Source organism: Myotis daubentonii, chromosome 15, assembly GCF_963259705.1.
Source record: "Myotis daubentonii chromosome 15, mMyoDau2.1, whole genome shotgun sequence".
In the NCBI taxonomy this organism is placed as follows: domain Eukaryota; kingdom Metazoa; phylum Chordata; class Mammalia; order Chiroptera; family Vespertilionidae; genus Myotis; species Myotis daubentonii.
In genome coordinates this window covers 14130056-14274234 of record NC_081854.1, presented here as the reverse complement: position 1 = coordinate 14274234, position 144179 = coordinate 14130056, and positions in this window count along the sequence as shown.

The window sequence follows — 144179 nt, the reverse complement described above, 5'->3', positions numbered from 1 at the left end:
GTCAATCTGTTTGGAGAGATAGATTACTGGTCTTTGCCAGAGTCCAAACTCCTGGGTTAGAACTCCTAGGGCTACCCCGCTGTTCACATGAACAAAAAGATTAGTCTCCTGTCACATGTCACATCTGGTAGCCCTAAAGCTTCATAGAGAGGTTTAGCTCGGTCTGAAAACCCTGGGATCCAAATTCGTCAGAACCATGCTGCTCCCAGGAATTCCCGAATCTGCCACTGGGTGCAAGGGACTGGGATGGCGCATAAGGCCTGCTTTCTTTCAATCCCTAGCCTTCGTTTCCCTTAGGTGATTCGGAAGCTTAGATACTTGACTTCTTTCTGACAAATCTGTGCTTTTTTTTTTTTTTTTTTTTTTTTCTTGGACACTCTGTAACCTGTTTCAGTTAACAGTCTCAGAAGGGCTCATGTTCCCTCCCAGCACTGAGCTCGTGTGGAGCTGGCCAGTAGGAGGTCATCTACATACTGGAGTAGAACTCACCCCAAGTCCTATCCTGGGAACTTAGACAGATCAGATGTTCGTGTTCCACTAAAAAGAGTAGGGGAGTTCTTGAACCCTTGTGGCAGTCTGGTCCATGTGAACTGCTCCTTGGCCCCTGTAGTTGGGTTTTCCCATTCCAAAGTGAAGAGAGGCTGACTGGAAGGCACTAATCGAAGACAGAAAAAGGCCTCTTTCAGATCTAGGCATGTAAACCATTCTGCCTCTGATGGGATGAGTCCCAGAAGAGTGTAGGGGTTTGGCAGTGCTGAATGCAGGGTTATAACAGCCTCATTAACAGCCTGTAGACGCTGTACGGGGTGGTAGTCATTAGTCACAGGTTTTTTTCACAGGCAAGAGAGGTGTGTTCCATGGAGACCTGCATCGTTTAACAAGTCCCCACTGAAGCAGCTGGTCTAGTGGACCTGGATTCCTAGGCGTACTTCCCTTGGAATTGGATATTGGTGGATTTTAACAGGCTGTGCCCCAGGCTTTAAGTCAATCAGTAGCTGGGCGTGGTCCTTAGCCAGGCCTGGAGGATTCCCTTCTGCCCAGACCAGCTGGAACTCTTTCTTTAATTCAGGTTCTAATGGTGAGGCCTTTACTCTGGGGGGTATAAAGTCTCCATTCTTCCTCCCTTGGCACTGCTAGGGACAGATCACTGGGGAGGTCTCTTTACCTAGGCGAAGCTGTGCTGAGCCATCTGGAGCAAAAGTGGTTTCTGCTACCATTTTGGCTAAAAGGACTCTGCCTGTTAGAGGGACCAGGCAATCTGGCAAATACAGAAATTCATAAACCACCTGGTGGCCGCCTAAGTAATATCGGTGGGGGCAGCAGAAGGGTCTGCAGCTGTGGTCCCTGGTAGCTCCAATAATGGTGACTTCGTGTCCTGAGAGGGGAGCTACCTTCTGAGTAACTACCGAGTGCTCTGCCCCTGTATCAACCATAAAGTTCACAGTCTGGCCTCCTATTTTCATTTCGACCATGGGCACATGGGGGCCCAGTTGGAAAGAGCCCAGTCTGACCTAGTTGGAGTCAGCTGTTGCCAGTCTGATGAGGTCTACCTCAGGCGGCTCTGGCAGATAGCGGCTAGGTTTTTTGGATGGCCTTGCCAGCTTCTTCTGGCTTGCTCCTGCCCTGCCTGCCTCTTCACTCCTGCTACTAAAACCTTACTCTGTCCCTTCTTACTCACACAGAAACAGACCCAAGGCAACAAGGTTTGAGCAATTTCTAACCAGCTGTCTATATAAGGGAACTGATCTGGGTGACCTGGGTCTCCTGTGATAATTCTGTGAACATTCCTGATCGTAGGGACATCCAATGTGCCCTCTGGTGGCCATCCTAATCCTTTTTAACTCCCAGGGGACTAGTTTTACTCTGTAGTCCTCAACAAACCCCTTTTTAAAATTCCTTAACATACATTCTACGATAGTCAAATTTGAGGAGGAGCTATTACCCATGTTGCAGAGAGGGACTCGGTTGCCTCCTCTTTAAAAAATACCTGAATAAAAGAACTAATCAAAATAAGGCTTATTTTCTATCCTCATTTGTCCTTGGGTATGGACAGCAAATGACACTAATCAGATTGACATAAATTATTTAACCTCTGTTTAGGGAGGCAAATGCAAATCATTTACTCTCAATTGTCCTTGGTTTAGGGAAGACAGGATTTACAAGATGTCTCCAATGTCCTTGATTTAGGGAAGACAGGATTTAAGGATTTAGGAAGACAGAATTTCTGCTCAGTTTCCCTATTCTACTTGTCCCAGCTTACTGGCCTGTCATCCATTCAACTTTCTTTCAACATTTGTTTACCTTCCTCCATTACACCAAAGCCATACTCTCCAGTTAGTTAGAACTCTTTTTTTTTTTTAAATTAAATCTTTATTGTTCAGATTATTACATTTGTTCCTCTTTTTTCCCCCCCCCCCATAACTCCCCTCCTCCCAGTTCCCGCCCCACCCTCCACCCTCACTCCCCACCCACTGTCCTCATCCATAGGTGCACGATTTTTGTCCAGTCTCTTTCTGCATCTCCCACACCCCTTTCCCCAAGAATAGTCAGTCCATTCCCTTTCTATGTCCCTGATTCTATTATGATCACCAGATTATTTATTCACTTGATTCTTAGATTCACTTGTTGATAGATGTGTATTTGTTCATAGTTTGTATCTTTACCTTTTTTTTTCTTCTTCCTCTTCTTAAAGGATACCTTTCAGCATTTCATATAATACTGGTTTGGTGGTGATGAACTCCTTTAGCTTTTCCTTATCTGTGAAGCTCTTTTTCTGACCTTCTGTTCTGAATGATAGCTTTGCTGGATAAAGTAATCTTGGTTGTAGGTTCTTGGTATTCATCACTTTGAATATTTCTTGCCATTCCCTTCTGGCCTGCAAAGTTTCTGTTGAGAAATCAGCTGACAGTCGTATGGGTATTCCCTTGTAGGTAACTGGGTTTCTTTCTCTTGCTGCTTTAAGATTCTCTCTTTGTCTTTTGCTCTTGGCATTTTAATTATGATGTGTCTTGGTGTGGTCCTCTTTGGATTCCTTTTGTTTGGGGTTCTCTGCGCTTCCTGGACCTGTAGGTCTATTTCTTTCACCAGGTCGGGGAAGTTTTCTGTCATTATTTCTTCAAATAGGTTTTCAATATCTTGCTCTCTGTCATCTTCTGGCACCCCTATAATTCTGATGTTGGTGCGCTTGAAGCTGTCCCAGAGGCTCCTTACACTATCTTCGTATTTTCGGATTCTTTTTTCATTTTGCTTTTCCAATTGGGTGTTTTTTGCTTCTTCGCATTTCGAATCTTTGACTTGATTCTTGCGCTCCTCTGGTCTGCTGTTGGGTGTCTGTATAATATTCTTTATTTCAGTCAGTGTATGCTTAATTTCTAGTTGGTTCTTTATCACAACATCGAGGGTCTCATTAGATTTCTTGAGGATCTCACTACATTTATCGGCGGTCTCACCAGTCTTTTCGAGGGCCTTACTAAGTTTATCGGCAGCTTCTAGAGAGTTCTTAAGAGACCTTAAAAGTGTTGTTCTGAACTCAATATCCTCCATTGACAGTTTTGTCCTGTTTCTTTGTCTCCGCATTTTTTATGCTTTCTTGGTACACCCCCTAGTGGTCTTTGTGCACAGTCTTGTTGCCTTTAAGCCTTGATTGATGTCGGCAATACCTGGGGTGATTTGACCTCCAGGCTAACTGGCTATGAGAGTCCGCTGTGTCTGCAGTGGGAGGGCTTCTGTGCTGGATCTCTAGGGCGGTGCTAATCTAGCGTTTGCCTGAGGCTATCCGGCAAATGGTTCTGTGCAGGGCTTGGGCGGGGTGGGTCCCCGGGGATCTACAGGGCAGGCGGAGCAAGCAGTTATGGCTGCTCTCAGTTCCTTCCCCAGGGGCTCTGCCTCTCAGAGTCCCAGCAATGGCTGCAAACCTCGGAGAGAAAGCTGCCTTTGAGTTCCGACCGAAGCCAGACAGTCCCGCTTCTCCCGTTTGAGTCTTGGTCCCCAGAGACTTGCCCGGATCTGGAGCTCAGAGTCTGAAACTCCCTCCCGATTGAAAACTACAACCGCGCCCTCTGCCGCCAGCCCGCTCCGTGTATGCACTCTGCACCTGAGTATTTCACTTCAGCACTGCGCCTCCTCTGAGTCTGGGTATGATATTCTCTTTCCTCCTAGTTGTAGAATTTCCACTCAGCCAGCCTTCCTGTGGTTCTGGATGATGTCCGTTCTGTCCTTTAGTTATATCTCTGAAGTGGTTGTTCGAGGGCAGCAATCTCCGACGTTAACCTATGCTGCCATCTTGGTTTCTCTTCAGTTAGTTAGAACTCTTAACCTTAATTTTTAGGTGACATGTAAATATTTAACATTCCTCAGATAGCAATACATTCATATTTTTTTAAGAGCCACAAACAGAAATTTCACTAGCTAAACAATTTTAAACAAACAACAAAGACACATATTTAAACAATAAAGGCAGATAACATTCCCCATTAAAAACTTTGAATCACCATGGAAACATGGGAGAGGTTTAGAGGGGTTTTTAAAAAAAAAAAATCAGAAACAAACAAACATAAAAAAAAAAACAATTTTACACTGGCACGCACCACATTTACACCACAGAATACCACCAAATCAGTTTCAATAGTGCAGAGATACAGATCAAGTCCCTGAACAGAGGCAGTAGAAAACTGCCTAGCAACGATTCTCTCATACCTTTTTTAAAAAAAAAAAAAAGATAGGCCAGACTCGAACCCTTAGCCAGTCCGAGTTTTGACTTCCCTCCCAGAAGTCCCAGAGACAGTGAATACCATCTAGGAGCCATTCCTCCAGATACAGGACAAGTCCCTACTACACAAACATAGACAGAAATTTTTACTAAGTGGGCTGATTCCTTCCATGATAGAGAGCAAACGTCTCTGAGAAAACTAATTCAACAATGCTGCTTGCGACTTTTGCAGACCATCACAGGTTCAGCCTTCAGCAAATCAAAGGTTTTAACCAGATGAGCAAACAGAAAATCAAAATAGATTTCGCTTTCATACAGACCAGTTAATCAGCAAACATCCTTATCCATACTTTCTCAGAATAGCCCAGACTGCAGCTGAGCAGATAATGCCCAATTCCCCAGATGGGCATGGGGGCACTCCCGGCACCCACGCCCAAGACCAGAATTCTCGACCGACGTCTTGGTGAGAACCTACCAGAGGAGTTACGGTTGTGTCCAGCCCACCTTCTTGGTAGCAAATTGGCTAGTCCCACACACAAACAAACAGAAGAGTGAACCTATAATTCCTTAATAGAATCTGAATTCACTCACCTCCAGAGTCCTGAGTCCTGATTTACCTAACGAAGTCCTATGACTTCCGGGGAGGTGATCAAGCTCCCCCTTCCACTCACTTGGAGTGGGCCTGACTAACTGGGGCCCCTACCTTACAGTTTCTGTCTACAGGTCCAGAGGTGTCCGTCCACTTTCTCCAGATGCTGGCTGGGTCCTGGGCTGAGGTCCAGGAGTGCCTGGAGTTCCCCCCAGTTCAATTCTGCTAAAATCAGCAGTGTGTGCCTTCCGGAGGCCTGTCCTGCAACCCCGGGCCCCACACCTCGTCCACTCACCAGAGGCAAGAGCCAAAGGCGGTTAGCTTCCCGGTTCAGGAAACCATATGATACAGAAGAGCAACAAAACACCAAGCAGGCTTCCTAGAGAAAGGGAGGGATGCTGTTTATTAACACTAGTGAACTCCCGGAATAATTTCCAAATCAGAGTGAAGTAACATGCAGAGGCTTTCCTTTTTATAACCTTCTGGGGTCTTTGTCTGGCAGATATGGTTCTGCCCCCTTTCCTGAGCTTACAGGAAAGCCCCCAGGTGTTAATGATCTTTCCAGTGCCAGCATTAATGACCTTCCCTCCCCTCCAGGGCAGTGCATTGTTCACAGTTTTTATGGCCTGACACACCTTGCAAGACCAGTTCCCTCCTCAGAGAGAGTAGATAGGCCTATATATAGCAAGTGAAACAAGTTAAAAATTAGTAAAAGCAAAGAGCAAGAGAAGAGAGAAAAAAACTGAGTAGTGAAGAGAAAGGAAAGAGAAGGGGAAATGGAGTAGGAGCAGGAAAAAGGAAATTAGATATTTGAATAAATCAACAGAGACTAGAATAGTAACACATCAATAAAGCAGATAAAGAAGATCCATTTTTAAAAGGGTGAAAGAAAGGAAAGAGAAAAACTAAAATGGGGATAAGAGAAGAAAAACAGGAGGATAAAAACAGAAATGAGGAAGACAACGGTGCAAAAAAAGTAAAATAAGATAAAGTGAAAAATAAAAAATAGTAGTGAAACTCAAAAAATAAAAAAATGAAGTGTCATTTGCTTCAGCTGAGTTTTAATGCCCCATGGGAGCTCATTTAGGACCTCGCTCTTCTGTTCTGTCTGCTAATTCTGGGATTCCTGTTAGGTACTTAGGTGCTGGCCGCTGTCAAACACTTTCTTTCGGCTTTTAGCCTCCTGCTTGAAGCTCCAGTCAGGGGTCCTCAAACTACAGCCCTCGGGCCACATGCGGCCCGCTGAAAACATTTATCCTGCCCGCCAGGTGTTTCTGCCGCCACTGCCTGTTGCTTAGCAGCTGACTAGTTGTTGTTTTTTTAAACTATAGTCCTGCCCTCCAAGGGTCTGAGGGACAGTGAACTGGCCCCCTGTTTAAAAAGTTTGAGGACCCCTGTTCCAGGTGATCCACAGGACCTCGGCTTGTGTCTGTCTCCACAGGCCTTGGCTAGAAGCTGATGGAGCCAAACTGACCTCATTGCCTGTCTTCCAGCTGTCAGTCTTAATCACTCAGGAGTCTGTTTCTGACAGGGCTTTAGGTGGGGTTGGTGCTGTTCCGCTTTCAGGGAGTAAGATGAGTGTTGTTGTGTGTTTATTCTGACCTAGAGCTACTCCTCCTTGGTGGCCCAAAATATTACTCTGGCCTTGGTTGGTCAGAGACCAATGGGGTTGGCTAGCAACCTGGAGTTTTTATCAGTCTGGTTCCCAGAATAGCGGGGTGGACCAGCCCCTCTTCTGATCCAGTTACGGAGGGATCTATTCAGACTTGGCCTCTGCCTTTGTTTCCTTTTTATAGCTCAAAATGCAGGCAGGGTAAGGCAGACTGTATTGCCTGCCTTGAGGCTACAGGGAGGGGCTAGATCTTCTGGAGATAAATGTCCACTTAGGTTGGGAAGCTTGAGAACACTCCAATGCAGGATTCCTGGCCAAGACTCCCTCCCTGCCCTGCTTTCCTCCCCAGGCTCTCCTCAGGCACCTCAAGTCTGTGCCTCTCTCCCTGTGCTCAGGCCTTGGGTGAGTGTTGGAAATTGAAAATTCCTGTGTTCTGGGTTTAGCAAATAAAATCAAGGACAAAACAAAACCAAAGCAACCATGAAACTGTGGGTTTCTCTCCCCCCACTACTGTGCTGCTCAGGCAGCCTTTTTGGCTGCCTTTTGCAGTGCAGCCTTTTGGGGCTGTGGTCTTAGGTCCAGATTCCCCGGTGTCAGCAGCCCTGTGGCATTTCCTTTCCACAGTTGTATGTTATGCCTGTCACCAAGGGATGCAACTTTGGTGCAATGCACCTTTCTCCTGGCCCTCTTGGCCCACTGGTCAGGTGTACCTCTCAAGCCCACATCCTTGATCCTACCATTCTCCAGGTGTCCTCTGCCATTTCTGGTAAATTGTCTCCTCAGCTGTGTCTAATTCATTAATTTCAGGTGGATGTTTTCCAATTTGGTTGTTACTCAAGTCTGGACCCAGGACGAGGTGGATGAGATGTCTGCTTACTCAGTCGCCATTTTCTCTCCTCTGTCCCACACTCTTAAAGACTCCTCAAGCCCTCTTGTGTCTCTTCATTCTGTCCTTCTTCCACCCTCATTCCCCGTGCTAAGGAAACTCTCATCTGCTTTCTGGCATTATAGATGAGTTTGCATTTTCCAGAATTTCCAAAAGTTGAATCATACAGTATGTAATTTTGGGCAGAGTTTGGCTTCTTGACTCAACATGATTTTATTGGTTTAATAGGAAGCAAGGAGCATTCTGAAGCCTATAATTTGGCTGTTTAATGCTGCCTGTCAAGCTGCAGCACCAGCTAAGTGGTTTCCTTTTGCTTTAAAGGTGGCAGCTTTAGAATGCTCTGGAATTTTTATAATTGCCAATTGTTTTGATTTCTTTGACATCCAATAAGTCTACAGCCTATTTTCTATTACTTATGCATTGCCATGAGAAAGTTAAGAACCCTCACTACTTCCATGGCATTCTAGAGTTGTGAGTAACTATACCAAGGGCATAGTTACTATTAGTTCAAATATTGGCTATTTTATTTTTGGTCAATTGACAAGCCCGAATTAGAACAATTAATTAAGCTTGTTGGGCATATCTTATTCAGGTAAATAAAAACTTTCAATTGTGTCCATCATGGAAGTTGTTGCATATTCAGCTGGGTAACATACCTGATTATCTATCACATGTCCATCTGTAGACCAAATTAAGTCAGCATTAGCAAGGACTTTCCTATAAACCATTCCTAGAATCAAGAAGCTGGTCAGTGGACAAAATGCAATTGTGGATGTCTTCATTCTACAAAAAATTTAGCATAGTTGTGGGGTTAAGACCTTTACATTGATTTAAAGACATTTTAATAAGAGCCAGTTGACTGATATAAATGTTGAGTGTGATGAGAATTCAGTGAAGATTCCACAGAATGAGGAACATAAACAAAGGAGAGCCCATAAATACCTTTTGTTAGTTTGCATACCTGTCTTCAGCAGAGATGACTTTCATGCAGGGAGGGAGCCCTTTGGCTATTGAGTCTAATGGCTGACTATAATATTCTACAAGTATATGATAATCTCTGTTTTTTAGCTGAAATTTCCTAAATATTTTGTTTATTTTCATGTATAAAAAGTTAGAAAATTTATACTTAAGGTGTCCCAGAGCATGAGCTTCAGATAATTCTTTAAAGATTTTGTAGCTTATTTTCCTTCTCAGTTCCACTGAGTTAGAACAGGTCAATTTGACTTCAAAAGGACATATAGACTCTGGGGCATTAATGAAAAACTTGAAACCCAATTGAAACAATGTCCAGTCACAATTGAAACAATATCCAATCCTCTAAGCTTCTTTCTTGGTTTTGGAAGAGGAAATGATAGAAGCCCTCTGATTCTTTCAGAGTTAATCATTAGCCCATCCCATATCATAAAAGCCTAATATGCAAATTTACCAAATGGCAAAATGACTGGTAGCTATGATGTGCGATGACCGCCAGGGGGCAGATACTCAATGCAAGAGCTGCCCCCAGCCTGCTGGCCCCAGGCCAGCCAAGGTGGGTGGGTGCCAGCGGGGACCCTCCGATCACCCCTCTGGTCGCCACACAGATTGGCCCTGATCGCCAGTCAGGTCTAGGAACCCTAAATGTGCACAAATTTCATGCTTTGGGCCTCTAGTCTTTATATAAGACATGGAAAGGTAATTTACTTGAGCAAAGCAAAATAAAAACTTGTCCTTTGAGCCTTTATGTCCTTTTATAGCTAGCTGTTATAATGGGTAAATTGTGTCTTTTTTATCCTAGAAAATAAAAGTAAGTCATCCACATATTGGATGAGAGGGCAATTTCTAGGAAATTTAACATAATATCAACTGTTAATATCTTGGAGAAATAGGTGGGACTCTCTGTATATCCCTGTGGCATTTCAGTCCAAATAAATTATGGATCTTTTCAGGTGAAAGCAAAGATATATCGACTGTCATTTTCTGCTGGAATGCTGAAAAGTCACTCTATAAATCTATCACTGAAAAATATTGGCAATCCATAGGCATAGCTGATAATGAGATATGTGGATCTGTAACCAAGGATGTCTGGGAATAACTATCTTATTTAAAGCTCTGAGATCCTGTACAAATGTCTACATTTTTGCCTTTGGAGTCTTCACTGGAAGGATAAAAGAATTACATGAATTATAAAGCCTCCTTTGAGGTAATATTGTATAATGTGCTTAAATGCAGCTGGCACATCAAGTCTTAAATGATATTGGTGAATATTTGGAAAAGGCAAGGTATTATCAATAGTTATTTTAATGGGAGTGGCTGACTTAACCTTGCCAATGTCCATACTAGAAAGGGCTCAAAGTTGCATTGGAATGTCCTACAACAAATGTTCAGCTCCTTGAAGAAGTTCGTTTATAATCATCTACCCACTTGGTTTATGATTGGTTTATTTAGTTCTAAATACATTTCACCCATTCAGGAAAAATGATATGTGAGTTTCAAGAAAATCTCTCCCTACCAGGTGAATTGGAACTGGTATGACCACTAAAAGTATATGTTGCCTCATAACACTCCAGAGTTGGAAATGAACGGGTTCTGATTTAAAAACAGTCATTAGTTGGTTAGATATCTCTACCATTTGCACAGAAGCTTTGCTTCAAAGATGAAGGCAACTTAGTTGGGGATGGTTTAAAATAGATAAAGTATCCACAGTATCTGCAAGGGCCTTAATAAGTTCCCCTTTTATGCTAATTTCAACTTCTCCTAAACTATTAGTAAGGAGAAGGAGAAACACCCTCTCATAGATTTCAGAGCAGGCACATGCTTGCTTCTGTTTCTCTTCTCTTTCTAAATCCCACTTTGGTTTTCTATAACCCTTCTTATGTTGAACAGACTGCGCTACAAAAGTTTCCTGGTGAAACTTCCTTAGTAATTCTGGTGCTTTGCTCCCAGAAACCAGTGGGTATATTCATTGAAATAGGTCAGAATAGTCAGGATCACATGTTTTGACGGTTGAATTAAATTACTTTCAAACCCATCAGGGTCCCAAATAAAACTGAGAAAATCTTTAGGTAGGTTTCTTAATTCTGGTCCAGTCCAAGGGAGATAGATATATATATATATATATATATATATATATATATATATATATATATATATATATATATATATATATAAGAGAGAGAGAGAGACCAGATTATTATGACCACCTGATGTTTGTAGGCAAATTAGCCATACACTGCATCATATTGGATATGAAAGCCGAAGACCTGTTCGAACACCTTTGCTATCTGCAGTTACTAAGATAAAACGTCTCCAATTCGCACAGGGACACAAAGACTGGACAGTCGAGCATTGGAAAAAAAGTCATGTGGTCTGATGAATCATGTTTCCATTTGCATCATGCAGATCGCAGAGTGAGAATTTCACAGAAATAGCATGAAAATGTGCACCCCCCCATGCATAAGTACAACCCTTCAAGCTGGTGGGGGCAGTGTTATGATTTGGGGTATGTTTTCCTGGCATGATTTAAGCCCTTTAATTCGTGTGGAACAATGTTTGAATAGCACAACATATCTAAGTATCATTGTTGATCAAGTTCATCCTATCATGTTGATGGCGTATCCCAATGGAGATGGGTTCTTCCAACAAGACAATGCGCCATGCCACGGTGCTCGTATTGTGCAGGAGTGGTTTCAAGAACATGAGGGAGACTTTACCTTGCTTAGGTGGCCCCCACAATCACCAGTTCTCAGTCCAATTGAGCATTTGTGGGACAAAGTTAAAAGAGACATCAAGCAGCTGGTTCCACAACCATCAAATCTCACAGAACTGGACAGTGCTATTCATCAGGCATGGTGTCAGATTCCTCGCATCGTCTTTCAACATCTCGTGGAGTCAATGCCAAGAAGAATCACCACAGTATTGAAGGCAAAAGGTGGCCCAACGAAGTACTGATGGGGTGGTCATAATAATCTGTCTACTCAGTGTATATACTCATTGGTTCCCTATCATCTGAAGATGGATTTACTCTGAAGGCAGGTGCTAAAATTCCTGGATTATCTTTGCCTGACATTCTATTCTCATTTTCTCTTATTTTGTAGGGAGTGGTAGTGGAAGCAATATAGTGGAGATAGAACCAAAAAAGAAAAAAAAAAGGGGAGAGAAAATCCAGACTCTGAAACTCAGAGAGCAAAGGATATTGTGGAGGAGCTGTAGAAGAGACGGAAATGGGGTATTGGCATTTATTAGCTTCAGAAGCCGTCTTTAGTTTAGAGAGAGTCTCTAAATTTGCTATTAACTTCTTTACAAAAAGAGCATTTATCCATGCTCCTTCTAAAAGGTTCTCATTTCCACCCTCGCTGGTTTGGCTCAGTGGATAGAGCATTGGCCTTCGGACTGAAGGGTCCCAGGTTTGATTCTGCTCAAGGACACATGCCCAGGTTGCAGGCTTGATCCCCAGTGTGGGGCATGCAACAGGCAACCAACTGAGGATTCTTTCTCATCATTGATATTTCTGGCTCTCTCTCTCTCTCTCTCTCTCTCTCTCTCTCTCTCTCTCTCTCTCTTGCTGTCTCTTGCTCTCTCTCTCTCTCTCTCCCTCCTTTCCTCTTTGAAATAAATAATAATATATTTTAAAATGAATAAATAAATAAAAGCTTCTCCTTTCCAGTAAAGATAAGCTTCCCTTCCATTCAGTTCAATTTTAGACCCAATTTTTTTTACTTCTGCATACAAAATATCAATTAAGAATCCAAAAGGTTCCATTTTGGCCATCATAAGTTGATACCACTTTCAGTTAAATCTTCTTATATCTATAATACTTGTGAGTAAAGACTTCCTATTACCTGTATATGTGTAGAGTATTAATGGGGGCCGAGAACCGACCTTTAGGTGTGCATCCTAATACGAGTCAATGCTTTAATTACAGCTGAGTTGCAATTCCCTACGGAATTACTGCACATCATGAAGGATTCCCTCTGACACCTCCACAGAGATTCTTATTCACTTAAGAATACTAGAGCCCTATCCAGTTTGGCTCAGTGGATAGAGCGTCGGCCTGCAGACTGAAAGGTCCCAGGTTCGATTCCAGTCAAGGGCATGTACCTTGGATGCAGGCACATCCCAGTAGGAGGTGTGCAGGGGGCAGCTGATCGATGTTGCTCTCTCATCTATGTTTCTAACTCTATCTCTCTCCCTTCCACTCTGTAAAAAAATCAATAAAATATAGTTTAAAATTAAAGAATACTAGAGATTCAAGCTGGAGAAAGGAAGTGCCCCTCATCTTTGGAACTGAATGACTTCAGGCTGTCATTTATCAGGCAAAATGTTTTGTTCTGGCCTAACCAGTTTGGCTCAAGCATTGGCCTGTGGACTAAAGGGTCCCAGATTTGATTCTGGTCAAGAGCGTGTACCTTGGTTTTAGGCATGTAGCTAGTGGGGAGTGTGCTGGAGGCAGCTGATTGATGTTTCTCTCTCATCGATGTTTCTGACTCTCTATCGCTCTCCCTTCCTCTCTGTAAAAATTCAATAAAATATATTTTTTAAGAATTTTTTTGTTCTGACTCTCACAAATCAATTCCAATTGAAAGTCAAAATTAAAAACCAATCACCACCCCGCAGTGAGGCTCAGTGATTGAGTGTTGAGCCATGTACCAAGATTCCCGGTTGGATTCCCAGTCAGGGCACATGCCCAGGTTTCAGACTCGATCCCCAGCAGGGGGCATAGCATGCAAGAAGTAGACAATCCATGTGGATGCATTGATGTTTCTATCTTTCCCTCTCCCTTTACCTCTGTCTAAAATCAATAGGAACATATTAAAAAAATAAAAGTAACCACCCATTTTTCTCTTGTCCTGGGTTGTCAACTGTTATATTTTGTTTGGGTTCTTTCAACCTTTAATCCTTGATCACACATCAGATAAATTTTTTAAAGGACTTTTTAAAAACCCTCAAATAAATGTAGGCCTCTTTGCTTAAAACTGGAAGGTCAGGAATTGCAAGAAAAACTGACTCAAGCTCACCTAGAGGAGCCATGTGGTACAATGGACCACTGCTGTTACGTAGCACAGGTCTGAGTCCTTGGAGGGCTTCTCTGAAATTCTGACACACTACCCCAAATAATTGTCAACATAAGAAATGTTTAAACCTGTGGAGAATTATTATTCTGGGTTTTTAGGGCAAAACTGATAACAATTATCTGGAAGCAAAATCTGAAGGGATTGAGAAAATGCTCCAGAGAATGGCAGTTTTGCACCTTATTTTATAAATTACCATAAAGAGAGAAAACATAAGGAGTGACATGAAATCCATTGGTCGTACATTAGAGAGGTGATAGAAAACACAGCAAGGCATACGGAGAGTCTCTGGGATTCCATAAAAGGTAATAGACACATATTTTTTTTTGTATTAGTTGTACAGGAATACTTAGCAGTAAACAATTAACATGATAAAAATAACAATGAAGGGTTTTGTGGTCTGTGCTCTGAAGTTGTGAGGGGTTTGGAAAAAAGAAAATTACCCTAATATTCCAAAGCTATGTTATTGTAAATGTAAAAAGTCAATAGATGGGCTCAGTTAAGGTAAAGTCTTACCTTTGTCAGGAAAGATACCAACCTAACACATGACTACCCACCATGACTCCCTTTAACTTAGAAGGTTTTATTTTCAGACCATCCTATGGGGTTACTTCAGGCTTCTAAGTATGTAAGGCCCCCCACACAGGCCTTTCCTGAGCTCATCAGGTTGAGCATATAGCCCCCTTTTCATTCACACAGCCCAAACCTTTAACCTCTTGGGAGGAGAGAGGAGCTAGAGATAATTACAAATGGCCAATTATTTAATCAGTTATGCCAACATAAGGATACTTCCAATAAAAACCCTAAACATGGGGTTCAGAAATCTTTGGGTTAATGCTGGAAGGCTGGGAGCTCAGGGGAAATATGGAAGTTTCACACCTCTCCCCATGCCTTCATCTGAGAGTCTCAGAATTGTATACTTTACAATAAACCTGTAACAGTAAGTAAAGTCCTTTCCTGCGTTCTGTGAGTTTTTTTAGATAACTATAATCTGAAACTTGGAACCTCCAAATTTGGAGTTAACCAAACAAAAATGAGTTACCTGTGCACCCCATTTGTGATGGCATCTGAAGAGGGGCAGTTTATGTTACTCAGCCTTGAACCTATGGGGTCTACAAACACTTCAGGTAGTTAGTGTCAGAACTGAAATGAATTGTAGGACACCCCATTGGAGAATTGGTTGTTGATGGGAACAAAACAAAAACAAATCCTTAAACTCATATAAAAACTACCCGGCAGGGTGATGCTAGAAATGATTATGATACTGTCAGTGACCTGCCTGTATTAGGTGCTCAGGGAGTTTGAGAAGACTTTACTTTCACTCTCTTCTCCCACTAAACCTTCTATCACCTTCACAGTCCACCTTCACCCCATTTACTCCTCTCTGTTCTCACAGAACGAGGCTTGAGGCAGTGTTTTTGATCCCAGGAGCAGTGGAGGTACAGGCCTGTAAGTCTATTCATATTGTTGTCCACCCTGAGGTGGGGTCTGTTCTCCTAATGCCTAGACAGCCAGTAAACTGACACCAGGTTGCAGGGAAAGGAATGAAAGCATATATTTCAAAGGTACCAATGAAGGGGAATGAGGCAGCTGATGCTCAAAGACCAGAATGTTCAGTGGTTTGTATTTAGGGTCTTTTAAGAGGAAAAAATCATGACTTGAGGTTCTGAGTCATGGGCTTTGAGGATTGGTTAGTTATAAGTACTCATAATGTGACTTATTTCTCCCTGGCACCATCCCGGCTGGGGTCTTTGGTTATTGGGGCCTAGAAGTCTTCCTTCGTGCAGACAACCCAATGTTCTGCAAGCCATGTTGGGGTTGAGTCGGTGATGTTACCCTAAGAGCAGAAAACATCTATCAATCTTGTCCTTAGCAGGCAACATCTTTGTCTTATCTTGAGCAAGATATCTCCTGCAACCTGTTTCACTGACTAGTTTCCATGCTCCAGGCTGCATCTGCATTCTTTCCTATCAGACCTGCAGGTTATATTTTCTGTTTATTCTTTAACTAGAAATCATAACATCCAGCTATGGGAACAAAGTGTATTCTTACTCTCATATTTTAAATTCTTCTATCTGGGATAAAAGTCAAATGAACAAACAGATTAACAGGAGACAATGTACAAAGTCTGTTATAAGAAGGAATATTCTGTGGCTATAAGAATAGAGACCAAAGGAAGCATTGGGTAGTGGAGGCTTGTATGTCATTCTGAAGCTAAGGGGGAAAGAGGGTTATGATTTGAGGCTTCAAAAGGCAGGAACATTGGCATGGAGATGCCAAAGCAAATGAGAATGTCCCTCCTGGAGCTGGTCCTCCATCTAAACACATTCTAAGCAGTTTAGTGGGAAGGTCCAAAACTTATTTCTTAAACCTTTTCTTTTCCATTAAGGATATCAATATCAATACCCTAAAAGGCATATCTGGGGTAAACACTCGGCTTCCCTAAATAGCAGAGCCACGACTCTTAGTAAGGTTTAAAAGTCTAACTAAAAGCTCAATCCTAGTTACCTACTCATTGAGTACCTAATACTTCACCAAAACAAAACAAAATATAAAAATACTCAAACATTGCTCTTTCAGTCCATATGTGTCCACTTTAGACTTCTCATTGGAAAAGAAACTAAAAGATACATTGGAATCTGCTAGTAAAATATGTCTTCATTCCTGGAGAGCAACTTGACACACTCACATCATCCATATCTGTTCAGGAAGAACTAAGTTTCCAGAGACCCTGACTCACGTTTCACATTAGTGTGTATGCCATCACTACTCACTGCTTAAACTGTTCCTTTGTTGTGTTTGTACATGTCCCTAATTTCGACTAGTATGTGAGCTTCTTGCCTGCCTGAAGGACTCCAGTTACGTCTCTATTGTTGAGGAATTGGGGGCAGGAACCTCGCAGAGAGTTGCCAGCTAGGTTTCAATATCACCCATGCACTTTCATGTTTAACTTAATTTAGTTCCAAAATGCATACAGCATGAATGCTGGAGAAAGGTCCTGATGTGACTTACAAAGGCAAATGGGTTCATATTGGTCCCTGCAGTAATGGTAATTTTATGGAATCTCTGCATTTAGGATGTGATTATCCATTTGTTGATCTGGAGATGTGTAATGGACTCCTACTATATACCTACCAGTCACTATCCAGCACCCTAGGGGCATGAGAGTGGATGAGAGGGACAAACTGGACATTATTGCTGATGTCCAACTATTTATTTCACAGCTAATATCTGAAAGGCATTTCAAGATGCCCTAAGATCCTTGATCCCCGCCAAACTTCTGACCTCAGTGTGCTCCTCCAGAATTTTCCTGAATCTATTTCACTGTCTCCCACACCCCACATCCAATCTTTCAGCAAATCCTCTTGAATCCATGCTTTCAACAAATAAAAAAACTGACCTCTTCTTCCCTTGCTTGTCTGACCACCCTCACCTGTCTCCTGGATGACTGCACTTGCCTCCTCACTGGGCTCCCTGCCCTCCACCCAGCAGCCACACTGGTGCTGAGAAATGTAGGCTAAGGAGAACATCCTGATTCCTTTCCTGAGCACGTTTTTCTGTCTGAATCAATGCCAGGAATGTGTGTGTGTGGGGGGGGGGTGGGGCGGCTGGGGGGTAGGCGGGTCAAAAGTTCTTACTGAGATTTGTTTCTTAAAAGCTTGAAATCAATATCCCAAAATAGGAACTTCAGAAAGGCTAAATTTTGGATGCCATCACTAAACACAGATCTCTCACGCCCACTGCAGCTCTCAGCCATCCAGAGGCTCCGCAGGTCACTCGGAGGGAAGCCAGACTTCTGGCTATGGCCCCGCCCTCTATGACTCCATCTCCTCTCATATCCAGCTCTGTCTGTTCCCACCAGCATGTCTCTTTTTGGCTGTCCAAACGTTTAAAATGGAAACAAATAAAAACACCCCACACATCCCTTATTTTACTCTAACGTACTATCACATTATTACTGTTGTTGCTGTGTGGGTTACTGGGCGACTCCCTCCCCCACCAGCATGCCATGTCCATGAGTACTGGGGTTTTGTCTGCTCTGTCTCACACCTGCAGCCCCAGTGTTTAGAGCAGTGTCAGCGGATGGTGATCAGTGGGCCGGTCTTCTTTGATAAATGAATAAAGAAGTTACACTTGTGATCATGGTTGAAAGGGTGAAATATGGAGCGTCATTTCCTCACATAACTGGGATTCTGACCTAGACTGAGGGACCAGGGAAGACTTTCCTGAGGAGAGGCATCTAATAGAGCAAGAGCCCAGGCTAAGCTAGAGCTGATGTGGGGCAGGAGTAAGAGGTCCAGGCAGAGAGCACAGCAGGTGCAAAGGCCCGGAGGTGGGAAAGTCGAGGAAAGTAAATGAGTTAAACTGACTCATTTGGGTGATTAAATGAGCTAATAGACCTGAAGTGCCCAGTACACAGTTTGTGCTGGAGAAAGGCCAGCTGTTGTCATTATTGCACATCCATGGTCTGCCCACCTGAGAACAACAATAACAGAATAAAGGGGTTCCTCCCTCCAAAACTACACAATCAATTCATGACATCAAGACTTGATTACAGCTTGACTGTGGTATAAGTGACAGGCCATAAACCACACATATGTAAAGTGTACAATCCGGTTAGTGCTGACACGCATACACACTCCCTGTCACCCAAAAGTTTCTCATGTGCTTTTGTAGTCCTTCTCTCTGCACCCCACCCCACAGTCATCAGGCAATCACTCATCCTGCCTTTCCTGATAGATTATTTTGCATTTTCTAGAATGTTATATACATTGAATTACGTCATATGCTCTCCTTTTGGTATGGCTTCTTTCAGTAAGCATAATGATTTTTCTGAGGTGAAATTCTTATAACCAGATATTAATCCTTTTAACATGAACATTTCACTGGCAGTATAGCCACAATGTTGTTCAGCCACCATGTTACCTAGTACTAAAACATTTTCATCCCCCAAATAAAACTCTGCACCCAATGAAAGGTTACTCCCATCCCCCAGCCCCTATCCCTCAAAACCACCAATCTGTGTTCTGTCTCCTTCTCTTTCTTGTCCCCTGTTCTCTGTACCATCTACCCTGTCAGCCTGTACATCTGGTGCCCCATATGTCCCAATGTCAGGGCATGGATCTAAGCCTTCAAGACCTTATTCTTCCTCTAAACCCCGTTTCTCATCCCTCACATCCATCTAGCTCTGTGGAAATGCCACCCCAATACCACTGCACTAGCTCCAGTGGCTGCTTTCTCAACAAGTAGGTCAGCCCCTCTCGTGATCCTTAGCCGAACCATAACCCACACATAGAGAGCCTTCCTCCTTACAACCCTAGGTGCTATTGAACTCATAAAATGCCTCACACCCTCAAACATCCCAAGCTTTATAATTTCCCATCCTGACTCTGAACAAACCCCATCCCTCCATGACCACTTCCTATGCTCCCTTCTGCTTACCCACAACCCAACTTTGGCCAGTTCTGCAAAACTTTCCACCAAATACCCTGGAGGCCTCAATGAGCAGGAAGCAAAACAGATCCAGAGGAGAGATTTATTTCCATTTCCCAGGTTCTGGTTGTTGACGCTCTAAGGCCAGGCATTTTGAGTTTGCAAAGCAGCAACAAAAAGAGACAAAGAATGAGGACCCTGATATCTGGCCTGAGCTCTGGGTCATGTAGGGCTGGAAACAGGATCGTCCAGTGTGGGCCTGCAGGTGGCTGATGTCACAGGGACGTGCATGTTTATGGAGTTGTTCTTTTATCACTGAATATTTGCTTAATTCTCTGTGATATTGTTCTTCGGAGGTGCAGTGAAAATGAATATAGAATGAGAACACTTTTGATGGTTAGGTCGCATCTTCTCAGATCTGGTACAAAGGCCACTCAGAGGCAACCTGGGAAAGATATGGGAAGTCAGGCCATCTCCTGTTGTGAACCCCACTTCAGAAGAGAGGAAGAAAAGTGGGAAACATTTATTTGGAAGATTGTAGCCACATAAGGAAAGAAATGGGAAAATCTGAAAATATAATAAGGATTGACACTGTAAGATGACAGGTTCAGCTAATTACAGGTAGATGATGTCAAAGTAAAACTTGAGCCAGAAAAATTAGGGAGGCAAGAGAGTCCTTATTCAAGACCATGCAACAGACTGACTTCAACACCCCCAAAATAAAAGTCTGTGGAGATTTTAAGAACAGGAGAAGAAATCATAGGCATCTGTATTTGCTAATTGGATTGACACAAAAAATAAATAAAACTCATGAAATCCTGATGGGAGGGTTTTCATTATTGTTACATTTAAACCTAACTCTTAAATAAGTTTTTATTGATGAGAGAGAGAGAGATGTGAGAGAGAAAATAACCAGTTGCCTCCCATAAATTCCTTGACCAAGGATTGAACATGCAAGCTTTAGGTGTTTGGGACAAAGTGCCAACCAATGTAGCCACACTGGTGAGGGTAAGCAGGATTTTTTACATCTTGGTGTTAAATGTCCCCATCCAGGTTAAGCTCCCACTCTTCCTCAACGACTGAAACACAGAAAACAGGAGAATTAAATTTTAACAGAATGGACCCAAACCTTCTAGGCAGATATTCTATGAATCATATCACTGGAAAGAAGTTGTGTTTTTTAAAAATATGCTTTTATTGGTTTCAGAGAGAGGAAGGAAGAAGGGGAGAGACATAGAAACATCAATTATGAAAGAGAATCATTGATTGGCTTCTTCCTGCACACCCCTACAAGATTTCAAGCCTGAAACCCAGGCCTGTGCCCTGACTGGGAAATGAACCATGATCCCCTGGTTCTTGGCTTGATGCTCAACAACTGAGCCACTCCAGCTGGGCAGCAAGAAGCTTTTAAGGAGACTTAGAGGTAAATTTCAAAAGGACAGAGAAAGAATCTGCAATTACATATTGCAGTTACATTTCTAAAGGAGATGCTCTAAAAAATAATCGAGGTAAGAGGCCTATAGTCAGGAAAAAGGTTAGAGACTCTGAGGCAATAATGACGCCTTTGGTTCATAACACAACTGCTTTCTGCACAGCTGAGGGAAACAGAACTAATTCCTCTCAGCCAACACACAGTTTGCATCGCCATCAGTTCCTGCAATTGATAAAGAAGTACAAGTTCCCAGCCATTTATAAATAGATGCAAAATAGTTGAGAGACTGAACAGAGATGGCATCTGATCTCCCAGAAGGCTGTGCTTCTGGAGTTTTACAAGGAGACTTTTCTCTCTACAGTCACATTCACTTTGATCAAATGTCATCTCCAAGGAAGAAGAGCATCCTCCATCCTCCAACATGGCTGGTTTCTGCTTAGGGAACTAAGTGCAGAGGAACTGATGTTCACCATATAGTTTGCTCTGATGCAGGATTTTCTATGAAACCTGAGATGGGAGATTTAACAGCCCCTTGAGGATAGGCGGCCTCACCCTCACACTTCACCTGCAGTCTCTCTAGCTTTGGGTAATGCCCTCCTCTCAAACAGATTACAAGTCTTCATCAGGTCAAAATTAGCTCCATAAAGGTGAGGTCATTTATAATTCTGTGGGCATCAGTTTGAACTAGGACATTTGCTATGCCTTGGTTGCGTTACCTACGTTTCCAATTCTATTCTATCAACAAAGAGGACAGAGTGCTACTGAATTTATGCAAATAAGTCTATTGCTATAAACATAAGAATACTCCAGAAGGCATTAATAATTTTTTGGGAGAAGTCAAACAGGGAATCAAAGTCACTGTTGCATCTCACATAGGTGTTCTCTTGTCTATTCCCATTGTCACAAGTGTCCAGGTACCCTCCACAGGTCTCCCTGGAAATGGGAAAGAGCTCATATTCCTGTGAGTTTATCTCTTACTCGTGCCAATCATCACACAATGACTGCCCCTCCTGTGAAGCACATGGTGTCCCCTCCATTGGGGAGATGGTGGAAATTTGGACCAACCAGAGATGGGGTCCAATGTGGAATGTTACCTTATGCCAACAATAATGACAATGCCAGCTCACATTTTTTAGTATTTATTGATTCAAAGCAAGTCTTCTAAGCAATTTCCACCACCACAAGAAATCTAATAGGTGCATTGTTATTTTTACTTTTGTTTTTTTTTAGTTTAAGAACATAGTGGAGGGGAGGAGGATCAGTAGTACTTGACATCTAACTCTACAGGTGAACTTTCAGTGGAGCTGACGGGGTTAGAGACTTTACACTGGTAGTTCCCAGCATCCTCTCTCCTGACAGGGTCTATGGTGAGGGTTCTGTGGTCCTGGGACAGCTTCATCCTCTCCCTGAGCCGCAGATGCGTAGCATTGAATAACCAGTTGGTGGAGCTCTCATCTGTGTAGCAGGTCATGACCACAGCATCCTCATTCTCTGTGACTGTGGTGTTGCTGGCTAGGAGTATGGGCACACTCACTGGCCCTGTGAAGAAATTGAGGGAGAGAATGATTGAGTGTGAGCTTGAGACCTGGGGCATGCTCCTTCCTGAAAGATCTTAGCCCTGACTCTGATAGTTCTGAGGGTAATTTTGTTCCACAGTAAAAATTAATTTATTCTAAATTTGCAATCACTCCCCAGACCAAATCTACCCCTCTGAGCTGAAGACCCCTAAGAAGGAAGGAAATGAACCAATGATTGATCTAGGGATCCAAAGGCATCTAATAAGGCCACTGGGATTGGAGGAAAAGATGGGGCTATGGCTGCAGATAGACCTCAAGTGACTCAGATCAATTTCTCATGGTCTTCGTGTTTCTGCTTAGGGACTCTATCCCCTGTGCCTCACTTTCTCCTCAGTGAAGGAAAATGAATATTTGACTGTCAGGCTGACAATGTGCTAATGAGAAAATACTCACAGTATCTGACATAAATATTGGGAAGGAAAACTGCTCAAATAAGAGGCATCTGTTATTGACGGACTCCAAGAGAGAATCCCCTGGGCTGCTCCCTGGTGGATGAGCAGCTGCCAGGAGCATCTTTTCTCCTGCTCCTCCCTTGGGATGCTGACCTTTCTCGGGACTCTCCTAAGTCTCCCAGAACAGCCAGCTAAGAATCTGGGAAGCTCGTCTAGTTGTGCTCTCCTCACACTGTCTCAGGTGAAGGACCAGGTTCCATCTCTTCCCAGACGTGGCTCTTAGGGTTGAGCCCCAACTAGAGACCAGGTCAGGAGCCTTGTGAATCTGGCATATGGAAAACTGTTGTTCTCACTCACTCAGCCCCTTTCCAGAGGCAAAACCCAACCGGACACACGCTCCCCAGGGCCTTTGGAGTCAGGACATTGTGACAGAGCCTGGAGAGGGGCTGCCCAAACTAGGATTCTCTGTGAAGAACCCAGGGAGACCCTCAGGCCAGGTCCTTAAAGATTCCTGCAGGGTCTATCTCAGGCACATGTTCAGGGAAAGGGGCCCAGGGACCTGGACTGACAAGGGTCTCTCTCTGCTGACTCACTCCCATCAAACTGGTCCTTCTCTCTGTGGTGAATGTCTGTGTGGCTGAAATCTGGGAAGGGAACTCTGACCTTTGGAAGTTTGTCTCCACTGTGTGTCCTGCACTAAATGCCCAAACCCAGCTTGGGACACGATGCAGAGGGGGGTGGAGGAGAGTCCAAAGCTGGCAGTTCTGTATGTGTAGTAGAATTCACCCCACCAGAAACCTAGAGGTCAGAGAGCAATAACTCACGGTATACATTGAGCCGTCCAAATCCAATTTCTTTTTGTGAATTATGAAGGACGGCTACTACGATGTAGATTCCTAGGTCCCACACATTGACTTTTCTTACGGTCAGGGATCCATCAAGGTTTACTGTCTCTCGACCACTGTATTCGGGCCCTCTTAGAGATCGCCTTGAATGCAATGTAAGAGATGCAATAAGAGTATAGTAGTTCATCTCTATTCCCCTGTACCAAACAAAGCCTGAAACACCTGGAGGCCTATTTTTGGTACGTAGAATCACATCTTTCCCTTCAAGAGCACTGGTCATGACAATCTCAAATCGCTCAGTGGTGAGCGGGATCCAGAAGGTTAAGAGGAAGACTAGAAGGGAAGAGAGAAATTGGTCAGTATTTCATCTGTGTATTGGGATGGAGAGATGAGGCATTTCTCTTCATCTCTCAGCCTTGGTTGCGTGTGAGTTCGTGTGTGCATCTCCTTTGTCAAGATCAGCAACATGGCCACCATGGCTTCAGCACCTTGGAACCTATACTTTTTGGTTTGAATACTCTTTCCCAGCTGTCTGTGTGGCTGTCCTCCTCACTGCCATCAGATCCCTGTTGACACTCAGGGGCCTTCTTGGAAGACCTTCCCTGACCACGTCCTCTAAAGACCCTCTATCTTCACTCTCTGACCTGTCCCCACTCTGTACCCTTCAGGGCACTTGTGAGTACCTGATATCACAAATAGATCTCTTCTCATCTCTTTTCTCTCTGTATAATGTGAGCTGCATGTGGGCAAGGGATTTTGTGATCTTGTGCCCCATGTGCCTGCAATAGGCTGTAAACACCTGTGGGTGCATGAATGAGTGTTCCGGGCTTGACCACATCCCATGTTGTATTTTCCCATATTTGTAGTTGGTGGTGGGGACAATGTTTAGCACTCCTGGTTAAAATGTTTCTGGTATCACCTGAAATAAATTGTCATGACTGTGGTCAGTTGTCAAAATTCAATACTCAGTGATGAATAACAGAAAATGAACAGCAATTGAGGTTTTCCTGGCCATCTCACCACTTTGACATCATGAGATTTTCCTGCTGCTGAGCCCCCCTATCATCCTACTCTGCACCCCTGTCCTATCACTCAGGTCCAAAGGGAAGCCCTTCCTCCCCTCCCAGAGTGCTGTCCTCCCCAGGAGATCTTGGCCAGTCTCCGACTCCCAACTTCCTTTCCATTCCCACGGATTGTCCCCTCCTTACAAGACAGTAGGAGCCCCAGCCAGGGGACAAGCCCTCTCTGGGCAGGAGTTGCAGGGAACTCCATGGTGACTGCTGCCTGCTCCGTCCCTCCCTCTGAGACAAGAGCTCAATATCCAGTAAGGCTCCCAGGCACCTCTGTCCAGACTGGTGGGATGTGCTGTCCCTCCTTCCTGTGTGCTGAGCCTCCTGCTGGGGCAAGATAACCTCCCTGGTCATGTGGGCCAGGGCTGGGTCAGGGCCCAGGACCCTCCCTCTCCCTCCCCTCATTTTTTCCAACCCTGTTTCCCCTTTCAGTTTACCTTTACTCTGTATTTTGGTTCCGTGGAAACTGCTGAAGCCTCTCAAAACACACACACACATACAAACACAAACTTCCACATGCACAGACACGAGCCCAGAATTGCACTGGCCTGAGGCGTCCAGTTCCTGGTCATTCTCCACAGCTCCCTGTCAGTGCACGTTTGACATTTTCCTTCAGCAAAAGAATTCTAGGCCCACCTCAAGAAATTGTCACAAGGACCTCACCCTGGCTCTGCATTGGATCTGCTGTGAAAACTTTTTAAGGATTAGGATGCCCAGGTGACATTTTAGAAAGGCTACTTCAGCAGATGCCCATCTACATGGATGCCAGGATGAGACCCTTTGAAGTGAGGATGGGGGGCCCTGCCCCTCTCCTGTGCACAGGGAGGGTCTCCGCATCCTGTTAAAATGCAGATTCTGACTCGCCAGGTGTACAGTGGACCAGAGACACTGCATCTGACCAGCTCCCAGGGGAGGTGGACCTTAATGGTCTGTAGAGCCCACTTGCAACAGCAAGGCAAATGGAGGCATGTGTCCCCAGAGAGGGTGACCCTCTCACCCCAACATTGGACCCTGCTGCATCTTGGCCTTGGGCCTGTCAGCACCGCACAGAGAACCCCACAGGCCCCAAACTGGGCATTATTTCTGTTTGTGACACAGAAACCCAGCTGGGCACTAGGTCTTCCCTCTATTCTCAAATGTGCTGGGAAGATGGGATTTCCTCCCAGCAGGAAGGCCACAGAGGTGACTGGCTGTGAGAAGGCGTCTAGCTGGGTGATGAGTGCAGAGGGGACCCTCCCCCTATCTCAGGTTGTCACCAGCCTGGCCATTGTTTCCAGAGACAGAGACCCCATCACCAAGGGTTTCAGAAGGACCTGCAGTATCGAGGTGGGAAGGGTAAGGTGTGAAGCAAGAATTGTGGTGGGAGCCCAGGTGGCTGTGGGCTCTGTGGACCTTGGGGAATGTTTCCAAACAAAGGAGACCCTCCCTCTCCTTGTTGGTTGACCCACTCCATGTCCTCCCTCACTGTTCTGGCAGCCTCTGTCCTCTGCCTGGGGAACTTTGTTGAGGACACATCACCTTGCCCATGTGTGATTCCAGTTATGAGTTGGTGAGCAGCATAAAGATCCTTGAAAAAGCAGCTGCCCCTAGACCCTGTCAAGATCGGAAATGTCCAAACCCGTGGAGGATTGTTATGAGTATTTCAGCTGAATTGATGTCATATGACTGCAATCAAGATCTCAAATCTTAAGAAGAATAGCATTTTTTGTGGCTTATTTTTTACATTATAATCAAAGGAGAAGATGAAAAAGTTGAATGAAATCCATTGGAAAGTGAGGGAAAGGATAGCAGGGACATCTCTAGAAATAAATAAAAAGCAAAATGGAGAAACACATATTATTTTTACTTTGGAGTGTCCAGGATAGTTAACATTTATAGCAGGTACAGAGGTTGTACAGGGAACCAGGCAACACGAGAGTGTTCTGTGGTCTTGTATTCCGGTGCCACAGGCTCTGCCCTCAATGGGTCTAGCAAAGAAAATTTGCTGGAGGTATGTGATGTCAAAGGTATGTTATCCATGATGCATAAGAACTGGCAAAGGGCTCACTTAAGGTAAAGTCTGACATTTTCTAAGGAAGCTGTAGGCCTGGGACATGACTACCTGCCATCACCTGCCCAGTTAGGCATTTGTGATCAGACAACACTGTGCATCACTGAGCTTGTCAGGCCTGCCATGGGGCCCCCTGGGTTTATCAGGTTCCTTGCACAGCTGCTTTTTCATTCACAGTTTCTGGAAAGAGTAGGTAGGACAGGAAAGGCATGACAGAGAGAACCAGAAAAATATTTTAGTCAGGGAATGGAAATAGGTCTCCTTCTGCACCTCCTTAGCCAAAGCCCAGTTCAGGTGTGGATTTCTTGTGTTTTGTAGGTGCTTCTCAATATCGCCCCTAGAAGGCAAAAGGAGACCTGCAGGCAATGTCAGGTACTGCACTAGGAATGCTGACCAGGCTCCAGAAGGTGGGAGCGCACTGTGAGCCCTGGACAGAGGTCAGCTCTAACCTCTAGACTAAGAGCCAGCCATCTGGGGCTTGGTCCCTCTGTGTTTCATGCCTTCTGACTGCATCCCAGGGCAGACTGGGCCCAGGGAGAGGACTGGCTTTTTCCAGAGTATTATGAGTCCAGTGTCAAGAGAGCTGTCCCCTCTGGTGGATATGCTGTTTCAGGAGGATGTTCTGTTCCAGGTTTTCAAAGCCAGGGTCTGGTGAGCACTCTTTTGGGAGAGGGTGCTGGCCTGGATGGTTGATAGTGAAAATGCCCGCTGTGTTTCCCATCACAGCATTGGGATGTTGCATCCATTCCCCTGTGTCCCTGCCTGTCATCTGCAATAGGCCTCCCCAAAGGGCCCAGGTTCTAGAGCAGCTCCACATGGAGTGTCAACTAGGGGACTCTGTGAGTTCCTCTGTTAGGGGTGGAGAGCTCCCCGTGGTGCCCTCAGCTCCTTTGAGATGAAAGCAACCCCAAATCCTGGGTTCTTCTTTCCCATCCTGCTGAGGAAGTTCCCCTTTTTCCCAGGACACCGTGGGATGGTGAGATGTCCTTAAGGGCCACAGGCAGCTGTATACCGACCAGGGACCTTGGGAATGGGGAGTCATCCCCTAATTTCCTTGAGGAAGGTGTAAGCACCCTCCTGTCTTGGGAGAAACTCTATCTTGTATGGAGAATTCATGTCTGCAAGGTCAGGGATCTGTGATAAAAGGAAGAACATGGCCTGCTTTCCATGCCCTTAAGATATGAGGGTTGTGGAGGGCTGTGATTTCCTGGCAATGAAATCAGAGTTGTCTGGCCCCTTACTGTTAAGAGGTTCCTAACCCGCTTCCTGACTATAACTGGTGTAAACACCTGGCCCTGGAATATCCCCTTGTAAAAAGGGGCTGTGGCCTCCTCCCAGGCTGACACCAAGGCCTTCGTGTGGAAAAGGAACATGATCTGACTGCAAGTGTCACACATGATGAACTGCTTCCATTATATGGCTTCCCTCATTCACTTAATGACTGTTTACTGAGTATCTGTGGTGTGTGTGTACAGGGCTGGGCCCTGGAAACACCACAGAGAGCAGGAAATACGTGGGACCTGCGCTCATGGAGTTAAACTTGTAAGGAGACACAGGCTCTAAGATAAATGTTCCATAAACATTTGTGTAGAAAAGTCTTTCACAGGAAGAATTAGGTGCTTGTAAAATTATCAAAGGGCTAGAAAAATGGAAATGGAAGAGTTGCCAATGGAAGTTGGGTTTAAAGGTCATGCTGGCACAGCCCCCTCCCACAGGCAAAGAATTAGCTGTGTCTGCCAGAGGCCACCCATCAGTCATCACAGTAACAGAAATAATGAGCCCATCTCCTTTCCAGCTTCCAAATTACACACAAGTGCATCTCAGAGGCTGAGTTTAATTCACATCTAGATTCTCAATCACAAGAAGTGGGGGAATGGAGTATTTAACCTTTCAGTATATCTGATATTAGAGGGAACATGTAAAGGGGTGAAACATAAATTTCACGTGTCAATACATGGCATGTGTGAGCCCACATGCAGACAGTGGGACTCTAGGCATGTGATCCGACCTCAAAAATCTTCAGTTTCCCTATGTGATATCACACAAAGATAATTGCTGTTATTTCCTGGTTCTTAGAACTTAGCAACAAAAATACTTGGAATTTTCTGATTTATAAGGGTTGATAAAAGTGTCTTTTGTGATGATGAAGAAACCCTGACAGGCGCCTGGATAGATGCAAGGTAAGGGCAGGTCACCATAAAGACAAAACCTTGCTTAGAAGCTGGAATTTTCCTGAAGAGATGAGTGTACATAAAATGTGTAGGAATTTTTGGCTGCCAATGTAAGAAGTGTTTAAATCTGTAGATAATTTTCATGAGTTCATTTGAGCCAAACCGATGAGAATTGCTGGAAAGCCAAAACTCAATGGACTGAGAAAATGCTTCAGAGAATGGGAGTTTTACTTCTTATATTATACATTACACTCAAAACAGAAGGTGTAAGGGGTTACATGAAATCCATTGGTGAAATATTAGAAGGTGGGAGAAAGCAAAGTGGGGAAATCTCTGAGATTTGATAAAAAGTAAAACAAGTAGACACATGGTAATTTTATATGGGTGGGTGCAGAATAGTTAACAATTAACAACAGGATGACAATAATAATGAGGGGTTCTCCAGTGCAATAGGAAGTCTGGAAATAAAAAAATTACACAAACATTCCATAGGTATGCTATTGTAGACAGGCTCCGTTAAACTGAAGATTGGCCTCTGTTAGGGAAGAGATTGGCCTAACATATGCCTACCCACCATGGCTAGCTTTTGTTTAGAAAATGTTCATTTCAGACCATCCTATGTGGTTACTGTAGGTCTCTGAGTTTATAAATCCCACCACAGGCCTCCCCTGAGCTTTTCAGGTTGAGTATGTGGCCCGTTTGTCAACATGTTCATATTTTCGTCATAAGTCAATATAAAGGATGCATTAATGACGAATATTTTGATTGGCTAATGTGTTCCCACAGGGCTAAGAAGGCTCATTCCTAGTAAGTCTTAGTGCAAGCATTTGTCCTTCTGAACAACCAACCATTGGGGATGGGTCAAGACTGTAACATCGATGGAAGTCAAGGCTGAATTTTCGTAACAGTGAAAAGCAGGTACATGGGAGGCAGGAAGGTTCCATGGGACTTCACTGAAAAAAAATCACTCGGTATTATTTCTAACCTATAATCCAAGTTTTACTCTCTGTCTCATTTCTCTGTGTTTTGCATCTAGTATGACATATACTCATAGTTTGAGGACAAACTATACAACTCTACAATTAATATAATCTGACCAGGAGATGGGTTCCCATTTTCTATGGCCCTTATGTTTCCCATTGGAAATGCTCAAGTGCCATTCATTATTGTTCTGATTCCTGCTAGTTTTGCAATTGAAGTTATATTCTTAAGTTATATACAAAAACAAGATGCTAGGAACACAATGCTATAAATAAAGATTACCATCTAAACATTCCAAAGTCAAGGAAGACAGTAATGTTTAATCAGTAAATTTCCTATGTCTCAGCAGCTATTAGAGAGGGCCTTGTTTGTGAAGCTTCTATTTTAATTAATATAGTTTAGTAACCCTTGATATGTTGAAGTGTAAGCTTATTCCCATAATCACGTTCCAGCATTCTTAAAAAAAAAATATATCTTACTCAATATTTCTTTCGACTAACTTTCTAGATCTTCCCATGATCTTCTTGGTTTATCGCTTTTTAGTCATTCAAAAATAACCAACTTATGAAAACATGCTCAAGTCCCTAATCATCCGAGATATGCAAATTAAAAAGACAGTGAAGTACCATCTCACACTGTCAGAATGACTCTCATCCACAAATCAACAAATGACAAGAGTTGGCAAGGATGTGGAGAAAAAAACCCTGGTGTACTGCTGGTGGGAATGCAAACTGGTGCAGCCACTGTGGAAAACAGTATGGAGTTCCTCAAAGAATTAAAAATGGAACTTCCATTTGACCCAGTAATTCCACTTCTAGGAATATATTCCAGGAAAACAGAAACACCTATTAGAAACGATATAGATGCACCCCTATATTCATAAAAGCCCAATTTACAATAGCTAAGATCTGAAAACTACCTAAGTGCTCAAGAGCAGACAAGTGGATTAGAGAACATTGATACATCTAAACGACGGAATACTACGCTGCTGTAAAAAAGAAGGAATTATTACCATTTGCAACAGCAGGGATGGAACTTGAGAACATTGTGTTCAGTGAAATAAGCCAGTCAGAGAAAAATAAATATCACATGACCTCACTCATTTGTGGAATATAATGAACAACAAACTAATGAACAAAAATAGAACCAAAGACATAGAAGCATCGAACAGACTGTCCAAACGATGACGGATGACGGTGGATGAAAGGGTAAGAGATCAACCAAAGAACTTGTATGTATGCATATGAGCATAACCAATGGACACTGACAGTAGAGGTGGTGAGGGCATGTGCTGGTGGGTGGAAGCGGCCGCGGGGGGGGGGGTGGGCGATGGGAGTAAAAGGAAACTCATGTAATACTTTAAACAATAAAAAATTTAAATTTCTTTAAAAACATAAAAGTGCTTTTAATCTTAAAAAAAAAATAACCAACTTGCCCAGCCAGTGTGGATGAGTGTTAGAGCACCAACCCATGAACCAGGAGGTCACAGTTGAATTCCCAGCCAGGGCACATGGCTATTCTTTCGTCTCCTTCCCCCGCAGGGGACTTGCACAAGGGAGCCAATCTATGTATGATTCTCTCTCATCATTTATGCTTCTCTCTCTATCTCCCTCTCCCTTCCTTTCTCTGAAATCAATAAAATATTTATTCAAAAAACCTACTGATTAGGAAAAACTACTTAGTTTTAAATTCTCTTAAAAAAACACACACAACCCATTCCTTTCCTTTGCAATAGCATCCCTTCTAAATTTCAAAATGTTACCAGAAATGGAGCCAGGTCCTGAATTGATTTGCTTAAGGCGGGCCTGCAGTGTGTGGGTTCTTGATATGGTGCAAGAAAGATTTTACAACATGAGTTCAGGTGATTTTGAAAGTATGTTTTTTAAAGCTTGGAACAGTGAAACAAGGAAAGGCTTAGGGTAGAGACAGTAGGAGGGAGAATAGGCAGGACTGTTTGGGCTCTCTAGCAACATGGGAATGAAGTGAGTCTAGGTGGGGCTGCTGTCAGTTCACAGGTAAAAGAGTTTAGGGGACACGTCGATGGAACTAGTCCCGGACATGCTGCTGCTGCCCATTGCTCCCCTGGATGCAAGATTCATGGGGACCACATAGTGATTAAAAGAAAGAAAATTCACTCAAAAAGGAGATTTGGGTGGTGGGGGTGCCACGAGGAGGGCACACACTGCCTTCTTTGCCTTGAGCGATTTTATTTACTTTCTAAAGGTGCGGATTTAGCGGAGGTCTCAGGGGAAGATCTCAATAGAATTTTCCTCAGCTTTCCCAGGTGTCTCTTTTAAGGGACATGTTCTCTAATAACAGGTCAGTGCCAGGGAAGGCAGTCTAAACCTCATTATCAGAAATATTACAGGGAAGGGAAGGCCTCGCTGGGGGCAGTTTTGCCCATTACTAGGCACCCGGAGCACTCCACCCTGATGTCCTTCTGCATCTGCTTGTAAATTGCTTGGCCAGTTTGTTCAGCTGTCTGTCTCAGTTACCTAATTCCACTTGCCAAGGAATTTTCCTAGTTTCTTACTATCCTGTCTCCAAAAGAGAAAACATAAAAAAGTATTATTAATAATACAAAAGTTATCATATACACCTTTAGTCGTTATTAAAAATCGGGCTATATAGATAATGTTTGAGAAAAGTCCAAAGAACAAGTGTAACTATTATTAGCACTAGTATTCACAGACAAGTAAAGGTAATCAATTTGTAGTTATACAGGCCTTGTCAGTGTCTTGGGATAGTTGTCTATCTCTGATGTCAGTGACCTCTCATTCTCAAAGTCTTTGTTCAATATAGGTGGAGGCAAGTGTCAGAGACAGGGCAGATGACCATTTGTGGTTGGGCTCCTGATAAAGTCCCTTCAAACAATGTTGGGGAGTCTTTCATTGATGTCTTTTCCAGTTGACAAAATAAGTCACAGTCTTTGAAGTCTTCATGTGCTGACAGCACACCTGTATGTAAATGTCACCAATTTATCTGTCCCTATAAGCTGGTTAATAAGTTCTTAATAATAATGCAGAATGTCTCCTTTTTCATAAGGTTGATTCATATGTCCTTTCATCTAGGTACATGGGTGTTTACTTAATGAAGAGAAAAGCTATGTGTTTACCAAAAAAGTAGATTCCAGGTTGAGAAGAACCATAAGGAGGGCTTTAGGCCAAGGGAGATTAAAAGCATCTGAAAATTCACTAATTCGGTCCTCCGCTACTCCTACTCTACCTTCAATGGTGTTTTTTATCGCAGCTATATCAATCTTCATTTCTTCTTGGGTCTTACTTAAGTTGTTGATTTTTTCATCTGTTTTTTCTTGCTTCTAGTATATGTTCTTGATTTTTTCCTCCATCTGGTTTATGCACTCTAGGACCCTTATTCTGAATCCTTTTTCTGTCATGTTGCATGCCTCTATATCACTTAGATGCTTTTCTGGAGAGTCTTTTTTTTCTTTCCTTTGGGGGTTTCTTTGTCTACCCATGTTTGTTCTCACCGACAAATATAGATATTGAGTCCTTCGGTGTCTGTTCCCTGGGTGGCAGTGCCTCCACCGGCTGTGGTTGCTCCTTGGGTGGTTGTGGTAGCCACTGTTCCTCCGTTGTTAGCAGGTTCTCTGATAGGTGCTGTTCACAGCTTTGGTGGCTCTTCTGGCGGTGGAGGGAGGCTTCACACACAGCAACTGTTCCTCAGGGAGAGCGTGTGGTTATCACGAGGCTGCTGTTTCTTGGATCTGCTGTGTTGATTTAAAGGCACAAAATACAACAGAACAAGGCACAGCGTACCAGGCACTGAACACAAATGTAATTAAGGTATTAATAACTCCAAATAAAGGTGGGCACCCGAGCTAAGAGAGTTGCAGGATCAGGAAGAAAGAAGAGAAAAAGATAGAAGAGAAAACAGAAGGAAAAAAATAAGAGAGAAAAGAGAATGAAGTAGAAGAGGGGAGGGGACTATTCATATGAGGAGAAAACCCCCATAGAACTGCCACTAATCCCAATAATTTCCAGCAACAGATCCCTGGAGATGAATACAAACTACAAACAACCAATAATATCAAGCGAGGCAAGGGAAACCAGAAGCAGAAAAATAACCGGGGAATGGGGGTGGGGGGTGGGGGTGGGAAACAGAAAACTAACAAGAAAAAGCAGAACAACCTCACAAACAATCCTTAAAAAAAACCCAATATACTCAACGATCAAGCAAACAATAACAAAACAATAGAGAAAAGAAGAAAATAAATTTGGATTGTGAAGAAAGATAAGGGAGAGGTGTATAAGGATTTAGAGCAGGTGATAGGAAATAGGATATATAAGTAGGGTGAAATTTAGACAGGTGGTAAAAGGAATAGGGAAAATCTAAAGCAGGAATAAGTAAGAGAATCAGGACAGCAAAAGGGGGAAAGTGGGAAAGAGGGTTTTAGCACAGAGGCAAAATTGAGGTAAAGAAAAATGATGCTAAAGGAACGATGAAAATGGAATGGAGAACACTAGTCCCAAAATAAAATAAAGAGAAAATAAAATGACACTTTACAAAATGGTAAAATGGTAGCAGTAATAATACTGGTTAAAAATAAAAATGTAGTAATTAAAAGAGTAAAATCAGGTGATGAAAAAAGGAAAAAAATGGTTTCTTAGTTAAAAGGTGAAAAAATAATAAAAATAATAATTAAAAATGTGCAGTAATGAAGGTGCTTCAGATCTTCTACTCTTCTTTTTGGCATGCCAGGGATTCAGGAGAATGTTGAATTTCCCTCTGATACACTGTTACTCCGTGTTGTAAGCCACAGTCCTGATTTTAAGGCAGGTCGGATTGGTTTCCCAGACAGCCTTTATCTGTATTTACAGAAGAGTCAGTTCGTGGCTCTGCCTCTGGGTGGCAGTATGTCTGGATTGACCTCTGAGGCTGTAAGTCCTCTTTGACAAGGTGTTCTCTATTGTACCTGAAACTGGCTTGGGAAAGTCCTCTGCCAAGAGCTGGTTCTACAGTCATCACTCCCTGCTCTTTTTCCCAGGCTCCCCAAAAACAACCTTCCCTTACAGGCTCTGCAACTGACCCCAACTGGGTAATCCCATGCACTGGGTTCAACAATCAAACGCACAGATTTCAGAGGAAGTGTACAAATAAGAGCCTGGGACGCTGTGTGAACAGGGCTCCACCTTCCAGATCTGCGTGGAGTCTCTGTGCATGCTCTCTGGCCCCTGGCACCAAGTAGCCAGCAGACTGGCAGAATCTGAGGCTGCCCATTTGAATCCAGTCCAATTGTGGGCTTATTTATAGTGTTCCCTTCTGCCAGGTTCTCTGGGGGAGCCCTTCCACACTCGTGGGTCATGCTGGCCCCAACGGCCGCGGACTTTTTGGGGCGCAGAGTTCACCGCCCCCCCCCACGCCACCCGCACATTCCATTCACCAACCTAAATTGAAAACCGCACCTTTAGGGGAAGTCTAACCTTTCTGTGGGGAGAAGCAGGGCTCCTCTGAGTTCACATAGTCGAGCTGCTTGAGAGCCGTTGCTTTAGGGTTAGTAGCCAATCTCTGGATGCCGGTAACAGCCACTCAAGATGGTGCAGTCTCCATGGCTGAGCCTGTGAAAACGGAGAGGTTTCAGCCTCAAACTCTAACCGTTCCCTTTTTCTAGGAGTTCTCTGTCTTTCCTGGCTGCAGACTGTCTCTCAGCTGAATCTCCTCTGCTTACGGGCTGTATGTTACCCGTTTCAGCTGCTCGCCTTTATCTGCTCCAGGACAAGGCACCAACACATCCCTCTAAACCTCCGCAGTTTTTTTTCTCTCTATCAGAAATTCTTCAGGCAGTCTTTGCAAGAGCACAACAAAGATCATCTTCCACAACAAGTCTACTTCTGTATTTAGACTTGATAACCAACCAACTGGAAAACCCGGTTTGACAAAGACATCTTGCTGGAAATGGAAGAAAAGGCTCAACACAGTCTCAGACAGAGCAGGATATGACTGCAAACACTTGATCCAGAATTTTGTAACTGGCATTGTAGAGAAATCAGTTCTCACTGCATTGCTGTTAATACGTTCAATGAACTCCTCTTGTGCTGTCTCAGGAACATCTTCAACCTTGACTGTGAATGGGCTTCTGGCAAGTGAAAATGGGGTGTCAGGTAGATTTGGAATGTAAGATAAAATTTCGTCTGCAAACATGTGCAAGTGTTCTTTCACAGAAATTATCATCGTAATCCTTTTGTGTGGTTCAATGTCATGTTCCTGAAAGAAAGCATATAAGGTAGGCAACATGTAAATTTTATTTTCATCCAATTTTTTTTGCCAAAGCTGAAGTTTCATTTGGAGTGTTCGGATCTTTTCAGACAAATAGAGTCATGTTGCTTTTGTCCTTGCAGTGATAAATTTAACTCATTGAAGATGACAAAGATGTCAACCAAGTAAGCTATTTTCTGCAGTTCACTTTTATCACCGAAAAGTGCTTTGAACTGCGGTCTTGCTTTCTGATTAAAAAACTTCCTTTCGACAACCATCTCACTTCAGTGTGAAATAGCAGAGCATTGTTTGGGGCATCCAACTGGTTGCACAGTTGCGAAAACAGTTGACTATTTAAAGTGCTCACCTTTACAAAATTGACACAACTTATGATGCTTCTCATTACTTCTTGTAATTCTTGTGGCAGTGTCTTTGTTGCTAATATTTGCTGATGAATCATACAGGGAGTTCCGATGACTTTTGGTGATTCATTCAGTACCAAATGTTGAAATGCAGATTGACATCCTAGTATAGCTGGAACACAATCTGTGCAAACACCACAAGCTTTTTCCCAAGAGATTTTTTGCTCTTTCAGAAATGTACCAACTGTGTCAAATACATCACGTGCAGTAGTTGTCATTTCAAGAGGTTTGCAAAAAAGAAACTCATTTTTAAAGTCGCCATCATTAATATACCTCACGTAAACCAGTAACTGAACAGTTTGCAACGTCTGTAGACTCATCAAGCTGGATACTAAATATTGGAAGTGGAGCAGATTTACAGGATTGCCAGATCAAGAATATCAGCAGACATGTCATCTATTCTTCTGCGGACAGTATCGTTAGATAAGGAAATTGCACTCAATTTCGTAACAAATTCGTCTCTGATCAGAACTCGAACAATGGCTTTGGCCGCTGGCAACAGTAAATCCTCAGTAATGATGTGAGGTTTCATAGCTCTGGTGATTCTGAGTGCCATCAAATATGAAGCTTCAATGGCTGCTACGTTTTGTTTGTGGTACTTGCCACCAGTATCAAGTCTGGCTTTCTTGAGTCCATCAGCTTTGCTTCTAAAATAGTTGGTATCCTTGCTGGCAAAGCTCGGATGCTTGCTTTCAAAATGGTGTTTTAGTTTGTTCGGATTCATAGATTCAGCTGATAGAACTTCACAGCAAATAACACATCACGGTTTCTCAATTCCTGCTGTAATTATTGAGGTAAAACCATACTGTAGAAAATCCTCACTATATTTTCTTTTCTTAACGTTCTTCTCTACACGAACCATTGTCATGGGATGGTTTGCTAATGAAAATAATATATAATAATAGCTTTAATAATAATACAAAAGATGATATATGGCATAGTCTAGTCAATACAGTGCATTAAAGTTTCCTATGATTTACCATTCTCTGTGTTGTTGTTTTTTACATACCTGTTACTATCATATGGGGCAGTATTCACATTAACCACAGCTGAATATAAAAAGAAAGATCAGCATCCAGATTAAGTTGCCATGGTACAGATCTTCTTTTGCAGTAGTTGATGATTTTACAGTACATGATTTTACATTTACCAAGTAATCATAATTCATGAATTGTCGTTTTACCTCCAATACTACCGCTTCCTACACAGTAGCTGCTCTTCACACATGTGTAGCTGGTCTGCATAAGTACATTATGGCGCCAACCCTGTCACATATACCTGTATTTGTACCAGGTGTATGTGATGGGGTTGGCTCGATGATGTCATCAGGCCCGGTATTCATATGTGGGCATATCTGCATGTGGGCAGACCTACCTTCAGACGGATAGAGGAGCAGTGTCTCGGTTCCTAAGACCATGGAAAATATGTGTTTTCCGATGGTCTTAGGTGACCCCTGTGAAAGGGTCCTTTCACCCCTAAAGGATTCGCCTCCACAGGTTGAGAAGCACTGCCCTAGAGGCACGAGATTGGATGAGGGAGACAAACTGGTCATTATTGCTGAGGGCCAACTATTTATTTGAAAACTAATATCTGAAAGGCACTTCAAGATGCCCTAAGATCCTTGATCCCCACCAAAATTCTGACCTCAATGTGCTCATCCAGAATTTTCCTGAATCTCTTTCTCTGTCTCCCACACCCCACATCCAATCTTTTAGCAAATCCTCTTGATTCCATGCTTTCAACAAATACAGAAACTGACCCCTTCCTCCCATGCTTGTCTGACCACCCTCACCTGTCACCTGGATGACTGCACTTGCCTCCTCACTGGGCTCCCTGCCCTCCACCCAGAAGCCACACAAATGCTGATGAATGTAGGCTGAACACCCTGATTCTTTCTTGAGCAAGTTTTTCTTTCTGAATCTATGGCAGGAATGGGGTGAGGGGTGGAGATGGGGAGGGATCATAAGTTCTTACTGAGATTTGTTTCTTATAAGCTTGAAATCAATATCCCAAATAGGAACTTCAGAAAGGCTAAATTTTGGAGGCCTTCACTAAACACAGATCACTCGTGCTCACATGGGCTCTGAGCCCTCTACAGGCTCCTCAGGTCACGTAGAGGGAAACCAGATTACTGGCTATGGCCCCTCCCTCTCTGATTCCATCTCCTCTCATCTCCAGCTCTGTCTGTTCAAACCAGCTTGCCTCCTTTCAACTGTCCAAACATTTTAAATGGAAAGAAATAAAAAAAACCCACACATCCTTATTTCACTCTAATGTACTATCACATTATTACTGTTGTTGCTGTGTGGGTTACTGGGCGCCTACCCCACCAGCTGGCCATGTCCATGAGGACTGGGATTTTGTCTGTTCTGTCTCACACCTGCACCCCCTGTGCTTAGAGCAGTGTCAGCAGATGGTGAGCAGTAGGTTGGTCTTCTTTGATAAGTGAGTAAAGAAGTTACACATGTGATCATGGTTGAAAGGGTGAAATATGGAGCGTCATAACCTCATCTAACTGGGATTCAGTCCTAGACTGAGGGACCACGGAGACATTCCTGAAGAGTGACATCTAATAGAGCAAGGGCCTCGGCTAACCTAGAGCAGATGGAGGGGCAAGAGTAAGATGTCAAGGCAGAGGGCACAGCAGATGCAAAGGCCAGGAGGTTGGAAAATCGAGCGAAGTAAATGAATTAAACTGACTCATTTGGCTGATTAAATGAGCTAATAGACCTGAATGGCCCAGTACACAGTGTGTGCCGGAGAAAGGCCAGCTGTTGTCATTATTGCACATCCAGGGTCTGCCCTCCTGGAAACAACAATAACAGAATAAAGGGGTTCTTCCCTCCCAAACTACACAAGCAATTCATGACATCAAGCCTATTACAGCTTGAGTGTGTGTACGTAGAGCTCGGGAAGCATGTCTCAGCCCTGTGGCTCATGCAATGGTGTGAGCACACTCCACCATGACATGCTTCCTCCCTCGCACACCAGGAAGTAGCAACGCCTGCCTGAAGGTACTCGTAGAGCTATGTGCACAGTACCCCAGCCTTTCAGCCATTGGTCGCCTGTAGCAACGTGTCTCCCTCTGATTGGCCCCTCATGCTATATATACCCCTGTAATTCCACAATAAAATGGATCTGTGTCGCTGAACCTGGTCTCCGGAGTCGTGCATGCAGACACCCAAGCGCGTTGGGGTTCCATTGTCCTCACCTCCAAGGGACCCCCAGCTTCAACTGTTGTATAAGTGACAGGCAATAAACCGCAGATACATAAATACACACTCCCTGTCACACAGAAGTTTCTTATGTGCTTTTGTAGTCCCTCTCTCAGCACCACACCACACAGTCATCAGGCAATCACTCATCCTGTCTTTCTTGATAGATTATTTTGCAATTTCTAGAATGTTATATACATGTAATTATATCGTACGCTCTCCATTTGGTATGGCTTCTTCAGTAAGTATTTAAATTTTTTATGAGGTGAAATTCTTATAACAAGATATTAAACCTTTTAAAGTGAAAATTTCACTGCCAGTTTAGCCACATGGTTGTTCAGCCACCATGTTACCTAGTACTAAAACAATTTCATCACCCCAAATAAAACTCTGTAGCCAATGAGAGGTTGCTCCCATTCCCCAGCCCCTATCCCTCAAAACCACCAATCTGAATTCTGCCTCCTTCTCTTTCTTGTCCCAAGTTTTCTGTACCATCTATCCTGTCAGCCTGTACATCTGGTGCCCCTCTTGTCCCAATGTCTCGGCACTAATCTAAGCCTTCAAGACCTTATTCTTCCTCTGAACCCTGTTTCTCACCCCTCACATCCATCTAGCTCTGGGGGAATGGCAACCCAATACCACTGCACTAGCTCCAGTGGCTGCTTTCTCAACAGGTAGGTAAACCCCTCTCGAGTTCCTCTGCCCAACCTACACTCACCCATAGAGAGCCTTCCTACATTACACCCCTAGGTGCCTTTGAAGTCATAAAAAGCTTCTCACCCCTAAACCTCCCAAGTTTACAATTTCCCATCCTGACTCTGAACAAACTCCAACCTTCCAAGTCCCCTTCCTATGCTCCCTTCTGCTAATCCGCAATCCAACTGTGTCCAGGTCTCCAAAATATTCCACCAAATACCCTAGAGGCCACAATGAGCATGAAACAAAACACAACGAGAGGATGGATTTATTTCCATTTCCCAGGTTCAGCCTGTTGACTCTCTAAAGGCAGGCATATCGAATTTGCAAAGCAAGTGCAAAAAAAGAGACAAAGAATGAGGACCCCGATGTCTGGCCTGAGCTCTAAGTCATGGAGGGCTGGAAACAGGGTCGTCCAGTGTAGGCCTGCATGTGGCTGACATCACAGGGACGTGCACGTTTACTGGAGTTGTTCTTTAATCACTGAATATTTGTTTAATTCTCTGTGATATTGTTCTTCGAAGGTGCAGTGAAAATGAATATAGAATGAGAACACTTTTGATGGTCACTCAGCAGGGCAGTGAGACTGATCTGAACACCTTTGAAATAAAAGGCTGCAGAGATTTTAAGAACAGGGGAAGGAATCATAGGCATCTGTGTTTGCTAATTGGATTGACACAAGAGATAAATTAAACTCATGAAATCCTGACAGGAGGGTTTTCATTATTGTTACATTTAAACTTCGTTCATGGTTAAGTTTTTAGTGATGAGAGAGAGAAAAAGAGAGGAGAGAGAGAGAGAGAGGAGAGAGAGAGAGAGAGAGAGAGAGAGAGAGAGAGAGAGAGAAGAGAGAGAGGCGAGAGAAAATAATTAGTTCCCTCCCAAAATGCCTTGACCGAGGATCGAACATGCAAACTTCAAGTGTTTGGGATAATGTGTCAACCAACTTGGCCACACTGGTGAGGGTAAGCAGGATTTTTTACAACTTGGTTTTAAATGTCCCCACCCAAGTTAAACTCCTACCTTTCCTCAGAGACTGAAACACAGAAAACAGGAGAATTATATTTTAGCAGAATGCACCCAAACCCACTAGGTAGATTTTCTAGAAATCATATCACTGGCAAGAAGTTGTGTTATTTAAAAATAGACTTTTCTTGATTTCAGAGAGAAGAAGGAAGAAGGGGAGAGAAATAGAAACATCAATGATGAAGAGAATAATTGATTGTCTGCTTTCTACCCACCCCTACTCTTTATCAAGCCTAAAACCCAGGCATGTGCCTTGACTGGGAATTAAACCATGACCTCCTGTTTCTTGGGTTCATGCAAAACCACTGAACCACTCCAGCCAGGAGGCAAGAAGCTTTTAAGGAAACTTAGGTATATTTTGAAAGGATAGAAGGAATCTGCAATTACAAATTGCAGTTACACTTGTAAAGAAATGCTAAAAAATAATAGAGATAAGAGTCCTAGTCAGGAAGAAAAATTAAAGACTCTGAGGAAATAATTAGGACTCTTTTTTATAACACAGCTACTTTCTGCACAGTGTAGGCAAACAGAACTAAAACCTTTCAGCCAAGTCCCAGTTTGCATTGCCATCAGTTCCTGCAATTTAAAAAGAAGTGCAAGTTCCTAGCCATTTAGAAATAGATGCCAAATTGTTGAGAAACTGAACACAGATGGCATCTGATCTCTCAGAAGGCTGTGCTTCTGGAGTTTTCCATGCAGACATTACATTTCTCTCTACAGCCACCTTCCCTTTGATCAATCGTCAGCTCCAAGGAATAAGAGTATTTTGTTCCTATCACATATATGCCTGGTGTCATTCAATTTGCCCTGATTAATGATGTAAATGAAAAGGAATGACATTCACCTTATAGTTTGCTCTGATCCTGGTTTTTCTATGAAACATCAGATAGAGGATGTAACAACCTCTTGAGGTTATACGGCCTCACACTCACAGTTCACCCGCAGTCTCTAGGTTTGGGCAATGCCCTCCTCTCAAACAGATTATGAGTCTTCAACCGGTCAAAAATAGCTCCATAGAAGGTGAGGTAGTTTATAATTCTGTGGTCATCAGTTTGAACTAGGACATGTGCTAAGCCATGGTGGCATTATCAACATTCCCAATATTATTCTATCAACAAAGAGGACAGAGTGCTACTGAATTCATGCAAATAAGTCTATTGCTATAAACAAAAGAATACTCCAGAAGGCATTAGTAATTTTTTGGGACAATCAAACAGGGAGACAAAGGAGTTCTCTTGTCTATTCCCATCATCACCAGTGTCCAGGCACCCTCCACAGGCCTCCCTGGAAACGGGAGAGAGCTCATGTTCCTGTCAGCTTATCCCTGAGGGTCTACACACAATGACTGCCCCTCCTATGAAGCACATGGTGTCCCCTCCATTGTGGAGATGGCGCAAATGGAACCAACCAGAGATGGGGTCCAATGTGGAATGTTACATTATGTCCACAATAATGAAAATGACAGCTCACATTTTTTAGTACTTATTGATTCAAAGCAAGCCTTCTAAGCAATTTCATCCACCAAAAGAAATCTAATAGGTGCATTTTAATTATAATTTTTTTATTTTTTTAATAACATAGGGGAAGGGAGGAATATCACTAGTACTTGACATTTAACTCTACAGGCGCACTTTCAGCGAAGCTGAAGGGGTTGGAGACTTTACACTGGTAACTCCCAGCATCCTCTCTCCTGACAGGGTCTATGGTGAGGGTTCTGCGGTCCTTTGTTAGCTTCATTCTCTCCCTAAGCCACAGACTCGTAGAATTGAATAACCAGTTGGGGGAGCTCCCCTGTGTGTCGCAAGTCATGACAACAGCATCCTCATTCTCTGTGACTGTGGTGTTGCTGGCTAAGAGTGTGGGCACCCTTACTTGCCCTGTGAAGAAATAGAGGGAGAGTTTGATTGAGTGTGGGCTTGAGACCTGGGGCAATGCTCTTTCCGCAAAATATCACCCCTGACTCTGATGGTTCTGAGGTAATTTGGTTCCACAGTTAAAATTAATTAATTCTAAATGTGCCATCACTCCCAAGACCAAATCTACTGCTCTGAGCTGAAGAGCCCTGAGGGGGAAGGACATGAACCAATGATTGACCTAGGGAATCCAAAGACATGTAATAAGCCACTAGGATTGGAGGAAAAGATGGGGCTATGGCTGTAAATAGACCTCAAGTGACTCAGATGAATTTCTCATGGTCTTTCTGATTCTGCTTAGGAACTGTATCTACCTGTGCCTCACCTTCCCCTCAGTGATGAAAAATGAATATTTGACTGCCAGGCTGACAATGTACTAATCATCAAATATTCACAGTATTTGAAATAAACATTGGAAAGGAAAACTGCTCAAATCAGAGGCATCTGTTACTGATGGACTTCAAGAGAGAATCCCCTGGGCTGATCCCTGGTAGATGAGCAGCTGCCAGGAGCATCTTTTCTCCTGCTCTTCCCTTGGGTACTGATGTTTCTCTGGACTCTCTTAAGTCCTGTTGAACAGTCAGGTAATAATCTGGGAAGCTTGTCCAGTTGTGCTCTCCACACACAGTCTCAGGTGAATTAGGGCTCAGCCCAACTGGTGACCAGCTCAAGAGCCTTGTGACTCTGGCACATGGGAAAATGTTGCTTTCACTCAGCCCTTCACAGAAGGAAAAACCCAACCAGACACAGGCTCCCCAAGGACTGTGCAGTTAGGACATTCTGACAGGGGCCTGGAGATTGGCTCCCCAAGCTGAGTTTCTCTGTGAGGAACCCAGAGACCCCCTCACGCCAGGTCCTTACAGAGCCCTGCATGTTCTATCTCAGGGAAATGATTAGGGAAAGGGGCCCAGGGACCTGGACTGAGACTGTTCTCCCTCTGCTGACTCACTCCCATCAAATTGCTCCTTCTCTCTGTGGTGAATGTCTGTGGGGCTGGAATCTGGGAAGGAATCTCTGACCTTATGATGTTTGTCTGCACTGCATGTGTCCTGCAATAAATTCCCAAACCCAGCTTGGGACACGATGAAGAGGGGGATGGAGGAGAGTCCAGGGCTGGCAGTCCTGTGTGTGAAGTAGAATTCATCCCACCTGACACCTAGAGACAGAGAGCAATCACTCACGGTATACTTTGAGCCATCCAAGTCCTATTTCTTTTCGTGATTTTGGAAGTACGGCTACTACCATGTAGATTCCTCGGTCCCACACAGTGACATTTCTTATGATCAGGGATCCATCAAGGTTTATTTCCGCTCGACCACTGTATTCGGTACCTGTTAGATATACACTGTAATACCCTGAAAGAGATGCAATGAAATTATGGTTCTTCATCTCTAGGCCCCTGTACCACATAAACCCTGTAACATCGGGAGGCTTATTGCGGAGATGTAGAATCACATCCTGCCCTTCAATAGCTATGGTCGAGACAATAGCAAATCGTGCAGTGGTGGGCGGGATCCACAAGGTTAAGAGGAAGGCTAGAAGGGAAGAGATAATTTGATCAGTATTTTGATCTATGCATTGGGATGGAGAGATGAGGCATTTCTCTTCATCTCTCAGCCTTAGTCTTCATGTGAGTTCCTGTGTGCATCTCCTTGGTCAAGGTCAGCAACATGACCACCATGGCTTCAGCACCTCAGAACCTATGCTTCTTGTTTTCAATTCTATTTCACAACTGTCTATGTGGCTGTCCTCCTTACTTCCCACAGATGCCTGTTGACACTCGGGGGCCTTCTTGGAAGACCTTCCCTGACCACGTCCTCTAAAGACCCTCTATCTTCAATCTCTGACCTCTCCCTGCTCCGTGCCCTTCAGGGAACTTGTGGGTACTTGATGTCACAAGTGGATCTCTTCTTGTCTCCTTTCTCCCCATATAATGTGAGCTGCAGATGGGCTGGGGATTTTGTGATCATGTGCCCCCAGTGCCTGCAATAGGCTGCAAACACCTTTGGGTGAATGAATGAGTTTCCCCAGATTGTCCAAGTCCCATGTTGTATTTTCCCATATTTGTAGCTGGTAGTGGGGACAATGTTTAGCAACCCTTGTTAAAATGATTCTGATATCACCTGAAATAAATTGTCATGACTGTGGTCAGGTGTCAAAATTTAATACTCAGGGATGAATAACTTAGAGTATGAACCACAATTGAGGTTTTCCTGCCTCCTACCACTCACCACTTCCACATGATGAGATATTCCTGTTGCTGAGCCCTGTCTCTCATCTGACTCTGCACCCGAGTCCTTTCACTCAGGTCCAAAGGGAAGCCCTTTCTTCCCTCACAGAGTGCTGTCCTCCCCAGGTGATCTTGGCCAGTCCCTGACTCCCAACTTCCCTTCCATTCCCAGGGATCGTCCCCTCCTTACCGGCCAGAAGGAGCCCCAGCCAGGGGACACGTCCTCTGTGGGCAGAAGCTGCAGGGAACTCCAAGGGGACTGCTGCCTGCTCCATCCCTTTCTCTGAGAGAAGAGCGCGAGGTCCAGTAAGGCTCCCAGACACCTCTGTCCAGACAGTTTGGATGTGCTGTCCCTCCTCCTGTGTGCTGAGCCTCCTGCTGGGACAAGATAACCTCCCTGGTCATGTGGGCCTGGGAGGGGTCAGGGCCCAGGAACATCCCTCTTCCTCCCCTCATTTTTTGCAACCCTGTTGCCCTTTTCATTTTACCTTTACTCTGTATTTTGATTCCCTGGAAACTCCTGAAGCCTCTGAAAAACACACACATACAAACACAAACTTACACATGCACAGACTGGTGCCCAGAAAGCACTGGCGTGGGCGTCCAGTTCCTGGTCATTTTTTACAGCTCCCTGATCAGTGAACATTTGAGTTTTCCCTTCAGTGCAAGTGATCTGGTACCACCTCAGTAAAATTGTCACAGGGATGCCCTGGCTCTGCATTGGATTTCCTGTGAAACTTTGAAAGGATTGGGATGCACAGGTGACATTTTTGAAAGGCTGCTTCAGCAGCTGCCCAGCAACATGGATGCCAGGATGAGACCCTATGATGTGAGGGTGGGGGGCCCTGCCCCTCTCTTGTGCTAAGGGAGGGTCTCCATATCCTGATAAAATGCAGATTCTAGCCCTAAAGGTTTTGGCTCTGTGTATAGAGCGTCGGCTTGCGGACCCAGGGTCACAGGTTCGATTCTGGTGAAGGGCATGTACCTTGGTTGCGGGCACATCCCCAGTGGGGAGTGTGCAGGAGGCAGCTGATCAGTGTTTCTCTCTCATCGATGTTTCTAACTCTCTATCCGTCTCCCTTCCTCTCTATAAAAAAATCAATCAATAAAATATTTTTTTAAAATGCAGATTCTGCCTCGGCAGGTGTGCAGTGAATCAGAGACTCTGCATCTAACAAGCTCTCAGGTGAGGTGGATCTTACTGGCCTGTGGATCCCACTTGCAACAGCAAGGCTGATGGAGGCACATGGCCTCCTGAGAGGATGACCCTCTCACTCCAGCATTGGCCCCTGCTACAGCTTGGTCTTGTGTCCATAAGCACCACACAGAGAGCCCCACAGGCCCCAAACTGGAGATTTTTTCTGGTGGTGACACAGAAACAAAGCTGGGCACCGGGTCTTTCCTGTGTTTTCAAATCCCCTAGGAAGTTGGGATTTCCTCCCAGCAGGAAGGCCACAGAGGTGACTGGGGGTGAGATGGCATCAAGATGGATGATGACAGCAGAGGAGACCTTCCCCCTATCTCAGGTTGTCACCAGCCTGGCTGTTGTTTCCAGAGACAGAGACCACACCACCACGTGGCTCAGAAGGATCTGCAGTTTCCAGGTGTGAAGGGTAAGGTGTGAAGCAAGGACTGTCGTGGTAGCCCAGGTGGCTGTGGGCTCTGTGTTCCTTGGGGAATGTTTTCAAGGAGACCCACCCTCTCTTTGTTGGTTGACCCTCTCCATGTCCTCCTTTATTGTTCGGGCAGCCTCTGTCCTCTGCCTGGGGGACTTTTTTTAGGTCAATTCGCCTTATACATGTGTGATTCCAGTTATGAGTTGGGGAGCATCATAGATATCCTTGGAGAAGCAGGAGCTCCTAGACACTGTCAAGGTCAGAAATGTCCAAACATGTGGAGGATTGTTATGAGTCTTTCAGCTGAATTGATGCTATGTGACTGTAAGCAAGATCTCAAATACTGAGAATAAAAGCAGTTTTGTAGCTTATTTTATACATTACAATCAAAGAAGTTGAAAAAAGTTGCATGAAATCTATGGGAAAGTGAGGGAAAGTATAGCAGTGAGATCTTTAGAAATAAATAAAAAGCAAAATGGAAAAACACATATTATTTTTACTTTGTAGGGTCCAGGATAGTTAACATTTACAGCAGTTACAAAGTCTGTGCACATAACCAGGCGACATGAGACTTCTGTGGTCTTGTATTCTGGTGCCACAGCCTCTTCAATGGGTCTAGCAAAAAAAAATTGCTAGAGGTATGTGATATCAAAGGAATGTTATCCATGATGCATAAGAGCAGGGAAAGGGCTCACTTGAGGTAAAGTCTGACATTTGCTAAGGAAGTTTTAGGCCTGTGACCTGACTACCTGCAATCACCTGCCCAGTGAGGCATTTGTGACCAGACCACACTGTGCGTCACTGAGCTTGTCAGGCCTGTCATGTGGTCCCCTGGTCTTATCAGGTTCCTTGCACAGCACCTTTTTCAATCACAGTTTCTAGAAAGAGCAGGTGGGTCAGCGCAGGCATGACGGAGGGGCCCAGTAAAATCCGTTAGTCAGGGAATGGAAATAGGTCTTCTGCACCTCCTTAGGCAAAGCCCAGTTCAAGTGTGGATTTCCTGTGTTTTGTAGGTGCTTCTCAATATCGCCCCCTTTAAGGCAAAAGGAGACCTGCAGGCAATGTCAGGTACTGCACTAGGAATGCTGTCCAGGCCCCAGAAGGCAGGAGGTCACTGTGAGCCCTGGACAGAGGTGATTTAAGATAGCTAGACTAAGAGCCAGCCATCCTGGGCTTGGTCACTGTGTGTCTTATGCCTCCTAACTGCATCCCAGGGCTGGCTGAGCCCAGTGAGAGGACTGGCTTTGTCCAGAGTATTATGAGTTCAGTGTCTGTGGAGCAGTATCCTCTGGTGGATATGCTGTTTCAGGAGGTTGTGCCGTTCCAAGTTTTCAAAGCCAGGGCCTGGTGAGACTCTTTTGGGATAGGGTGCAGGCCTGGATGGTTGATCTGCAAAATGCCCTCTGTTTCTCATCACAGCATTGGGATGTTGCATCCAGTCCCCTGTGTCCCTGTCTGTCATCTGCTCTCGGCCTCCCCACAGGGCCCAGGTTCTGGAGCATCTCCACATGGAATGTCAACCAGGGGACTCTGTGCGTTCCTCTGTTAGGGGAGGAGAGCTCCCCGTGGTACCCTCAGCTCCTTTGAGATGAAAGCAACCCGAAATCCTGGGTCCTCCTTTCCCATCCTGGTGAGGAAATTCCCCTTGTTTCCCAGGACACCTTGGGATGGTGAGATGTCCTTAGGGGCCACAGGCAGCTGTATACCGACCAGGGACCTTGGGGATGGGGACTCATCGCCTAATTTCATTGAGGTGGGTGTGAGCACCCTCCTGTCTTGGTAGAAACTCTATCTTGTATGGAGAATTCATGTCTTCAAGATCAGGGATCTGTGATACAAGGAAGAACATGGGCTGCTTTCCAGGCCCTGAAGATATGAGGGTTGTGGAGGGCTGTAAATTCCTGGCAATGAAATCAGACTTGTCTGGCCCCTAACTGTTAGGAGGTTCCTATCTCGCTTCCTGACTACAAATGGTGTAAACACCTGGCCCTGGGATATCCCCTTGTAAAGAGTGGCTGAGGCCTCCTCCCAGGCAGACACCAAGGCCTTCCTGTGGATAAGGAACATGATCTGACTCCAAGTGTCACACAGGATGAACTGCTTCCATTATATGGCTTCCCTCATCCACTTAATGAGTTTTTATTGTGTATCTGTGGTGTGTGTGGTCAGGGCTGGGCCCTGGGAACACCACAGAGAGCAGGAAATATGTGGGACCTGCACTCATGGAGTTGACCTTATAAGGAGACACAGGCTCTAAGATAAATCTTCCATAAACATCTGTATAGAAAAGTCTTTGACACGAAGAATTAGGTGCTTGTAAAATTATCAAAGGGCTAGAAAAATGGAAGTTGAAGAGTTGCCAATGGAAGTTGGGTTTAAACGTCACGCTGGCACAGCCCCCTCCCACAGACAAAGAATTTGCTGTGTCTGCCAGAGGCCACCCATCAGTCATCACAGTAACAGAAATAATGAGCCCATCTCCTTTCCAGCTTCCAAATTACACACAAGTGCATCTCAGAGGCTGAGTTTAATTCACATCTAGATTCTCAATCACAAGAAGTGGAGGAATGGAGTATTTAACCTTTCAGTATACCTGATATTAGAGGGAACATGGAAAGGGGTGGAACATAAATTTCATGTGTCAATACATGGCATGTCTGAGCCCACATGCAGACTGTAGGACTCTAGGCAGGTGATCCGACCTCAAAAATCTTCAGTTTCTCTATGTGATATCACACAAAGATAATTGCTGTTATTTCCTGGTTCTTAGAACTTAGCAACAAAAATACTTGGAATTTTCTGATTTATAAGGGTTGATAAAAGTGTCTTTTGTGATGATGAAGAAACTCTGACAGGCGCCTGGATAGATGCAAGGTAAGGGTAGGTCAGCATAAAGACAAAACCTTGCTCAGAAGCTGGAATTTTCCTGAAGAGATGAGGGTACATAAAATGTGTAGGAATTTTTGGCTGCCAATGTAAGAAGTGTTTAAATCTGTAGATAATTTTCATGAGTTCATTTGAGCCAAACTGATGAGAATTGCTGGAAAGCCAAAACTCAATGGACTGAGAAAATGCTTCAGAGAATGGGAGTTTTACTTCTTATTTTATACATTACACTCAAAACAGAAGGTGTAAGGGGTTACATGAAATCCATTGGTGAAATATTAGAAGGTGGGAGAAAGCAAAGTGGGGAAATCTCTTAGATTTCATAAAAAGTAAAACAAGTAGACACATAGTAATTTTAAATGGGTGGATGCAGAATAGTTAACAGTGAACAACATGATGACAATAATAATGCGGGATTCTGAAGATTAATAGGAAGTCTGGAAATAAAGAAATTACACAAACATTCCATAGGTATGCTATTGTAGAGAGGCTCTGTTAAACTGAAGATTGGCCTTTGTTAGGGAAGAGATTGGCCTAGCATATGACTACCAACCATGGCTAGCTTTTGTTTAGAAAATGTTCATTTCAGACGATCCTATGTGGTTACTGTAGGTCTCTGAGTTTGTAAATCCCACCACAGGCCTCCCCTGAGCATTTCAGTTTGAGTATGTGGCCCGTTTGTCAACACGTTCATATTTTCGTCATAAGTCAATATAAAGGATGCATTAATGACGAATATTTTGATTGGATAATGTGTTCCCACAGGGCTAAAAAGGCTCATTCCTAGGAAGTCTTACTGTAAGCATTTGTCTTGCTGAACATCCAACAATTGGGGATCGGTCAAGACTGTAACATGGGATGGAAGTCAAGGCTGAATTTTCTTAACAGTGAAAAGCAGGTACATGGGAGGCAGGAAGGTTCCATGGGACTTCAGTAAAAAAATAACTCTGGATTATTTCTAACCTATAATCAAAGTTTTACTCTCTGTCTCATTTCTCTGTGTTTTGCATCTAGTATGACATATACTCATAGTTTGAGGACAAACTATACAACTCTTCAATTATTATAATCTGACCAGGCGATGGGTTCCCATTTTCTATGGTCCCTATGTTTCCCATTGTAAATGCTCAGGTGCTATTCATTATTGTTCTGATTCCTGCTTGTTTTGCAATTGGAAGTTTTATTCTTAATTTTTATACAAAAACAAGACACTAGGCACACAATGCTATAAATTAAGATTACCATCTAAACATTCCAAAGTCAAGGAAGTGAGTAATGTTTAATCAGTAAATTTCCTATGGCTCAGCAGCTATTATAGAGGGCCTTGTTTGAAAAGCTTCTATTTTAATTAATATAGTTTAGTAACCCTTGATATGTTGAAGTGTAAGCTTATTCCCATAATCACGTTCTAGCATTCTTAAAAAAAAATCTCTTACTCAATATTTCTTTCGACTAACTTTCTAGATCTTCCCATGATCTTCTTGGTTTATCGCTTTTTAGTCATTCAAAAATAACCAACTTATGAAAACATGCTCAAGTCCGTAATCATCCAAGATATGCAAATTAAAATGACACTGAAGTACCATCTCACACTGTCAGAATGACTATCATCAACAAATCAACAAATGACAAGTGTTGGCAAGGATGTGGAGAAAAAAACCCTGGTGTACTCCTGGTGGGAATGCAAACTGGTGCAGCCACTGTGGAAAACAGTATGGAGTTCCTCAAAAAATTACAAATGGAACTTCCATTTGATCCAGTAATTCCACTTCTAGGAATATATATCAGGAAATCAGAAACACCTATTAGAAAGGATATATATGCACCCCTATATTCATAACAGCACAATTTACAATAGCTAAGATATGTAAACTACCTAAGTGCTCAAGAGCAGACGGGTGGATTAGAGAACATTGGTACATCAAGCTGGAATACATGATGTAATACTACGCTGCTGTAAAAAAGAAGGAATTCTTACCATTTGCAACAGCAGGGATGGAACTTGAGAACATTATGTTCAGTGAAATAAGCCAGTCAGAGAAAAATAAATATCACATGACCTCACTCATTTACGGAATATAATGAACAACAAACTAATGAACAAAAATAGAACCAGAGACATAGAAGCATCGAATAGACCGTCCAACCGATGAGGGATGACGGAGGAAGAGAGGGTAAGAGATCAACCAAAGAACTTGTATGTATGCATATGAGCATAACCACTGGACACTGACAGTAGAGGTGGTGAGGGCATGTGCTGGTGGGTGGAAGCGGCGGAGGGCGGGCAATGGGAGTAAAAGGAAACTCATGTAATACTTTAAACAATAAAAAATTTAAATTTCTTTAAAAGCATAAAAGTGCTTTTAATCTTAAAAAAAAAAAAAATAACCAACTTGCCCAACCAGTGGGGATGAGTGGTAGAGCACCAACCCATGAACCAGGAGGTCACAGTTCAATTCCCAGGCAGGGCACATGGCTATTCTTTGGGCTCCTTCCCCCGCAGGGGACTTGCACAAGGGAGCCAATCTATGTACGATTCTCTCTCGTCATTGATGCTTCTCTCTCTATCTCCCTCTCCCTTCCTTACTCTGAAATGAATAAAAATATTTATTCAAAAAACCTACTGATTAGGAAAAACTACTTACTTTTAAATTCTCTTAAAAAACACACACAACCCATTCCTTTCCTTTGCAATAGCATCCTTTCTAAATTTCAAAATGTTACCAGAAATGGAGCCAGGTCCTGAATTGATTTGCTTAAGACCGGCATGCAGTGTGTGGGTTCTTGATTTGGTGCAAGAAAGATTTTACAACATGAGTTCAGGTGATTTTGAAAGTATTTTTTTTAAAGCTTGAAACAGTGAAACAAGGAAAGGCTTAGGGTAGAGACAGTAGGAGGGAGAATAGGCAGGGCTGTTTGGGCTCTCTAGCCACATGGGAATGAAGTGAGTCTAGGTGGGCTGCTGTCAGCTCACAGGTAAAAGAGTTTGGGCGACACGTCAATGGAACTAGTCCCAGACAAGCTGCTGCTGCCCATTGCTCCCCTGGTTGCAAGATTTATGGGGACCTCATAGAGATTAAAAGAAAGAAAATTCACTCAAAAAAAGATTTGGGGGGTGGGGGTGCCACGAGGAGGGCACAAACTGGCTTCTTTGTCTTGAGCGATTTTATTTTCTTTCTAAAGGTGTGGATTTAGCGGAGGTCTCAGGGGAAGATCTCAATAGAATTTTCCTCAGCTTTCCCAGGTGTCTCTTTTAAGGGTCATGTTCTCTAATACCAGGTCAGTGCCAGGGAAGGCAGTCTAAACCTCATTATCAGCAATATTACAGGGAAGGGAAGGCCTCGCTGGGGGCAGTTTTGCCCATTACTAGGCACCCGGAGCTCTCCACCCTGATGGCCTTCTGCATCTGCTTGTAAATTGCTTGGCCAGTTTGTTCAGCTGTCTGCCTCAATTGCCTAATTCCACTTGCCAAGGAATTTTCCTAGTTTCTTATTATCCTGTCTCAAAAAGAGAAAACATAAAAAGTATTATTAATAATACAAAAATTATCATATACACCTTTAGTCGTTATTAAAAATCGGGCTATATATACAAGTTTGAGAAAAGTCCAAAGAACAAGTGTAACTATTATTATCACTAGTATTCACAGTCCTACGGTGGCTGCTCCCTGGGTGGCAGTGGCTCCTTGGGCTGTGGTTGCTCCTTGGGTGGTTGTGGTAGCAGCTGCTCCTCCTTTGTTAGCAGGTCCTCTGATGGGTGCTGTTCACAGCTGTGGTGGCTCTTGTGGCTGGTGGAGGGAGGCTTCACACACAGCAACTGTTCCTCAGAGAGAGCGTGTGGTTATCACGAGGCTGTTGTTTCTTGGATCTGCTGCGTTGATTTAAAGGCACAAAATACAACACAACAAGGCACAACATACCAGGCACTGAACACAAATGTATTTACGGTATTAATAACCCCAAGTAAAGGTGGCCATCCGAGCTAAGAGAGTTGCAGGATCAGGAAGAAAGAAGAGAAAAAGATTGAAGAGAAAACAGAAGGAAAAAAAAAATAAGAGAGAAAAGAGAATGAAGTAGAAGAGGGGAGGAGACTATTCATATGAGGAGAAAACCGCCATAGAACCGCCACTAATCCCAATAATTTCCAGCAACGGATCCCTGGAAATGAATACAAACTACTAACAACCAATAATATCAAGGGAGGCAAGGGAAACCAGAAGCACAAAAATAACCGGGGGGTGAGGGTGAGAAAAAGAAAAAAAACAAGAAAAAGCAGAACAACCTCACAAACAATCCTTAAAAAAAAAAAAAACAATATACTGAACAATCAAGCAAACAACAACAAAATAATAGAGAAAAGAAGCAAAAAAATTTGGATAGTGAAGAAAGATAAGGGAGAGGTGTATAAGGATTTAGAGCAGGTGATTGGAAATAGGATATATAAGTAGGGTGAAATTTAGACAGGGGGTAAAAAGAATAGGGAAAATCTAAAGCAGGAATAAGGTAAGAGAAACAGGACAGCAAAAGGCAAAAAGTGGAGAAGAGGGTTTTAGCACAGAGGCAAAATGGAGGTAAAGAAAAATGATGCTAAAGCAACAATGAAAATGGAATGGAGAACACTAGTCCAAAAATAAAATAAAGAGAAAATAAAATGACACTATAAAAATGGTAAAATGGTAGTAGTAATAATACTGGTTAAAAATAAAAATGTATTAATTAAAAGAGTAAAATCAGGTGATAAAAAGGGAAAAATGGTTTCTTAGTTAAAAGGTGAAAAAATAATAATTAAAAATGTGCAGTAATGAAGTTGCTTCAGATCTTCTACTCTTCTTTGTGGCATGCCAGGGATTCAGGAGAATGTTGAATTGCCCTCTGATACACTGTTACTCTGTGTTGTAAGCCACAGTCCTGATTTTAAGGCAGGCCATATTGGTTTCCCCAACAGCCTTTATCTGTAATTACAGAAGAGTCAGTTCGTGGCTCTGCCTCTGGGTGGCAGTGTGTCGGGATGACCTCTGAGGCTATAAGTCCTCTCTGAGAAGGTGTTCTCTATTGTACCTGAAACTGGCTTAGGAAAGTCCTCTGCCCAGAGCTGGTTCTCCAGTCATCACTCCCTGCTCTTTTTCCCAGGCTCCCCAAAAACAACCTTCCCTTACAGGCTCTGCAACTGACCCCAACTGGGTAATCCCATGCACTGGGTTCAACAATCCAACGCAAATATTTCAGAGGAAGTGTAAAAACAAGACCTGGGAAGCTGTGTGAACAGGGCTCCACCTTCCAGATCTGCGTGGAGTCTCTGTGCATGCTCTCTGGCCCCTGGCACCAAGTAGCCAGCAGACTGGCAGAATCTGAGGCTTCCCATTTGCATCCAGTCCAATTGTGGGCTTATTTACAGTGTTCCCTTCTGCCAGGAGCCCTGTGGGAGCCCTTCCACACTCATGGGTCACGCTGGCCCCAAAGGCCACGGACTTTTTGGGGCGCAGATTTCACCCCCCGCCCCCGCCCCCCCCCCGCGCTTTCCATTCTCTAACCTAAATTGCAAATGGCACCTTTGGGGGAAGTCTAACCTTTCTGTGGGGAGAAGCAGGGCTCCTCTTAGTTCACATAGTCGAGCTACCTGAGAGCCCTTGCTTCAGGGTTAGTAGCCAATCTCTGAATTCCAGTAACAGCCACTCAAGAAGGTGCAGTCTCCATAGCTGAGCCTGTGCACCCGGAGAGGTTTCAGCCTCAAACTCTAACCGTTCCCTTTTTCTAGGAGTTCTCTGTCTTTCCTGGCTGCAGACTGTCTCTCAGCTGAATCTCCTCTGCTTATCCGGCCAGTATTTTACCCGTTTCAGCTGCTCGCCCTTATCTGCTCCAGGACAAGACACCAACAAGTCCCTCTAAACCTCCGCAATCTTTTTTCTATCAGCAATTCTTCGGGCAGTCTTTGCAAGAGCACAACGAAGATCACCTTCCACAACAAGTCTACTTCTGTATTTAGACTTGATAACCAACCAGCTGGAAAACCCTCTTTCATAAAGATATGTTGCTGGAAATGGAAGAAAAGGCTCAACACAGTCTCAGACAGAGCAGGATATGACTGCAAACACTTGATCCAGAATTTTGTAACTGGCATTGTAGAGAAATCAGTTCTCGCTGCATTGTTGTTCATAAGTTCAATGAACTACTCTTGTGCTGTCTCAGGAACATCTTCAACTTTGATTGTGAATGGGCTTCTGGCAAGCGTAAATGGGGTGTCAGGTAGATTTGGAATGTATGATGAAATTTCTTCTGCAAACATGTGCAACGGTTCTTTCACAGAAATTATCATCATAATTCTTTTGTGTGGTTCAATGTCATGTTCCTCAAAGAAAGCAGATAAGGTAGGCAACATGCAAATTGTATTTTCATCCAATTATTTTTGCCAAAGCTGAAGTTTCATTTGGAGTGTTCGGAACTTTTCAGACAAGTAGAGGCATGTTGCTTTTGGTCCTTACAGTGATAAATTTAACCCGTTCAAGATGGAAAAGATGTCAACCAAGTAAGCTATTTTCTGCAGTTCACTTTTATCACCGAAAAGTGCTTCAAACTGTGGTCTTCCTTTCTGATTAAAAAACTTCCTTTTGACAACCATCTCATTTCAGTCTGAAATAGCAGAGCATTGTTTGGCGCATCCAACTGGTTGCACAGTTGCGAAAACAGTCGACTATTTAAAGTGCTCGCCTTTAGAAAATTGACAAAACTTATGACGCTTTTCATTACTTCTTGTAATTCTTCTGGCAGTGTCTTTGTTGCTAATATTTGACAATGAATCATACCATGAGTTCCGATGACTTTTGGTGACTCATTCAGTACCAAATGTTGAAATGCAGATCGACATCCTAGTATAGCTGGAACACCATCTGTGCAAACACCACAAACCTTTTCCCAAGAGATTTTTTGCTCTTTCAGAAATGAACCAACTGGGTCAAATACATGACGTGCAGTAGTTGTCATTTCAAGAGGTTTGCAAAAAAGAAACTCAACTTTAAAGTCTCCATTATTAATATACCTCACGGAAACAAGTAACTGAACAGTTTGCAACGTCTGTCGACTCATCAAGCTGTATACTAAACATTGGAAGTGGAGTAGATTTAATTTCCTGGATTGCCTGATCAAGAATATCAACAGAGATGTCATCTATTCTTCTGCGGACAGTGTCGTTAGATAAGGAAATTGTATTCAATTTCGTAACAAATTCGTCTCTGATCTTAACTCGAACAATGGTTTTGGCCACTGGCAACAATAAAACCTCAGTAATGGTGTGAGGTTTCATAGCTCTGGTGATTCTGAATGCCACCAAATATGAAGCTTCAAAGGCTGCTATGTTTTGTTTGTGGTACTTGCCACCAGTGTCAAATCTGGCTTTCTTGAGTCCATCAGCTTTAGTTCTAAAATAGTTGGTATCCTTGCTGGAAAAGCTCAGATGCTTGCTTTCAAAATGGTGTTTTAGTTTGATCGGATTCATAGATTCGGCTGATAGAACTTCACAGCAAATTACACATCACAGTTTCTCAATTCCTGCTGCAATTATTGAGGTAAAACCATACTGTAAAAAATCCTCACTATATTTTATTTTCTTAACATTCTTCTCTACACGAATCATTGTCATGGGAAGGTTTGCTAATTAAAATAATATGTAAAAATAGCTTTAATAATACAAAAGATGATACATGGCATAGTTCAGTCAATACAGTGCATTAAAGTTTCCTATGATTTACCATTCCCTTTCTTATTTTTTTTTACATACCTGTTACTATCACAAGGTGGCAGTATTCACATTAACCACAGCTGAATATAAAAAGAAAGATCAGCATCCAGATTAAGTTCCCATGGTACAGATCTTTTTTTCTGTATTTGATGATTTTACACTACATGATTTTACATTTACCCAGTAATCATAATACATGAAGTGTCATTTTACATCCAATACTACTGCTTTCTACACAGAAGCTGCTCTCGACACATGTGTAGCTGGTCTGCATAAGTTCATTATGGTGCCAACCCTGTCACATATACCTGTATTTGTACCAGGTGTATGTGATGGGGTTGTCTCTATGATGTCATCACGCCCAGTACTCATATGTGGGCATATCTGCATGTGGGCAGACCTACCTTCAGACGGATAGAGGAGCAGTGTCTCCATGCCTATGACCATGGGAAATATGTGTTTTATGATGGTCTTAGGTGACCCCTGTGAAAGGGTCCTTTCACCCCTAAAGGGGTCGCCGTCCCGGGTTAAGAACCACTACAATAGAGGCACAAGAGTGGATGAGGGAGACAAACTGGACAATATTGCTGAGGTCCAACTATTTATTGGAAAATTAATATCTGAAAGCACTTCAAGATGCTCTAAGATCCTTGATCCCCACCAAAATTCTGACCTCAGTGTGCTCCTACAGAATTTTCCTGAATCTGTTTCTCTGTCTCCCACACCCCACATGCAATCTTTCAGCAAATCCTCTTGAATCCATGATTTCAACAAATATGGAAACTGACCCCTTCCTCCCATGCTTGTCTGACCACCCTCACCTGTCACCTGGATGACTGCACTTGCCTCCTCACTGGGCTCCCTGCCCTCCACCCAGCAGCCTCACAGGTGCTGAGGAATATAGACTAAGGTGAACATCCTGATTCTTTCTTGAGCAAGTTTTTTTTATCTGAATCTATGGCAGGAATGGGGTGGGGTTTGATGGTGGGGAGCGGTCAAAAGTTCTTTCTGAGATTTGTTTCTTAAAATCTTGAAATCAATATCCAAAATAGGAACTTCAGAAAGGCTAAATTTTCGAGTCCTTCACTAAACACAGATCACTCATGCTCACTGGGGTTCTGAGCCCTCTACAGGCTCCTCAGGTCACTCAGAGGGAAACCAGATTTCTGGCTATGGCTCCTCTCCCTGATTCCATCTCCTCTCATCTCCAGCTCTGTCTGTTCCAACCAGCTTGCCTTCTTTTGGCTGTCCAAACATTTTATTTTTTATTTTTATTTTTTTTATTTTTATTTTTATTTTTTTAAATTAAATCTTTATTGTTCATATTATTACATTTGTTCCTTTCCCCCCCCCCATAACTCCCCTCCTCCCAGTTCCCGCCCCACCCTCCGCCCTCACTCCCAACCAATGTCCTCATCCATAGGTGCACGATTTTTGTCCAGTCTCTTCCCACATCTCCCACACCCCTTTCCCCCCCGAGAATAATCAGTCCATTCCCTTTCTATGTCCCTGATTCTATTATAATCAACAGTCCATTCTGTTCATCAGATTATTTATTCACTTGATTCTTAGATTCACTTGTTGATAGATGCATATTTGTTGTTCTTAATTTGTATCTTTACCTTTTTCTTCCTCTTCCTCTTCTTAAAGGATACCTTTCAGCATTTCATATAATCCTGGTTTGGTGGTGATGAACTCCTTTAGCTTTTCCTTATCTGTGAAACTCTTTATCTGACCTTCAATTCTGAATGATAGCTTTGCTGGATAAAGTAATCTTGGTTGTAGGTTCTTGGTATTCATCACTTTGAATATTTCTTGACACTCCCTTCTGGCCTGCAAAGTTTCTGTTGAGAAATCAGCTGACAGTCGTATGGGTATTCCCTTGTAGGTAACTGAGTTACTTTCTCTTGCTGTTTTTAAGATTCTCTCTTTATCTTTTGCTCTTGGCATTTTAATTATGATGTGTCTTGGTGTGGTCCTCTTTGGATTCCTTTTGTTTGGGGTTCTCCGCGCTTCTTGGACCTGTAAGTCCATTTCTTTCACCAGGTGGGGGAAGTTTTCTGTCCTTATTTCTTCAAATAGGTTTTCAATATCTTGCTCTCTCTCATCTTCTGGCACCCCTATAATTCTGATGTTGGTACGCTTGAAGCTGTCCCAGAGGCTCCTTACACTATCCTCGCATTTTTGGATTCTTTTTTCATTTTGCTTTTCCGGTTGGATGTTTTTTGCTTCCTCGCATTTCAAATCATTGACTTGATTCTTGCGCTCCTCTGGTCTGCTGTCGGGCGTCTGTATAATATTCGTTATTTCAGTCTGCGTGTGCTTAATTTCTAGTTGGTTCCCCAATATAAGATCGAGGGTCTTATTAGTTTTCGTGTAGATCTCATTAAGTTTATCAGCAGCTTCTAAACAGTTCTTGAGAGACCTTAAAAGTGTGGTTCTGAACTCTATTTCTTCCATTGACAATTTTGTCCTGTTTCTTTGTCTCCGCATTTTGTTATGCTTCCTTGGTGCACCCCCTAGTGGTCTTTGTTCACAGTCTTATAGATAAATCTTGATTGTTGTAGCTAATTCCAGGGAGGGTTTGACCTCCAGGCCAAGTGGCTATGAGAATCAGCTGTGTCAGCTGTGAGAGAACTTCTGTCCTCTAGGGAGGTGCTAATCTAGCCTTTGCCTGAGGCTATCTGGCAAAGGCCTCTGTGCAGGGCTTTGGCGGGGCGGGTCGCACAGGATCAACAGGGTGGGCCGGAGAGAGCAGTTATGGCGGCTCTCAGTCCTGTCCCAAGGGGCTCTGCCTCTCTGAGTCCCAGCACCCGCTGCAAAGCTCGGAGAGAAAGCTGCACTCGCTCTGACCGAAGCCAGACAGTCCCGCTTCTCCCGTTTGAGTCTGGGTCCCTAAAGACTCGCCTGGATCTGGTGCTCAGAGTCTGCGACTCCCTCCCGATTGAAAACAACAACCGCACCCTCCACCGCCAGCCAGCTCCGCGCACTCCGCACCTCAGAATTTGACTTCAGCACTGCGCCTCCTCTGAGTGTCCGTATGCGTTTCTCTTTCCTCCTAGTTGTAGGACTTCCACTCAGCCAGCGTTCCTGTGGCTCTGGGTGATGTCCCTTCCGTTTTTTGGTTTCACTTTTGAAGTAGTTGTTCAAAGCAGCAAACTCCAGCGTTAACCTATGCCGCCATCTTGTGTCCAAACATTTTAAATGGAAAGAAATAAAAATGCCCCACACATCGTTATTTCACCCTAACGTACTATCACATTATTAGTGTTGTTGCTGTGTGGGTTACTGGGCGACTCCCCCACCAGCATGCCATGTCCATGAGGACTGGGATTTTGTCTGTTCTATATCACACCTGCTCCCCCAGTGCTTATAACAGTGTCAGCGGATGGTTAGCAGTAGGTTGGTCTTTAATAAGTTAGTAAAGAAGTTACACATGTGATCATGTTTGAAAAGGGTGAAATATGGAGCGTCATTACCTCACCTAACTGAGATTCTGACCTAGACTGATGGACCAGGGAGACTTTCCTGAAGAGTGGCATCTTATAGAGCAAGTGCTCCGGCTAACCTAGAGCTGATGGAGGGTCAGGAGTATGAGTTCCAGGCAGAGGGCACAGCAGATGCAAAGGCCAGGAGGTGGGAAATTCAAGGGAAGTAAATGAATTAAACTGACTCATTTGGGTGATTAAATGAGCTAATAGACCTGAATGGCCCAGTACACAGTGTGTCCTCGAGAAAGGCCAGCTGTTGTCATTATTGCACATCCAGTGTCTGCCCTCCTGGGAACAACAATAACAGAATAAAGGAGTTCTTCCCTCCCAAACTACACAAGAAATTCATGACATCAAGCCTTGATTACAGCTTGACTGTAGTATAAGTGACAGGCGATAAAAAACATATACGTAAATACACACTCCCTGTCACGCAGAGGTTTCTCATGTGCTTTTGTAGTCCATCTCTCAGCACCCCAGCACAGAGTCATCAGGCAATCACTCATCCTGTCTTTCATGATAGATTATTATGCAATTTCTAGAATGTTATATACATGTAATTATATCGTATGCTCTCCTTTTGGTATGGCTTCATTCAGTAAGCATAATAATTTTTTACGAGGTGAAATTCTTATAACAAGATGTTAATCCTTTTAAAGTGAACATTTCACTGCCAGTATAGCCACAATGTTGTTCAGCCACCATGTTACCTAGTACTAAAACAATTTCATCACCACCCAAAAAATTCTTTACCCAATGAGATGCTGCTCCCATTCCCCAGCCCCTATCCCTCAAAACCACCAATCTGAATTCCGTCTCCTTCTCTTTCTTGTCCCCAGTTTTCTGTACCATCTATCCTGTCAGCCTGTACATCTGGTGCCCCACTAGTCCCAATGTCAGGGCACTAATCTAAGCCTTCAAGACCTTATTCTTCCCCTGAACCCTGTCTCACCCCTCACATCCATCTAGCTCTGGTGGAATGGCACCCCAATACCAGTGCACTAGCTCCAGTGGCTCCTTTCTCAACAGGTAGGTCAACCCCTCTGGAGTTCCTCAGCCCAACCTACACTCTCACATAGAGAGCCTTCCTACATTACACCCTTAGGTGCCTTTGAAGTCATAAAAAGCCTCTCACCCCTATACCTCCCAAGGTTTCCAATTTCCCATACTGACTCTGAACAAACGCCAACCTTCCAAGACCACTTCCTATGCTCCCTTCTGCTTATCCACAATCCAACTATGGCCACGTCTCCAAAATATTCCACCAAATACCCTAGAGGCCACAATGAGCAGGAAACAAAACACAACGAGAGGAGGGATTTCTTTCCATTTCCCAGGTCCAGCCTGTTGACTCTCTAAGGCCAGGCATATTGAGTTTGCAAAGCAAGTACAAAAAAAGATACAAAGAATGAGGACCCTGATGTCTGGCCTGAGCTCTGGGTCATGGAGGGCTGGAAACAGGGTCGTCCAGTGTAGGCCTGCAGGTGGCTGACATCACAGGTACATGCAAGTTTACTGGAGTTGGTCTTTTATCACTGAATATTTGTTTAATTCTCTGTGATATTGTTCTTCAAAGGTGCATGGAAAATGAATATAGAATGAGAACACTTTTGATGGTCACTCAGCAGGGCAGTGAGACTGACCTCAACACCTTTGAAATAAAAGGCTTCAGAGATTTTAAGAACAGGTAAAGGAATCATAGGCATCTGTGTTTGCTAATTGGATTGATACATAAGCAAAATAAAACTCATTAAATCTTAATAGGATTGTTTTCATTATTGTTACATTTAAACCTCGCTCATGGATAAGTTTTTATTGAAGAGAGAGAGAGAGAGAGAGAGAGAGAGAGAGAGAGAGAGAGAGAGAGAGAAGAGAAAATAATTAGTTGCCTCCCCAAAATGCCTTGACCAAGGATTGAACATACAAACTTTTAGTGTTTGGGAGAAAGTGCAAACCAACTTGGCCACACTGGTGAGGGTAAACAGGATTTTTTACATCTTGGTTTTAAATGTCCCCACCCAAGTTAAGCTTCTACCCTTCCTCAGAGACTGAAACACAGAAAACAGGAGAATTCAATTTTAGCAGAATGCACCCAAACCCTCTAGGCAGATTTTCTAGAAATCATATCACTGGCAAGAAGTTGTGTTTTTTAAAAATAGTCTTATTTTAATTTCAGAGAGAAAAAGGAAGAAGGGGAAATAAATCTACACTAATAAAAGAGAAAAATGGTAATTGGCGTACGACGATACCCTTTTCATTGGCTAATCAGGGCTATATGCAAATTAACTGCCAACTATGATTGGCAGTTAACTGCCAACTAAGATTGGCAGTTAACTGCCAACTAAGATTGGCAGTTAACAGCCAACTAAGATTGGCAGTTAACTGCCAACAAGATGGCGGTTAATTTCCATATGTAGGCACAATGCAGGGTGGTGAAAGGGAAAGCAGGAAGAAGCCCCCTGCCACTGACAGTAATCGGAAACCCAGGGGGGAGCTAAGAGCTGGGCTGCCCCCCAGCCTTGATCAGAGAATCAGGCGCCTTTTCCGCCCTGGCCAGTGATAGCAGGAAGTAGGGGTGGAGCCAGCGATGGGAGCTGGACAAGGTCGAAGCTGGCAGTCCCGGGAGCTAGGGGTCCCTTGCCTGGGCCTAAAGCGGAGCCCATGATCGCGGGGCCGCTGCAGCTGTGGGTCCCCGCTGCCCAAGCCGGACCCCTCAGCCAGAGGCATTAGGGCTGGGCAGGGGCGGAGCCTGCAACCACGGGGAGCTGGGGGTCCCCTGCCCAGGCCTGACACCTCTGCCAGAGGCCTCAGGCCTGGTCAAGAGGCCAATCTGGTGATTGGTGATCGGAGGGTGATGAGGGTCAACTCCTCTGGCCGAGGCATCAGGCCTGGGCGGGGGGCTGAGCTGGGTATTGGGGGGATATGATGGTCCCCTTGCCCAGGCCTGAAGCCTGGGTCAGAGCCGTCAGGTTTGGGCGGGGGTGGAGCAAGCGATCAGAGGGAGATGGGGGTCCCCTGCCCAGGCATGATTCCTGGGCCAGAGGCCTCAGGCCTGGCGGGGCCCAGAGCCAGTGATCGGGGTGAGATGGGGGTCCCCTGTCCAAGCCTGACACCTCTGGCAGAGGAATCAGGCCTGGGCAAGGGGCCGATCAGGTGATCGGAGGGTGATGGGGGTCTACACCTCTGTCAGACGCGTCAGGCCTGGGCAAGGGGCCGATCCTGCGATTGGAGGGTGATGGGGGTCAACGCCTGAGGGCTCCCAGTATGTGAGAGGGGGCAGGCTGGGCTGAGGGACACTCCCCCCCAAACACACCCAGTGCACGAATTTCGTGCACCGGGCCCCTAGTAGAAACATAAATGATGAAATGGGTCATTGACTGTCTGCTTCCGGCCCACCCCTACAGGGGATCAAACCTGAAACCCAGGCATGTGCCTTGACTGGGAATTAAACCATGACCTCCTGGTCCTTGGGTTCATGCACAACCAATGAACCACTCCAGCCGGGAGGCAAGAAGCTTTTAAGGAGACTTAGGTATATTTTGAAAGGATAGAAGGAATCTGCAATTACAAATTGCAGTTACATTTATTTATAAAGGAAATACTCTAAAAAAATAGAGATAAGTTAAGAGTCCTAGTCAGGAAGAAAAATTAAAGACTCTGAGGGAATAATTAGGACTCTTGTTTATAACACAGCTACTTTCTGCACAGTGTAGGCAACCACAACTAAAACATTTCACCCAAGTCCCAATTTGCATTTCCATCAGTTCCTGCAATTTATAAAGAAGTACAAGTTCCCAGACATTTATAAAAGATGCCAAATGGTTGAGAGACTGAACAGAGATGTCATCTGATCTCCCAGAAGGCTGTGCTTCTGGAGTTTTCCATGCAGACATTACATTTCTCTCTACAGTCACCTTCCCTTTGATCAATCATCAGCTCCAAGGAAGAAGAGTATTTTGTTCCTATCACATATATGCCTGGTGTCATTCAATTTGCCCTGATTAATGACCTAAGTACAGAGGAATGACATTCACCTTATAGTTTGCTCGGATGCAGGTTTTTCTATGAAACCTCAGATAGAGGATTTAACAGCCTCTTGAGGTTATACGGCCTCACCCTCACACTTGACCTGCAGTCTCTAGGTTTGGGTGATGACCTCCTCTCAAACATATTATGAGTCTTCAACAGGTCAAAAATAGCTCCATAAAAGATGAGGTCATTTACAATTCTGTGGGCATCAGTGTGAATGTGGACATTTGCTAAGCCATGGTTGTATTAACAACATTCTCAATTCTATTCTATCAACAAAGATGACAGAGTGCTACTGAATTCATGCAAATAAGTCTATTGCTATAAACAAAAGAATACTCCAGAAGGCATTAGTAATTTTTTGGGACAATGAAACAGGGAGACAAAGTCACTGTTGCATCTCACATAGGTGTTCTCTTATCTATAACCATCATCACCAGTGTCCAGGCACCCTCCACAAACCTCCCTGGAAATGTGAGAGAGTTCAGGTTCCTGTCAGCTTATCTCTTACTCCCCAGGGTCATCACACAATTACTGCCCCTCCTGTGAAGCACATGGTGTCCCATCCATTGTGGAGATGGTGCAAATGGAATGAACCAGAGATGGGGTCCAATGTGGAATGTTACATTACATCAACAATAATGACAATGCCAGCTCATATTTTTTTAGTATTTATTGATTCAAAGCAAGTCTTCTAAGCAATTTCCTCTACCACAAGAAATCTATTAGGTGCATTTATTTTATTTTATTTTTTATTTTAAGACCATAGGGGAGGGGAGGGGATCACTAGTACTTGACATCTAACTCTACAGGTGCACTTTCAGCAGAGCTGAAGGTGTTGGAGACTTTACACTGGTAGCTCCCAGCATCCTCTCTCCTGACAGGGTCTATGAGGAGAGTTCTGTGGTCCTTTGTTAGCTTCATCCTCTCCCTGAGCCACAGACACGTAGCATTGAATAACCAATTGGTGGAGCTCGCATGTGTGTGGCAAATCATGACCACGGCATCCTCAATCTCTGTGATTGGTGTTGCTGGCTAAGAGTGTGGGCACATTCACTGGCCTTGTGAATAATTAGAGGGTGAGATTGATTGACTGTGGGCTTGAGACCTGGGGCCATGCTCTTTCCTCAAAGATATCAGCCCTGACTCTGAAGGTTCAAAGGTAATTTGATTCCACAGTTAAAATTAATTAATTCTAAATGTGCCATCACTCCCCAGACCAACTCTACCACTCTGAGATGAAGACCCCTAAGAAGGAAGGATATAAACCAATTATTGACCTAGGGTTCCAAAGACATCTAATAAAGCCACTTGGATTCAAGGAAAAAATGGGGCTATGGCTGCAGATGGACCTCAAGTGACTCAGATCAATTCTTCATGGTTATTGTCATTCTGCTTAGGATCTGTTTATACCTGTGCTTCACCGTCCCCTCAGTGATGAAAAATGAATATTTGACTGCCAGGCTGACAATGTACTAATCATAAAATATTCACAATATTTGACATAAATATGGGGAAGGAAAACTGCTCAAATAAGAGGCATTTGTTATTGATGAACTTCACGAGAGAATCCCCCAGGCTGATCCATTGTGGATGAGCAGCTGCCAGGAGCATCTTTTCTCCTGCTCTTCCCTTGGGCACTGATGTTTCTCTGGACTCTCCTAAGTCCCGTAGAGCATTCAGATAATAATCTGGGGAGCTAGTACAGTTGTGCTCTCCACACACAGTCTCAGGTGAATTAGGGCTCAGCCCCAACTGGTGACCACCTCAAGAGCCTTGTGACTCTGGCACATGGGAAACTGTTGCTTTCACTCAGCCCTTCACAGAAGGCAAAACCCAACCTGACACAGGCTCCCCAGGGAATCTGCAGTCAGGACATTGTGACAAGGGCCTGGAGAGTGGCTGCCCAAGCTGGATTTCTCGGTGAAGAACACAGAGAGCCCCTCAGGTCAGGTCCTTACAGAGCCCTGCATTTTCTATCTCAGGGACATGATTAGGGAAAGGGGCCCAGGGACCTGGACTGAGACTGTTCTCCATCTGCTGACTCACTCCCATCAAATTGCTCCTTCTCTCTGTGGTAAATGTCTGTGGGGCTGGAATCTGGGAAGGAATCTCTGACCTTATGATGTTTGTCTGCACTGTGTGTGTCCTGCACTAAATTCCCAAACTCAGCTTGGGACACGATGAAGAGCGGATGGAAGAGAGTCCAGGGCTGGCAGTCCTGTGTGTGAAGTAGAATTCACCCCACCTGACACCTAGAGTCAGAGAGCAATCACTCACGGTATACATTGAGCCATCCAAGTCCTATTTCTTTTCGTGAATTTGGAAGTACGGCTACTACCATGTAGATACCTCGGTCCCACACATTGACATTTCTTATGGTCATGGATCCATCAAGGTTTATTTCCGCTCGACCACTGTATTCGGTACCTGTTAGATATACACTGTAATACCCTGAAAGAGACGCAATGAAATTATGGGACTTCATCTCTACGTCCCTGTACCACATAAACCCTGTAACATCGGTAGGGGTATTGTGGAGACGTAGAATCACATCCTGCCCTTCAATAGCTATGGTCGAGACAATAGCAAATCGTGCAGTGGTGGGCGGGATCCACAAGGTTAAGAGGAAGGTTAGAAGGGAAGAGAGAATTTGATAAGTATTTTGATCTTTGTATTGGGATGGAGAGATGAGGCATTTCCCTTCATCTCTCAGCCTTAGTCTTCATGTGAGTTCCTGTGTGCATCTCCTTGGTCAAGGTCAGCAACATGGCCACCATGGCTTCAGCACCTCAGAACCTATGCTTCTTGTTTACAATTCTATTTCCCAACTGTCTGTGTGGCTGTCCTCCTTACTTCCCTGAGATCCTTGTTGACACTCGGGGGCCTTCTTGGAAGACCTTCCCTGACCACGTCCCTAAAGACCCTCTATCTTCAATCTCTGGCCTTTCCCCGCTCCGTGCCCTTCAGGGCACTTGTGGGTACTTGATGTCACAAGTGGATCTCTTCTTGTCTCCTTTCTCCCCATATAATGTGAGCTGCAGGTGGGCTGGGTATTTTGTGATCTTGTGCCCCAGTGCCTGCAATAGGCTGCAAACACCTGTGGGTGAATGAATGAGTGTCCCCAGACTTGTCCACGTCCCATGTTGTATTTTCCCATGTTTGTAGCTAGTGGTGGGGACAATGTTTAGCACCCCTGGTTAAAATGATTCTGGTATCACCTGAAATAAATTGTCATGACTGTGGTCAGGTGTCAAAATTTAATACTCAAGGATGAATAACTTAGCAAATGAACTGCAATTGAGGTTTTCCTGCCCCTCGCCACTTCCAAATGATGAGATATTCCTCTTGCTGATCCCCCTCTCAAATCTGACTCTACACCCCTGTCCTTTCACTCAGGTCCAAAGGGAAGCCCTTCCTTTCCTCACAGAGTGTTGTCCTCCCCAGGAGATCTTGGCCAGTCTTGGACTCCCAACATCCCTTCCATTCCCAGGGATTGTCCGCTCCTTACTGGCCAGAAGGAGCCCCAGCCATAGGACACGTCCTCTGTGGGCAGAAGGTGCAAGGAACTCCTTGGGGACTGCTGTCTTCTCCATTCCTTCCTCTGAGAGAAGAGCATGAGGTCCAGTAAGACTCCCAGACACCTCTGTCCAAACTGCTGGGATGTGCTATCCCACTTTCCTGTGTTCTGAGCCTCCTGCAGGGACAAGATAACCTCCCCGGTCATGTGGGCCAGGGAGTGGTCAGGGCCCAGCACCCTCCCTATTCATACCCTCATTTTCTCCAACCCTGTTGCCCTTTTCTGTTTACCTTTACTGTGTATTTTGATTCCCTGGAAACTGCTGAAGCTTCTGACAACACAAACACATACAAACACCAACTTACACATGCACACACAGGTGCCCAGAAAGCACTGGCCTGGGGCGTCCAGTTCCTGGACATTCTCCACAGCTCCCTGTCAGTGCACATTTCTCTTTTCCCTTCAGAGCAAGAGGTCTGAGGCCACCTCAGGAAAATTGTCGCAAGGATGCCACGGCTCCGCATTGGATCTACTGTAAAACTTTGAAAGGATTGGGATGCAAAGGTGACATTTTTGAAAGCCTGCTTCAGCAGCTGCCCAGCAACATGGATGCCAGGATGAGACCCTATGATGTGAGGGTGGGGGGCCCTGCCCCTCTCCTGTGCACAGGGAGGGTCTCCATATCCTGATAAAATGCAGATTCTAGCCCTAACCAATTTGGCTTAGTGGAAAGAGCATCGGCCTGTGGATTCAAGGTTCCCAGGTTTGATTCTGGTCAAGGGCATGAATGTACCTTGGTTGCAGGCGCATCCCCAGTGGAGAGTGTACAGGAGGTAGCTGATTGGTGCTTCTCTCTCATTCATATTTCTATCTCTCTATCCATCTCCCTTCCTCTCTGTAAAAAAAATCAATCAAGAAAATATTTTTTAAAAAATGCAGATTCTGACTCAGCATGTGTGCGGTGGACCAGAGACTCTGCATCTAACAAGCTCTCAGGTGAGGTGGATCTTACTGGCCTGTGGATCCCACTTGCAACAGCAAGGCTGATGGAGGCACATGGCCTCCTGAGAGGATGACCCTCTCACTCCAGCATTGGCCCCTGCTACAGCTTGGTCTTGTGTCCATAAGCAACACACAGAGAGCCCCACAGGCCCCAAACTGGAGATTTTTTCTGGTGGTGACACAGAAACAAAGCTGGGCACCGGGTCTTTTCTGTGTTTTCAAATCCCCTAAGAAGTTGGGAATTCCTCCCAGCAGGAAGGTCACAGAGGGAACTGGGGGTGAGATGGCGTCAAGCTGGGTGATGACAGCAGAGAAGACCTTCCCTCTATATCAGGTTGTCACCAGCCTGGCCATTGTTTCGAGGGACAGAGACCACATCACCACGTGTCTCAGAAGGATCTGCAGTTTCCAGGTGTGAAGGGTAAGTTGTGAAGCAAGGACTGTGGTGGGAGCTCAGGTGGCTGTGGGCTCTGTGTTCCTTGGGGAATGTTTTCAAGTAGACCCTCCCTCTCTTTGTTGGTTGACCCTCTCTCTATCCTCTGCCTGGGGGACTGTTTTGAGGTCACTTCGCCTTACATATGTATGATTCCAGTTATGAGTTGGGAGCAGCATTAAGATCCCTAAAAAAGAAGCTGCTCCTAGACCCTGTGAAGGTCAGAAATGTCCAAACCTGTGGAGGATTTTTATGAGTATTTCAGCTGAATTGATGTCATAGGACTTCAAGCAAGATCTCAAATACTGAGAACAGCAGTTTTGTAGCTTATTTTATACATTAAAATCAAAGGAGAAAATGAAAAAAGTCACATGAAATCTATGGGAAAGTGAGGGGGAAAATAGCTGGGAATTCTTTAGAAATAAATAAAAAGCAAAATGGAGAAACACATATTATTTTTTCTTTGGAGGGTCCAGGATAGTTAACATTTACAGCAGGTACAGAGGCTGTGCAGATAACCAGGCAACATGAGCGCTGTGTGTTCTTGTATTCCGGTGCCACAGTCTCTTCAATGGGTCTAGCAAGAAAATTTGCTGGAGGTATGTGATATCAAACGTATGTTATGCATGATGCATAAGAACTAGGAAAGGGCTCACTTGAGGTAAATTCTGACATTTGCTAAGGAAGATGTGGGCCTGTGACCTGACTACCTGCCATCACCTGCCCAGTGAGGCATTTGTGATCAGACCACACTGTTTGTCACTGAGCTTGTCAGGCCTGTCTTGTGGCCCCCTGGGCTTATCAGGTTCCTTGCACAGCACCTTTTTCAATCACAGTTTCTGGAAAGAGCATGAGGGACAGCGCAGGCATGACGGAGGGGCCCAGTAAAATCTGTTAGTGAGGGAATGGAAATAGGTCTCCTTCTGCACCTCCTTAGGCAAAGCCCAGTTCCAGTGTGGATTTCCTAGGTTTTATAGGTGCGTCTCAATATCGCCCCCTTGAAGGCAAAAGGAGACCTGCAGGCAATGTCAGGTACAGCACTAGAAATGTTGTCCAGGCTCCAGAAGGTGGGAGGTCACTGTGAGCCCTGGACAGAGGAGAGCTCTCATCATTAGACTAAGAGCCAGCCATCCGGGGCTTGGTCCCTGTGTGTATCATGCCTCCTGACTGCATCCCAGGGCAGGCTGAGCCCAGTGAGAGGACTGGCTTTGTCCAGAGTATTATGAGTCCAGTGTCTGGGGAGCTGTCCCCTCTGGTGGATTTGCTGTTTCAGGAGGATGTGCTGTTCGAGGTTTTCAAAGCCAGGGCCGGGTGAGGCTCTTTTGGGGAGAGGGCGCTGGCCGAGATGGTTGATCCATAAAATGCCCTCTGTTTCTCATCACAGCATTAAGATGTTGCATCCAGTCCCCTGTGTCCCTGTCTGTAATCTGCTCTAGGCCTCCCCACAGGGCCGAGGTTCTGGAGCAGCTCCACATGGAGTGTCAACAAGGGGATTCTGTGAATTCCTCTGTTAGGGGAGGGGAGTACCCCTTGGGACCCTTTACCCTCCTAGATGGAAGCACCTCCAGATCCTGGGTTCTCCTCTGCCATCCTGCTGAGGAAGTTCCACTTGATCCCCAGGACACTGAGGGCTGCTGAGATGTCTTTAGGGGTACAGGCAGCTGTATTCAGACCAGGGACCTTGGGAATGGGGACTCATCGCCTAATTTCGTTGAGGTGGGTGTGAGCACCCTCCGGTCTTGGTAGAAACTCTATCTTGAATGGAGAACTCAGAATTTCTGCCATGTAAGGGATCTGTAATAAAAGGAAGAACATAAGCTGCTTCCCAGGCCCTGAAGGGATGAGGGGTGGGGAGGGCTATGATTTCCTGGCAATGAAATCACAGTGGTCTGCCCTCTCACTGTTAGGAGGTTCCTGTCCCTCTTCCTGACTGTTAAGTGGGGGAAACACCTGTCCCTGGAACATCTCCTTGTAAAAAAGGCTGTGGCCTCATCCCAGGCTGACACCAAGGTCTTTGTGTGGATAAGGAACATGATCTGACAGCAAGTGTCACACAGGGTGACCGGCTTCAATTATATGGCTTGCCTCATCCATTTAATGAGTGTTTACTGAGTATCTGTGGTGTGTGCGGTCAGGGATGAGCCATGGGAATACCACAGAGAGCAGGAAATACATGGGACCTGCACTGATGGAGTTTAACTTTTAAGAAGAAACAGGCTCTAAGATAAATGTTCCATAAACATTTGTGTAGAAAAGTCTTTCACACAAGGAATTAGGTGCTTGTAAAATTATCAAAGGGCTAGAGAAATGGAGGTTGAAGAGTTTCCAATGGAAATTGGGTTTCAAGGTGACATGGCACAGCCCCTCCCACAGGTAAAGAATTAGCTGTGACTGCCAGATGTCACCCATCAGTCATCACAATATCAGAAATACTAGGCCCATCTCCTTTCCAGCTTCCACATTACACACAAGTGCATCTCAGGCTGAGTTTAATTCACATCTGGACTCTCATCACAATAAGTAGGAGAATGGAGTATTTAAACTTTCAGTCTTCCTGATATCAGAGGGAACATGGAAAGGGGTGGAACATAAATTCCATGTGCCAATACATGGCATGTCTGAGCCCACATGCAGGCTGGGGGACTCTAGGCAAGTGATCCCACCTCAAAAATCTTCAGTTTCCCTATGTGATATCATACAAAGATCTTTGGTGTTATTTCCTGGTTCTTGGAACTGAGCAACAAAAAATACCTGGAATTTTCTGATTTATAAGGGTTGATAAATGTGTCTTTTGTGATGATGAAGAAACTGACAGGCCCCTGGATAGATGCAAGGTAAGGGAAGGTCACCATAAAAATCAAAACCTTGCTTAGAAGCTGGAATTTCCCTGAAGAGATGAGGGTACGTAAAATCTGTAGGAATTTGTGGCTACCAATGTAAGAATTGTTTAAATCTGTAGATAATTTTTATGAGTTCATTTGAGCCAAAATGATGAGAATTGCTGGAAAGCCAAAACTCAATAGACTGAGAAAATGTTTCAGAGAATGGGAGTTTTACTTCTCATTTTATACATTACAATCAAAGAAGAAGGCAGAAGGGGATATACGAAATCCATTGGTGAAATATTAGAAGGCGGGAGAAAGCAAAGTGGGGAAATCTCTGAGATTCGATAAAAAGTGAAACAACTAGACACATAGTAATTTTACATGGGTAGGTACAGAAGAGTTAACAGTTAACAACACCATGATAATAATAATGAGGGGTTCTGCAGTGCAGTAGGAAGTCTGGAAATAAAGAAATTACACAAACATTCCATAGGTATGCTATTGTAGAGAGGCTTCATTAAACTGAAGATTGGCCTTTGTTAGGGAAGAGATTGGCCTAACACATTACAACCTACCATGGCTAGCTTTTGTTTAGAAAATGTTCATTTCAGACCATCCTATGCGGTTACTGTAGGTCTCTGAGTTTGTAAATCCCACCACAGGCCTCCCTGAGCTTGTCAGGTTGAATATGTGGCCCGTTTGTCAACAGGTTAATATTTTCGTTATAAGTCAATATAAAGGATGCATTAATGATGAATATTTTGATTGGCTAATGTGTTCACACAGGGCTAAGAAGGCTCATTCCTAGGAAGTCTTAGTGTAAGCATTTGTCTTGCTGAACAACCAACCATTGGGGATGGGTCAAGATTGTAACATTGGATGGAAGCCAAGGCAGAATTTTCTTAAAAGTGAAAAGCAGGTACATGGGAGGCAGGAAGGTTCCATGGGACTTCACTAAAAAAAAATCACTCTGGATTATTTCTAACCTATAATTCAAGTTTTACTCTCTGTCTCATTTTCTCTATGTTTTGCATCTAGTATGACATATACTCATAGTTTGAGGACAAACTATACAATTTTTGAATTATTATAATCTGACCATGAGATGGGTTCCCCATTTCTATGGTCCCTATATTTCCCATTGGAAATGCTCAAGGGCTATTCATTATTGATCTGATTCCTGCTAGTTTTGCAATTGGAAGCTATAATCTTAAGATATATACAGAAACAAGACTCTAAGAACACAATGTCAGAAATTACAATTACCATCTAAACATTCCAAAGTCAAGGCAGTCAGTGAGAGTTTAATCAGTAAATTCACTATGTCTCAGCAGCTAATAGAGGGCCTTGTTTGTAAAGCTTCTATTTTAATTAATATAGTTTAGTAATCCTTTATAGGTTGAAGTGTAAGCTTATTCCCATAATCACGTTCTAGCATTTTTAAAAGAAAAATATCTTTCTCAATATTTCTTTTCGACTAACTTTCTAGATCTTCCCATGATCTTCTTGGTTTATTGCTTTTTAGTCATTCAAACATAACCAACTTATGATAACATGCTCATGTCGCTAATCATCCGAGATATGCAAATTAAAATGACAGTGAAGTACCATCTCAGACTGTCTGAATGACTATCATCAACAAATCAACAAATGACAAGTGTTGGCAAGGATATGGAGAAAAAGAAACCCTCGTGCACTGCTGGTGGGAATGCAAACTGGTGCAGCCACTGTGGAAAACAGTATGGAGTTCCTCAAAAAATTAAAAATGGAAGTTCCATTTGACCCAGTAATTCCACTTCTAGGGATATATTCCAGGAAAACAGAAATACCTATCTATCAGAAATGATATATGCACCCCTATATTCATAACAGCCCAATTTACAATAGCTAAGATCTGAAAACTACCTAAGTGCTCAAGAGCAGACGAGTGGATTAGAGAACATTGGTACATCTGCACGATGGAATACTACGCTGCTGTAAAAAAGAAGGAATTCTTACCATTTGCAACAGCAGGGATGGAACTTGAGAACATTATGTTCAGTGAAATAAGCCAGTCAGAGAAAAATAAATATCACATGACCTCACTCACTTGCAGAATATAATGAACAAGAAACTAATGAACAAATATAGAAAAAGAGACATAGAAGCATCAAATAGACTGTCCAACTGATGAGGGAAGATGGTGGATGAGAGGGTAAGAGATCAACCAAAGAACTTTTATGTATGCATAGGAGCATAACCAATGGACACTGACAGTAGAGGTGGTGAGGGCATGTGCTGGTGGGTGGAAGTGGCCGGAGAGAGGAGAATGGGAGTAAAAGGAAACTCATGTAATACCTTAAACAATAAAAAATTTAGATTTTTTTAAAAGCATAAAAGTGCTTTTAATCTTAAAAAAGAAAAAATTACCAACTTCCCCAGCCAGTGTGGATGAGTGGTTGAGCACCAACCCATGAACCAGAGGTCAGAGTTCAATTACCAGTCAGGGCACATGGCTATTCTTTGGGCTCCTTCCCCTGTAGAGGACTTGCACAAGGCAGCCAATCTATGTATGATTCTCTCTCATCATTGATGCTTCTCTACCTATCTCCACCTTCCTTCCTCTCTCTGAAATCAATAAAAATTATTATTCAAAAAACCTACTGATTAGGAAAAACTACTTACTTTTAAATTCTCTTAAAAAACAAACAAACAAACAAACAAAAAAAACAACCCATTCCTTTCCTTTGCAATAGCATCCCTTCTAAATTTCAAAATGTTACCAGAAACAGAGTCAGGTCTTGAATTGATTTGCTTAAGGCCGGCCTGCAGTGTGTGGGTTTTTGATTTGGTGCAAGAAAGATTTTACAACATGAGTTCAGGTGATTTTTAAAATATGTTTTTTAAAGCTTGGAACAGTGAAACAAGGAAAGGCTTAGGGTAGAGACAGTAGGAGGGAGACTAGGCAGGGCTGTTTGGGCTGTCTAGCAACATGGGAATGAAGTGAGTCTAGGTAGGTTGCTGTCATCTCACAGGTAAAAGTGTTTAGGGGACACGTCAATGGAATTAGTCCCGGACAAGATGCTGCTGCCCATTGCTCCCCTGGTTGCAAGATTCATGGGGACCTCATAGAGATTAAAAGAAAGAAAATTCACTCAAAAAGAAGATTTGGGGGGTGGGGGTGCCATGAGGAGGGCACACACTGGCTTCTTTGTCTAGAGCGATTTTATTTACTTTCTAAAGGTGTGGATTTAGCGGAGGTCTCAGGGGAAGATCTCAATAGAATTTTCCTCCGCTTTCCCAGGTGTCTCTTTTAAGGGTCATGTTCTCTAATAACAGGTCAGTGCCAGGGAAGGCAGTCTAAGCCTCATTATCAGCAATATTACAGGGAAGGAAGGCCTCGCTGGGGGCAGTTTTTCCCATTACTAGGCACCCAGGGCTCTCCACCCTGATGGCCTTCTGTATCTGCCTGAAAATTGCGTGGCCAGTTTGTTCAGCTGTCTGTCTCAGTTGCCTAATTCCACTTGCCAAGGAATTTTCCTAGTTTCTTATTATCCTGTCTCAAAAAGAGAAAACATAAAAAAGTGTTATTAATAATACAAAAGTTATCATATACACCTTTAGTCATTATTAAAAATCGTGCTATATAGACAATGTTTGAGAAAAGAACAAGTGTAATTATTATTATCACTAGTATTCACAGACAGGTAAAGATAATCAATTTGTAGTTATACAGGCCTTGTCGGTGTCTTGGGATAGCTGTAGATCTCTGACGTCAGTGACGTCTCATTCTCAAAAGTTTTTGTTCACTATAGGTGGAGGCAAGTATCAGAGACAGGGCAGATATCCATTTGTGGTTGGACACCTAATAAAGTCCCTTCAAACAATGTTGGGGAGTCTTTCATTGATGTCTTTTCCAGTTGACAAAATAAGTCACAGTCTTTGAAGTCTTCATGCGCTGAGAGCACTCCTGTAAATAAATGTCACTAATTTATCTGTCCCTATAAGCTGGTTAATAAGTTCTTAATAATAATGCAGAATGTCTCCTTTCTCATAAGGTTGATTCATATGTCCCTTCATCTAGGTACATGGGGTTACTGGTGTTTACTTAATGAAGAGAAAAGCTATGTGTCTACCAAAAAAGTAGACTCCAGGTTGAGAAGAATCATAAGGAGGGCTTTAAGCCAACGGAGATTAAAAGCTTCTGAAAATTTACCTAGTTGAGTTTTAATTATGTCATTTGTATATCACACCAATCCAGAGAACTGGAGTTATAGGTACAATAAAAAGACTAGTAGAATAGGCCAAATATGAGAAATGAATTGTATTTTTTGAACAGTGAAATGTGTCCCTCAGTCACTATATCTCATTGGGAATTCTCCAATAGGTGTTAATTTTCCCAAATCATAATTTACTTTTTCAACTGTTGCTGTCCTTCAAGTGAATGCCTCAACCTAGTGTGGATAACATACAAATCATAACTAACACATATTCATATTCCTGAGATGGTGTCACCTGGGTAAAATTCAATTACCATATTAAAAAGGGATCTACAGGAAGTAGGAAATGACCTTGGGGTTCATGGAATGATTTTCCAGGGTTATATTTAGACAGTAGAAAATCTGCTACACACTTTGCAATCTATAGAAGGAAAAGGAGTGACATGAAATCCAGTGGTTAAAGATAGGAGAGGTAGAAGAAAAAACAGCAAGGCATAGAGAGAATCTCTGGGATTAGATAAAAAGTAAAACCAATCATCGCATACTTCTTTTATATTGGTTGGTATGAGATAGTTAGCAGTAAAAAATTCGAATGATAACAATAACATGGAGGGGTCTGTGCTCTCTCCTCTGGAGTTGTGAGGGGTTTGGAAAAAAGAAAATACCCTGACAGTCCAAAGGTATGTTATTGTAGAAGCAAAAAGTCAATGGATGGACTCAGTTAAGGTAAAGACTGACCTTTGCTAGGAAAGATAGTAGCCTAGTACATGACTACCCACCATGACTCACTTTAAGTTAGAAGGTTTTATTTTCAGACCATCCTGTGGAGTTACTTCAGGTTTCTGAGTTTTTAGGGCCCCCACAGAGTCCTTTCCTGAGCTTATGAGGTTGAGTACGTGGCCCCTTTTCCATTCACACAGTCCAACTCCTTAACCTCTTGGGAGGAGAGAAGAGCTAGAAATAATTACCAATGGCCAATTACTTCATCAATTACGCCAACATAAGGATACTTCCAATAAAAACGCTAAACAAGGGGCTCAGAAAACTTTGCATTAATGCTGGAACACTGAGCGCTCAGGGAAAAAATGAAAGTTTCACACCTCTCCAAATGCCTTGCTCTGCCAGTATCTCCCATTTAGGTATTCCTGAGCTGTATACTTACAATAAACCAGTAATAGTAAGTAAAGTCCTTTCCTGAGTACTGTGTGGGGTTTTTAGATAATTATAAAGCCTGAGGGGTCATGGGAAGATCCAAATCTAATGGTAACCAGGCCAAAATGTGAGTTACCTGGGCACCCCATTTGTGATGGTGTCTGAAGTTACATTACTGAGGCTTGAACCTATGCGATCTGCACCCACTTCAGATAGTTAGTATCAGAACTGAAATGAATTGTAGGACACCCCATTGGAGAATTGGTATCTGATGGGGAAAAAACAGAAACAAAAACTTCAGCTCACATAAAAACTATCCAGCAGGGTGATGCTAGAAGTGATTATGATATTGTCAGTGATCTGCCTGTATTAGGTGCTTAGGGAGTTTGAGAAGACTTGACTTTCACTCCCCTTTCTCAATAAGCGCTCTCTCACCTTCAGAGTCCACCTTCACCCCCTTTCCTCCTCTTTGTTCTCACAGAACGAGGCTTCAGGCAGTGGTTCTGATCCCAGGAGCAGTGGAGGTACAGGCCTGTAAGTATATTCATATTGTTGTCCACCCTGAGGTAGGATCTGTTCTCCTAATGCATAGACAGCCAGTAAATTGACACCAGGTTGCAGTGAAAGGAAAGAAAGTATATGTTGCAAAGGTACCAATGAAGGGGAATGGGGCAGCTGATGCTCAAAAACCAGAACTGACAGTGTTTATATTTAGGGTCTTTTAAGGGACAAAAGTCATGATGTGGGGTTCAGAGTCATGGGTTTTGAAGATTGGTCAGTTATGCTATAAGTACTCATAATGTGACTTATTTCTCCCGGCATCATCCTGTCTGGGGTCTTTGGATATCAGGGCCTAGAGGTCTTCTTTCTTGCCGACAACACAAAGTTCTGCAACCCATTTTGGGGTTGGGTCCGTTATGTTACCTTAAGAGCAGAAAACATCTATCCATCTTGTGTTTAGCAGACAACATCTTTCTCTTATCTCAAGCACGATAACTCCTGCATCCTGTTTCACTGACTAGTTTCCAAGCTCCGGGCCACATCTACATTCTTTCCTATCACACCTGCCAGGTTCTATTTTCTATTTATTTTTTAACTAGAAATCATAACATCCAGCTATGGGAACAAAGGGTAATCTTCCTCTCATATTTTAAATTCTTCTATCTGGGCTAAAAATCAAATTAACAGACAGATTAACAGGAGACAATGTACTAAGAATGATATATGAACAAATATTCTGGGGCTATAAGAATAGAGACCAAAGGAAGCATTGGGTAGTGGAATCTTATATGTCATTCTGAAGCTAAGGGGAAAGAGAGCTGTGGTTTGAGGCTTCAAAAGGCAGGAAAATTGGCATGGAGATGCCAAAGCAAACGTGACTGTCCTTCCTGGAACTGGTCCTCCATCTGAACACATTCTAGGCAGTTTAGTGGGAAGGTCCAAGGCTTATTTCTTAAACCTTTTTTTCCCCAATAAGGATGTCAAAATCAATACCCTAAAAGGCACATCTGGGGTAAAACTTGGCTTCCCTTCACAGCAGAGCCACGACTCTTAGTAAGGTTTAAATGTCTAACTAAAAGCTTAATCCTAGTTACCTAGTCATTGAACTAACTCATTACCAAAACAAAACATAAATACTGAAACATTGCTCTTTCAGTCTAAGTGTGTCCACTTTTGACTTCTCATTAGGAAGAAAAACACCTAAAAGACACATTGGAATCTACTATAAAAAATTTCTTCATTCGAGAGCACTTTGACACACTCACATCATCCATAGCTGTTCAGCAAGAACTAGGAGTCCAGAGACCATGACTCATGTGTCAGATTGGTGTTTACGCCATCACTACACACTGCTTAAGCCAGTGGTTCTCAACCTTCTGGCCCTTTAAATACAGTTCCTTATGTTGTGACCCAACCATAAAATTATTTTCGTTGCTACTTCATAACTGTAATGTTGCTACTCTTATGAATCATAATGTAAGTATCTGATATGCAGTATGGTCTTAGGTGACCCCTGTGAAAGGGTCTTATGACCACCAAAGGGTTCGCGACCCACAGGTTGAGAACCGCTGGCTTAAACTGTTGTGTTTGCTCATGTCCCTAATTTTGACTAGTATGTGAACTTCATGCCTGCCTGAAGGACTCCAGTCACGTCTCTATTGTTGAGGAATCGGGGCAGGAGTCTTGCCGAGGGTTGTCAGCTAGGCTTCAATATCACCCATGCACTTCCATGTTTAACTTAATTTAGTTCCAAAATGAGTACAGCATGAATGCTGGAAAAAGGTCCTGATGTGACTTACAGAAACAAATGTGTTCATAAGGTCCCCTGCAGTCATGGTAACTTTATGGCATCTCTGTGTTGTTTCAGTTACTAAGAGATATTGTGTATGAGTGTCCAGGATAGGATCTGTTTGTTCATTTATTGATTCTTGGAATATGTAATTGCCGGAAGCCAGACTATCCTTGCTGCTTGACACAGTCGCTTCAGGGAAGGAACATCTGCACAGCATATGTTTCAAGAGACCTGGCTTATATGGCATACTGTTCTTGATATGTCTGCTCCCCTTCTTGGCGCTATGTGTTTTAACCAAGGTCACCTCTCCGACAAAGGTTGTTTCCCCAGGTAGGGATTTTTCCCTGAAGTTAGGGAGGGAACAAAACCCTTTAACTAAGTGCCAGGCAATGTAGTTAATCACTTTAACTACGAACAATCACGCTTAAGCTACATAATCTTTACTCCCTGGAATGGAGATAAGAAACGCCCTAACCTTTGGAATAGAAATTGATAGGATTAAAATCAACTGGTATAAATACAGATGTAACAAGACAATAAAACACAGAACTTGGCTGGAGATCCTGGCTAGAGAACCTGGCTAGGCTGCTGATCAATTGACCACTGTCTCCATGTCATTCATTCTTTGCCTACTCTGTCCACACCTTTGGGAACCCCTGGACCTGCTGGTGTTGGTCCCCAACATTTGGCGCCTGAACAATGACTCCTACTATGTACCTACCCATCACTATCCAGGGACCTAGAGCACTGGTTCTCAACCTTCATAATGCTGTGAAACTTTAATACAGTTCCTCATGTTGTGATGACCACCAACCATAAATTATTTTCGTTGCTACTTCATAACTGTAATTTTGCTACTGTTATGAATCCTAATGTAAATATCTGATATGCAGGATGTATTTTCATTGTTACAAATTGAACATAATTCAAGCATGGTAATTAATCACAAAAACAATATGTAATTATATATTGTGAAATATTTATTTCTAATTACAAATAAATGAAATTTTGTCTTGAATTATGGTGTAGCATGGGTAGCAGTCTTAATATAACAACTGTAAACTACATTGCTACATTTTGCGACAGTATGCGTAAAAAGCCAACGTCAGTGCGAAGGTTGATATTGCTTCTTTCTCACTAGATCAGAAATTCTTGGGGCAGACTTTGCAAGAGCACAAAGAAGATCATCTTCCACACGAGGTCTACTTCTGTATTTAGACTTGATAACCAACAAGCTGGAAAACCCTGTTTCACAAAAATATGTTGTTGGAAATGGAAGGGAAAGGAACAACACAGTCTCAGACAGAACGGGATATGACTGCAAACACTTGATTCAGAATTTTGTAACTGGTATTTTAGAGAAATCAGTTCTCGCTGCATTTTTGTTAATAAGTTCAATGAACTCCTCTTGTGCTGTCTCAGGAACATCTTCAACTTTGACTGTGAATGGGCTTCTGGCAAGTGCAAATGGGGTGTCATGTAGATTTGGAAAGTACGATGAAATTTCATCTGCAAGCATGTGCAAGTGTTCTTTCACAGAAATTATCATCGTAATCCTTTTGTGTGGTTCAATGTCATGTTCCTCAAAGCAAGCAGATAAGGTAGGCAACATGTAAATTTTATTTTCATCCAATTTTTTTTTTGGAAAAGCTGAAGTTTCATTTGGAGTGTTCAGATCTTTTCAGATGAATAGAGGCATGTTGCATTTGGTCCTTGCAGTGATAAATTTAACTCATTCAAGATGACAAAGATGTCAACCAAGTAAGCTATTTTCTGCAGTTCACTTTTATCACCGAAAAGTGCTTCGAACTGCGGTCTTGCTTTCTGATTAAAAAATGTTTTGAGTTCATCACAAAACTCAAAAACACGCTTTAAAATTTTTCCTTTCAACAACCATCTCACTTCAGTGTGAAATAGCAGAGCATTGTTTGGTGCATCCAACTGGTTTCACAGTTGCGAAAACAGTTTACTATTTAAAGTGCTCACCTTTACAAAATTGACACAACTTATGATGCTTTTCATTACTTCTTGTAATTCTTGTGGCAGTGTCTTTGTTGCTAATATTTTCTGATGAATCATACCGTGAGTTCAGATGACTTTTGGTAATCATTCATTACCAAACGTTGAAATGCAGATCGACATCCTAGTATAGCTGAAACACCATCTGTGCAAACACCACAAACCTTTTCCCAAGAGATTTTTTGCTCTTTCAGAAATGAACCAACTGTGTCAAATACATCACGTGCAGTAGTTGTCATTACAAGAGGTTTGCAAAAAAGAAACTCATCTTTAAAGTCGCCATCATTAATATACCTCACGTAAACCAGTAACTGAACAGTTTGCAACGTCTGTAGACTCATCAAGCTGTATACTAAATATTGGAAGTGGAGTAGATTTCATTTCATGGATCGCCTGATCAAGAATATCAGCAGACATGTCATCTATTCTTCTGCGGACAGTGTCCTTAGATAAGGAAATTGCACTCAATTTCGTAACAAATTCGTCTCTGATCAGAACTCGAACAATGGCTTTGGCCGCTGGCAACAGTAAATCCTCAGTAATGGTGTGAGGTTTCATAGCTATGGCAATTCTGAGTGCCATCAAATATGAAGCTTCAATGGTGGCTGCTACGTTTTGTTTGTGGTACTTCCACCAGTGTCAAGTCTGGCTTTCTTGAGTCCATCAGCTTTGCTTCTAAAATAGTTGGTATCCTTGCTGGAAAAGTTCGGATGCTTGCTTTCAAAATGGTGTTTTAGTTTGATCAGATTCATAGATTCGGCTGCTAGAACTTCACAACAATAACACATCACGGTTTTTCAATTCCTGCTGTAATTATTGAGGTAAAACCATACTGTAAAAAATTCTCACTATATTTTCTTTTCTTAACGTTCTTTTCTACACAAACCATTGTCATGGGAAGGTTTGCTAATGAAAATAATATGTAGTAATAGCTTTAATAATACAAAAGATGATACATGGCATAGTTCAGTCAATACAGTGCATTGAAGTTTCTATGATTTACCATTCTCTGTGTTGTTGTTTCTTACATACCTGTGACTATCACAAGGGGGCAGTATTCACATTAACCACAGTTGAATATAAAAAGAAAGATCAGCATCCAGATTAAGTTCCCATGGTACTGATTTTTTTTTTTTTGCTGTATTTGATGATTTTACAGTACATGATTTTACATTTACCCAGTAATCATAATTCATGAAGTGGCATTTTACATCCAATACTACTGCTTTCTACACAGTAGCTGCTCCCGACACATGAGTAGCTGGTCTGCATAAGTACATTATGGCGCCAACCCTGTCACATATACCTATATTTCTACCAGGTGTATGTGATGGGGATGTCTCGATGATGTCATCACGCCCAGTACTCTTACGTGGGCATATCTGCATGTGGGCTGACCTGCCTTCATACGGATAGAGGAGCTGTGTCTCGGTTCCTAAGACCATGGAAAATATGTGTTTTCTGGTGGTCTTAGGTGACCCCTGTAAAAGGGTCCTTTGACCACCAAAGGGGTCACTCCCACAGGTTGAGAACCACTGCCCTAGAGGCACAAGAGTGGATGAGGGCGACAAACTGGACATTATTGCTGAGGTCCAACTCTTTATTTGAAAACTAATATCTGAAAGGCACTTCAAGATGCCCTAAGATCCTTGATCCCCACCAAAATTCTGACCTCAAAGTGCTCCTCTAGAATTTTCCTGAATCTCTTTCTCTGTCTCCCACACCCCACATCCAATCTTTCAGCAAATCCTCTTGAATCCATGCTTTCAACAAATACAGAAACTGACCCCTTCTTCCCATGCTTGTCTGATCACCCTCACCTGTCACCTGGATGACTGCACTTGCCTCCTCACTGGGCTCCCTGCCCTCCACCCAGCAGCCACACAGGTGCTGAGGAATATAGGCTAAGGTGAACATCCTGATTCTTTCTTAAGCAAATTTTTCTGTCTGAAACTATGGCAGGAATGGGGTAGGGCGATGGAGGTAGGGAGGGGTCATAAGTTCTTTCTGAGATTTGTTTCTTGAAAGCTTGAAATCAATATCCCAAATAGGATCTTCAGAAAGGCTAAATTTTGGAGGCCTTCACTAAACACAGATCACTCATGCTCACTGGGGCTCTGAGCCCTCTATAGGCTCCTCAGGTCACTGAGAGGGAAACCAGATTTCTGGCTATGGCTCCTCTCTCTGATTCCATCTCCTCTCATCTCCAGCTCTGTCCATTCCAACAAGCTTGACTCCTTTTGGCTGTCCAAACATTTTAAATGGAAAGAAATAAAAAAAACCCACACATCCTTATTTCACTCTAATGTACTATCACATTATTACTGTTGTTGCTGTGTGGGTTACTGGGCGACTCCTCCACCAGCAGGCCATGTCCATGAGCACTGGGATTTTGTCGGTTCTGTCTCAAACCTGCAACCCACTGCTTAGAGGAGTGTCAGCAGATGGTGATCAGTAGGTTGCGCTTTAATAAGTGAGTAAAGAAGTTACACATGTGATCATGGTTTAAAAGGGTCAAATATGGAGCATCATTACCTCACATAACTCAGATTCTGACCTAGACTGATGTACCAGGGAGAGTTTCCTGAAGAGTGGCATCTAATAGAACAAGGGCCCCAGCTAAACTGGAGCTGATGGAGGGGCAGGAGTAAGAGGTCCAGGCAGATGGCACCACAGATGCAAAGGCCAAAGGTGGGAAAGTCGAGGGAAGTAAATGAATTAAACTGACTCATTTGGGTGATTGAATGAGCTAATAGACCTGAATGGCCCAGTACACAATGTCTGCTCAAGAAAGGCCAGCTGTTGTCATTATTGCACATCCAGGGTCTGCCCTCCTGGGAATAACAATAACAGAATATAGGAGTTCTTCCCTCCCAAATTACACAAGCAATTCATGACATCAAGCCTTGATTAAAGCTTGACTGTGGTATACGTGACAGGCGATAAAAAATATATACGTAAATACACACTCCCTGTCACGCAGAAGTTTCTCATGTGCTTTTATAGTCCCCCTCTCTGCACCCCAGCACAGAGTCATCAGGCAATCACTCATCCTGTCTTTCTTGATAGATTATTTTGCTATTTCTAGAATGTTATATACATGTAATTATATCGTATGCTCTCCTTTTGGTATGGCTTCTTTCAGTAAGCATAATAATTTTTTATGAGGTGAAATTCTTATAACAAGATATTAATCCTTTTAAAGTGAGCATTTCACTGCCAGTATAGCCACAATGTTGTTCAGCCACCATGTTACCTAGTACTAAAACATTTTCATCCCCCAAAGAAATCTCTGTACCAAATGAGAGGTTGCTCACATTCCCCAGCCCCTATCCCTCAAAATCACCAATCTGAATTCTCCTTCTCTTTCTTGTCCCCAGTTTTCTGTACCATCTATCCCGTCCGCCTGTACATCTGGTGGCCCACATGTCCCAATGTCATGGCACCAATCTAAGCCTTCAAGACCTTATTCTTTCTCTGAACCCTGTCTCACACCCCTCACATCCATCTAGCTCTGGGGGAATGGCACCCCAATACCACTGCACTATTTCCAGTGGCCTCTTTCTCAACCCCTCTTGAGTTCCTCAGCCCAACCTACACTCACACATAGAGAGCCTTCCTACATTACACCCCTAGGTGCCTTTGAAGTCATAAAAAGCCTCTCACCCCTAAACCTCCCAAGCTTTACAATTTCCCATCCTGACTCTGAACAAACTCCAACCTTCCAAGTCCCCTTCCTATGTTCCCTTCTGCTTATCCACAATCCAACTATGGCCACGTCTCCAAAATATTCCACCAAATACCCTAGAGGCCACAATGAGCAGGAAACAAAACACAACGAGAGGATGGATTTATTTCCATTTCCCAAGTCCAGCCTGTTGACTCTCTAAGGCCAGGCATATTGAGTTTGCAAAGCAAGTACAAAAAAGAGACAAAGAATGAGGACCCTGATGTCTGGCCTGAGCTCTGGGTCATAGAGGGCTGGAAACAGGTTCGTCCAGTGTAGGCCTGCAGGTGGCTGACATCACAGGGACGTGCATGTTTACTGGAGTTGTTCTTTTATCACTGAATATTTGTTTAATTCTCTGTGATATTGTTCTTTGAAGGTGCAGTGAAAATAAATATAGAATGAGACACTTTTGATGGTCACTCAGCAGGGCAGTGAGACTGACCTCATCACCTTTGAAATAAAGGCTGCAGAGATTTTAAGAACAGGGGAAGGAATCATAGGCATCTGTGTTTGCTAATTGGATTGACACATAAGCAAAATAAAACTCATTAAATCTTAACAGGAGGGTTTTCATTACTGTTACATTTAAACATCACTCATGGATAAGTTTTTATTGTAGGGAGAGAGAGAGAGAGAGAGAGAGAGAGAGAGAGAGAGAGAGAGAGAGAGAGAAGAGAGAGAGAGAGAGAGAGAGAGAGAGAGAGAGAAAGAGAGAGAGAGAGAGAGAGAGAGAGAGAGAGAGAGAGAGAGAAAGGCGAGAGAAAATAATTAGTTCCCTCCCAAAATGCCTTGATCAAGGATTGAACATGCAAACTTTAAGTGTTTGGGAGAAAGTGCCAACCAACTTGCCCACACTGGAGAGGTAAGCAGGATTTTTTACTTCTTGGTTTTAAATGTCCCCACCCAAGTTAAGCTCCCACCTTTCCTCAGATACTGAAACACAGAAAACAGGAGAATTAAATTTTAGCAGAATGCACCCAAACCCTCTAGGCAGATTTTCTATGAATCATATCACTGACAAGAAGTTGTGTTTTTTAAAAATAGACTTATTTTAATTTCAGAGAGAGGAAGGAAGAAGGGGAGAGAAATAGAAACATAAATGATGAAATGGATCATTGACTGTCTGCTTCCTGCCCACCCCTACAGGTGATCAAACCTGAAACCCAGGCATGTGCCTTGACTGGGAAATAAACCATGACCTCCTGGTCTTTGGGTTCATGCCAAACCAATGAACCACTCCAGCCGGGAGGCAAGAAGCTTTTAAAGAGACTTAGGTATATTTTGAAATGATAGAAAGAATCTGCAATTACAAATTGCAGTTACATTTATTTATAAAGGAAATACTCTAAAAAAATAGAGATAAGTTAAGAGTCCTAGTCAGGAAGAAAAATTAAAGACTCTGAGGGAATAATTAGGACTCTTGTTTATAACACAGCTACTTTCTGCACAGTGTAGGCAAACACAACTAAATCCTTTCAGCCAAGTCCCAGTTTGCATTGCCATCAGTTCCTGCAATTTATAAAGAAGTGCAAGTTCCTAGCCATTAATAAATAGATGCCAAATGGTTGAGAGATTGAACAGAGATGTCATCTGATCTCCCAGAAGGCTGTGCTTCTGGAGTTTTCCATGCAGACATTACATTTCTCTCTACAGTCACCTTCCCTTTGATCAATTGTCAGCTCCAAGGAATAAGAGTATTTTGGTCCTATCACATATATGCCTGGTGTCATTCACTTTGCCCTGATTAATGACCTAAGTACAGATGAATGACATTCACCTTATAGTTTGCTCTGATTCGGGTTTTTCTATAAAACCTGAGATAGGAGATTTAACAGCCCCTAGAGCTTAGGCAGCTTCACACTCTTACTTCACCTGCAGTCTCTAGCTATCGGCGATGCCCTCCTCTCAAACAGATTATGAGACTTCAACAGGACAAAAATAGCTCCATAATAGGTGAGGTAGTTTATAATTCTGTGGGCATCAGTTTGAACTAGGACATTTGCTAAGCCATGGTTGCATTAACAACATTCCTAATTCAATTCTATCAACAAAGAGGACAGGGTGCTACTGAATTCATGCAAATAAGTCTATTGCTATTATCATAAGAATACTCCAGATGGCATTTGTAATTTTTTGGGACAAGTCAAACGGGGATACAAAGTCACTGTTGCATCTCACATAGGTGTTCTCTTGTATATTCCCATCATCACCAGTGAACACGCACCCTCCACAGGCCTTCGTGGAAATATGAGAGAGCTCATGTTTCTGTCAGCTTATCTCTTACTCCCGAGTGTCATCACACAATGACTGCCCCTCCTGTGAAGCAGATGTTGTTCCCTCCATTGTGGAGATGGCGCAAATGGAACCAACCAAAGATGGGGTCCAATGTGGAATGTTACATTACGTCAACAATAATGACAATGCCAGCTCACATTTTTCAGTATTTATTGATTCAAAGCAAGTCTTCTAAGCAATTTCCTCTACCACAAGAAATCTAATAGGTGCATTTTTTTTTAAGAGCATAGGGGAGGGGAGGAGGATCACTAGTACTTGACATCTAACTCTACAGGCGCACTTTCAGCGGAGCTGAAAGGGTTGGAGACTTTACACTGGTAGCTCCCAGCATCCTCTCTCCTGACAGGGTCTATGAGGAGGGTTCTGCGGTCCTTTGTTAGCTTCATTCTCTCCCTGAGCTGCAGAGTCATAGAATTGAATAGCCAGTTGGGGGAGATCTCATGTGTTTGGCAAGTCATGACCAAGGCATCCTCATTCTCTGTGACTGTGGTGTTGCTGGCTAAGAGTGTGGGCACACTCACTGGCTCTGTGAAAAAATAGAGGGAAAGATTGATTGAGTGTGGGCTTGATACCTGGGCGATGCACTTTCCTCAAAGATATAAGCCCTGACTCTGATGGTTCTGAGGTAATTTGGTTCCACAGTTAAAATTTATTAATTCTAAATGTGCCATCACTCCTCTGACCAAATCTACTGCTCTGAGCTGAAGACCCCTAAGAAGGAAGGATATGAGCCAATGATTGACATAGGGAATCCAAAGACATCTAATAAGGCCACTGGGATTGGAGTAAAAGATGAGGCTACGGCTGCAGATAGACCTCAAGTCACTCAGTTCAATTTCTCATGTTCTTTGTGATTCTGCTTAGGAACTGTATCTACCTGTGCCTAAACTTCCCCTCAGTGAAGAAAAATGAATATTTGACTGCCAGGCTGACAATGTACTAATCATAAAATATTCACAGTATTTGACATAAATATTGGGAAGGAACATTGTTCAAATCAGAGGCATCTGTTACTGATGGACTTCATGAGAGAATCCCCTGGGCTGATCCCTGGTGGATGAGCAGCAGCCAAGAGCATCTTTTCTCCTGCTCTTCCCTTGGGCACTGATGTTTCTCTGGACTCTCCTAAGTCCCGTAGAACAGTCAGGTAATAATCTGGGGAGCTAGTCCAGTTGTGCTCTCCACACACAGTCACAGGTGAAGGAGAGCTCAGCCCCAAATTGTGACCAGCTCAAGAGCCTTGTGACTCTGGCACATGGGAAAATGTTGCTTTCACACAGCCCTTCATAGAAGGTTCTATCTCAAGGACATGATTAGGAAAAGGGGCCCAGGGACCTGGACTGAGACTGGTCTCCCTCTGCTGACTCACTCCCATCAAATTGCTCCTTCTCTTTGTGGTGAATCTCTGTGGGGATGGAATCTGGGAAGGAATCTCTGGCCTTTGGATGTTTTTTGTGTCCTGCACTAAATTCCCAAACCCAGCTTGGGACACAATGAAGAGGGGGATGGAGGACAGTCCAGGGCTGGCAGTCCTGTGTGTGAAGTAGTATTCACCCCACTTGACACCTAGAGGTCAGAGAGCAATCACTCACGGTATACTTTGAGCTGTCCAAATCCTATTTCTCTTTGTGAATTTGGAAGGACGGCTACTACCATGTAGAATCCTCGGTCCCACTCAGTGACGTTTCTTATGATCAGGGATCCTTCAAGGTTTATTTCCTCTCGACCACTGTATTCGGGACCTGTTAGATATACACTAAAATGCCATGCAAGAGACCCAATTAAATTCTGGTACTTCATCTCTATTCCCCTGTACCAAATAAACCCTGTAACATTGTGAGGCGTGTTGCGGAGACGTAGAATCACATCTTTCCCTTCAAGAGCAATGGTTGAGACAATACCAAATTGTGCAGTGGTGGGCGGGATCCACAAGGTTAAGAGGAAGACTAGAAGTGAAGAGAGAAATTGATCAGTATTTTGATCTATGTATTGAGATGGAGAGATGAGGCATTTCTCTTCATCTCTCAGCCTTATCTTCATGTAAGTTCGTGTGTGCATGTCTTTGGTCAAGGTTAGAACATGGCCACCATGGCTTCAGAACCTCAGAACCTATGGTTCTTGTTTTCAATTCTATTTCCCAACTGTCTGTGTGGCTGTCCGCCTTACTTCTCTCAGATCCCTGTTGACACTCTGTGGCCTTCTTGGAAGACCTTCCCAGACCTCGTCCTCTAAAGACCCTCTATCTTCACCCTCTGACCTATCCCCTCTCTGTGCCCTTCTGGGCACTTGTGAGTAACTGATGTCACAAGTAGATCTCTTCTTGTTTCCTTTCTCCCCATATAATGTGAGCTGCAGGTGGGCTTGGGATTTTGTGATCTTGTGCCGACAGTGCCTGCAACAGGATGCAAACACCTGTGGGTGAATGAATGAGTGTCCCAAGACTTGTCCACGTCCCATGTTGTATTTTACCATATTTGTAGCTGGTGGTGGGGACATTGTTTAGCAACCCTGGTTAAAATGATTCTGGTATCACCTAAAATAAATTGTCATCACTGTGGACAGTTGTCAAAATTTAATACTCAGAGATCAGAGATCAATAACTTAGCAAATGAACCGCAATAGAGGTTTTCCTGCCCCTCACCACTTCTACATGATGAGATATTCCTATTGCTGTGCCCCCTCTCTCATCTGACTCTACACCCCTGTCCTTTCACTCAGGTCCAAAGGGAAGCCCTTTCTACCCTCACAGAGTGCTGTCCTCCCCAAGAGATCTTGGCCAGTTTCCGACTCCCAACTTCCCTTCCATTCCCAGGGATCGTCCCCTCCTTACCGGCCAGAAGGAGCCCCAGCCACGGGACACGTCCTCTGTGGGCAGAAGCTGCAGGGATCTCCATGGGGACTGCTGCCTGCTCCATCCCTTTCTCTGAGAGAAGAGTGCGAGTTCCAGTAAGGCTTCCAGACACCTCTGTCCAGACTGGTGGGATGTGCTGTCCCTCCTCCTGTGTGCTGAGCCTCCTGCTGGGACAAGATAACCTCCCTGGTCATGTGGGCCAGGGAGGAGTCAGGGCTAGGATCCACCCTCTTCCTCCCCTCATTTTTTCCAACCCTATTGCCCTTTTCAGTTTACCTTTACTCTGTATTTTGATTCCCTGGATACTGCTGAACCCTCTGACAACACAAACACATACAAACACAAACTTACACATGCACAGACAGGTGCCCAGAAAGCACTGGCCTGGGGCATCCAGTTCCTGGTCATTCTCCACAGCTCCCTGTCATTGCACATTTGAGTTTTCCCTTCAGTGCAAGATATCTGGGGTCACCTCAGGAAAATTGTCGCAAGGCTGCCCCGGCTCCGCATTGGATCTACTGTAAAACTTTGTAAGGATTGGGATGCACAGGTGACATTTTTGAAATGTTGCTTCAGCAGCTGCCCAGCAACATGGATGCCAGGATGAGAGCCTATGATGTGAGGGTGGGGGGCCCTGCCCCTCTCCTGTGCACAGGGAGGGTCTCCACATCCTGTTAAAAAGCAGATTCTAGCCCTAAACGATTTGGCTCAGTGGATAGAGTGTCGGCCTGCAGACTCAAGAGTCCAGGGTTCGATTCTGATCAAGGGCATGTACCTTCGTTGCGGGCACATCACCAGTGGGGAGTGTGCAGGAGGCAGCTCATCAGTGTTTCTCTCTCATTGATGTTTCTAACTCTCTATCCGTCTCCCTTCCTCTCTGTAAAAAATCAATCAATAAAATATTTTTTAAAAATGCAGATTCTGACTCAGCAGGTGTGCGGTGGACAAGAGACTCTGCATCAAACAAGCTCTCAGGTGAGGTGGATCTTACTGGCCTGTGGATCCCACTTGCAACAGCAAGGCTGATGGAGGCACATGGCCTCCTGAGAGGATGACCCTCTCACTCCAGCATTGGCCCCTGCTACAGCTTGGTCTTGTGTCCATAAGCACCACACAGACAGTCCCACAGGCCCCAAACTGGAGATTTTTTCTGGTGGTAACACAGAAACAAAGCTGGGCACGGGGTCTTTTCTGTGTTTTCAAATCCCCTAGGAAGTTGGGATTTCCTCCCAGCAGGAAGGCCTCAGAGGGGACTGGGGGTGAGATGGCGTCAAGCTGGGTGATGACAGCAGAGGAGATGTTCCCTCTCGCTCAGGTTGTCACCAGCCTGGCCGTTGTTTCCAGAGACAGATACAACATCACCACGTGTCTCAAAAGGATCTTCAGTTTCCAAATGTAAAGGGTAAGGTGTGAAGCAAGGACTGTGGTGGGAGCTCAGGTGGCTGTGGGCTCTGTGTTCCTTGGGGAATGTTTTCAAGGAGACCCTCCCTCTCTTTGTTGATTGACCCTCTCCATGTCCTCCCTGACTGTTCCGGCAGCTTCTGTCCTCTGCCTGGGAAACTTTTTTGAGGTCACCTCGCCTTATCCATGTATGATTCCAGTTATGAGTTGGGGAGCAGCATTAAGATCCCTAAAAAAGCAGCAGCGCCTAGACCCTGTCAAGGTCAGAAATGTCCAAACCTGTAGAGGATTGTAATGAGTATTTCAGCTGAATTTATGTCATATGACTGCAAGCAAGATCTCAAATACTGAGAAGAACAGCAATTTGTAGATTATTCTAGACATTAAAATCAAAGAAGATGAAAAAAGTTGCATGAAATCTATGGGAAAGTGAGAGAAAGCATAGCAGGGAGATCTCTATAAATAAATAAAAAGCAAAATGGAGAAACACATATTATTTTTACTTTGGAGGTTCCAAGATAGTTAACATTTACAGCAGGTACAGAGGCTGTGCAGATAACCAGGCAACATGAGCTCTCTGTAGTCTTGTATTCCAATGCCACAGGCTCTTCAATGGGTCTAGCAAGAAAATTTGCTGGAGGTATGTGATATCAAACGTATGTTATCCATGATGCATAAGAATAGGAAAAGGGCTCACTTGAGGTAAAGTATGACATTTGCTAAGGAAATTGTAGGCCTGTGACCTGACTACCTGCCATCACCTGCAGAGTGAGGCATTTGTGATCAGACCACACTGTGCGTCACTGAGCTTGTCAGGCCTGTCATGTGGTCCCCTGGGGTTATCAGGTTTCTTGCACAGCCCCTTTTTCAATCACAGTTTCTGGAAAGAGCTTGAGGGACAGCGCAGGCATGACGGAGGGGCCCAGTAAAATCCGTTAGTCAGGGAATGGAAATAGGTCTATTTCTGCACCTCCTTAGGCAAAGCCCAATTCAAGTGTGGATTTCCTGTGTTTTGTAGGTGCGTCTCAATATCGCCCCCTGGAAGGCAAAAGGAGACCTGCAGGAAATGTCAGGTACAGCACTAGGAATGCTGTCCAAGCTCCAGAAGGAAGGAGCTCAATGTGAACCCTGGAGAGAGGTGAGCTCTGATCACTAGACTAAGAGCCAGCCATCCGGGGCTTGGTCCCTGTGCGTCTCATGCCTCCTGACTGCATCCCAGTGCAGACTGAGCCCAGAGAGAGGACTAGCTTTTTCCAGAGTATTATGAGTCCAATGTCTGGGGAGCTGTCCCCTCTGGTGGATATGCTGTTTCAAGTGGTTGTGTCATTCCAGATTTTCAAAGCCAGGACCTGGTGAGGCTCTTTTGGGAGAGGGTGCTGCCCTGATGGTTGATCCACAAAATGCACTCTGCCCCTCTGAGATGGAAGCACCCAAAAATCCTGGGTTCTCCTCTCCCATCTTGCTGAGGAAGTTCCCCTTATTCCCCAGTACACCAGAAGCTGGTGAGATGTCTTTAGGGGCCACAGGCAGCTGTATTCAGACCAGGGACCTTGTGGATGTTGAGTCATCCCCTAATTTCCTTGAGGTGGGTGTGAGCACCTTCATGTCTTGGTAGAAACTCTATCTTGAATGGAGAACTCAGAATGTCTGCCATGTCAGGGATCTGTGATAAAAGGAAGAACATAGGCTGCTTTCCAGGCCCTGAAGGGGTGAGGGGTGGGGAGGGCTAAGATTTCCTGGCAATGAAATCACAGTGGTCTGGCCCCTCACTGTTAGGAGGTTCCTGTCCCTCTTCCTGACTGTTAAGTGGGGGAAACACCTGTCCCTGGTACATGTCCTTGTAAAAAGAGGCTGTGGCCTCCTCCCAGTCTGACACCAAGGCCTTCGTGTGGATAAGGAACATGATCTGACTGCAAGTGTCACACAGGGTGACCGGCTTCCATTATATGGCTTGCCTCATCCATTTAATGAGTGTTTACTGAGTATCTGTGTTGTGTGCAGTCAGGGCTGGACCCTGGGAAAAACCACAGAGAGCAGGGAATACGTTGGACCTGCGCTCATGGAGTTGAACTTGTAAGAAGAGACAGGCTCTAAGATAAATGTTCCATAAACATTTGTGTAGAAAAGCCTTTCACTCATGGAATTAGGTGCTTGTAAAATTATCAAAGGGCTAGAGAAATGGAAGTTGAAGGGTTGCCAATGGAAGTTGGTTTTCAAGGTCACGTGGCCCAGCTCCCTCCCACAGTTAAAGAATTAGCTGTGTCTGCCAGAGGTCACCCGTCATTTATCACAGTAACAGAAATAATAGGCCCATCTTCTTTCCAGCTTCCACATTACACACAAGTGCATCTCAGGCTGAGTTTAATTCACATTTAGATTCTCATCAGAAGGAGTGGGAGAATGGAGTATTTAACCTTTCAGTGTTCCTGATATCAGAGGGAACACTGAAAGGGGTGGAACATAAATGCCATGTGCCAATACATGGCATGTCTGAGCCCACATGCAGGCTGGGGGACTCTAGGCTAGTGATTCCACCTCAAAAATCTTCAGTTTCCCTAGGTGATATCATACAAAGATCTTTGGTGTTATTTCCTGGTTCTTAGAACTGAGCAACAAAAAATACCTGGAATTTTCTGATTTATAAGGTTGATAAAAGTGTCTTTTGTGATGATGAAGAAACTGACAGGCGCCGGGATAGATGCAAGATAAGGGCAGGTCACGATAAAGACAAAATTTTGCATAGAAACTGGAATTTTCCTGAAGAGATGAGGATACATATAATCTGTAGGAATTTGTGGCTGCCAATGTAAGAAGTATTTAAATCTGTAGATAATTTTTATCAGTTCATTTGAGTCAAAATGATGAGAATTGCTGGAAAGTCAAAACTCAATAGGCTGAGAAAATATTTCAGAGAATGGGAGTTTTACTTCTTATTTTATACATTACAATCAAAGCAGAAGGCGTAACGGGTTATAAGAAATCCATTGCGGAAATATTAGAAGGCAGGAGAAAGCAAAGTGGGGAAATCTCTGAGATTCGATAAAAAGTGAAACAACTAGACACATAGTAATTTTACATGGGTAGGTACAGAAGAGTTAACAGTTAACAACACCATGATAATAATGATGAGGGGTTCTGCAGTGCAGTAGGAAGTCTGGAAATAAAGAAATTACACAAACATTCCATAGGTATGCTATTGTAGAGAGGCTTCATTAAACTGAAGATTGGCCATTGTTAGGAAAGAGATTGGCCTAACACATGACAACCTACCATGGCTAGCTTTTGTTTAGAAAATGTTCATTTCATACCATCCTATGTGGTTACTGTAGGTCTGTGAGTTTGTAAATCCCACCACAGGCCTCCCTGAGCTTGTCAGGTTAAGTATGTGGACCGTTTGTCAACACGTTCATATTTTTGTCATAAGTCAATCTAAAGGATGCATTAATGACCAACATTTTGATTGGATAATGTGTTCCCACAGGGCTAAGAAGGCTCATTCCTAGGAAATCTTAATGTAAGCATTTGTCTTGCTGAACAACCAACCATTGGGGATGGGTCAAGACTGTAACATTGGATGGAAGTCAAGGCTGAATCTTCTTAAAAGTGAAAAGCAGGTAAATGGGAGGCAGGAAGGTTCCATGGGACTTCACTAAAAAAAACCACTCTGGATTATTTCTAACCTATAATCCAAGTTTTACTCCCTGTCTCATTTCTCTGTGTTTTGCATCTAGTATGACATATACTCATAGTTTGAGGACAAACTATACAACTCTTCAGTTATTATAATCTGACCAGGAGATGGGTTCTCATTTTCCCTGGCCACTATGTTTCCCACTGAAAATGCTCAGGTGCTATTCATTATTGATCTGATTCCTGCTAGTTTTGCAACTGGAAGTTATAATCTTAAGGTATAAACAGAAACAAGACTCTAAGAACACAATGCTATAAATTACAATTACCATCTAAACATTCCAAAGTCAAGGAAGACAGTAATGTTTAATCAGTAAATTTCCTATGTCTCAGCAGCTATTATAGAGGGCCTTGTTTGTAAAGCTTCTATTTTAATTAATATAGTTTAGTAATCCTTGATAGGTTGAAGTGTAAGCTTATTCCCATAATCATGTTCTAGCATTCTTAAAAGAAAAATATCTTTCTCAATATTTCTTTTCGACTAACTTTCTAGATCTTCCCATGATCTTCTTGGTTTATTGCTTTTTAGCCATTCAAAAATAACCAACTTATGAAAACATGCTCATGTCGCTAATCATCCGAGATATGCAAATCAAAATGACAGTGAAGTACCATCTCACACTGTCAGAATGACTATCATCAACAAATCAACAAATGACAAGTGCTGGCAAGGATATGGAGAAAAAGGAACCCTCGTGCACTACTGGTGGAAATGCACACTGGTGCAGCCACTGTGGAAAACAGTATGGAGGTCCTCAAAAAATTACAAATGGAACTTGCATTTGACCCAGTAATTCCACTTCTAGGAATATATTCCAGGAAAACAGAAACACCTATCAGAAAGGATATATGCACCCCTATATTCATAACAGCACAATTTACAATAGCTAAGATCTGAAAACTACCTATGTGCTCAAGAGCTGACGAGTGGATTAGAGAACATTGGTACATCTACACGATGGAATACTATGCTGCTGTAAAAAAGAAGGAATTCTTACCATTTGCAACCGTAGGGATGGAACTTAAGAACATTATGCTCAGTGAAATAAGCCAGTCAGAGAAAAATATATATCACATGACCTCACTCATTTGCGGAATATAATGAACAACAAACTAATGAACAAAAATAGAACCAGAGACATAGAAGCATCAAACAGACTGTCCAACTGATGAGGGAAGACGGTGGATGAGAGGGTAAGAGGTCAACCAAAGGACTTTTATGTATGCATATCAGCATAACCAATGGACACTGATAGTAGCAGTGGTGAGGGCATGTGCTGCTGGTTGGAAGGGGCCGGGGAGAGGTCAACAGGAGTAAAAGGAAACCCGTGTAATACTTTAAACAATAAAAAATTTAAATTTCTTTTAAAGCATAAAAGTGTTTTTAATCTTAAAAAAAAAATAACCAACTTCCTAGCCAGTGTGGATGAGTGGTTGAGTACCAACCCATGAACCAGGAGGTGACAGTTCAATTCCCAGTCAGGGCACATGGCTATTCTTTGGGCTACTTCCCCCGCAGGGGACATGCACAAGGCAGCCAATCTATGTATGATTCTCTCTCATCATTGATGCTTCTCTCTCTATCTCCCCCTTCCTTCCTCTCTCTGAAATCAATAAAAATATTTATTCAAAAAACCTACTGATTAGGAAAAACTACTTAGTTTTAAATTCTCCTAACACACACACACACACACACACACACACACACACACACACACACACACACTCACAACCCATTCTTTTCCTTTGCAATAGCATTCCTTCTAAATTTGAAAATGTTACCAGAAACAGAGTCAGATCCTGAACTGATTTGCTTAAGGCCGGCCTGCAGTGTGTGGGTTCTTGATTTGGTGCAAGAAAGGTTTTACAACCTGAGTTCAGGTGATTTTGAAAGTATGTTTTTTAAAGCATGGAACAATTAAACAAGGAAAGGCTTAGGGTAGATCCTGTAGGAGGGACACTAGGCAGGACTGTTTGAGTTCTCTAGAAACATGGGAATGAAGTGAGTCTAGATGGGGCTGCTGTCAGCTCACAGGTAAAAGAGTTTGGGGGTTATGTCAATGGAATTAGTCCCGGACAAGCTGCTGCTGCCCATTGCTCCCCTGGTTGCAAGTTTCATGGGGACCTCATAGAGATTAAAAGAAAGAAAATTCACTCAAAAAGGAGATTTGGTGGGTGTGGGTGCCACAAGGAGGGCACACACTGGCTTCTTTCTCTTGAGTGATTTTATTTACTTTATGAAGGTGCAGATTTAATGGAGGTCTCAGGGGAAGATCTCAACAGCATTTTCATCAGCTTTCCCAGATGTCCCTTTTAAGGGTCATGTTCTCTAACAATGGATCAGTGCCAGGGAAGGCAGTCTAAACCACATTATCAGCAATATTACAGGGAAGGGAAGGCCTCTCTGGGGGCAGTTTTGCCCATTACTAGGCACCTGGGGCTCTCCACCCTGATGGCCTTCTGCATCTGGCTGTAAATTGGTTGGCCAGGTTGTTCAGCTGTCTGTCTCAGTTGCCTAATTTCACTTGCAAAGGAATTTTCTTAGCTTCTTACTACCCTGTCTCAAAAAGAGAAAACACAAAAAACTATTATTAATAATACAGAAATTATCATATAAACCTTTAGTCATTATTAAAAATCGAGCTATATAGACACTGTTTAAGAAAAGTCAAAAAAGCTGTAATTATTATTATCACTAGTATTCACAGACAGGTAGAGATAATCAATGTGTAGTTATACAGGCCTTGTCGGTGTCTTGGGATAGCTGTTGATCTCTGATGTCAGTGACTTCTCATTCTCAAAAGTCTTTGTTCAATATAGGTGGAGGCAAGTATCAGAGACAGGGCAGATGTCCATTTGTGGTTGGGCACCTGATAAAGTCCCTTCAAACAATGTTAGGGAGTCTTTCATTGATGTCTTTTCCAGTTGGCAAAATAAGTCACAGTCTTCGAAGTCTTCATGTGCTGAGAGCACTCCTGTAAATACATATCACTAATTTATCTGTCCCTATAAGCTGGTTAATAAGTTCTTAATAATAATGCAGAATGTCTCCTTTCTCATAAGTTTGATTCATATGTCCCTTCATCTAGATACATGGGGTTACTGGTGTTTACTTAATGAAGAGAAAAGCTATGTGTTTACCAAAAAAGTAGATTCCAGGTTGAGAATAACCATAAGGAGGGCTTTAGGCCAAGGGAGATTAAAAGCTTCTGAAAATTTACCTAGTTGAGTTTTAATTATGTTATTTGTATATTACACCAATCCAGAGAACTGGAGTTATAAGTTCAATAAAAGACTAGTAGAATAGGCCAAATATGAGAAAACAATTGCATTTTTTGAACAGGGTAATGTGTCCCTCAGTCACCATAACAAATCAGGAATTTCCCAATAGTCGTTAATTTTCCCAAATCATAATTTACCATTTTAACTGTTGCTGTCCTTCAAGTGGATGCCTCAACCTAGTGTGAATAACATACAAATAATAACTAACATATATCCGTATTCCTGATATGGTGTCACTTGGGTAAAATTCAATTACCATCTTTAAAAAGGATCTACAGGAAGTAGGAAATGACCCTGGGGTTCATGGAATGATTTTCCAGGGTTATATTTAGACACTAGAACATCTGCTACACACTTTGAAATCTATAGAAGGAAAAGGAGTGACATGAAATCCAGTGGTTAAAGATAGGAGAGGTAGAAGAAAAAACAGCAAGGCATAGAGAGAATCTCTGGGATTAGATAAAAAGTAAAACCAATCATCGCATACTTCTTTTATATTGGTTAGTATGAGGTAGTTAGCAGTAAACAATTCAAATGATAACAATAACATGGAGGGGTCTGTGCTCTCTCCTCTGGAGTTGTGAGGGGTTTGGAAAAAAGAAAATCACCCTGACATTCCAAAGGTATGTTATTGTAGAAGCAAAAAGTCAATGGATGGGCTCAGTTAAGGTAAAGACTGACCTTTGCTAGGAAAGATATGAGCCTAGCACTTGACTACCTACCATGACTCACTTTAAGTTAGGTGGTTTTATTTTCACACCATCCTGTGGGGTTACTTCAGGTTTCTGAGTTTTTAGGGCCCCCACAGAGTCCTTTCCTGAGCTTATGAGGTTGAGTATGTGGCCCCTTTTTCATTCACACAGCTCAACTCCTTAACCTCTTGGGAGGAGAGAATAGCTAGAAATAATTACCAATGGCCAATTACTTCATCAATTATGGCAACATAAGGATACTTCCAATAAAAATGCTAAACAAGGGGTTCAGAAATCTTTGCATTGATGCTGGAAGGCTGAGCGCTCAGGGGAAAAATGGAAGCTTCACACCTTTCCCCATGCCTTGCTCTGCCAGAATCTCCCATTTAGGTATTCCTGAGCTGTATACTTACAATAAACCAGTAACAGTAAGTAAAGTCCTTTCCTGAGTACTGTGTGGGGTTTTTTAGATAATTATAAAGCCTGAGGGGTCATGGGAACCTCCAAATCTAAAGTTAACCAGGACTAAATGTGAGTTACCTGGGCTCCCCATTTGTGATGGTGTCTGAAGTTATGTTACTGAGCCTTGAACCTATGTGGTCTGCACCCACTTCAGATAGTTAGTATCAGAACTGAAATAACTTGTTGGCCACCTCATTGGAGAATTGGTTGTTGATGGGAAAAAACAGAAACAAAACCTTCAGCTCATATAAATCAACTCGGCAGGGTGATACTAGAAGTGATTATGATATTATCAGTGATTTGCCTGTATTAGGTGCTAGGGAGTTTGAGAAGACTTGACTTTCACTCCCCTCTCTCACTAAGCCCTCTCTCACCTTCAGAGCCTACCTTCATCCCCTTTCCTCCTCTTTGTTCTCAGAGAACAAGTCTTGAGGCAGTGGTTCTGATCCCAGGAGCACTGGAGGTACAGGCCTGTAAGTCTATTCATATGATTGTCCACCCTGAGGTGGGATCTGTTCTCCTAATGCCTAGACAGCCAGTAAACTGACACCAGGTTGCAGTGAAAGGAAAGACAGTATATGTTACAAAGATACCATTGAAGGGGAATGGTACAACTGATGCTCAAAAACCAGAATTCACAGTGGTTTATATTTAGGGTCTTTTAAGGGGCAAAAGTCATGACGTGGTGTTCAGAGTCATTGGTTTTGAGTATTGGTCAGTTACAAGTACTCATGTGACTTTTTTTTCCCTGGCTTCATCCCAGCTGGGGTTTTTGGTTATTGGGGCATAAAGGTCTTCCTTTGTGTAGAAACCCAAAGTTCTGCAACTCATTTTGAGTTTGGGTCGGTTATGTTACCTTAAGATCAGAAAACATCTATCCATCTTGTGCTTAGCAGACAACATCTTTCTCTTATCTTGAGCAAGATATCTCCTGCAACCTGTTTCACTGACTAGTTTCCATGCTCCAGGCCGCATCTGCATTCTTTCCTATCACACCTGCCAGGTTCTATTTTCCATTTATTCTTTAACAAGAAATCAAAACATCCAGCTATGGGAACAAAAGTTAATCTTCCTCTCATCTTTTAAATTCTTCTCTCTGTGCTAAAAATCAAATTAACAGACTGATTAAACAGGAGACAATATACAAAGTCTGATGTATGAACAAATATTCTGGAGCTATAAGAATGGAGACCAAAGGAAGCATGGGTGGTGGCAGCTTATGTCATTCTGCAGGTAAGGGGGAAAGATTGTTGTGGTTTTAGGCTTCAAAAGGCACGAACACTGGCATAGAGATGCCAAAGCAAATGGGAATGTTTCTCCTGGAGCTAGTCCTCCATCTATACACATTGTAGGCAGTTTAGTGGGAAGGTCCAAGGCTTATTTCTTAAACCTTATTTTTCCCAATGAGGATATCAAAATCAATACTCTAAAAGGCACATCAGGGGTAAACACTCAGTTTCCCTTCTAGCAGCAGGTGCCTAGAAATGAATGAAAACTACAAAAAACAACTAATATCAAGCAAGGCAAGGGAAAACAGAAGCAAAAAATAACAGAAAAAACAAAACAACAAAAAGAGAAAAAGAAAAAGTGAAACAATCTCACAAACAAGCAGAAAAAATCCCAATACAATCAACAATCAAGCAAACAACAAAATGAGAGAAAAAAAATTGGATAGTGAAGAAAGAGAAGAGAGATGTATATATGGACTTTGAGCAGGGGATTGGAAATTAGATATATAAGCAGGGTGAAATTATAACAGGGGGTAAAAAGAAGGAATAGGAACAATCTAAAGCAGAATACGGTAGGAGAAACAGGACAACAAAAGGGGAAAAGTTCCCTAATCGGTTTGGCTCAGTGGATAGAGCTCAGCCTGTAGACTGAAGGGTCCCAGGTTTGATTCCAGTCAAGGGCATGTACCTTGGTTGCGGGTGCATCCCCATTAGGGTGTGTGCAGGAGGCAGCTGATCAATGTTTCCCTTTCATCAATGGTTCTAGCTCTCTATCCCTCTCCCTTCCTCTCTGAAAAACATCAGTAAAATATATTTTTTAAAAGGGGGGAATTGAGGAAGAGAGTTTTGGCATAATGGTAAAGTTGAGATAGAGTAAAATGATGCTAAAGAAAAGATGAAAATAGAATGTAGAAAACTAATCCCAAAATAAAATAAAGAGAAAATAAAATGACACTTTTTAAAAAATGGTAAAATGGTAGTAGTAATAATACTGGTTAAAAATAAAAATGTAGTAATTAAAAAAGGTAAAATCAGGTGACGAAAAAAATTTAGTTTCTTAAGTTAAAGGTGAAAAAAATAAAAATGTGCAGTAGTGAAGGTCCTTCACTTCCTATACTTTTCTGTTTGGCACACATCAGTCCTGTCAGGTATTCAGGAGCGTGTTGAAGTACCCTGCGATACACTGTTCCTCCGTGTTGTAAACCACAGTCTTGATTTTAAAGCAGGCAGTATTTCTTTGTTTCCCAGACTGCCTTTATTTGTATTTACAGAAGAGTCAGTTCATGGTTCATCCCCTGGGTGCCAGTGTTTCTGGATTGACCTCTGAGGCTATAAGTCCTCTCTAGCCAGTATTTAGGTTTTGTTTTCCCTATCGTACTTAATACTGGTTTGGGAGAGTTGAGTGCCCCAGAGCTGGTTCCTTGATCGTTACTCCTGCTCTGATTCCCAGTTTCCACAAAAACAACTTTCCCCTGCAGTCTCTGTGAATGACCCCAATTGGACGATCCTATGTATTGGGTTTAATAATCAAAAGCAAAGATTTAAGGAGAAAAGAAAGAAAAAAAGAGCCAGAGTAGGTGCGTGAGCTCGCAACCCTCCACCATCCAGCTCTGTTCGAAATTCTCCCAAAGTCTCTTCTACAGGTCCTCTCTTCAGCACTAAGCAGCCGGCACACTGGCAAAATACGAGGCTGCCTTTTTGCACCCAATTCAGCTATGGGCTGATTTTTTGAGTTCCCTTCTGCCAGAAGCCCTTTGGGGTCCCTTGAAAACTCATGGATCACGCTGGCCCCAACGGCCTCAGACTTTGTGGGGTGCAGATTTCCCTGCACGTTCCTCTCTCAAACCTGAATTACAAACCGCACCTTTATCTAGGTGAAATCTGACCTTTCTGAGAGGAGGAGCAGGGCTAGCCTGAGTCCACTTATTAGCTCTGCTTGAGATCCAGTGTTCCTGGGTTTGTACCTGATCCCTGGGTCTGCTCCAACATTTTTAAATGGAAAGAATCAAAAACACCCCACTCATCCCGTATTTCATTCTAACGTACTATCACATTATTACTGTTGTTGCTGTGTGGGTTACTGGGCGACTCCCCCACCAGCATGCCATGTCCATGAGGACTGGTATTTTGTCTGTTCTGTCTCACACCTGCACTTCCAGTACTTAGAGCAGTGTCAGCAGATGGTGAGCAGTAGATTTGTCTTCTTTGATAAATGAGTAAAGAAGTTACACATGTGATCATGGTTGAAAGGGTTAAATATGGAGCATCATTACCTCACATAACTGGGATACTGACCTAAACTGAGGGACCAGAGAGACTTTCCTGAAGATCGGCATCTAATAGAGGAAGGGCCCCGGCTAACCTAGAGCTGATGGATGGGCAGGAGTATGAGGTCCAGGCAGATGGCACAGCAGATGCAAAGGCCAGGAGGTGGGAAAGTCGAGGGAAGTAAATGAATTAAGCTGACTCATTTGGGTGATTAAATGAGCTAATAGATCTGAAGGACCCAGTACACAGTGTGTGCCGGAGAAAGGCCAGCTGTTGTCATTATTGCACATCAAGGGTCTGCCCATATGGGAACAACAATAACAGAATACAGGGGTTCTTCCCTCCCAAACTGCATAAGCAATTCATGACATCAAGCCTTGATTACAGCTTGACTGTGGTATAAGTGACAGGTGATAAACCACATATATGCAAATTCATACTCCCTGCCACACAAAAGTTTCTCATTTGCCTTTGTAGTCCCTCTCTCTGCACCCCACCCCACAGTCATCAGGAATCACTCATCCTGTCTTTCTTGATTGATTATTTTGCATTTTATATAAGGCTATATACATGGAATTACATTGTATGCTCTTCTTTTGGAATGGCTTCTTTCAGTAAGCATAATGATTTTTATGAGGTGAAATTCTTATAACAAGATATTAATCATTTTAAAGTGAACATTTCAGTAGCAGTATAGACAAAATGTTGTTCAGTCACTATGTTACCTAGTACTGAAACATTTTCATCACCTCAAATAAAACTCTGCACTCAATGAGATGTTGCTCCCATCTCCCCAGCCCCTATCCCTGGACACCCCCAATCTGAATTCTGTCTCCTTATCTTTCTTGTCCCTGTTTTCTGTACCATCTACCCTGCTGCCGGGGTCGAACCCCAGCAGGTCCAGGGGTCCCCAAAGGTGTGGACGGAGTCGGCCAAGAAGGAATGACATGGAGACAGCATTGTTGATCAGCAGCCTAGCCAGTAACTCTAGCCAGGATCTCCAGCCAAGTTCTGGTCTGGATCTCCAGAGAGGTTCTGCTTCAGATCTCCAGCCAGGTTCAGTCACCAGGTTCTAGTCAGGTTCTCTTGCCATGTTTTATAGTCAGGTTCAGTCCAGGATCTATTGCCATGTTCTCTCCAGCGAAGTTCTTCTGTCTCCAGGCTCCGTGTAGGTTCTGTCTTCTGAATTCTTTCTGTTGTTGTCTTGTTGCATCTGTATTTATACCAGTTGATTCCAATCCTATCAATCTCTATTTCAAAGGTTAGGGCGTTTCTTATCTCCATTCCAGGGAGTAAAGATTATGTAGCTTAAGCATGATTGTTCATAGTTAAAATGATTAATTACCCGCCTGGCACTTAGTTAAGAGGTTTTATTCCCTCCCTAACTTCAGGGGAAAATCCCTACCTGGGGATTCAACCTTTCTCAGAGAGGTGACCTTGGTTAAAACACAGCACCAAGAAGTTGAGCAAACGTATTAAGAACCGTATGCCATATATGCCAGGTCCCTTGAAACAGCAAGGATGGACCGGCTTCCGGCAAATTCCCCCTTGTTTATTTTTTAAAAGCAGGCATTAAAGAGAAAAACCTCAAATGTTCTCTTATATCCATTTTAAGAGTAGGATTGGCGCTTTCCGCTATTACCTGAGTCCTGATCTATCACCCCAGGGAGAGCTTGCCAATCCTACACTTTCCCAGGGTGGAAAGGCTGCAGTGGGGTTAAGGATAAGGCTCCTTGGGCCTACCTCCTCCCATGCCTTTACATTTACCTTTCCTTCCTCAGAAAAGCATGGACATACTTCTTGTATAAAACGTTCTGTCTGACTGGGAGTAACCTTAATTCCTCTGCTAGCAAGTATATGTGTTAAAAGATCCATACAGAGTCTTCTTTCTTTGGACTCAGTATGGCACATCTTCTCAATCTAAGTTCTGTACTATCCACCTTCTTACCCTACTTATCCTCTATAGGGGGATCTGCAGTACCCTGGTGGAGTCCTATCAGTCCCGAGTGTGGGGTTCTCAATGGCGGGGGGGGGGAGGTGTTTACCTAGGGGAATCCTGTTCCAGGGGTTCCCAAAGGTGTGGATGGAGTCGGCGAAGACTATCCACCCCCTTCTTACGGTGGAGTCCTATCCATCCCGAGAGTGGGGCTTACCTAGGGGTCCCCAAAGGTGTGGACGGAGTCGGCGAAGAAGGAATGACACAGAGGCAGCGTTCAGTTGATCAGCAGCCTTGCCAGGATCTCTAGCCAGGATCTCCAGTGAAGTTCTGGTTAGGATCAGTCCAGGATCTTTTGCCATGTTCTCTTGCTAGGTTCTGTCTCTAGGTTCTGAGGCCAGTTTCTGTCCAGGATCTTTTGCCATGTTCTCTCCAGCGAAGTTCTTCTGGCTGTAGGTTCTGTGTAGGTTCTGTCTGTAGGTTCTCTCTTCTAAGTCTGTCTCTTTCTGTCTTGTTACATCTGTATTTATACCAGTTGATTCAATCCTATCAATCTCTATTACAAAGGTTAGGGCGTTTCTTATCTCCATTCCAGGGAGTAAAGATTATGCAGCTTAAGCATGATTGTTTGTAGTTAAAGTGATTAATTACCTGCCTGGCACTTAGTTAAGGGGTTTTATTCCCTCCCTAACTTCAGGGGAAAATCCCTACCCGGGGAAACAACCTTTCTCAGAGAGGTGACCTTGGTTAAAACACAGCGCCAAGAAGGTGAGCAAACATATTAAGAACCGTATGCCATATATGCCAATTCCCTTGAAACAGCAAGGATGGACCAGCTCCTGGCACCCTGCCAGCCTGTACATCTGGTGCCCCACTTGTCCCAATGTCAGGGCACTAATCTAAGACTTTAACACCTTATTCTTCCTCTGAACTGCATTTCTCATCCCTCACATCCTTCTAGCTCTGGGGGAATGGCACGTCAGTACCAATTCACCAGCTGCAGTGGCTGCTTTATCAACAGGTAGGTCAGCCCCCTCATGTTCCTCAGCCCAACCTAAACCCAGACATAGAGAGCCTTCCTACATTACAGCCCTAGGTGCCATTGAATTCATAAAATGCCTCACACCCTCAAACCTCCCAAGCTTTACAATTTCCCATCCTGACTCTGAACAAACCCCATCCTTCCACGACCCCTTCCTATGCTCCCTTCTGCTTACCCACAATCCGACTTTGACCAAGTCCAAAAACAATCCACCATATACCCCGGAGGCCATAATGAGCAGGAAACAAAATAAAACCAAAGGAGAGATTTATTTTCATTTCCCAGGTTCTGCTTGTTGAATATCTAAGGCCAAACACATCGAGTTTGCAAAGCAACAACAAAAAGAGACAAAGAATGAGGACCCTGTTATCTGGCCTGAGCTCTGGGTCATGGAGGGCTGGAAACAGGGTCGTCCAGTGTAGGCCTGCAGGTGGCTGACATCACAGGGACGTGCATGTTTACTGGAGTTGTTCTTTAATCACTGAATATTTGTTTAATTCTCTGTGATATTGTTCTTCGGAGGTGCAGTGAAAATGAATATAGAATGAGAACACTTTTGATGGTTAGGTCGCGTCTTCTCAGATCTGGTGCAAGGGCCACTCAGAGGCAACCTGGGAAAGATCTGGGAAGCCAGGCCATCTATTGCTGTAAACACCACATCAGAGGGGAGGAAGAAAAGTGGGAAACATTTACTTGGAGGATTGTAGCCACATAAGGAAAGAAATGGGAAAATCTGAAAATATGGTAAGGATCGACATTGTAAGATGACAGGTTCAGCTAATTACAGGTAGATGATGTCAAAGTAAAACTTGAGCCAGAAAAATTTAGGGAGGCAAGAAAGCCCTTATTCAAGACCATGAGGCAGGGCAGTGAGACTGACCTCAGGACCACTAAAATAAAAGGCTGGAGAGATTTTAAAACAGGAGGAATCATAGGCATCTGTGTCTGCTAATTGGATTGACACAAGAGATAAATAAAACTCATTAATTCCTGACAGGATGATTTTCATTCTTGTTACATTTAAACCTTGCTAACAGATAGGTTTTTATTGTTGAGAGAGAGAAAGAGAGAGAGTTTTGAGAGAGAAAATAATCAGTTGCCTTCTCTAAATGCCTTGACCGAGGACTGAACATGCAAACTTTAGGTGTTTGGGACAAAGTGCCAACCAACTTCGCCACACTGGTGAGGGTAAGCAGGATTTTTTACATCTTGGTTTTAAATGTCCCCACCCAAGTTAAGCTTCTACACTTCCTCAGAGACTGAGACACAGAAAACAGGAGAATTACATTTTAACAGAATGCACTCAAACCCTCTAGGTAGATTTTCTATGAATCATATCACTGGCAAGAGGTTGTGTTTGTTAAAATACACTTTTATTGATTTCAGAGAAAGGAAGAAAGAAGGAGCGAGACGTAGAAACATCAATGATGAAAGAGAATCATTGATTGGCTGCTGCCTGCACACCCTTACTGGGAATCAAACCTGAAAGCCAGAATGTGCCCTGCCTGGGAATTGAACCATGATTTCCTGGTTCTTGGGTTGATGCTCAACCACTGAGCCACTCCAGCTGGGAGGCAAGAAGCTTTTAAGGAGACTTAGGTATATTTCAAAAGGACAGAGAAAGAATCTGCAATTACAAATTGCAGTTACATTTATTTATAAAGGAAATACTCTAAAAATATAGAGATAAGAGTCCTAGTCGGGAAGAAAAATTAAAGACTCTGAGGGAATAATGAGGCCTTTTGTTCATAACACAGCTACTTCCTGCACAGTGTAGGCAAACACAACTAAGTCCTTTCAGCCAAGTCCCAGTTTGCATTGCCATCAGTTCCTGCAATTTATAAAGAAGTGCAAGTTCCCAGCCATTTATAAATAGATGCCAAATAGTTGAGAGACTGAACAGAGATGGCATCTGATCTCCCAGAAGGCTGTGCTTCTGGAGTTTTCCATGTAGACACTACATTTCTCTCTACAGTCCCCTTCCCTTTGATCAAACTTCGTCTCCTAGGAAGAAGAGAATTCTACATCCTCCAACATGGCTGGTTTCTGATTAGTGACCTAAGTGGAGAGGAATGACATTCACCATCTACTTTGCTCTGATGCAGGTTTTTCTATGAAACCTGAAATGAGAGATTTAACAGCCTCTTGAGATTATGCGGCCTCACCCTCACACTTCACCTGCAGTCTCTCTAGCTTTGGGTGATGCCCTACTCTCAAACAGATTATGAGTCTTCAATAGGTCAATAATAGCTCCATAAAAGGTGAGGTCCTTTATAATTCTGTGAGCATCAGTTTGAAGTAGGACATTTGCTAAGCATCTCTTATATTACCAATGTTTCCAATTCTATTCTATCAACTAAGGCTACAGGGTGCTACTGAACTTATGCAAATAAGTTTATTGCCATAAACTTAAGAACACTCCAGAGGGCATTAGTAGCTTTGGGGAAGACAAAGGTCACCGTTGCATCTCACATAAGTGTTCTCTTGCCTATTCCCATCATCACCAGTGTCCAGGCACCCTCCACAGGTCTCCTTGGAAACGTGAGAGAGCTCATGTTCCTGTCAGTTTATCTATTACTCCTGCGGGTAATTACACAATAACTGTCCCTCCTGTGAAGCACTTGGTATCTCCTCCTTGTGGATATGGTGCAAATGGAACCAACCAGAGATGGCATCCAATGTGGAATGTTACATTATGTCAACAATAATGACAATGCCAGCTCACATTTTTTAGTATTTATTGATTCAAAGCAAGTCTTCTAAGCAATTTCCACCACCCCAAGTAATCTAATAGGTGCATTTTTTTATTTTTTTTAACTTTAAGAAGATAAGGGAGGGGAGGAGGATCACTAGTACTTGACATCTAACTCTACAGGCGCACTTTCAGTGGAGCTGACGGGGTTCGAGACTTTACACTGGTAGTTCCCAGCATCCTCTCTCATGACAGGTTCTATGGTGAGGGTTCTGTGGTCTTCAGATAGCTTCATCCTCTCCCTGAGCCGCAGACTCATAGCATTGAATAACCAGTTGATGGAGCTCTCATCTGTGTGGCAAGTCATGACCACAGAATCCTCATTCTCTGTGACTGTGGTGTTGCTGGCTAGGAGTGTGGGGACACTTAGTGGCCCTGTAAAGAAATAGAAGGTGAGAATGATTGAGTGTGGGCTTGAGACCGGGAACTATGCTCCTTCCTCAAAGATATCAGCCCTGACTCTGATTGTTCTGAGCTAATTTGGTTCCACAGTAAAAATTAATTAATTCTAAATTTGCCATCACTCCCCAGACCAAATCTACTGCTCTGAGCTGAAGATCCCTAGGCATGAAGGATATGAACCAATGATTGATCTAGGGATCCAAAGACATCTAATAAGGCCACTGTGATTGGAGTAAAAGATGGGGCTATGGCTGCAGATAGACCTCAAGTGACTCAGTTCAATTTCTCATGGTCTTTGTGATTCTGTTTAGGAACTGTGTCTCCCTATGCCTTACTTTCCCCTCAGTGAAGAAAAATGAATATTTGACTGCCAGGCGGGCCATGTACTAATCATAAAATATTCACAGTATTTGACATAAGTATTAGGAAGGAACACTGCTCAAATAAGAGGCATTTGTTATTGATGGACTTTACAAGAGAATCCCCTGGGCTGATCTCTTGTAGATGAGCTGCTGCCAGGAGCATCTTTTCACCTGCTCCTCCCTTGGGACACTGATCTTTCTCTAGACTCTCCTCAGTCCCCCAGAACAGTCAGATAATAATCTGGGGAGCTAGTCCAGTTGTGCTCTCCACACACAGTATAAGGCGAAGAAGGGTTCAGCCCCAACTAGTGACCAGATCAGGAGCCTTGTGACTCTGGCACATGGGAAACTGTTGCACTCACTCAGCCTTCACAGAAGTCAAAACCCAACAACCCAACCTGACACAGGTTCCAGAGGGCATTTGCACTTAGTACATTGTGACAGAGGCCTGGAGAGGGCTGCCTAAGCTAAGCTTCTCTGTGAGAAAGCCATGGAGCCCCTCAGGCCAGGCCCTTACAGAGCCCTTCAGGGTCTGTCTCAGGGACATGATCAGGGAAAGCAGCCCAGCGACCTGGACTGAGACTGGTCTCCCTCTGCTTACTCACTCCTATCAAATTGCTCCTTCTTTCTGTGGTGTATGATTGTGTGGCTGGAATCTGGGAAGGGAACTCTGACCTTAGGATGTTTGGCTCCACTGTGTGTGCCCTGCACTAAATTCCCAAACCCAGCTTGGGACATGATGCAGAGGGGGATGGAGGAGAGTCCAGGGCTGGCAGTCCTGTTGTGAAGTAGAATTCACCCACCAAACACCTAGAGGTCAGAGAGCAAGCACTCACGGTATACATTGAGCCGTCCAAATCCTATTACTCTTCGTGACTTTGGAAGGACGGCTGCTACGACGTAAATTCCTAGGTCCTGCACAGTGACGTTTCTTATGATCAGGGATCCATCAAGGTTTATTTTCTCTCGTCCACTGTATTCGGGACCTGTTAGATATCGACTAAACTGCCATGCAAGAGTCCCAATTAAATTATAGTACTTCGTCTCTATTCCCCTGTACCAAATAAAGCCTTTAACATTGGGAGGCGTATTGCGGAGATGTAGAATCACATCCTGCCCTTCAACAGCACTGGTTGAGGCAATAGCAAATCGCGCAGTGGTGGCCGGGATCCAGAAGGTTAAGAGGAAGACTAGAAGGGAAGAGAGAATTTGATCAGTATTTTGATCTATGTATTGGGATGGAGAGATGAGGCATTTCTCTTCATCTCTCAGCCTTAGTCTACATGTGAGTTCGTTTGTACATCTCCTTGGTCAAGGTCATCAACATGGCCACCATGGCTTCAGCACCTCGGAACCTATGCTTCTTGTTTTCAATTCTATTTCCCAGCTGTCTGTGTGGCTGTCCTCCTTACTTCCCTCAGATCCCTGTTGACACTCGGTGACCTTCTTGGAAGACCTTCCCAGACCATGTCCTCTAAAGACCCTCTATCTTCACTCTTTGACCTGTCCCCGCTCTGTGCCCTTCAGGGCTCTTGTGGGTACCTGATGTCACAAGTAGGTCTTTTCCCCTCTCTTTTCTCCCCTTATAATGTGAGCTGCATGAGGGCAGGGGATTTTGTGATCTTGTGCCCCCAGTGCCTGCAATAGGCTGCAAACACCTGTTGGTGAATGAATGAGTATCCCCAGGCTTGTCCACGTCCGATGTTGTATTTTCCCATATTTGTAGCTGGTGGTGGGGACAATGTTTAGCACACCTGGTTAAAATGATTCTGGTATCACCTGAAATAAATTTTCATGACTGTGGTCAGTTGTCAAAATTTAATACTCAGTGATCAATAACTTAGCAAATGAACTGCAATTGAGGTTTCCCTGCCTTTCACCACTTCCACATGATGAGATATTCCTGTTGCTGAGCTTCCTCTCTCATACTACTCTGCAGAACTGCCCTCTCAGTCAGATCCAAAGGGAACCCCTTCCTTCCCTCACAGAGTGCTGTCCTCCCCAGGAGATCTTGGCCAGTCTCCGACTCCCAACCTCCCTTCCATTCCCTGGGATTGTCCCCTCCTTACCGGCCAGTAGGAGCCCCAGCCAGGGGACACGTCCTCTGTGGGCAGAAGCTGCAGGGAACACCATGGGGACTGCTGCCTGCTCTGTCCCTTTCTCTGAGAGAAGAGCGTGAGTTCCAGTAAGGCTCCCAGACACCTCTGTCCAGACTGGTGGGATGTGCTGTCCCTCCTCCCTGTGTGTGAGCCTCCTGCTCGGGCAAGATAACCTCCCTGGTCATGTGGGCCAGGGCAGGGTCAAGGCCCAGGACATTCCCCTCATTTTTTCCAACCCTGTTGCCCCTTTGAATTTACCTTTACTCTGTATTTTGGTTTCCTGGAAACTGCTGAAGCCTCTGACAACACACACACATACAAACACAAACTTACACATGCACAGACACATGCCCGGAAAGCACTGGCCTGGGGTGTCCAGTTCCTGGTCATTTTCCACAGCTCCCTGTCAGTGCACATTTGACTTTTCTCTTCAGAGCAAGAGGTCTGTGGCTGTTATGGGTCTACTCAGCGAGATAGATAAGCGACTCAGAATTTAAATTTAAGAGCCTTTATTAAGCTGGCCAGCTGACTACAGCTACAGCAACCTACCGAAGCAAAGGTTGAAGTGCAGTGCCAACTTCCATGGCCAGCAACTACAGTTACAGCACCCTGCCAGAGCAGAGGATGAACTGCAGCGCTGACTGCAAGAGTTACATTTTATTATTAAATTCTGAGGAGGCCCAGAGAAAAATGTGTCTTTCAAATTCTGGGCCCCCCAATATGGAGGAAACTCTCTTTATTTATACTTTTTCTAGTCCTTTGTCTCCCAAATTTGGAATGAGACTTCCAGGCCTTCTGAGAAAGAAGGCCTGCGTGCTGGTAAGGGACCATGAGACCATATCTGAAGGCCTGGTCAGATGTCAGTACCTTCCTATCTATGTGTTTTAGGAACAGACAGCATAGCATGACCCATCTGGCCAAAGCGCCAGATATGCAGCCCAGCACATTCCCCACTGGTTTTATGTACATGAGTCAAATCATTGACTCTTTTCGGTTATTGTTGGGGAGGGAGTTATATTGACCACTGAGGACTATAGAATTAATTCTTTGCCAAATAAAGTCAGTGGACCTGTTTATAAGATTAGGGCCTGGAATGAGGGCCTACTGAATCCTGGACTTTTTATTTTGCCTGGGCTGTCTTAAGCTGTGTGTTATGAAGCCATGTCAGGATCCTGTCGACCTTGATTGCTGTGGGGGTAGTCCTTTCCAGGAAGAAGTCAGTCCTTGGGTGACAAATTTCTTTACCCAAACAGAGTCACCAGGTTGGAAGGGAGGAACCGGATAAAGGCAGATCATCTTGGATGTGCTTCTGGTCTGCTTTCTGGGTAGACTGTAAAGCTTGAAAGAACTTGAGCAACTGGTGAGATGAGTTGTTCAGGGTCTGGAAGAGTCACTAGAATCTGTAAAGGCCCCGCTGGTTTTAGGGCAGCCTCTCGGGCTGCTTCATCTGCAGCCTAGTTCCCTCTTGCTTCTGGGGAGTTCGTGCCAGTTGTCCCATCGTCCTTGCTCTGCTCATGTTTGTCTAACTGCCTACTATATTACCTCAAGGATCCTGGTTCTGAATTCTTTCATGGAAAAAGGGCGTTGGATTTCTTCTGTAACTGCTTTGAGCTGAGGAGGGTCAGAAGTTTCTCTCAGAGCCAAGGGATACTTGCTGTCTGTCAAAGGGACAATGAGGCCTGGGCACAGGAGGAGGTGGGCTTTTGACCTGGCGGAGACAAACTATAACAAATGGTATTGTGGGAGGGAAAGAAAACATTTCAGTTTTAATAACCTCTATTGAAATATAGATTTTTTTCTCCTTAAAATTACCCCTCTTTTTATTAAAATACTAATTTATTTACTGTATTCAATTTGGCCTGATTGTTTGCATAAACATAACAAGAATGGTAACCAACTACCTTTGCTGGAATAATATTATTGAATCTTAATGTGCCCCATAGGGCCAAGAAGCCAAGCCATCCAGCTGCCATCAGGCCTGTCTGCAGTATCTGCTGCCCATTGTCCCTGCTTCAGGCCCTTCTCAGCAGCCCTCCTACTCATCGTGGCCCATAGTCCATGGGGGTTCTGGGCTCCCCTTCTACTCTGACCAACCGCCAGTGATGGTAGGGCATGGGTCTGACGCCACTGCCAGCGCCAGCTATTTTCAGGGCTCTCAAGCAGGATACCAGACTTTCTCCATGGCACTCTTATTGGCTTCAAGTCTTCAGAGCTCAGACAGGACTCTTTAAAATATGATACTCCAGTCAAAGTTTCCAATTAATAAAACCACTATAGGAAACTGGTTTTATTGAATTTATTCAAAGAAATATGTTGCCATGATTTATTTAGCATTGCCAAATTTCAGAGGAATTATTTAAGGAGAAAAAGCCACTGACCTGCCTTAAGATCTTCTGATTTTCCTTGTCAGTCCTTTTTAAGGACTCTCCAGAGTTATAACAAAATAGTAACTGTTGTATTTCTTTTATCAGCCCCCTCTATGTACTTTGGCATAACTATTTACTCTCTCTGGCTTACTGGCCTGTACCATTTGATTAATTTCCTTTCAATATTTCTCTTCTCCTTCTTATCACATACACAACCTTTCTAAATTTTATACTTCTAAATTAGCCTTTAAACCTTCTTTCTATGTCCTTTAAAAATGCATAACTATCCTCAGACCTTCTACTCAGTAATTCCTTATTCTTAGAAACCTCAATCCCTTAATGATTACTGTAAAGTAAATAGCCAGTATTTCTTAGATTGTATTAGTCTAATTTAGTATTGGAAGGGTTAGAGAACAAAACGGGGCAGAGAAAAACTTACTGTGCTCAGTAGCAGCTTTCAGCCTTGAGTCCAGCATAGTTCAGATAAGTAAAAAAATAAACAAAACTTCTGGTCTGCTTTTCTGCATTAACCATTTCCTTAGCTGCTCTCCCTCCTAGATTTTTCTTCTCTACTCTAAGCCCCAGAGGCTCAAATTCTTCTCCTCCTTTACCACCTTTGACCTCTCTGACTATCCCCCTGTCCCCCAGCCTAGGGCTCCTCCATCTCAGCAGGCTGAGAGCCTACCACCCTATCTAGTGAATCCTACCACTATTACCACATCTCACACCCGCTCTGGAGCAATTTTCAGCTCTCTTACTCCCCCAGTTAGAGTGGATGCTGTCCCCAACAGAGACCTACTGTAAATCTATCAGGAAGGGCAGGCAAGTCATAGGTCTCGGGACCACATGATAAATATCCAGCAGTCCCTCTCCCTCACCCTATACAGGATATAAGAAAATGTACTAATCTTAACCTATTAAGCCTTTGTTTAAACTTTTTGGGTTGCAACCTTATACCTTTAAATTAACCCTAGACTTCTAAAATTTTAACCTAACACAGCAAAATTATACATTAGGGAAAAGCAATTAAAAGTTCTCTACTTTCTTCCCCTTAAAGCAGGGTTTGCCCTATCTTTAAACAAACAACAGAAAGAGATAACAAATACTCTTATGTGTACAGCCAGACAGCACAAATTAGGTTTCACTTCATATAGACTCTTACACTTACATTCATACACCAGACAGTTCAAGTTTTTGACTTCTACCAAATGTTTACTTAGAGTTTAAGCAATCCAACCAATTCCTGACTAATTGCCTAAGGGAGCTCCATGTCTTCCCGGGAGGTGGTCATGATCCCCTTCCACTCACTTCGAGTGGGCCTGATTGATAGGGGGTCGACGGAGATGACTGACCCTGACCTATTTTGACAAAGACAAAGACAACAAGGAACAAAGACAACAAACACCAGACAACAAACACCAGACAGACAAACCCGGTGCAGCCTAAAGCCACACAAATCAGGGGTCCTGGCTACTGCCATGGCCGCGGGTTAGGACCAGGAGTACCGCTGCGTCCAGCCCTCCATATAGGTCCTTCCGTGGGACGTCCCAATTCCAGATTAATGACCGGTCTTCCTTACCGCTCTCTAGAGTCCAGGTGGCTCAGTTTCCAAATTGAAAGTTTTGGATGGAGTCTCCTCCAGCTCCCTGGGACCAGGTATGGAGACTAGAGGCCTCCTTGATAGTCGTTCCCCACAGTGATGTGGGGTATCTCACTGCATGCCTGGCCATAAATGGGAGAGAGCCTCCTGCCTTAAATAGGGGGTCCCTCACACCCCTACCGGGGATCTCGCTGGGGCCTCCAAATATTATGGGTTCACTCAGCGAGATAGACCACCGACTCAGAATTTAAATTTAAGAGCCTTTATTAAGGTGGCCAGCTGACTACAGCTACAGCACCCTGCCGAAGCAGAGGCCGAACTGCAGCGCTGACTGCAAGAGTTATTTTTTATTATTAAATTCTGTGGAGGCCCAGAGAAAAATGTGTCTTTCAAATTTTGGGCCCCCCAATATGGAGGAAACTCTCTTTATTTATACTTTTTTCTAGTCCGTTGTCTCCCAAATTTGGAATGAGACTTCCAGGCCTTCTGAGAAAGAAGGCCTGCATGCAGGTAAGGGGCCATGAGACCATATCTCAAGGCCTGGTCTGATGTCAGTACCTTCCTCTCTATGTGTTTTATGAAGAGACAGCACAGCATGACGCATCTGGCCGACGCGCCAGATATGCAGCCAAGCACAGGGCCACCTCAGGAATATTGTCACAGGGATGCTCCAGCTCTGCATTGGATCTCCTGTGAAACTTTGTAAGGATTGGGATGCACAAGTGACATTTTTGAAAGGCTGCTTCAGCAGCTGCCCAGTTACATGGATGCCAGGATGAGACCCTATGATTTGAGGGTGGGGGGCTCTGCCCCTCTCCTGTGTACAGGGAGGGTCTCCACATCTTGTTAAAATGCAGATTCTGACTCGGCAGGTGTGTGGTGGACCAGAGACTCAGCATCTAACAAGCTCTCAGGGGAGGTGGAATATATTTTCCTGCGGAGCCCACTTGCAACAAGGCTGATGGAGGCACATGGCCTCCTGAGAGGATGCCCCTCTCACTCCAGCTTTTGCCCTTGATACGTCTTGGTCTTTGGTCCTTCACCACCACACAGAGAACCCCACAGGACTCAAACTGGGGATTATTTCTGGTGGTGACACAGAAACACAGCTGGGCACCTGGTCTTTTCTGTGTTTTCAAATCCCCTGGGAAGTTGGGATTTCCTCCTGACAGGAAGGCCGCAGAGGTAACTGGCGGAGAGAAGGCATCAAGTTGGTTGATGATTGCAGAGGGGACCCTCCCTCTATCTCAGGTTGTCACCAGCCTGGCCGTTGTTTCCAGAGACAATGACCCCATCACCACGAATCTCAGAAGGACCTGCAGTTTCCAGGTGTGAAGGGTAAGGTGTGAAGCAAGAACTGTGGTGGGAGCTCAGGTGGCTGTGGGCTCCATGGTTCTTGGGGAATGTTTTCAAGGAGACCCTCCTCTCTTTGTGGGTTGACCCTCTCCATGTCCGCCCTGACTGTTCTAGCAGCTTCTGTCCTCTGCCTGGGGAACTTTTTTGAGGTCACCTCGCCTTATCCATGTGTGGTTCCAGTTATGAGTAGGGGAGCACCATAGAGATCCCTGAAAAAGCAGCTGCCCCTTGTCCCTGACAAGGTCAGAAATGTCCAAAACTGTGAAGGATTGTAATGAGTATTTCAACTGAATTGGTGTCACATGACTGCAAGCAAGATCTCAAATACTGAGGAGAACAACAGTTCTGTAGCTTATTTTATACATTATTATAGAAGGAGAAGTTGAAAAAAGTTGCATGAAATCTATTGGAAAGTGAAGGAAAGCATAGCAGGGAGATCTGTAGATATAAATAAAAAGCAAAATGGAGAAACACATACTGGTTTTGCTTAGGAGGCTCAGGACAGTTAACATTTCCAGCAGGTACAGAGGCTGTGCAGGGAACCAGGCAACATAAGCACTCTGTGGTCTTGTATTCTGGTTCCACTGGCTCTGCCGTCAATGGGTCTACCAAGAAAATTGGCTAGAGGTATGTGATATCAAAGGTATGTTATCCATGATGCATAAGAACAGGAAAAGGGCTCACTTGAGGTAATGTTTGACATTTGCTAAGGAAGCTGTGGGTCTGGGACATGACTACCTGACATCACCTGCCCAATGAGGCATTTGTGATCAGACAACACTGTGCGTCACTGAACTTGTCAGGCCTCTCTGTGGCCCCCTGGGATTATCAGGTTTCTTGCGCAGCCTCTTTTCCATTCACAGTTTCTGGAAAGAGCAGGTGGGACGGTGCAGACATGACGGAGGGGCCAGAAAAATGTGTTGGTCAGGGAATTGAAATAGGTCTCCTTCTGCACCTCCTTAACCAAAGCCCAATTCAAGTGTGGATTTCCTGTGTTTTGTTTTTGCTTCTCAATATTGCCCCCTGGAAGGCAAAAGGAGACCTGCAGGCAATGTCAGGTACTGCACAAGGAATGAAGCCGAGGCTCAAGATGGTTGGAGCTCAGTGTGAGCACTGGAGAGAGGTGATCTCTGATTCTAGACTAAGAGCCAGCCATCCGGGGCTTGGTCCCTGTGTGTCTCATGCCTCCTGACTGCATCCCAGGGCAGGCTAAGCACAGTGAGAGGACTGGCTTTGTCCAGAGTATTATGAGTCCAGTGTCTGGGGAGCTGTCCCCTCTGGTGGATATGCTGTTTCAGGAGGATGTGCCATTCCAAGTTTTCAAAGCCAGGGCCTGATAAGGGCTCTTTTGGGAGAGGGTGCTGGCCTGGATTGTTCATCCCCAAAATGCCCTCTGTTTCCTATCACAGCATTAGGATGTTCCATCAGTCCCCTGTGTCCCTATCTGTTATCTGCTATAGGACTCCCCACAGGGCCCAGGTTCTGGAGAAGTTCCACAGGGAGTGTTAACCAGGGGACTATGTGTGTTCTTCTGTTAGGGGAGGGGAGCCCCCGTTGAATCCTCGGCACCTTTGAGATGGAAACAACCCCAGATCCTGGGTTCTCCTTTCCCATCCTTCTGACGAAGTTCCCCATGTTTCCCAGGACACCTTGGGATGGTGAGATGTCCTTAAGGGCCACAGGCAGCTGTATACAGATCAGGGACCTTGGAGATGGGGAGTCATCCCCAAATTTCCTTGAGGTGGGTGTGAGCACCCTCCTGTCTTGGTAGAAACTCTATCTTGTATGGAGAATTCATAATGTCTGCAAGGTCAGGGATCCGTGATAACAGGAAGAACATGGCCTGCTTTCCAGGCCCTGAAGATATGAGGGTTGGGGAGGGCTGTGATTTCCTGGTAATGAAATCAGAGTGGTCTGGTCCCTAACTGTTAGGAGGTAAATATCCAGCTTCCTGACTATAAATGATGTAAACACCTGGACCTGGGACATCCCCTTGTAAAAAGGGGCTGTGGCTACTCCCAGGCTGACACCAAGGCCTTCGTGTGGATAAGGAACATGATCTGATTGCAAGTGTCACCCATGGTGACCTGCTTCCATTATATGGCTTCCCTCAACCACTTAATGAGTGTTTACTGAGTATCTGTGGTGTGTGTGGTCAGGGCTGGACCCTGGGAACACCACAGAGAGCAGGAAATACATGGGACCTGCGCTCATGGAGTTTAACTTGTGAGGAGAAACAAGCTCTAAGATAAATGTTCCATAAACATTTGTGTAGAAAAGTCTTTCACAGGAAGAATTAGGTGCTTGTAAAATTATCAAAGGGCTAGAAAAATGGAAGTTGAAGAGTTGCCAATGGAAGTTGGGTTTAAATGTCATGCTGGCACAGCCCCCTCCCACAGGCAAAGAATTAGCTGTGTCTGCCTGAGGCCACCCATCAGCCATCACAGTAACAGAAAAAATGAGCCCATCTCCTTTCCAGCTTCCAAATTACACACAAGTGCATCTCAGAGGCTGAGTTTAATTCACATCTAGATTCTCATCACAAGGAGTGGGGGAATGGAGTATTTAACCTTTCAGTATAACTGATATCAGACAGAACCTGGAAAGGGGTGGAACATAAATATCATGTGTCAATACATGGCATGTCTGAGCCCACTTGCAGACTGTGGGACTCTAGGCAAGTGATCCCACCTCAAAAATCTTCAGTTTCCCTATATGATATCACACAAAGATAATTAGTTTATTTCCTGGTTCTTAGAACTGAGCAACAAAAATACTTGGAATTTTCTGATTTATAAGGGTTGATTAAATTTTCTTTTGTGATGATGAAGAAACTCTGACAGGCCTCTGGATAGATGCAAGGTAAGGGCAGGTCACCATAAAGACAAAACCTTGCTTAGAGGATGGAATTTTCCTGAAGAAATGAGGGTACATAAAATGTGTAGGAATTTTTGGCCGCCAATATAAGAAGTGTTTAAATCTGAAGATAATTTTCATGAGTTCATTTGAGCCAAACTGATGAGAATTGCTGGAAAGCCAAAACTCAATAGACTGAGAAAATGTTTCAGAGAACGGGAGTTTTACTTCTTATTTTATACATAACAATCAAAGAAGAAGGCGTAAGGGGTTACATGAAATCCATTGGTGAAATATTAGAAGGTGGGAGAAAGCAAAGTGCGGAAATCTCTGAGATTTGATAAAAAGTAAAACAAGTAGACACATAGTAATTTTATATGGGTGGGTGCCGAATAGTTAACAGTTAACAATTAACAGGATGACAATAATAATGAGGGGTTCTGCAGTGCAGTAGGCAGTCTGGAAATAAAGAAATTAGACAAACATTCCATAGGTATGCTATTGTAGACAGGATCCATTAAACTGAAGATTGGCCTTTGTTAGGGAAGAGATTGGCCTAACACATGACTAAACACCATGGCTATCTTTTGTTTAGAAAATGTTCATTTCAGACCATCCTAACTGGTTACTGTAGGTCTCTGAGTTTGTAAACCCCACCACAGGCCTCCCCGAGCTTGTCAGGTTGACTATATGGCCTGTTTATGTTAACACTTTCAAATTTTGGTCGCAAGTTTATCTAAAGGATGCATTAATGACCAACATTTTTATTGGATGATGTGCTCCCACAATGCAAAGAAGGCTCATTCCTAGGAACTATTAGTGTAAGCATTTGTCTTGCTGAACAACCAACCAGTGGGGATGGGTCAAGACTGTAACATTGGATGGAAATCATGGCTGAATTTTCTTAAAAGTAAAAAGCAGGTTAAGGGGAGGCAGGAAGGTTCCATGGGAGTTCACTAAAAAAAAATCACTCTGGATTATTTCTCACCGATATTCCAAGTTTTATTCTCTGTCTCATTCTCTATGTTTTGCATCTAGTATGACATATACTCATAGTTTGAGGACAAACTATAAAACACTTCAATTATTATAATCTGTCAACGACATGGGTTCCCATTTTCTATGGTCCTTATGTTTCCCATTGGAAATGCTCAAGTGCTATTCATTATTGACCTGATTCCTGCTAGTTTTATAATTGGAAGCAATAATCTTAAGGTATATACAAAAACAAGACTCTAAGAACACAATGCTATAAATTACAATTACCATCTAAACATTCCAAAGTCAAGGAAGACAGTAATGTTTAATCAGTAAATTTCCTATGTCTCAGCAGCTATTATGGAGTACCTTGTTTATAAGCTTCTATTTTTATTAATATAGTTTAGTAATCCTCCATAGGTTGAAGTGTAAGCTTATTCCCATAATCACGTTCTAGCATTTTTAAAAGAAAAATATCTTTCTCAATATTTCTTTTCTACTAACTTTCTAGATCTTCCCATGATCTTCTTGGTTGATCACTTTTTAGTCATTCAAAAATAACCAACTTATGAAAACATGCTCAAGTCGCTAATCATCCGAGATATGCAAATTAAAATCACAGTGATGTACCATCTCACACTGTCAGAATGACTATCATCAACAAATCAACAAATGACAAGTGTTGGCAAGGATGTGGAGAAAAAGAAACCCTCCTGCACTGCTGGTGGGAATGCAAACTGGTGCAGCCACTGTGGAAAAGAGTATGGAGTTCCTCAAAAAATTAAAAATGGAACTTCCATTTGACCCAGTAATTTCACTTCTAGGAATATATTCCAGGAAACAGAAACACCTATCAGAAAGGATATATATGCACTCCTATATTCATGACAGCACAATTTACAATAGCTAAGATCTGAAAACTATCTAAGTTCTCAAGAGCAGACGAGTGGATTAGAGAACATTGGTACATCTACATGATGGAATACTACGCTGCTGTAAAAAAGAAGGAATTATTACCATTTGCAACAGCAGGGATGGAACTGGAGAACATTTTGCTCAGTGAAATAAGCCAGTCAGAGAAAAATAAATATCACATGACCTCACTCATTTGCGGAATATAATGAACAACAAACTAATGAACAAAAATAGAACCAGAGACATAGAAGCATCGAACAGACTGTCCAACCGATGAGGGATGACGGTGGATAAGAGGGTAAGAGAGCAACCCAAGAACTTTTATGTATGCATATGAGCATAACGAATGGACACTGACAGTAGAGGTGGTGAGGGCATGTGCTGGTGTGTGGAAGCGGCTGGCAGGGGGTGGGGTGGGGAGGACAATGGGAGGAAAAGGAAACTCATGTAATACTTTAAGCAATAAAAAATTTAAATTTCTTTAAAAGCATAAAAGTGCTTTTCTTCTGGTGGGAATGCAGACTGGTGCAGCCACTATTGATGACAGTATGGAGTTTCCTCAAAAAACTAAAAATGGAACTCCCATTTGACCCAGTGATCCCACTTCTAGGAATATATCCCCGGAAACCAGAAACACCAATAAGAAAGGATATATGCACCCATATGTTCATAGCAGCACAATTCACCATAGCTAAGACCTGGAAACAGCCTAAGTGCCCATTAGTAGATGAATGGATTAGAAAATTGTGGTACATCTACATGATGGAATACTATGCTGCTTTAAAAAAGAAGGAACTCCTACCATTTCCAACGGCATGGATGGAACAGGAGAGCATTATGCTAATTGAAATAAGCTAGTCAATGAAGGAAAAATGCCACATGATCTCACTCATTCATGGATAATAGAGACCATTATAAACTTTTGAACAGTAATAGATACAGAGGCAGAGCTGCCTAAAACAGATTGTCAAAATGAAGTGGGAAGGCCGGGGGAAGTTGGGGGGCAGGAGGGAGGCGTATAAGAGATCAACCAAAGGAATTGTAGGCATGCGTATATGCATAACCAATGGACATGGGATGCTGGGGGGTGGGTGAGGCTACGGGATAGTCAACGGTGGAGGGGGAAAAAAAGACACATATGTAATAGCCGTTGTAATACTTTAAGCAATAAAAAAGTGCTTTTAATCTTAAAAAAAAATAAATAACCAACTTGCCCAGCCATTGTGGATGAGTTGTTGAGCACCAACCCATGAACCAGGTGGTCACAGTTCAATTCCCACTCAGGTCACATGCTTATTCAGTGAGCTCTTTCCCCCGCAGGGGACATGCACAAGGCAGCCAATCTATGTATGATTCTCTTTCATCATTGATGCTTCTCTCTCTATCTCCCACTCCCTTCCTCTCTCTGAAATCAATAAAAACAAATATTCAAAAAACCTACTGATTAGGAAAAACTACTTACTTTTAAATTCCCTTAAAAAAAAAAAAAAGAACACAACCCATTCCTTTTCTTTGCAATAGCATCCCTTCTAAATTTCAGAATGTTACCAGAAATGGAGTCAGGTCCTGAACTGATTTGCTTAAGGCCGGCCTGCAGTGTGTGGGTTCTTGATTTGGTGCAAGAAAGATTTTATAACATGAGTTCAGGTGATTTTGAAAGTATGTTTTTTAAAGCTTGGAACAATGAAACAAGGAAAGGCTTAGGGTAGATACAGTAGGAGGGAGAATAGGCAGGACTGTTTGGGCTCTCTAGCAACATGGGAATGAAGTGAGTCTAGGTGGGGCTACTGTCAGCTCACAGGTAAAAGAGTTTAGGGGCAACGTCAATGGAATTAGTCCCGGACAAGATGCTACTGCCCATTGCTCCCCTGGTTGCAAGATTCATGGGGATCTCATAGAGATTAAAAGAAAGAAAATTCCTCAACTAGGAGATCTGGGGGGTGGGGGTGCCACGAGGAGGGCACACACTGGCTTTTTTGTCTTGAGCGATTTTATTTACTTTCCAAAGTTGCAGATTTAGTGGAGGTCTCAGGGGAAGATCTCAACAGCATTTTGATCAGCTTTCCCAGGTGTCCCTTTTAAGGGTCATGTTCTCTAATAACAAGTCAGTGCCAGGGAAGGCAGTCTAAACCTCATTATCAGCAATATAACATGGAAGGGTAGGCCTCACTGGGGGCATTTTTGCCCATTACTAGGCACCCGAAGCTCTCTACCCTGATGGCCTTCTGCATCTGCTTGAAAATTGCTTGGCAAGTTTGTTCAGCTGTCTGTCTCAGTTGCCTAATTCCACTTGCCAAGGAATTTTCCTAGTTTCTTACTATCCTGTCTCAAAAAGAGAAAACATAAAAAAGTATTATTAATAATACAAAAGTTATCATATACACCTTTAGTCATTATTAAAAATCGGGCTATATAGACAATGTTTGAGAAAAGTCCAAAGAAAAATTGTAACTATTATTATCACTAGTATTCAAAGACAGGTAAAGATAATCAATTTGTAGGTATATAGGCCTTGTCAGTGTCTTGGGATAGTTGTCGATCTCTGTTGTCAGTGAACTCTCATTCTCAAAAGTCTTTGTTCAATATAGGTGGAGGCAAGTATCAGAGACAGGACAGATGTCCATTTGTGGTTGGGCACCTGATAAAGTCCCTTCAAACAATGTTGGGGAGTCTTTCATTGATATCTTTTCCAGTTGACAGAAGAAGTCATGGTCTTTGAAGTCTTCATGCGCTGAGAGCACTCCTGTAAATAAATGTCACTAATTTATCTGTCCCTATAAGCTGGTTAATAAGTTCTTAATAATGATGCAGAATGTCTCCTTTTTCATAAGGTTGATTCATAAGTCCCTTCATCTAGGTACATGGGGTTACTGGTGTTTCCTTAATGAGGAGAAAAGCTATGTGTTTACCAAAAAAGTAGATTCCAGGTTGAGAAGAACCATAAGGAGGGCTTTAGGCCAAGGGAGATTAAAAGCGTCTGAATATTCACTAATTTGGTCCTCCGCTACTCCTACTCTACTGTTGATACTTTCAATGGTGTTTTTTATTGCAGCTATATCGCTCTTCATTTCTTCTTGGGTCTTTCTTAAGTTGTTGATTTATTCATCTGTTTCTTCTTGCTTCTTGTGTACGTTATTGATTTTTTCCTCCATCTGGTTTATGCACTCTAGGACCCTTATTCTGAATTCTTTTTCTGTCATGTTGCATGGCTCTGTATCACTTAGCTGCTTTTCTGGAGAGTCCTCTTTTACTTTCCGTTGGGGGTTTCTTTGTCTACCTATGTTTGATCTCACCAAGAAATATAGATATTGAGTCATTCAGTGGCTGCTCCCTGGGTGGCAGTGGCTCCTCGGGCTGTGGTTGCTCCTTGGGCGGTTGTGGTAGCAGCTGCTCCTCCATTGTTAGCAGGTCCTCTGATGGGTACTGTTCACAGCTGTGGTGGCTCTTGTGGCTGGTGGAGGGAGGCTTCACACACAGCAACTGTTCATCAGAGAGAGCGTGTAGTGATCAGGAGGCTGCTGTTTCTTGGATCTGCTGTGTTGATTTAAAGGCACAAAATACAACAGAACAAGGCACAACGTACCAGGCACTGAACACAAATGTATTTACGGTATTAATAACCCCAAATAAAGGTGGCCACCCGAGCTAAGAGCATTGCAGGATCAGGAAGAAAGAAGAGAAAAAGATAGAAGAGAAAACAGAAGGAAAAAGAAAGTAAGAGAGAAAAGAGAATGAAGTAGAAGAGGGGAGGAGACTATTCATATGCGGAGAAAACCCCCATAGAACCACCACAAATCCCAATAATTTCCAGCAACGGATCCCTGGAGATGAATAGAAACTACAAACAACCAATAATATCAAGCGAGGCAAGGGAAACCAGAAGCACAAAAATATCTGGGGGCCAGCATGACCCACGAGTGTGGAAGGGCTCCCCCAGGGCTCCTGGCAGAAGGGAACACTGTAAATAAGCCCACAATAGGACTGGATGCAAATGGGCAGCCTCAGATTCTGCCAGTCGGCTGGCTACTTGGTGCCAGGGGCCAGAGAGCATGCACAGAGACTCCGCGGGCACAAAAATAAAAAGAAAAAACAGAACAACCTCACAAACAATCCTTAAGAAAACCCCAATATACTCAACAATCAAGCACACAACAACAAAACAATAGAGGAAAGAAGAAAAAAATTTGGATAGTGAAGAAAGATAAGGGAAAGATATATAAGGATTTAGAGTAGGTGATTGGAAATAGGATATATAAGTAGGGTGAAATTTAGACAGGGAGTAAAAAGAATAGGGAAAATCTAAAGCAGGAATAAGGTACGAGAAACAGGACAGCAAAGGGGGAAAAGTGGGGAAGAGGGTTTTAGCACAGAGGCAAAATTGAGGTAAAGAAAAATGATGCTAAAGGAACGATGAAAATAGAGTGGAGAACACTAGTCCCAAAATAAAATAAAGAGAAAATAAAATGACACTTTAAAAAATGGGAAAATGGTAGCAGTAATAATACTGGTTAAAAATAAAAATGTATTAATTAAAAGAGTAAAATCAGGTGATAAAAAAGGAAAAAAAAATGGTTTATTAGTTAAAAGGTGAAAAAAACAATAAAAACAATAATTAAAAATGTGCAGTAATGTAAGTGCTTCAGATCTTCTACTCTTCTTTGCGGCCCGCCAGGAATTCAGGATAATGTTGAATTTCCCTCTGATACACTGATACTCCGTGTTGTAAGCCACAGTCCTGATTTTAAGACAAGCCCTATTGGTTTCCCAGACAGCCTTTATCTGTATTTACAGAAGAGTCAGTTCGTGGCTCTGCCTCTGGGTGGCAGTATGTTGGGATTGACCTCTGAGGCTATAAGTCCTCTCTGACAAGGTGTTCTCTATTGTACCTGAAACTGGCTTGGGAAAGTCCTCTGCCCAGAGCTGGTTCTCCAGCTGTCACTCCCTGCTCTGTTTTCCAGGCTCCCCAAAAACAACCTTCCCTTACAGGCTCTGCGACTGACCCCACCTGGGTAATCCCATGCACTGGGTTCAACAATCCAACGCACAGATTTCAGAGGAAGTGTAAAAACAAGAGCCTGGGAAGCTGTGTGAACAGGGCTCCACCTTCCAGATCTGTGTGGAGTCTCTGTGCATGCTCTCTGGCCCCTGGCACCACGTAGCCAGCAGACTGGCAGAATCTGAGGCTACCCATTTGCATCCAGTCCAATTGTGGGCTTATTTACAGTGTTCCCTTCTGCCAGGAGCCCTGGGGGAGCCCTTCCACACTCGTGGGTCATGCTGGCCCCAACAGCCGCGGACTTTTTGGGGCGCAGAGTTCACCGCCCCCTCCCCGCGAGCGCATTCCATTCTCAAACCTAAATTGCAAACCGCACATTTGGGGGAAGTCCAACCTTTCTGTGGGGAGAAGCAAGGCTCCTCTGAGTTCACATAGTCGACCTGCTTGAGAGCCCTTGCTTTTGTTTTAGTAGCCAATCTCTGGATGCTGGTAACAGCCACTCAAGATGGTGCAGTCTCCATGGCTGAGCCTGTGCACCCAGAGAGGTTTCAGCCTCAAACTCTAACCATTCCCTTTTTCTAGGAGTACTCTATCTTTCCTGGCTGCAGACTGTTTCTCAGCTGAATCTCGTCTGTTTATTCGGGCTGTATGTATCGGTTTCACCTTCTCGCCCTTATCTGCTCCTGGTCAAGGCACCAACACGTCCCTCTAAACCTCCGCAGTTTTTTTTCTCTCTATCAGAAATTCTTCGGGCAGTCTTTGCAAGAGCACAACAAAGATCATCTTCCATAACAAGTCTACTTATGTATTTAGACTTGATAACCAACAAGCTAGAAAATCCTGTTTCACAAAGATATGCTGCTGGAAATGGAAGAAAAGGCTCAACACAGTCTCAGACAGAGCAGGATATGACTGCAAACACTTGATCCAGAATTTTCTAACTGGTATTGTAGAGAAATCAGTACTCGCTGCATTGTTGTTCATAAGTTTAATGAACTCCTCTTGTGCTGTCTCAGGAACATCTCCAACTTTGACTGTGAATGGGCTTCTGGCAAGTGCAAATGGGGTGTCAAGTATATTTGGAATGTACGATGAAATTTTGTCTGCAAACATGTGCAAGTGCTCTTTCACAGAAATTATCATCATAATCCTTTTGTGTGGTTCAATGTCATGTTCCTCAAAGAAAGCAGATAAGGTAGGCAACATGTAAATTGTATTTTCATCCAATTTTTTTTGCCAAAGCTGAAGTTTCATTTGGAGTGTTCGGATCTTTTCAGACAAATAGAGGCATGTTGCTTTTGGTACTTGCAGTGATAAATTTAACTCATTCAAGATGGCAAAGATGTCAACCAAGTAAGCTATTTTCTGCAGATCACTTTTATCACTGAAAAGTGCTTCGAACTGCAGTCTTGCTTTCTGATTAAAAAACTTCCTTTCGACAACCATCTCATTTCAGTGTGAAATAGGAGAGCATTGTTTAGTGCATCCAACTGGTTTCACAGTTGCGAAAACACTCGACTACTTAAAGTGCTCACCTTTACAAAATTGACACAACTTATGACGCTTTTCATTACTTCTTGTAATTCTTGTGGCAGTGTCTTTCTTGCTAATATTTGCCGATGAATCGTACCGTGAGTTCCGATGACTTTTGGTGACTCATTCAGTACCAAATGTTGAAATGCAGATTGACATCCTAGTATAGCTGGAACACCATCTGTGCGAACACCACAAACCTTTTCCCAAGAGATTTTATGCTCTTTCAGAAATGAACCAACTGTGTCAAATACATCACGTGCAGTAGTTGTCATTTCAAGTGGTTTGCAAAAAAAGAAACTCAACTTTAAAGTCGCCATTATTAATATACCTCACAGAAACAAGTAACTGAACAGTTTGCAAAATCTGTAGACTCATCAAGCTGGATACTAAATATTGGAAGTGGAGCAGATTTAGTTTCCTGCATTGCCTGATCAAGAATATCAGCAGACATGTCATCTATTCTTCTGCGGACAGTGTCCTTAGATAAGGAAATTGCACTCAATTTTGTAACAAATTCGTCTCTGATCATAACTCAAACAATGTCTTTGGCCGCTGGCAACAGTAAATCCTCAGTAATGGTGTGAGGTTTCATAGCTCTGGTGATTCTGAGTGCCACCAAATATGAAGCTTCAAAGGCTGCTATGTTTTGTTTGTGGTACGTAACACCAGTGACAAGTCTGGCTTTCTTGAGTTCATCAGCTTTGCTTCTAAAATAGTTGGTATCCTTGCTGGAAAAGCTCAAATGCTCGCTTTCAAAATGGTGATTTAGTTTGTTCGGATTCATAGATTCGGCTGATAGAACTTCACAGAAAAAAACACATCACTGTTTCTCAATCCCTGCTGTAATTATTGAGGTAAAGCCATACTGTAAAAAATCTCACTATATTTTATTTTCTTAACCTTCTTCTCTACACGAACAATTGTCATGGGAAGGTTTGCTAATGAAAACAATACATAATAATAGCTTTAATAATACGAAAGATGATACATGGCATAGTTCAGTCAATACAGTGCATTAAATATTCCTATGATTTACCATTCCCTGACTTTTTTTTTTTACATACCTGTTACTATCACAAGGTGGCAGTATTCACATTAACCACAACTGAATATAAAAAGAAAGATCAGCATCCAGATTAAGTTCCCATGCTACAGATTTTTTTGTGCAGTAGTTGAAGATTTTACAATACATGATTTTACATTTACCCAGTAATCATAATACATGAAGTGTCATTTTACATCCAATACTACTGCTTTCTACACAGAAGCTGCTCTAGACACATGTGTATCTGGTCTGCATAAGTATATTATGGCGCCAACCCTGTCACATATACCTGTAGTTGTACCAGGTGTATGTGACGGGGTTGGCTCAATGATGTCATCACGCCCGGTACTCATATGTGGGCATATCTTCATTTGGGCAAACCTACCTTCAGACGTATAGAGGAGAAGTGCCTCGGTTCCTATGACCATGGAAAATATGTGTTTTCCCATGGTCTTAGGTGACCCCTGTGAAAGGGTCCTTTCACCCCCAAACGTGTCACCCCCACGGGTTGAGAACCACTCTCCTAGAGGCCCGAGAGTGGATGAGGGAGAAAAACTGAACATTATTGCTGAGGCCCAACTCTTTATTTGAAAATTAATATCTGAAAGGCACTTCAAGATGCCCTAAGATCCTTGATCCCCAACACACTTCTGACCTCAATGTGCTCCTCCAGAATTTTCCTGAATCTCCTTCTCTGTCTGCCAGACCCCACATCCAATCTTTCAGCAAACCTTCTTGAATCTATGATTTCAACAAATACAGAAACTGACCCCTTCTTCCCATGCTTGTCTGACCACCTTCACCTGTTACCTGGATGACTGCACCTGCCTCCTCACTGGGCTCCCTGCCCTCCACCCAGCCGCCACACAGGTACTGACGAATGTAGACTAAAGTGAACATCCTGATTCTTTCTTGAGCAAGTTTTTTTATCTGAATCTATGGCAGGAATGGGGTGAGGGGTTGAGTGTGGGGAGGGGTCATAAGTTCTTTCTGAGATTTGTTTCTTAAAAGCTTGAAATCAATATCCCAAATAGGAACTTCAGAAAGGCTAAATTTTGGAGGCCTTCACTAAACACAGATCACTCATGCTCACTGGGGCTCTGAGCCCTCTACTGGCTCCTCAGGTCACTCAGAGGGAAACCAGATATCTGACTATGGCTCCTCTCTCTGATTCCATCTCCTCTCATCTCCAGCTCTATCTGTTCCAACCAGCTTGCCTCCTTTTGGCTGTCCAAACATTTTAAATGGAAAGAAATAAAAGCACCCCATACATCCCTTATTTCACTCTAAAGTACTATCACATTATTAGTGTTGTTGCTGTGTGGGTTACTGGGCGACTCCCCCACAAGCATGCCATGTCCATGAGGACTGGGATTTTGTCTGTTCTGTCTCACACCTGCATCCACAGTGCTTAGAACAGTGTCAGCAGATGTTGAGCAGTAGGTTGATCTTCTTTGATATGTGAGTAAAGAAGTTACACATGTGATCATATTTGAAAAGGGTGAAATATGGAGCGTCATTACCTCACCAACTGAGATTCTAACCTAGACTGATGGACCAGGGAGACTTTCCTGAAGAGTGGCATCTAATAGAGCAAGCACCCCGGCTTACCTAGAGCTGATGGAGGGGCAGGAGTAAGAGGTCCAGGCAGAGGGCACAGCAGATGCTAAGGCCAGGAGGTGGGAAATTCAAGGGAAGTAAATGAATTAAACTGACTCATTTGGGTGATTAAATGAGCTAATAGACCTGTATGGCCCAGTACACAGTGTGTGATTCAGAAAAGCCAGCTGTTGTCATTATTGCACATCCAAGGTCTGCCCTCCTGGGAACAACAATAACAGAATAAAGGAGTTCTTCCCTCAAAAACTACACAAGCAATCCATGACATCAAGTCTTAATTTCAACTTGACTGTGGCATAGGTGACAGGCTATAAACCACATATATGTAAATAAACACTCCCTGTCACACAGAAGTTTCTCATGTGCTTTTGTAGTCCCTCTCTCAGCAGTCCCACCTCAAAGTCATCAGGCAATCACTCATCCTGTATTTCTTGATAAATTATTTTGCAATTTCTAGAATGTTATATACATGTAATTACATCGTACACTCTCCTTTTGGTATGGCTTCTTTCAGTAAGCATAATAATTTTTTATGAGGTGAAATTCTTATAAAAAGATATTAATCCTTTTAAAGTGAACATTTCACTGGCAGTATAGCCACAATGTTGTGCAGCCACCATGTTACCTAGTACTAAAATATTTTCATCACCCCAAATACAACTCTGTACCAAATTAGAGGTTGCTCCCATTCCCCAGCCGCTATCCATCAAAAGCAACAATCTGAATTCTGTCTCCTTCTCTTTCCCGTCCCCAGTGTTATGCACCATCTATCCTGTCAGCCTGTAAATCTGGTGCCCCACTTGTCCCAATGTCACGGCACTAATCTAAGCCTTCAAGACGTTATTCTTCCTCTGAACCCTGTTTCTCACCCCTCACATCCATCTAGCTCTGGGGGAATGGCAACCCAATACCACTGCACTAGCTCCAGTGGCTGCTTTCTCAACAGGTAGGTCAACCCCTCTCGAGTTCCTCAGCCCAAACTACACTCACACATAGAGAGCCTTTCTACATTACACCCCTAGGTGCCTTTGAAGTCATAAAAACCTTTCACTCTAAACCTCCCAAACTTTACAATTTCCCATCCTAACTCTGAAAAAACTCCAACCTTCCAAGTCCCCTTCCTATGCTCCCTTCTGCTTATCCAAAATCCAACTATGGCAAGGTCTCCAAAATATTCCACGAAATATCCTAGAAGCCACAATAAAGCGGAAACAAAACACAACCAGAGGAGGGATTTATTTCCATTTTCAAGTTCTGCCTGTTGACTCTCTAAGGCCAGGCATATCGAGTTTGCACACCAAGTACAAAAAAGAGACAAAGAATGAGGACCCTGATGCCTGGCCTGAGCTCTGGGTCATGGAGGGCTGGAAGAAACAGGGTCCTCCAGTGTAGGCCTGCAGGTGGCTGACATCACAGGGACATGCATGTTTACTGGAGTAGTCCTTTTATCACTGAATATTTGTTTAATTCTCTGTGATATTGTTCTTCCAAGGTGCAGTGAAAATGAATATAGAATGAGAACACTTTTGATGGTCACTCAGCAGGGCACTGAGACTGACCTCAACACCTTTGAAAAAAAAAAGGCTGCAGAGATTTTAAGAACAGGGGAAGGAACCATAGGCATCCGTGTTTGCTAAGTGGATTGACACAAGAGATAAATTAAACTCCTGAAATCCTGACAGGAGGGTTTTCATTATTGTTACATTTAAACCTGATTCATAGAAAAGTTTTTATTGATGAGAGAGAGAAAGAGAGAGAAAGAGAGAGATAGAGAGAGAGAGAGAGAGAGAGAGAGAGAGAGAGAGAGAGAAGAGAGAGAGAGAGGCGAGAGAAAATAATTAGTTGCCTCCCAAAATGCCTTGACTGAGGATTGAACATGCAAACTTTAAGTGTTTGGGAGAAAGTGCCAAGCAACTTGGCCACACTGGTGAGGATAAGCAGGATTTTTTACATCTTGGTTTTAAATGTCCCCACCCAAGTTAAGCTCCTACGCTTCCTCAGAGACTGAAACACAGAAAACAGGAGAATTAAATTTTAGCAGAATGCACCCAAACCCACTAGGCAGATTTTCTAGAAATCATATCTCTGGCAAGAAGTTGTGTTTTTTAAAACTAGACATTTCTTGATTTCAGAGAGAGGAAGGAAGAAGAGGAGAGAAATAGAAACATCAATGATGAAGAGAATCATTGATTGTCTGCTTCCTGCCCGCCCCTACTGGAGATCAAGCCTGAAACCCAGACATGTGCCTTGACTGGGAATTAAACCATGTCCTCCTGTTTCTTGGGTTCATGCAAAACCACTGAACAACTCCAGCCGGGAAGCAAGTAGCTTTTAAGGAGACTTAGGTATATTTTGAAAGGATAGAAAGAATCTGCAATTACAAATTGCAGTTACATTTGTAAAGGAAATGCTCTAAGAATAATTGAGATAAGAGTCCTAGTCAGGAAGAAAAATTAAAGACTCTGAGGGAATAATTAGGACTCTTGTTTATAACACAGCTACTTTCTGCACAGTGTAGGCAAACACAACTAAAACCTTTCAGCCAAGTCCCAGTTTGCATTGCCATCAGTTCCTGCAATTTATAAAGAAGTGCAAGTTCCTAGCCATTTAGAAATAGATGCCGAATAGTTGAGAGATTGAACAGAGATGGCATCTGATCTCCCAGAAGGCTGTGCTTCTGGAGTTTTCCATGCAGACATTACATTTCTCTCTACAGTCACCTTCCCTTTCATCAATCGTCAGCTCCAAGGAATAAGAGTATTTTGGTCCTATCACATATATGCCTGGTGTCATTCAATTTGCCCTGAATAATGACCTAAGTTCACAGGAATGACATTGACCTTATAGTTTGTTCTGATGCGTGTTTTTCTATGATAACTCAGACAGAGGATTTAACAACCTCTTGAGGTTATACGGCCTCACCCTCACAGTTTACCTGCAGTCTCTGGGTTTGGGTGATGCCCTCCTCTCAAACAGATTATGCGTCTTCAACAGGTCAAAAATAGCTCCATAAAAGGTGACGTAGTTTATAATTCTGTGGGCATCAATTTGAACTAGGACATTTGCTAAGCCATGGTTGCATTGACAACATTCCCAATTCTATTCTATCAACAAAGAGGACAGAGTGCTACTGAATTCATGCAAATAAGTCCATTGGTATAAACAAAATAATACTCCAGAAGGCATTAGTAATTTTTTGGGACAATCAAACAGGAGACAAAGTCACTGTTGTATCTCATATAGGTCTTCTCTTGTCTATTCCAATCATCACCAGTGTCCAGGCACCCTCCACAGGCCTCCATGGAAACGGGAGAGAGCACATGTTCCTGTAAGCTTATCCCCAAGGGTCATCACACAATGACTGCCCCTCCTGTGAAATACATGGTGTCCCCTCCATTGTGGAGATGGCACAAATGGAACCAACCAGAGATGGGGTCCAATGTGGAATGTTACATTACATCAACAATAATGACAATGCCAGCTCACATTTTTTAGTACTTATTGATTCAAAGCAAGTCTTCTAAGCAATTTCATCCACCAAAAGAAATCTAATAGGTGCATTTTAATTTTAATTTTAATTTTTTTAATAACTTAGGGGAAGGGAGGAAGATCACTAGTACTTGACATCTAACTCTACAGGCGCACTTTCAGCGGAGCTGAAGGGGTTGGAGACTTTACACTGGTAGCTCCCAGCATCCTCTCTCCTGACAGGGTCTATGGTGAGGGTTCTGCGGTCCTTTGTTAGCTTCATTCTCTCCTTAAGCCGCAGAGTCTTGGAATTGAATAACCATTTGGGGGAGCTCCCATGTGTGTGGCAAGTCATGACAACAGCATCCTCATTCTCTGTGACTGTGGTGTTGCTGGCTAAGAGTGTGGGCACCCTTACTTGCCCTGTGAAGAAATAGAGGGAGAGTTTGATTGAGTGTGGGCTTGAGACCTGGGGTCATGCTCTTTCCTCAAAATATCAGCCCTGACTCTGATGGTTCTGAGGTAATTTGGTTCCACAGTTAAAATTAATTAATTCTAAATGTGTCATCACTCCCCAGACCAATTCTACTACTCTGAGCTGAAGAGCCCTAAGAAGGAAGGATATGAATGAATGATTGACCTAGGGAATCCAAACACATGTAATAAGCCACTAGGACTGGAGGAAAAGATGGGGCTATAGCTGTAAATAGACCTCAAGTGACTCCGATGAATTTCTCATGGTCTTTGTGATTCTGCTTAGGAACTGTATCTACCTGTGCCTCACCTTCGCCTCAGTGATGAAAAAAATGAATATTTGACTGCCAGGCTGACAATGTACTAATCATAAAATATTCACAGTATTTGACATAAATATTGGAAAGGAAAACTGCTCAAATCAGAGGCATCTGTTACTGATGGACTTCAAGAGAGAATCCCCTGGGCTGATCCCTGGTAGATGAGCAGCTGCCAGGAGCATCTTTTCTCCTGCTTTTCCCTTGGGCACTGATGTTTCTCTGGACTCTCCTAAGTCCCGTAGAACAGTCAGATAATAATCTGGGGAGCTAGTCCAGTTGTGTTCTCCACACACAGTCTCAGGTGAAGGAGGGTTCAGCCCCAACTGTGACCAGCTCAAGAGCCGTGTGACTCTGGCACATGGGAAAATGTTGCTTTCACTCAGCCTTTCACAGAAGGCAAAACCCAACCTGACACAGGCTCCCCAGGGACTCTGCAGTCAGGACATTGTGACAGGGGCCTGGAGAGTGGCTGCAAAAGCTGAGTTTCTCTTTGAGGAACCCAGAGAGCCCCCCAGGCAAGGTCCTTACAGAGCCCTGCATGTTCTATCTCAGGGAAATGATTAGGGAAAGGGGCCCAGGGAACTGGACTGAGACTGTTCTCACTCTGCTGACTCACTCCCATCAAAATGCTCCTTCTCTTGTGGTGTATGATTGTTGGGCTGGAATCTGGGAAGGAAACTCTGAGCTTAGGATGTTTGTCTCCACTGTGTGTGTCCTGCACAAAATTCCCAAACCCAACTTGGGACACGATGAAGAGGGGGATGGAGGAGAGTCCATGGCTGCCTGTCCTGTGTGTGAAGTAGAATTCACCCCACCTGACACCTAGAGACAGAGCAATCACTCACGGTATACTTTGAGCCATCCAAATCCTACTTCTCTTCGTGAATTTGGAAGTACGGCTACTACCATGTAGATTCCTTCGTCCCACACAGTGACATTTCTTATAATCAGGGATCCATCAAGGTTTATATCCGCTCGGCCAATGTATTCGGTACCTGTTAGATATACACTGTAATACCCTGAAAGAGACACAATGAAATTATGGTACTTCATCTCTACGTCACTGTACCACATAAACCCTGTAACATCGGGAGGCGTATTGCGGAGACGTAGAATCACATCCTGCCCTTCAAGAGCAATGGTCGAGACAATAGCGAATACTGCAGTGGTGGGCGGGATCCACAAGTTTAAGAGGAAGGCTAGAAGGGAAGAGAGAATTTGATCAGTATTTTGATCTATGCATTGGGATGGAGAGATGAGGCATTTCTCTTCATCTCTCAGCCTTAGTCTTCATGAGAGTTCGTGTGTGCATCTCCTTGGTCAAGGACAGCAACATGGCCACCATGGGTTCAGAACCTCAGAACCTATGCTTCTTGTTTTCAATTCTATTTCCCAACTGTCTGTGTGGCTGTCCTCCTTACTTCCCTCAGATCCCTGTTGACACTCGGTGGCCTTCTTGGAAGACCTTCCCTGACCACGCCCTCTAAAGACCCTCTATCTTCAATCTCTGACCTGTCCCTACTCTGTGACCTTCAGGGCACTTGTGGGTACCTGATATCACACGTGGATCTCTTCCTGTTTCCTTTCTCCCTATATAATGTGAGCTGCAGGTGGGCAGGGGATTTTGTGATCTTGTGCCCCCAGTGCCTGCAATAGGCTGCAAAAACCTGTGTGAGAATGAATGAGTGTCCCCAGACTTGTCCACGTCCCATGTTGTATTTTCCCATATTTGTAGCTGGTGGTGGGGACAATGTTTAGCACCACTAGTTACAATGATTCTGGTATCACCTGAAATAAATTGTCATGACTGTGGTCAGTTGTCAAAATTTAATACTCAGGGATGAATAACTTAGCAAATGAATCGCAATTGAGGTTTTGCTGCCTCTTACCTCTCACCACTTCCACATGATGAGATATTCCTGTTGCTAAGCCCCCTCTCTCATCTGACTCTGCACCCCAGTCCTTTCACTCAGGTGCAAAGGAAAGCCCTTTCTTCCCTCACAGAGTGCTGTCCTCCCCAAGAGACCTTGGCCAGTCCCGGACTCCCAACTTCCCTTCCATTCCCAGGGATCGAACCCTCTTACCGGCCAAAAGGAGCTCCAGCCAGGGGACACGTCCTCTGTGGGCAGAAGCTGCAGGGAACTCCAAGGGGACTGCTGCCTGATCCATCCCTTTCTCTGAGAGAAGAGCGCGAGTTCCAGTAAGGCTCCCAGACACCTCTGCCCAGACTCCTGGGATGTGCTGTCCCTCCTCCTGTGTGCTGAGCCTCCTGCTGGGACAAGATAACCTCCCTGGTCATGTGGGCCAGGGAGGGGTCAGGGCCCAGGAACCTCCCTCTTCCTCCCCTCATTTTTTCCAACCCTGTTGCCCTTTTCATTTCAACTTTACTCTGTATTTTGATTCCCTGGAACTTCTGAAGCCTCTGACAACACACACACTTACAAACACAAACTTACACATGCACAGACAGGTGCCCAGAAAGCACTGGCCTGGGACATCCAGTTCCTGGTCATTCTCCACAGCTCCCTGTCAGTGAACATTTGAGTTTTCCCTTCAGTGCAAGATATCTGGGGTCACCTCAGGAAAATTGTCCCAGGGATGCCCCGGCTCCGCATTGGATCTCCTGTGAAACTTTGAAAGGATTGGGATGCACAGGTGACATTTTTGAAAGGCTGCTTCTGCAGCTGCCCAGCAACATGGATGCCAGGAATAGACCCTATGATGTGAGGGTGGGGGGCCCTGCCCCTCTCCTGTGCACAGGGAGGGTCTCCACATCCTGTTAAAATACAGATTCTAGCCCTAAAAGTCTTGGCTCAATGGATAGAACGTTGGCCTACAGACTCATGGGTCACAGGTTTGATTCTGGTCAAGGTCATGTACCTTGGTTGCAGGCACTTCCACAGTGGGGAGTGTGCAGGAGGCAGCTGATCAGTGTTTCTCTCTCATCGATGTTTCTAACTCCCTATCCATCTCCCTTCCTCTCTGTAAAAAATCAATCAATATAATATTTTTTTAAAATGCAGATTCTGCCTCGGCAGGTGTGTGGTGAATCAGAGACTCTGCATCTAACAAGCTCTCAGGTGAGGTGGATCTTACTGGCCTGTGGATCCCACTTGCAACACCAAGGCCGATGGAGGCACATGGCCTCCTGAGAGGATGACCCTCTCATTCCAGCATTGGCCCCTGCTACAGCTTGGTCTTGTGTCCATAAACACCACACAGAGAGCCCCACAGGCCCCAAACTGGAGACTTTTCCTGGTGGTGACACAGAAACAAAGCTGGGCACCGGTTCTTTTCTGTGCTTTCAAATGCCCTAGGAAGTTGGGATTTCCTCCCAGCAGGAAGGCCTCAGAGGGGACTGGGGGTGAGATGGCGTCAAGCTGGGTGATGACAGCAGAGGAGATGTTCCCTCTGGCTCAGGTTGTCACCAGCCTGGCCGTTGTTTCCAGAGACAGGACCACATCACCAAGTGTCTCAGAAGGATCTGCAGTTTCCAGATGTGAACGGTAAGGTGTGAAGCAAGGACTGTGGTGGGAGCCCAGGTGGCTGTGGGCTCCGTGGTCCTTGGGGAATGTTTTCAAGGAGACCCTCCCTCTCTTTGTTGGTTGACCCTCTCCATGTCCTCCCTTATTGTTTGGGCAGCACCTGTCCTCTGCCTGAGGGACTGTTTTGAGGTCACCTCGCCTTATACATGTGTGATTCCAGTTATGAATTGGGGAGCAGCATAGAGATCCTTGAAGAAGCAGGATCTCCTAGACACTGTCAAGGTCAGAAATGTCCAAACCTGTTGAGTATTGTTATGAGTATTTCAGCTGAATTGATGTTATATGACTGTAAACAAGATCTCAAATACTGAGAAGAACAGCAGTTTCGTAGCTTATTTTATACATTAAAATCAAAGAAGATGAAAAAGTTTCCATGAAATCTATGGGAAAGTGAGGGGAAGCATAGCAGGGAGATCTTTAGAAATAAATAAAAAGCAAAATGGAGAAACACATATTATTTTTACTTTGGAGGGTCCAGGATATTTAACATTTACAGCAGGTACAGAGACTGTGCAGATAACCAGGCAACATGAGTGCTCTGTGGTCTTGTATTCTGGTACCACAGCCTCTTCAATGGGTCTAGCAAAGAAAATTTCCTAGAGGTATGTGATATCAAAGGTATGTTATCCATGATGCATAAGAACAGGGAAAGGGCTCACTTGAGGTAAAGTCTGACATTTGCTAAGGAAGTTGTAGGCCGGACACATGACTACCTGCCATCACCTGCCCAGTGAGGCATTTGTGATCAGACCACACTGTGCGTCACTGAGCGTCTCAGGCCAGTCATGTGGTCCCCTGGCATTATCAGGTTCCTTGCACAGCACCTTTTTCAATCACAGTTTCTGGAAAGAGCAGGTGGGACAGCCCAGGCATGACGGAGGGGACCAGTAAAATCTGTTAGTCTGGGAATGGAAATAGGTCTTCTGCACCTCCTTAGGCAAAGCCCAGTTCAAGTGTGGATTTCCTGTGTTTTGTATTTGCTTCTCAATATCGCCCCCTGTAAGGCAAAAGGAGACCTGCAGGCAATGTCAGGTACTGCACTAGGAATTCTGCCCAGGATCCAGAAGACAGGAGGTCATTGTGAGCCCTGGACAGAGGTGAGCTCTGACAGCTAGACTAAGAGCCAGCCATTCGGGGCTTGGTTCCTCTGTGTCTCATGCTTCCTGACTGCATCCCAGGGCAGGCAGTGCCCAGGGAGAGCACTGGCTTTGTCCAGAGTATTATGAGTCCAGTGTCTGGGGAGCAGTCACCTCTGGTGGATGTGCTGTTTCAGGAGGATGTGCAGTTCCAAGTTTTCAAAGCCAGGGTCTGGTGAGGCTCTTTTGGGAGAGGGTTCAGGCCTGGATGGTTGATCCGCAAATGCCCTCTGTTTCTCATCACAGCATTAGGATGTTGCATCCAGTCCCCTGTGTTCCTGTCTGTCATCTGCTCTAGGCCTCCCCACAGGGCCCAGGTTCTGGAGCAGCTCCACATAGAACGTCAACCAGGGGACACTGTGAGTTCCTCTGTTAGAGGAGGAGAGCCCCCTGTGGTACCCTCAGCACCTTTGAGATGAAGCAACCCCAGATCCTGGGTCCTCCTTTCCCATCCTTCTGAGGAAGTTCCCCTTGTTTCCCAGGTCACCGTGGGATGGTGAGATGTTCTTAGGGGCCACTGGCAGCTGTTTACAGACCAGAAACCTTGGGAATGGGGACTCATTGCCTAATTTCCTTGAGGTGTGTGTGACCACCCTCCTGTCTTGGTAGAAACTCTATCTTGAATGGAGAACTCAGAATGTCTGCCATGTCAGGGATCTGTGATAAAAGGAAGAACATAAGCTGCTTTTCAGACCCTGGAGGGATGAGGGGTGGGTAGGGCTATGATTTCCTGGCAATGAAATCATAGTGGTCTGGCCTCTCACTGTTAGGAGGTTCCTGTCCCTCTTCCTGACTGTTAAGTGGGATAAACACCTGTCCCTGGAACATCCTCTGGTAAGAAAGAGGCTGTGGCCTCCTCCCAGGCTGACACCAAGGCCTTCGTGTGGATAAGGAACATGATCTGACTGCAAGTGTCACACAGCGTGACCTGCTTCCATTATATGGCTTCCCTCATTCATTTAATGAGTGTTTATTGAGTATCTGTGGTGTGTGTGGTCAGGGCTGGGCCCTGGGAACACCACAGAGAGCAGGAATACGTGGGACCTGGGCTCATGGAGTTTAACTTGTAAGGAGAGACAGGCTCTAATATAAATGTTCCATAAACATTTGTGTAGAAAAGTCTTTCACACAAAGAATTAGGTGCTTGTAAAATTATCAAAGGGCTAGAAAAATGGAAATGGAAGAGTTGCCAATGGAAGTTGGGTTTAAAGGTCCCGCTGGCACAGCCCCCTCCCACAGGCAAAGAATTAGCTGTGTCTGCCAGAGGCCACCCATCAGTCATCACAGTAACAGAAATAATGAGCCCATCTCCTTTCCAGCTTCCAAATTACACACAAGTGCATCTCAGAGGCTGAGTTTAATTCACATCTCGATTCTCATCACAAGGAGTGGGGGAATGGAGTATTTAACCTTTCAGTATAACTGATATCAGAGAGAACATGGAAAGGGGTGCAATATAAATATCATGTGTCAATACATGGCATGTCTGAGCCCACATGCAGACTGTGGGACTCTAGGCAAGTGATCCCACCTCAAATATCTTCAGTTTCCCTATGTGATATCACACAAAGATAATTGGTGTTATTTCCAGGTTCTTAGAACTGAGCAACAAAAATACTTGGAATTTTCTGATTTATAAGGGTTGATTAAATTTTCTTTTGTGATGATGAAGAAACTCTGACAGGCCTCTGTATAGATGCACGGTAAGGGCAGATCACCATAAAGACAAAACCTTGCTTAGAAGCTGGAATTTCCCTGAAGAGATGAGGGCATATAAAATGTGTGGGAATTTTTGCTGCCAATGTAAGAAGTGTTCAAATCTGTAGATAATTTTTATGAGTTCATTTGGTAGTGTTACTTCTTATATTATACATTACACCCAAAATAGAAGGCTTAAGGGGTTACATGAAATCCATTGGTGAAATATTAGAAGGTGGGAGAAATCAAAGTGGGGAAATCTCTGAGATTTGATAAAAAGGAAAACAAGTAGACACATAGTAATTTTATATGGGAGGGTGCAGTATAGTTAACAGTTAACAATTAACACGATGACAATAATAATGAGGGGTTCTGCAGTGCAGTAGGCAGTCTGGAAATAAAGAAATTACACAAACATTCCATAGGTATGCTATTGTAGACAGGCTCCGTTAAACTGAAGATTGGCCTTTGTTAGGGAAGAGATTGGCCAAACACATGACAACGTCCCATGGCTAGCTTTTGTTTAGAAAATGTTCATTTCAGACCATCCTATGTGGTTACTGTAGGTCTCTGAGTTTGTAAATCCCCACCACAGGCCTCCCCTGAGCTTTTCAGGTTGAGTATGTGGCCCTTTTGTCAACACGTTCATATTTTTGTCATAAGTCAATCTAAAGGATGCATTAATGACAAATATTTTGATTGGATAATGTGTTCCCACAGGGCTAGGAAGGCTCATTCCTAGGAAGTCTTAGTGTAAGCATTTGTCTTGCTGAACAACCAAACATTGGGGATGGGTCAAGACTGTAGCATTGGATGGAAGTCAAGGCTGAATTTTCTTAAAAGTGAAAAGCAGGTACATGGGAGGCAGGAAGGTTCCATGGGACTTCACCAAATAAAATCACTCTGGATTATTTCTAACCTATAATCCAAGTTTTACTCTCTGTCTCATTTCTCTGTGTTTTGCATCTAGTATGACATATACTCATAGTTTGAGGACAAACTATACAACTCTTCAATTATTATAATCTGAGCAGGAGATGGGTTCCCATTTTCTATGGTCCCTATGTTTC